This window comes from Piliocolobus tephrosceles, chromosome 11 (assembly GCF_002776525.5).
Source record: "Piliocolobus tephrosceles isolate RC106 chromosome 11, ASM277652v3, whole genome shotgun sequence".
NCBI classification, from domain to species: domain Eukaryota; kingdom Metazoa; phylum Chordata; class Mammalia; order Primates; family Cercopithecidae; genus Piliocolobus; species Piliocolobus tephrosceles.
In genome coordinates, this window is record NC_045444.1 from 68,931,407 (window position 1) to 69,055,289 (window position 123,883).

General features: G+C 35.7%; 1 protein-coding gene across 1 annotated transcript; it reads right to left on the reverse strand.

Moving 5' to 3' along the window:
- Positions 1-9,320: 9,320 nt before the first annotated feature.
- Positions 9,321-121,497, reverse strand: NCKAP1 (NCK associated protein 1). The gene is made up of 31 exons (XM_023212384.3): positions 121,119-121,497; positions 106,702-106,812; positions 86,117-86,209; positions 85,859-85,915; positions 85,012-85,154; positions 84,838-84,928; positions 78,400-78,537; positions 77,553-77,601; positions 71,080-71,236; positions 68,221-68,277; positions 65,331-65,427; positions 64,868-64,974; positions 63,302-63,434; positions 60,879-60,960; positions 58,926-58,984; positions 49,745-49,890; positions 47,194-47,326; positions 44,676-44,795; positions 41,786-41,925; positions 40,785-40,916; positions 37,392-37,610; positions 37,073-37,203; positions 36,697-36,794; positions 26,327-26,420; positions 19,448-19,530; positions 18,917-18,997; positions 14,979-15,072; positions 13,117-13,233; positions 12,454-12,563; positions 11,209-11,298; positions 9,321-10,249 (listed from the first exon to the last, which is right to left on the reverse strand). The coding sequence occupies exons 1-31, from the start codon at positions 121,224-121,226 to the stop codon at positions 10,133-10,135; spliced, it is 3,387 nt and encodes a 1,128-aa protein (XP_023068152.1). The 5' UTR covers positions 121,227-121,497; the 3' UTR covers positions 9,321-10,132.
- Positions 121,498-123,883: the final 2,386 nt, after the last annotated feature.

A 123,883-nucleotide genomic window follows, 5' to 3' on the forward strand; every position in this document is an offset into this window, starting at 1 on the left:
GCATCAGCTGCTCCCTCTAGTCACTTTCTGGGTGCTGTGACCTCCAGCAGCAGAGGCATTCATTCTCCAAGGGTGTTCTATGAGCCTTATTGGTCCTCCCTGTATGATCAGCTGCCAAAGAATTGCCAGTGCAATCTTGAGACTAGATGAGGAGTTACACTGACAGGATAAAATTTCAAGGCTTGCTAATCTTTGTGCATGATGACATGAGATCATCAGACCAGCTTGACTATGGGAGGCATTTCTGTAAAGAGGTAAGATTACAGTTAAGTGGCTCACAGCTCCTGTCTTTTCTATGAACTACTGACTCTAGCTAGGGGTGAGTCACCAGAATAAAATGATCATTTATTTCAGGACAATGACCTGAGTAGTCACTTTGAAATTTCTCTGATGGCCTCTCTTCTTTGCTCTTGGCCTTTCACTTACATTTTCATTACATTTGAAAATAATTAAAAATTATTTTTCTGCTATGTGGAATGCCTTTTTGATCTATTGCCAATGCTTTCACCTTTTGTCTATTTATACAAGGGGCTCAGATTCTGCATCTTCTCCCTGTGACATCCAAGTGATTTGTCTCACTGGGAGAAATCTTTGAAACCATGTTTTTGGGGCAGTTTCCTCTCCCTCCCTGTCTCCCCCATTCCGGCTCCTTCTCCCTCTCCCTCTGCCATGTAAGAAGTACCTTGCTTCCCCTTCGCCTTCTGTCAAAAAGAAAGAAAGAAAGAAAGAAAGAAACATGTCTTTGTGTTATCGAGTTGCTGCTATTACAGGTGTAGAAATCCCCAGCTGCCTGTATCTCTGATGCTTCTCCACAGGAACAAAACGAAATAGAAACACTTGTTCCCAACATGAAGCTAAGGGCATTTGTACCAATGGAGGTCTGCGGCATCTGTCTAGCCACTGGCCTTTCCAACCTCAGTCAGATTCTGAGAGTTACACAGGGTAGGAAATTTGAATAAACAGACAGAAAGATGAAATAAAACTAGACGCTGACTTCAAGGCAGTCCCCGAATCAAAGGAGACAGAGATAATAATAATTACATTATGATTCAGTGTGTACTATAATAAAGGCATTTATAAGGTTTAGAAGAAACAGGATGGTGTGGTAAGGAAAGGGAAAGTGATGTTTGAGCTTACTGTTTACATTATGATCAGGAGTTTGCCAGCCAGAATAAGAGAACATTCCATTCCAGAGATAGGAAACAGCATGTGGAAAAGCACAGAAGCTTCCAAGAGCAACTGTCGCAATTGTTCTGGATACTGCAGTAACATTTGAAAATACAAGCTTTACATCTTATACATTTTTGTGTATAGTATATACAAATATAGTATAACATACATATAGTATAGAGCAGTATTAAAATTAATTTTAGCATTGTTGCCTGTTAAGGTTACATGAAGAAGAAAACAATCTTTCCCATTTAAGATAAAGCCTCCGATCAGAGCTAGAAAATAGACTAACACAAAAATGTCACATTTTCATGAATGGAAGCTCTGATATTATAATACTTATAAAAACCATGAAAAAACTCTTTGAAGGCAATTTTATAAGTGAAACCAAATAGCCTAATAATACTGGAGAAACTACCACCATTTACACTGAATGCCTACTTTGTGGCAGCCTCTTCTTTCACCATCAATTTACATGCACAATCTTATTTTAATGCTTATAATAACCCTTTAAAGTAGATATTATCCACATTCTACACTTAGGGAAACAAACTTGGAGAAGTTAAGTAATTTGTCTATAAGTGACAGAGCTGGGATTCAAACCCGATTTGTCTGATGCTGTGGCATCATACTTCAACTCATATCTACCCCCAAAATCCTACCAGGAACCAGTAGCTGTTTATTATTATGAAAACTATGACTGCATAAATATAAGATCAGCATATATGCGGCAACATAGCACCATAGAAGGAATACTATATGAGCCAAGAATCAAGCAGTCAACCTTCTAGTCCCCACACATTGCCACATGTTAATTTGGTTAAATTATCTAACTCTTGAGTAGGTTGAACCAGATAATCTCCAAGGCTCTTCCAGCTACAAATGACTAAAATGCTCTGTTATTACAATCATTGATACATAAGAGGTTACCCATTCAAGAATTACCTATTATCTTGAAAATGAGTTCATCTTTCATAAAGGCAGAATTAATCAATTACATTTAGAGAGCTTTTGGAACTAACTTTAATATGAGACCAAGTGTTATATGTTCCAGTGTAGGATCTCACTTCAACAGCTGCGTTATCTTCAGAAAATAGTAAAAACCATTTTTGTTGACATAGAGAGTAAGTACTGTGTGAGCTTGAGATTTAAAACTAAAACAAATATTTTTAAAATTCACAAATATGTGACATACTATCTACTATATATTTGTGATAAGACAGACTAGGAAATAAATTTGATTTATTAGAGATTAATCTGAGCAGGACCAGAGAGAAAAAGTAAAGAAGCAAAGAAGCAACTTAGGACCATGAAGGACAGAAAGTAGACATCGTGTCCCCAAGCCCACAGTCATGTACCCAGGAAATGATTTTTAGTGCTTTGGAAAAGAATATGATACAGTAGAAAAAATATGGGCTAGAAATCCAAGAACCTTAGGTTTTAATCTCAGCACTGTCACTCAAACTCAAAAATTTTATGACACTGGGGCAAGGAATTTAATGTTTTATGAGCTGGTTTCCACATTTGTTTACAATTGAGAAAACAATCCCCACTGAGTAATTTGGTTGTGCAGTTTAAATGAAGTAATGGATATGAAAATGTCCAGTATCAAGAGTAGCATAATGTAAGCCCTCACTGTTATTTTTTTTGTCCCTCACTGCTAATATAAAGCAGTTTCAAATGCTACTGGATAGAATTTGATCCACCAATCCTACTACTGGGTATCTACCCAAAGGAAGTCAATATATTAAAAAAAAAAAAAATCTGCATGTGTATATTTATTGCAGCATAATTCGTAATTGCAAAGATAATGGAACCAACCTAAGTGCCCACTGACCAATGAGTGGACAAAGAAAGTGTGGTATATATACACACCATGGAATACTATTCAGCCATAAAAAAGAATGCCTTTTTGCAGCAACTTTGATGGAGTTAGAGGCCATTATTCTAAGCAAAGTAACTCAGGAACAGAAAACCAAATACTTTATGTTCTCACTTATAAGTGGGAGCTAAGCTATGTGTATGCAAAGGCGTACAGAGTGATATCATGGACTTTGGAGACTCAGAAGTGGGAGGATGGGAGCGGGTCTAGGGATAAAAAAACTATGTATTGGGTACAATGCATACTACCTGGGTGACAGGTACACTAAAACCTCAGACTTCACCAGAATATGATTCATCTATGTAAATAAAAACCTACTGTACCCCAAAAGCTATTCAAATTTTTAAAAAGTAATTAAAAAATGTCATTGGATAGAAAAGTACACACTCACATTTGAGAGATCTGAGACACAGTTTAATGATAAGAACACAGCTCTGGGGCCAGACTTAAATGTTGGCCTCTGCTACTTCCTTGTAGTGTGAGTTTGTAAAAACTGCTTTGTCTTTCCTGAGCTTCAGTTTCCGTATCAACAAATGGGGGTCACTATGATATAGGATTACTGTGAAGACTAAACAAGCAATATTAGAGGCTTGAATTAGAGAAAACTTAACAGAGTATCTGGTACACAATGGGCTTTCAATAAACATTAGCTCTCATTTTTACTCTAGTCAGCATTTTTGGCTTGATAAAACCAACTATCAGTCAAGGTCAAATTTTCCCCTCCTAGCCATCACAAGTTCTGCCAGCTGGGCCTTGCTTCAGACTGCAAAGACCCTTGTACATTTTGGCTGAAGGCAAGAATTCAGAATGAACTGACATTCAGCATCAACCTATAAAGCTGTGTACTACCTGCTCCTCAGCTTCAGCTTCAACTGTTGCAAGATCTAACAGCTAAATGGTTAAATGACTACCTATTTCAATATGCTTTCTGGCAGCCAGAATTTGCATGCAATCAATGACCATGTGACTACATCATTTATGGTCGTACCTAATTAGCATGGCATTCTGATTATTAACTGGATATTTCCTCTCAAATAAGCATTCTATATATAACTTGGAATGAAACTATGTGTTTTATACATTGAATGCTATCCATCAGTTCAAGGGTGAATATGCCTTCAGAATGCAAGTGTTTATTCTTTTTTAAAAAATATATTATTATTTTTTGAGATAGAGTCTTGTTCTGTTGCCCAGGCTGGAGTACAGTGGCATGATCTCGGCTCACTGCAACCTCCGCCTCCTGGGTTCAAGCAATTCTCCTGCCTCAGCCTCCTGAGTAGCTGGGCTTACAGACATCAGCCATGAAGCCTGGCTAATTTTTGTATTTTTAGTAGTGACGGGGTTTCATCATGTTGGCCAGGCTGGTCTCAATCTCCTGACCTCAGGTGATCCACCCACCTTGGCCTCCCAAAGTGCTGGGATCACAGAAGTGAGCCACTGTGCCTGGCCTTAATTGAGAATGGCTCTTGCTCTGTCACCTAGGCTGGAGCGCACTGGTATAATCATGGCTCACTGCAGCCTCGAATCCCCACCCCCAACCCTCCCCTTGGGCTCAAGCAATCCTGCCCCCTCAGCTTCTCAAGTTGCTGGGACTACAGCTGTATACAATCACACCCAGCTTTTTCATTTTTGTATTTTGTTTGTAGAGATGGGATTTAGACATATTGCCCAGGCTGATCTTGAACTTCTGGACTCAAATGATTCCTCCTGCTTGGCCTCTCAAAGTTTTGGGATTACAGGAGTGAACCACTGTGCCTGGCCACCAGTACTTCTTACATAATACTTGCTGTAGAGAATCTCTTTCTACTCAAGGGAAGATGCTAAAACTAGTGTTCATGCAATTAAAGACGATATGAACATAGACATTCAGAAGCAATACTGTCATCTTGAGAGCCAATTACATCATTCCAGTGTCACATTTCTAGAACCAAAATGAGCCCTGTCAGCTGCTATAACAAAATGCCTTAGTCTGGGTGGTTTATAAAGTTTATAAGCAAGAACTGTGAATAATAAATTTGTTATTACAAAAAAACTTCTTTCTTATAGTTCCGGAGGCTGGGAAGCCAATCAGTGTGCTGGCATATTTGGTGTTTGCAGAGGGTCTGCTTTCTGGTTCTTAAATAGTGGCTTCTTGCTTTGTCCTCACATGGTGGTTGGGGCAGGTCGGCTGTCTGGGGCCCCTTTTACGAGGGCATTAATCCCATTCATGAAGGCTCCACTCTCATGACCTAATCACCTCCTAAAGGCCCCACATCCTGTCACACTGATGATCAGATTTCAACATATGAATTTTGTGGCCGGGGGACACGAACATTCAGATCACAGCACAAAGGTTAGGGACAATTTCTTAAGTAATTGTGTGATGCAGTAAACACATGCAAAAAAATATCAGACGTATAGTGCACAGAGTTTTAGTCTGTGAGTATGCTTCAGTGAAATTATATCACCACTGACCACAAAATCTCCAAATCCGAGAGGTGAAAAAATACTTTTAGTTACTAATGGAGAAAAAACAAATATAATTTGGTTGCAACCTCATAAGTTGCTTCCTGTTCTATAATTTAAAATAACTACTATCTTAAATTAGTAGTTTAATGAGAGCAATTTAGCACCTGATAATGCTGAGAAATTGATTCTGCACTGCATTAAATTTAAAAAATGAGCTTTAATAAAATTACAGTAATTTTTAAATATGATTTCCTACTTATTCGTGGATTTTAGAAGCTTATTTTATGATGGTAATCTTCGGTTTAGGTCTTAGCCAAATAATTTCAAGCCTTAGCCGTAGGCATTTGGTCAGTATGTGTATTTAAGTGTACTATGAATGTGACTCAGCCACATATTACAACTGAGACAAGGCAATCACCAAGGTCACATACCTAATACAGTTCCATCTCCACGCCACCCATTTACCAACTTTGTGGCCCTCATGTAAGAGGTGACCAAGATGCACCTGCACCAAGAGCACCAAGAGGATTGTCTCAATCCTTAAGAGAAAGAATGTAAGGGCTGGGGATGAGGGGTGCACTTAAACCAGAAATGAGACATGGCCCTCTGTGGCTAGGATCCTGACTTCAGATTGCTAATTTATCCCATTTTACTTAGGTCAAAATGACAGGCTGAACACTTTCATTGGAAATGAAACATTCCAGAGTTAGATAGGTTTACTCTGGACAGTCAAGGACAACAATGTGTATGTTGTTTGGTTCATGCAAAAATGAATGAAATTTTAATACACTTAAAGTTACTTTCCACTCTGAAAATAATACCAGAGTCAATAAATATTAAATTTCCTTCCAATTCCACAGGACCAATTAACTAAAAACATAATTTTTGTACTAAAGAATACAAAATTTAAAATTTCAAATACTTTTTCCCAAAGGCAGAGGTCATGGCAAATCTTCAGAGAAAGAGAGCATATTGTCTATTTGAAAATTCAGGTTCAAGCCTTCAAAAGAAATGATGGTTCATGTTGTCATTTCAAGTGACTACAAAGAAGAAATGAAAGAAAGGTGTAAGGAGTCACTACTTTAAGGATTATTCACAAAAGTCTTAGGAATAACACAGCTGAAGTCTCAGAAAGGCAAGTCATTATAAAAGAATGGGCATGGATCATGTACTAAATTAATCAGTAGGTTACAGTTCACTACCTTATAGAATTTGGGCTTCATTTAGAAGGCCCGATGGTATATAACAGACTTTACATTTTCACATTAATGCAAGAGCCTATCAGTGAATTCATGTTCATTTCCTTTATTAACTAGCCTATATTAGATTTGATTTGTGAACTCTGGCTACATAAGCAAAGAAGCAAGCAAGCAAGTGATCAGAAGCTAGCTCCTAGAGGGACCCTGAGCACACCTCATGACAGAGACACAGATGACACACTTCTAACTTTTCCAACATGCCAAGTTTGTGCTTGCCTTCTGGGTCTTTGCCTTTACTATTCCTCCCCTCAGCCCACTTGTGGTTCCTTCTAATCCTTCATGTACCAGCTCAAATGTGTTCTTACACAGATGACACTTTCTAAAGTAGTTTCTCCACTGCCTCCCCACATCATCCTGTATACTTTCCTGTCACTATCATAAGTTTGCTCATGGCTGGGGGTGGTGGCTCATGCCTGTAATCCCAGCACTTTGGGAGGCCGAGGTGGGTGGATCACCTGAGGTCAGGAGTTTGAGACCAGCCTGGCCAACATAACCCCATCTCTACTAAAAATACCAAAAATTAGCCGGGCGTAGTGGCAGGCACCTGTAATCTCAGCTACTCAGGAGGCTGAGGTGGGAGAATTGCTTGAGGCCAGGAGGAGGAGGTTGCAGTGAGCCGAGATCACGCCATTGCCCATTTCCTGGGCAACAAGAGCGAAACTCCGTCTCAAAAAAAAGGAAGCAGCTGGTTCGTTTATTGTATACCATCATGAAAATCCAAGCTCAACAATAAAAGGGTCACCTTTTCGCTCACCATTACATCCAGGCATCTAAAAATACTTGCTTAAATAAATGAATGAAAAAGCAGTAGAAAGGAAGCAATTTTACTTCTGAAAAATTATTCTAAAAAAATACACATCAAGTTTACCAATATAGAGATATACATTTATAATAATGAAAAGAAATTGCCTAAATATCTATCCAATCTATCCAAATGAGTATTTTCTTTTTTTTTTTTGAGACAGTCTCATTCTGTCACTCAGGCTGGAGTGCAGTGGTGTGATCTCAGCTCACTGCAACCTCCTCCTTCCGGGTTCAAACAATTCTCCCACCTCAGCCTCCCACGTAGCTGGATGATAGGTGTGCACCATCACACCTGGGTAATTTTTGTATTTTTAGTAGTGTCAGGGTTTTGCCATGTTGGCCAGGCTGGTGTTGAACTCCTGGCCTCAAGTGATCCATCCGCCTTGGCCTTCCAAAGTGCTGAAATTATAGGAGTGTGTCACTACGCCTGGCCATGATATTGCTAAATTAGTTATGGTATCTATAGAGGTATCAAAAAGAATATCAAAGACATTTTTTCTACTATTGAGTGAAATAAGCAGATTACAGGCCAGTATGTACGGTATGATCACATTAATGTAGAGAAAACAACAAAAATAGTATGTTGTTGTATAAGTTTAGAAGAAAATAAAACAAGATATTAAAAATAGTAGCTGTCAATTTACTTTTAACTTTTTCCTCCAAGTTACCTCTGCCACGCCTCCTCCCCCACCTTTGCTGTATGAGAAAAAATTTCTTGTAAGGACAAGAACAACTTCAGGTGACTACAAAGGAATGATTTTTTTCTCAGCCTAGCTGTGGTAAAGAATGCCTTATTTTCATCCTTATGCCCTTTCACATATGATTCCAAAGTGTACATATCCAAATGCCTACTTTACCTCTCAAGATATCATTGCCAACAAAGTTATTATCCCTCTAAGATCCTAGTATTTCAAAACAAACAGCATTAAATCTTAGTTTTGATTGTTTACTGTGTAAATCAGACTATTTCAAGTCTGAACTACGCCATTTTAAAATTTCCCTTTTAAAAAAATCTTTATGGAACAACTACAATTTTCCAACAGATAGTGATAACTACTCCCTACTTTAAATACAAGCTGGACAAATCATACACAAAACAACAGTATAATCTTGTAGTACTTCAATTTCATTCTACTCTCTCTGTTTGAAGAAAAAAAAACATTTTAACTGAGTTCACAGCAGCTTTGTTTTATCTTAACACAAGTTACCAGTGTATACATAAGAAGCTGTGAACAACAGAAGCTGTTTATGATATTCAGATACAAAGCTGTTGAGAAAGTCTCAACAATGCCAATCAAAGAGCAAAACATCTGGTTAGTTTTCAAACTAAGTGAGCTGCTTTGCCCTCCATGCCAACTATTAAGCAATAGGCCCTTGATGTCTTTCCCATTCATTACTGACGAAGGTAGCAGTTCTCAACATTCTCACTAGTCCTGTGATCACTCAATTTTTTTTCCCTTTTCTTTTAAATAACTCTATCTGGTTACAGATAAAATCAGCAAGTTGACAGCACACAAGTTTTCTTTATGTTCTTAATTTTTAAGAAGTACTGTGTAATTTTATTTTCTAATTTTGGTATATTTTTCAATAAAATGTTTTTCAAAACATTTAAACAAATCATGTAATAGCTGACCTGGTATCGAATGCTGTACTTAGACATTCCTAAACCATTATTTTTTATATTTTAAACTAAGTTTAAACAAAAACTTTGTTATTATAGAATGAATATCCAAGGATCTTAAAGAAATCATTCAAAGTGTGATACAGTCTAGTGTTTATTTTATGTTATGGCAGGTACACTTGAATTTCAAAAATTTAAAACATATATAAAAAGTGGTTAGGGACTAACATTTGTATCAACAGTTGATAAATGTCTAAGATTGTTTATTATACAGCAGGGTACAATGGTAGTGCTAATGCCAACAGGGCACCATGGAAGTTAGTCTAAAAATTATCCCTAGGCTTTATACAAGCAACAACATATGCTGCTGTTTTTAGAATTTTGGGAAATGATCTGCTTCTAATACTAAGCAGTTCATTAACATTTTAAAATGTTATACAGTGTTATAGTATTTAGTTTGGCAAATGTTTCAAAATAAAGTAGAAATGTATTCATAACATCACAAAAATGCACATCCAATTTTGTTTTCAATAAGAACCATAGGTACAGATCAGAACTCTTCCCTATATGAAATAATTTACACACAGATGAATGCTATAATATCACTATCTAAAATAATCACTAAATACAATTCTTTTTCAGAAATAAACAAGCAAAGATATTTTTCATTATCAAATATCAAAAACATGTTGATAATGTATGTTGTTCAAATAAATGATACTCTAAAATTATAGGAATAATCTCAGTGAATTCAGTGAATGTGCAGTAAATCAACCAAGTATACTGTAGTACAACCATATTAAGAAACCAATGATCAGAAAATACAACCGTATGAAAGAAATTTATAATCCACAAAACTTTTTCAGGCCTTAAGGTAAAATAGTTCCACAGTCTACAGGTAAAACCAAGGCAACAAAAATGCGTGCTTGTCTTGAATAAGTAGGTATTTTATGCAGAAGATGTAACACTTTGTTTGTAGACAGCATGGTATGCATTTCTCAGCAAGACATAAGGAAAACAAGATTCCAAAAGATCCATTGTAAGGAATGGGGATTCTTGTACAATCTGAAAAATTCAAAAAATGCATCAAAACTCAAGTTATTTATAATGGGAACATTTATTGACAACCAGTAAGGCAGAATTTCTATATTGTTCTTATTAGAAATAGATACATGTTATTTTCCTTTTACTTAATCTAAAATGTAAATGTGCCACAGTGAATCTATATCAAAATGTTTAAAAAGTGCTACTTTTCAATTATAATATTTAATCAACAGGAATATACTGTGCACTTTCATTTTCCTCACTGATATACTAGAAATAAAAGACAATACGAAAATATTTAAAATATGGTCCATACCACCAACTCTACCTGGCAATCCAAGACTAAGCTAGGAAGCAAAACCAAACATAAAACCAACTATAATTAAATGGAAAGCTGTAAATTCTACAGGAATTCAAAGCAGAAGAAAAATTAACGCACGCCAAAGTAATCAGGAAAGACTATCTGGAAAAAGATTTGAGGTGTGGGGTGTGCTGAATCATTAGGATAAATCCGATTTCTGCAGGTAAGGAAAATGACTCTAAGTGGGGAAAGAGTCATGTGGTAGAAACAAGCAAGAGCCGGTTCACAGACACTGCAGAGAGGGAAGTGACTAGGCACAGAAAATTACAAGAAACGGGCAGAACAGAGTCAGAATGTAGAAAACTCAGAAAACTGAAGAGAGCTGACGCCAATACACTAGAAAAATACAAGGCCTAAGTGTTTTCCAACAGATTGAAAAACTGTTCATAAAAGAATACCCATAGTTAATGCTAACCTTTGATTTTGTTATTTTCTGATATTACTGAAATGATAAAATATGAGTGATGTCCGTCTTCTCTGCAAATTTTAGAAAGGTGTGGCTTATGTGAAGTAAACAAAAGGGATCAAAAAAAGTATTAAATGACTAAAATGCCAAGAAAAGACTCTCAGGAATGACTGGAACTCTTTTATTGTTAGTAAAAATTAAAATGAGACTTACCATATCTAGCAGTAAATAAACTGATTCTCTATTTCTTGTTGTAGTTTTATCTGTCTCCTGGCCAATTTTTAGTAGACTGGAGGATGCAAGCTTAAAAGTATACATACACATAAAGTGAGTTAATAAAAGGTTCATCAGTTACTTATTTTAGGTATGCTTCAACTTCCAACACATTTCAATCATTCAGTGCTAAATATAAAATAATGAGCAGTTAAATAACAAATAAAACGAGCTTAGATACCCTACATTCAAGCAGTAATTTAGAGAGTAATTAAGGCACGAAGAGACACTAATGTAATAAATGTAATCAAATATTCTTATTGGTCTTTAAAACTGATTTTTTTCAGAACAAGTCTGCTTTTAAAAATGATTCAAATTATTTTCTCTTATCCCATCATCTATACTGACTATATTTCTTAGTTCCCAAGGAAGAAGACAGTTTCACACTGGATCTGACTTCACAGAAACACTGTTAAGACTAACACATTAAACCCTGAGTGAAGGAATTATCTGCAAATGGAAAGAAACACTTAACAATTTTAATAGTGTTTTCCTTGAAATAGAAGTTATTTTCTCCTCAAGTTAGTACTGTATTTGCATTTTTAATTAAAAAATTATTTTTTTAAAAAAGCTGACAGGATTTACAACTGAAAAAGAAGTAAATGTTCTAGAGTTCAGTATGCCATGGTACATCTTTCCTTTAAATAAAATATGGAAAAGATTATATTAATAAAGAAAGAACTACATTGATACAGAAATTAAAAACCATGTTTCATGAGGCTACATTTAGCACTCCTCTCTTTTGGTAGTGTGTAGTATTTTTAACGATGAATTTATCACCATTAATGGTCTTTCTCCAAAGAAATGGAAATCAGTAAAATACGTCTTTTTAGAGGGAATAGCCTCTCTCTTGGCCTCAATTTTCCTTTGCTTTTTTCTCTTTCACCCCTAGGAAAATTTCTAGGGCAGTCTAAACATCAGCTTAGGGAGAAAAGGTCATATTGCAGAGCTCTAGAGCTGGGAAAGAGACTTCTGAGTCTAAGGGAAATAATGGACTGCTCCACAATTTTAATGCCCCACCTTTACCTATTTCTCCCTCCAAAAAAAGAAAATAAATAAATAAATAAAAATAAAAGGAGACTGAAATTCATATACCTAAGAAAATAATTTGAAAACAATATGCCATTAGAGGACACAAAATAAAATGTAAAACTATGATGAGTTTTGTTATTTGATTATACATACTGCCAGAAATTCTTTAAGACGGTCTTCAATGCTTCCTTTGTGAATTGTAAACAAAGCTGCAGCAATCTGGTTGATGGCTTTGGCCAAGCAATGTATGTTGTTGCAATGCCCTGAGAAAATGCAAATAGGGTTGTGTAGACCCCAAAATAGCAAATAATACATAGGAGGCAAATCTTTAATGACTTCACAATCTACAAAAATAGTGGCATAATTAGGAGGAGAGTTGGGACATGACCGGACTTGCTCTCCTTTGACTTTCATGAACACTGATGTTTTTAAAACTAGTGTAGCAAGAGAGTAACAAACGATCGTGTATACGTTAAACAGGCAAACACTTCTGAAAACATTTAAAAGAAATCACGTATCAGTTTTATAGTACCTCGGAAACAAAAAAGAAGGGCTTAGCTGGTTTACAACATCTTATTGAATCCTTAAAATAATCCTGTGAGTTGGATACTCCCTCATGGACCTCCACGCACATTCAGGCACACATGAGCTTACTTACACACATTTCATATACCAGGAAACTGCAGTTCAGGAAAAGAGAAACAGACTACCCCATGTTCCACTACCAGTAAGTGGCAGAACTTAACTCATATTTTATTATAAAATACCAAAACCCATGATTTTTCCATTGCCAGAACAATTTTAAACCACTATTACCTTCTATAGCGGGGCTATACTGAGACATCACATTACTGGCCAGTGTTGGCAAAGAAACTGCCACAAACACCATGAGAAGGCAGGCAATTTTATACTCCTCTTCTGGACTAATGTTTTCTAAGGAACAAAAATTAAGAATAAAATCAAGGTATTTCTTTACGATTAGTTAAGATTTGATAATCTAAACAGATTTTTATTTTTAAAATGGCTTACTTTTTTTTAGAAATAGTAAAATATTTTACTAGCATTCTATAGAATTGGTCACAATTTTGTTATAAAAAAAAGTAGAAACAATTTATGTTACAATTGACTATTATCAACTACTTAGGCATATTTCAAGGACGTGTGATAAAACAGTAAGGTAATATTTTATTTCTCTTAATTGTAAGATTATAGAACAAAAAATATAGTTAGGATAACTGCAATCCTACAATTTCCTAATTGAAAACTAAAGGGAATTACTACTTTTGAGAAAGTTCTATTTACAATTTAGAAAGCTTATCTCATAAATTATTCTGCAAAATCACCAAAAAATTCTTAATTACTTTTTGAAATAGATATGAATATAATTTGAAATTTACTATTTAAAAGACATAAATGTGGGAAGTGGACTGGGTTTTCAACCTCTCTATTTTAGAAGACAGAAGAAACTAGTCATGAATAAAAATACCTAGTCTTGCCCTGAAGTTTTCAAGACATAACCCTTTTTAAAACATTATTGTGATATGCACTCAAATTGTGGGTTATTTAGGCTCTAATCACCATTAGATATAATTAAGAATTGAATATAAGAAAAAAGTCAAAATATGTTTTAAAGATTTGGTAACTACAAAAAATACAGCTGTAGAAAATCAAGTAAAAATTATAATTATCCATGTGACTAAATGTAACATACTGTATGAATAAGGAAACAAAAAGCATTGTTAAATGCAAAAAAAAACCTGATCAACTCAAACACCAGGTTGCTGCCTCAAGGGGGCAGAAGGGGCATTTTTGTAGTAGAAATAGATGAAATGCTATATTTACTTTGTAGACAAATCAAGAAATATCTATAGGATTCTAAGCACTGCATTTCTAAGGGCTGGTCTTAAAAATTTCTGAATGTTTTATATAACACTGTACAAACTCTTGATGGTGAATAACTCTAGTCCAATAAAAATAGAATACCCTTTTCTAGATCTCAATTTTATGCTATCTACTGGACCATCTCCCATCAGCATACTTCTCCTCCATCTTAAAAAATCCTTCTCTTGACTTTGCTCTTGCCTCCAGCTGCTGAGATTTTATTTCTTTGCTCCCCTTTACAATAGAACTCTTTGAGAGAGTTGTCTTATGGTTATCTTCAAATCCTTTTCTTCCTATTCTCCCTTAAACCCCCTTACTCACTAATCAGCCTTTTGCCCATAAAACCTCACTGACACTGATCTTGTCAGTACCACCAATTAACTCTACATAGCTGATCATTTCCTTTCTATCTTCCTGGAAGCTTCTCTTTCCTGGTTTTCTTCTACTTCATTGGTCCTTTCTTCTCAATTTCTCTACACTTCTTTTTTGGTGGTTTTTCCTTTTCTCCCTGAACTCTTAAATCTTAGCACGGCTCAAGGCTCAGACCTGGATCCTCTTCACTGCTGCATCTATATACACTAAATGGCCCAGTAATCTCATCCAATCTTAAGTTCCAGAAGGCAGGGATGTTTGTGTTTTATGCACTGATATAGTTCAACTACCAGCAATAACAATAGCAAATTTAAAAAGATGAACACAAAGCAGGCATTTGAATATATGGTTAAATATCATACCTATACCTATGCTGCCCTGGTAACTTTAACTAAGAGTATTAAATATTTACTAATGCATTTTACCCGATTTTTGTGAAGAAAGAGCTACGACCAATGCAGGATCAATCTCACAAGGTAATCCAGCAGCTGACGACAATTCATACACATTCATTGCAACCTGATAAAAACATAAGAATTACAGAGCAATAAATAGTCTAACAAATTTCTGAGAAAGATTACAGTCTGCCTAGAAGAACACCAGAGAATTTCAGAAACGTGGCTGAAGCAGAAACTACAGCATAACTAAGTATATTGAACAACTGATTCAATGCAGGCTGAATAGTGTGAGGTGGTGCTGGTTCTAACTTCCTACTGCTAGGCCAAACAAAACTTGTATATTTTCTGTGGCACATTCCAACAGGATCATTCTAAAGTTATCATTTTTCTTGGAAGCATGAATATAAAATATCAAGTCAGAAAAGATCAATAAATGAACAAAGTGAATCAGTATTACTAGACCTATGTTTACACAGTAGTTTAATGAAAAATTATAGTGGTTCAATGTCCAATCATATCATATCTATAAATATGGCAAATTACTTACAATAGGTTTTTAAAGGAGTATTCATTTAAAATCTGATAAAGGAGTTTCTAATAACGAAAGCAATTTTTCTGTATCACATATAGATTTCAAATATTCAAGATATTCTGACTGCTTAATAACCTCAGAAGAAAACTGTCTAACTGGTGTTACCTGATATTGTGACAAAAAAACCTCAGTATAAAATATGAAGTAAAACAGTATAGCTTAGAAAAACTGGGAACATGGCAGGGATTAAGTTCTAGATTAAAATGTTTGTAATCTATTACTTCACACACAAAAATTAACTCAAAATGAATCATAAACCTAAATGTAAGAGCTAAAACTGTAAAATGCTTAGAAGAAAACATAGGCACAAATCATCATGACATTGCATTAGGCAATGGTTTCTTAGATTGACACCAAAAACACAAGCAAAACCCCCCCCCCAAAATCGATAAAATGAACTTCATTGAAACTAAAAGACATCATCAACCTATAGAATTAGAGAAAAGATTTGCAAATTATGAATCTGTTAATGGACTTGTATCCAAAGTATATGAAGAACTCACAAATAGAAAAAGACAACCCAATTTAAAATGTCAAAGTTAGTTATTTCTCCAAAGAAGATATAGAAATAACCAGTAAACATACGAAAACATGTTCAACATAATTTGCCATCAGGAAAATGCAAATCAAAACAATGAGATGCCACTTCACACTCACTAGATGGCTATGATTAAGAACACAGACAATTACAAGTATTTGTGAAGATGCAGAAAAAGTGAAACCCTCATACAATGCTGGTAGGAATGCAAAATGGCACACCCAATTTAAAAACAGTTTAGCAGTTCCTCAAAAGGCTACAGTTTTCATATGACCGAGCAATTCTCTCCTGGTATATACTCAAGAGAAATAATACACGTTCACATAAAAACTTGTACACGGATGTTCACAGTAGCAGTGTTTTTAACAACTAAGAAGTGAAAACAACCCAGATGTCCATCAATTGATGTGAATAAACAAAATGTTGTATATCCATACAATGAAACATTATTCAACAATCATTTAAAAAAAGTACCAATATATGCTGTAATATGTATGAATCCTGAAAATATGCTAAGTGAAAGAAGCCAGTATCAGAAGACTACACATGACGATTTATGTAAGTGTCCAAAGTATTCTAATTTAAACAGAAAGTAGATTAGTCATTGCCTAGGGCTGGGGATGGGCGACAAGAAGTGGAATGGGGAATGGGGAGTGCTAATGGGTACAAGGCTTATTTTTGGGGGATGATGAAAATGTTCTAAAGTTGACTGTGGTGATGGCTGAACAACTCTGGCACTACACTAAAAAAACATTTTTTTTTTTTTTAAACAGTTAAGTTCTACTGAAAGTTTGCTGGAAACTAAACATGATTATGTCAGGTGAAAATTGAATGGTTGCTCAGAATATATATAGAATTCTCATAATTCTGCACATCAGTGTCTTCTCAAGAACTGATTAGTTTTTGTCTCGTATTTTTTCTGTAGTGTTTCCACTTAGGAAATCATTTTGAGCTATTTGCACATAGTTTTCAATCATAGAATCACTAGACAATCACTGATCTCAAATGTTTATTCTGTACAAAATACTGTAAGAGAAACAACAGCAACAAGAGCAAACAAAAAAACAAAGTCTGGATCTTCAAGATATATATGATTTGGTATAAATATAAGTAGAAAAATATAATTATAATACAAGGCAGATTATGTTCAACTCCACAGGAGATAAACAAGTTCTCTGATAACACTAAGAAAAAGGAAGTTCTTTATCAGTGGAGAATCTAGGAATGTTTCTTAGAAAATGGCAATTGAATGAAGCCTTAAAATACAGGCAGGATTTCAAAAGGCAGAAAGAGAAAAGGGTGGTATTTTCAAGTAGAATAAATTACTTGATAATAATTACTTGATAACAAATTCAACAGAAAGATCTAGTTAGCTCAAAGAATACCATATAAAAAGAGGGGCAGAATAAGAAAGAGAAGAGAGTGGGAGAAGGAAGAAAGAAGTGGTAGAAGCCAAGCCTCAAAAAGTTTGAGTGGCACCAATTTTTTTTTTTTTTTGAGACGGAGTTTTGCTCCTGTTGCCCAGGCTGGAGTGCAATGGCAAAATCTCAGCTCACCACAACCTCCGCCTCCCTGGTTCAAGAGATTCTCCTGCCTCAGCCTCCCGAGTAGCTGGGATTACAGGCATGCACCGCCACACTCAGCTAATTTTGTATTTTTAATAGAGATGGAGTTTCTCCATGTCAATCGGGCTGGTCTCTTACTCCTAACCTCAGGTGACAGAATCCACCTCGGCCTCCCAGGGTGCTGGGATTACAGGCTTGAGCCACTGTGCCCGGCCTGAGTGACACCAATTTTAGAAGAGTCTTGGTGTCATACAGAGGAGTTTAGACATTATTTTTTTTTCAATCAGTGCTTTTCAAGATATGTGAAACAGAAACAACCTAAGAAATGTGTCAGTTTAGAAAACACAAATGTGAATCCTGATATATCACTTACTAGATGTATAACCACTGGACAATCATTGCTAGGTTTAGATCAATAGTTGGATTTCATGGCTCAACAGATTTTCAAAACAAAAACGGTAAGCTCACAGAAGGCTGCCAACCTGCTGTTTTATATATATTACATATAATCGAATACTAAAAATCTTTTTAAAATTACAGCCTACAATTACATCCTTTTACAGGAAATGACTTAACATCAATTTTAAACAATGAATTTTATTGTATTTAAAACAACTATTATTTCATTGCCTCATCTTTTTTTTTTTTTTTTTTTGAGACAGAGTCTCACTCTGCTGCCCAGGCTGGAGTGCAGTGGCATGATCTCGGCTCACTGCAAGCTCTGCCTCCCAGGTTCACGCCATTCTCCTGCCTCAGCCTCCTGAGTAGCTGGGACTACAGGCGCCCGCCACTGTGCCCGGTTAGTTTTTTGTGTGTGTATTTTTAGTAAAGACAGGGTTTCACCATGCTAGCCAGGACGGTCTCGAACTCCTGACCTCGTGATCCGCCCGCCTTGGCCTCCCAAAGTGCTGGGATTACAGGTGTGAGCCACCGTGCCCGGCTGCCTCATCTTTCTTTTCTTTATCCCCATGTATAAACAGCTATCCATTTTAGAAAAAAAAAAAATCTATTTTTAGTCAATTTTGCATTGCTATAGGTGATCAAAGAAGACTGAATTTCAAAATGCCTAGGTAGTATTTTGGTGCTGAGCTCTCAAAGATTCAATTACAAAGGTAAGCATGTTAACTACACTACAAAGGCAAGCATGTTAACTAACCACTCTAAAATAGAAACTTTATAGTAGTTTAGGATTTATTACATTTTATTGCATATGTAATTTAAATATTTCGCTTTAGAGACTGTAAACCCCAACTATAAATTATATTATTACCTTCATATCAGTTTCCCTTGGAATGTGATCCTTAAAATCTTCAATTGAACTTACAAGAAAAGGAATGTGGTAGGACAAGACCTAGGCAGGAAAACAAATAAGAATACAGAATTATTTTTCAATGGCAAACCCTAAACTTACAAAATATTACCAATTGATTAATTTTAGTTTCATAAAAATTATTTTACTTTATCTACTTTCAGTGATTTTTCAAAAATTCGAAGACACATGAAAATGAAATGCATTCAAAATTATTCAATATTAAAGTACAGTCAAAATCGAAAATACCGATAATGAAGAGCACTGAAAAAGCAGTGCAATAACCATGCAAGTGATACTCTCCAAGCAACAGTACCACAACAAAAAACGAGCTTAAATAACTAATGTTATGTATGTTATTTTCTGTAACTACTAAAACTGGAATTTTAATTATATCATTGCCAAGTATGAATCTGAAAAGTAAGTTTAAACTTCTGAGAAATTAAAAGGGATTGTTTGGATACAGAGTATATACTTGTAATGGTTTCTTACATCTCTAAGTGCTTCTTGTGCCAATGATCGGAAGGATAAAATTACACCAATTATTGTCATCCTCTTCAAGACACTGTCAACAGCTAAATTCAAAGAAACAGAAGGAGAATAAAAAAGTGCAAACTGGACTCTTTCTTAACCTTGGAAAAAAATGTAAATTTATTAAAGTAATAAAATTCCCATGATAGCAGGCACAATTAACAGTAATTTGATTATAATAATGATTAAACAGAGAAAGATATTGATAGCTGATATTTAATCTGGTTAAACTTTTAAGTAACTATAGTTCACATCAAATGGAGTATATTGTATTCTTTTAAATGGGTTAGATGGTTCACAAGTAGCTAACTATATAACCCTATTTCAGAAAAGGGAGGGGCAGGAAGAAGGGAAGACAGACTAGATGAGAAAGAAACTGATCAGAGTGAACAGGAGTTAAATCCTCAAGCAGCCCAGAAACTCAGCAGTGCTAAATTCTTAAATTGTTAAGGTCTTGAGTTAAGAAACAAAAAATGCCTGTTGAGAACACAAGCAGTTTTGGCAGGACCAGTTTGCTGAAGCCTATGAACAGATTTGATCACTTACATATTGGTAAGAGAGCATTATTCTAAAAATTAATAATACATTTTCAAGGCTGAGCACGGTGGTTCACATTTGTAATCCTAGCATTTTAGGAGGCTGAGCCGGGAAGACTGCTTGAGCCCAGGAGTTCACGAGCAGCCTGGGCAACATAGCAAGACCCTGTCTCAACAAAAAATTAAAAAAATCAGTCAGGTGTAGTGGCATGAGCCTGTGGTCCTAGTACTCGGGAGGCTAAGATGGGAGGATCCTTTGAGTTCAGGAATTAGAGGTTGCAGTGAACTATGATCATGCCACTGCACATTGGCCTGGGTAAAGGAGCAAGACCCCATCTCTAAAAAAAACAAAACTCTGTTAAAATAGGATTGGAAGGGTCAGTATGATGGTTCAATACCTTCACATTTTATAAAGCCAAAACAAACATTTATTGCACACCATATACAAAGCCTTATACTATGTAGCAAAAGAAGAAATATAAACAGAATAATGATCTAGACCTCAAATAGCAAACAATCTAAATGGGCTGTCATGAAAACTAAGAAATATAATTCCATTTATGTAAACTAAAAAAGATATATATACAGACCTATATTTGTACATACATAACACATTTCTGGAAAGAGATGTATACTACAGTTAACTGTTAGTTACTAGTTGAGGAATAGGAATAGAGAGAAGTGTTTTATTTTTGACTTTCTACCTTCTGTGTAGCTTATTTAAACTTTGACCATAGCATCTTTTATTAAACCATACAAATAGGCCTAATACAAGCCAAATGTGAATTAAAATAGTCATGTTAACAAAATTATATAAGGCACAAATTTATTAAAAATTCCATGGGAGCAGGAACTACTCTTCATCTTTTCATCTACCTGTAGCACTCAGCATAGTGTTTGATACCCAGATGACCAGTAGATATTCAATTAGATGGTAATTCAAGATGAGACTCTGTTGGGTGGCTGAGGCTGGCGGATCACTTGAGGTCAGGAGTTCAAGACCAGCCTGGCCAACATGTGAAACCCCGACTCTACTAAACATACAAAAATTAGCCAGGCATGGTGATATGTGCTTGTGGTCCTGGCTACTCGGGAGACTGAGGCAGAAGAATACTTGAACTCGGGAGGCGGAGGTTGCAGCGAGCCAAGACTGTCCCACTGTACTCCAGCCTGGGCGACAGAGTGAGATGCCACCTCAAAAATAAAGAAGAAAAAAAAAAAAGAGAGAGACTAGGAAATTGCTACTACCCAGAGAAAGAAATGATGGTGAAAGAAAAGATTTCTCTGAGAAATGTTATCCAAGTTGGGCATAAAAGGGGATTAAGAAGAAAAAAGCCTTCCAATTCAGAAAATAAAGCAGTAACAAATTCAGAAAAAGGAATGATAGAGAACAAAATGAATAATCAGAGAAGATTCAGTGTGATACAGTCATATATCTTCCAAAGTACGTTACCCAGAATTTAATCAACTTCTCAAAGACTATACCCTACAACCTCATCTTGAAAGTGTACAATAATGACACATTAAAAGTTCTAAGATACTTCACAGTAAGAAACACTGCTTAACGTATTGTTTAATGGATTATTTGCCAAACCATTTGGCCACTGGCACTTCCCTTCACCCCACATAATGTCCACTAACTTCCCAAGGAACTAACTCTAGAACAGAGGCTATGTGGGTCTTGGACCAGGCAAACAAATAGGTAGCAGGGTACAGGAAGAGAGGCAATGCTGGTCAATTATTTCATTAATCCAAATAATAGCTTTCGAACGTCATGCTAAGGAGTTTATACTGTATCCTTCAAGCAATGAGTGTCTTGTTCAGGGTTTTCAAAATATAAAGAGTTATATGAAAAGAATTCTGTTTAGAAATGCCTCTTCCCATTTTAAAAATAATAACACAAATTTTTTAAAAAATCTAATGTAGCATAGGGCCAAACAATGTATACCTTTGGACCAAATGTGACACACCAATTTGTAAACTCTCATCTATAAGACACAGCTACAGCACATGGAATATGAGGAGTGAAAGAATCAGAGAGGATGTCCAAGTTTTCCAGTGTGACTCACTAGGTGGATGGTGAGAGAGGTAACAAAATAGTCAATAAAGAAAACAACAGATTTTTTCTCCCCACCTACTTATGCCTGCCATGGAAGAGATACTTCCCATTCCAGGGATGTTGTGGAAAACCTGTGGGTCATATAGCTGAAAATATTTAACACAATGTTTCTAAACTTTAGTATGATTCCAAATGACCCAGAGGACTTGTTAAAACACAGACTGCTGGGCCTCAGGCCCAGAGTTCTGAGTCAGCAGGTCTGAAGTAGGGTTCAATAATTTACATACTTAACAAATTCCCAGGTGGTGCTGTTGCTTGTCCCTGGGTTATACTTTGAGAAGCCCTGGTCAAACTAGTACTTGGTTTATTAAACATCTGGAGATCAACAGAAGACAGTTAAAGCTGAAGATAAATATTGGATAAGGGAAGAGAAAATTTTGGATAAAATTTTTCCAATAAGATTGCAGAGTAAAAATGAAAGAGTAAGATATCACAAACTGACACTACATAAAAGATGAACCTGCAAAAATGACGAAGAGTAGAGGTAAAAGTATTGGCAAATAAAGGAAATAAAGCTTTAATTAAAAGGAGAATAAAACAGATAAACACTACAAAGAAATAAACAGATTGAGAGTTGAGGAAAAAGCACCAAATCTTGAAAATGAGTAGTCAGTAACAAACTTTCAGAAAGGCTTCAGGAAAGCGGATATATTGCAGCATACCAAGAGTGGACAGGTGGGACGATCAAACAGTGCATACAAACTAGTCAAAAAGTTTCTAAGTAAGACAGGTGGTAAGATGAAAAAGAGGCCAGTTTAACAACAGACTTAAAAAGTGTTATTTCATAAGCAGTACTTGGCTTTCAGGGTGCAGAAGACTGTCTAGGGATCAGGAAAACTGCTTTGTGGGAATGAATGTAGCAAAAACTCAAGGGTATGACAGCATAAGGGAGAATGCATTAACCAAATTTCATAGTCCAGAATGGACAAAATATATAAAGCTAGGAATAGGTGATCAGGAAAGCAGAGAGGCATAAAAGTTTCAATGAGGTAGAACAAGGAGTTCAATAGGTGCAAAGGAATAGGACAGCTAGAAGGCATGGCTACGATCTGAGAGTTGAATTTCAAAGTTCAAGATTTTTACTGGTAGAACAATTTCAGGAAATAATAACATCCAAAGTACTGCTGAAGTAAAGATCTTCAGAGGCAACTTTTGGGGTCTGTAGATGATGGCAGAAAGGCATAAGTGAATAGAATGAGTTTTCAAAGAAAAAATTGTCGTAGGAAAACTAGAAATATTTTTAGTCTGGAATCAGGGAGTCAGTAAAGTGATGAACCTAGTCCCAAGAAACAGAATGTCAGAGAATTTAAAAATATGAAACAGAGACATAAGATTTGCTCAAGTCACCCAGGAAGTCTTAAAACTGACAATAAGGCCAGGCACGGTGGCTCACACCTGTAATCCCAGCACTCTAGGAGGTCAAGGTGAGTGGATCACTTGAGGTCAGCAGTTCGAGACCAGCATGGACAACATGGTGAAACCCCATCTTAGTAAAAATACAAAAATTAGCCAGGTGTGGTGGTGCACGCCTGTAGTCCTAGCTACTTGGGAGGCTGATGCAGGAGAATTGGCTGAACCAGGAGGTGGAGGTTGCAGTGAGCTGAGATTTTGTCATTACACTCCAGCCTGGGCGCCAGAGGAAGGCTCTGTCTCAAAAAATTAAAAAATAAAACTAGATAAAATAGAATAAAAATAAAATAAATTCTAGATTGCCTCCCAATTCAGACCAGCTTTTAATAAATCACAATGCTTTATCTTTTTAAAAATAACGTGCTTGTTGACTGTGAAAAACTCCTTCAAAAACACATTGACCTCTGGATATGGACATGGGGAGAAGGAAGCACAAAAGAATAAACAAAAAGAGAATGTTTTAGAAAACAGTTCAACTGGTGAAAAAATAGTTCTCTCTACTCTCCTAAATGAGTCACTCTCAAGTAAATCTTTTCCTTTTCCAAATTATAGAAAAGATTTAATAAATTATATTTAAAGACAAATTTGTTATACATGGTTCATTAATATTCAACAATTTAGATTTTGGTTTTGGCCAATTCCAAAATGGTCAATGAGTTAGTGGTCATCAGTCACCATTAACTATTATATGCAAAATTGAAGTAAGCAGAATCCTGACAAAAGACTATGAATTTTATTTTGAAAACTTGCAAATTCTGTTTAGAATTTTAACAAATTCCATTGTTTCAATTCCACAAATGAGAGTTAAATAAAGTATTGAACACTGCAGTGAATTATTTGCTTCTCACTAGATGGTACAGTCAAAAGATTGTTAGTAGGAAAGTAAATAGGGTTAAGGTCAATGGGGTGGTCAAATGAGTATTTAAAAATGGGAGAAAACAGAAGAAAACAAAAATAATAAGAATAAAGGAGTAGAAAATATAAGTAGCTAGTAAACCAATGTACAATAACAAAAGAAAGATCAGGAGAGATTTAAAAAGTAATTTCCTACTTATTCATACTCCTTCTCCCTATAATGCTACCAAGTCTATTTTTTTTGTTTTTAAAGTATCATATAATAAAAATGACCTTTTCTTTTCCTTTTGGTGTACAGCTCCAATTTTTTTTCCCTTTGAAATAGAGTTTTGTTCTTGTCGCCCAGGCTGTAGTGCAATGGTGCTATCTCAGCTAACTGTAACCACCGTCTCCCGGGTTCGAGTGATTATCCTACCTCAGCCTCCCAAGTAGCTGGGATTACAAGCATGTGCCACCACGCCTGGCTAATTTTTGTATTTTTAGTAGAGACAGGGTTTCAACACGTTGGCCAGGCTGGTCTGGAACTCCTGATCTCAAGCGATCTGCCTGCCTTGGCTCCCAATACGCTGGGATTACAGGCCTGGGCCAGGGCACCTAGCCCCAAATGTTAACATGTATAGATTTGTGTTACCACTATGTAACACAGTAATATGTGTTGTATGATACACATGATAGATTTGTATCAGCACTATGGTGAACAGTTTCATCACCCTAAAAATCTCCCTCACTGCTTTCCCTTTATAGTCCTGGCAACCACGGATCTGTCCTATAAGGTAATCTTTAATTCTTATTCAATAAGAATTAAATAAGTTTTACAGGATAAAACAGCCTAATAAAGTGATTCTCTAAAGCATTTAAGAGAAAAATGTCAAATGTGAAGTATGTTAAATACATGCATGGCTTTACTTTTCTTTTGGATTATTTTTATTTAGGAACATAAACTTGTTCTCTGGCTTTCTCAAATACAAAGAATATTTTATTTGGGATTTCTTTTTTTTTAGTGTTGAGAAGGCTTTTAAATTAATCAAGAAGTATGACTTTAAAATAATTTTTCATTATAACTTTGACAGTTCAAGTAAAAAAAGCAAAAGAAAATAACATTAAATCGAGTATATCTAAAACAGTTATCTGGCTGAACACACTTTAATACTTAAGATTCACTGTTATTTCACAATATACCTCCCACAAAGAATCAATGTCAAGAAGACATCACATTTTTTTTTTTAAGTTGTAGGTTCAGGTTTTCATCAATGGAATATTAGCTAAGAACAAAAAGAAACAAATTACTGATCACTTAACAACATGGATGAATGAATCACAAAAACATTATGCTAAGTGAAAGAAGCCAGACACAAATTTAATCTATACTGACAGAAATAAGATCAGTGGTTGTCTGGCCTGGGGCCAGAGACTGGGGTAGGAGACCAACTACAAAGCGATAGCAAACAATTTTTCAAAGTGATGGAACTGTTCCATACCTAGACTGTAGCAATGGTTATATGAATGTATCCATTTGTCAAAACCCATAATATCCTTGGCTTAAATGGTACATTTTATTGTATGTAACTTATATGTATAGTTGATTTTTAGAAAACAGGCTCAGAAGCTAATCCTTTTAGTCTAAATTAATGTAGATTTATTGTATTAAATTTAATGGGCTCAAAACTAAATTGATACTGGTAATATTCAAGAAATAGCAACACATAGTATACTAAGAGTATGGTTAAGAAAAATTACGAAACAGATAAGCCACACACACACTTATATGATCCTTTGCAAAAATGTTCTAGTTCTCTTCATAAGCTAAAGAGTACTTTTCATAATTTATTACTTGTATTTATGTTACAAATGTTGAGCCAAAGCTAAATACTGAGTATCAACATCTTCTTATGTTTATAAAAAGTATCATGAGTTACCCACATGATAATCTTTTAAAGAGTGCAGCCATCTGGTCTGGTTTGTCAAAGCTGGTCCTCATTTGTGTTAACACATCAACATTCTCCACCACAAGTTTCTAAAAAAAAGAAAGATCCTAGGTCAGGCACAGACCTCTTCGTGTTAATGAGATAAGAGCATGCTTGGAAATTACAATCTGGCAAGTAGGAAACATGATTCATGAAATCCAGATGCCCTATGCTATATATTTTTGTTGTTGTTTCAATAAAAGAATCTGAAAATTATTTACATAAGCTTAGTGTTTCCCTGCAGTTTACAAATTCAAGAAAGAAGGAGTTCAGGAAAAGCAACAAAGATAAACGGTAGGATCAAGAATCACCTTATATTTAGACATTGAACAGTATCAATAATAAAAAGTAGACACTAAAATGGACGTAGCAACAAATTCCAACTGAAACAAAAGAACTTGCTAAAGTTAAACCTGGCCAAAGGCAGGCTACAGTATGCCTGTAGACAATGAGTTTATTACTGGATACATACAATCAGAGGGAGAATAACTTGTTAGGGTATGGTACCACTTGATGGGGATTATATAATAGCAATGTTTCCCAACAAAAATTATAAAATGGAAGTATAAACTATCTACTTCTCTTTCACAGACCCCTGAGAAAAGGGAAGAGAAAAGAAGGAAGAGATAAATAAGGGAAGGGTGTGAAGGATAACTATTCAAGAAAAGTGTAATTCATTGAAGAATGCTCGCCTTAAAAGAAACATTAAAAAAGTAATTTAGTTTAAAAATTATAACACAAATGGAGAATTAATTTCATTCTGTCAGAGATAAGCCTTGACAACGATAAACAGAGTATCTAAAACAATGAAAGGAGAAGTGAGAGAGACATTCTGCTCTTTGTTGCACTGTTACCTATGCGGTCTGCTTTCACCACTAAGTTCACCACTATCACACTTCCCAGTTCTTTCACAGTGTAAGTGAAGTTTATAATTTAATTTCTGATCTCTATATCTCTGCAAAGTTCTTATAAATCAGAATTTTCTTTACTTTTGTTCTCTATAATGGTTCTCAGCCCTTGTACACATCAAAATCACCTGTGGTGCTCCTTCCAATACACATATCCAGGCTTCATTTCTGGTTATTTCAATTCAGCAGACCTGGTTGGGAAGGTACAGCAAGCATATAAAATGCCATGGTGGTTTTTTACAAATGAAAGGTTGGTAACATCTGATTTAAGGGAAAAAAACTATGCAGAAAATCCATAAAAATAATTTTTTCAAAAACACTAGTATAAGTTTTGTTTAGGTTGCTTGATGTTATTACTTCAGATTATTTATTATGCTGCTAAAAAGAAGTTAAGCTCTAGTCACATTTATTTGCTGAATTTAACTTCTATGGTCTCTGATTAGACTGCCTGCTCACTCTGGGCCAAAACAAAACTCTCCCAACCTAAAACTGGATTCAATACACACTCAAACTCTATGCCCAAGCCTGACAGTGACCATGCACTTTAAACATAGCATCACGTATTGCTGAATCAAAACCACCGAATTTAAAATGCACCTTATTCTATGTGTCACTAAAAGGAAAAAAAAAACAAAAACAAAAACTACTAACACTATAAGATACATACAATTTCAGAAATACTAATATACGTTTAATAATAAGAGCAACTATAACTATTTGTTAATTTATAATCATATTTACTATAATCCAATTAAGGGAGGTAATATTCCAAGTTTACAGCTGAGGAAACCAAAAATTTCTGACTTAGAAGGTCTGAGACAGAGAACAAAAACCTGCATTTTTAACCAGCTCCAAAGTAATGCTGCTTCTGCTGGTCTGAGAAGTAAAATTTGTGAACTATTACCCTAAATTATTTGCTGGCTTTCTATTCTTTGCTCTCTATAAAGTTATTGATTAATCTCACTGATGAATAAACTGAAAGCTGGCAGTAATGATAGGAATTACCAATGCAATGGTTTAGAATAAGTTTAGACAAAGCGAGTGAAATAAATCCAGATTAAAAAAAAATGTTTGATTTAATTTACTTGGTATTGTGTTAAAAAGAAAGTGTTAAAATTCTTGGTAAAATTCATATTTAAATTTCCTACTTCATTTGAAAAAATGTCTTTTAGGATCCCATGAAAAACTAGAAGAACTGATCTGTAAAATGAAAACAATTCTTTTGGCAGACTGGAAGGAGAAATGGACTCAGTGGGCACAACCTCAAATAAAACACCCAAGAGTTTTAGTAGAAAAAAAGATGGTTGCTTTCTTCTCCTGAAAGGAAACAACATGTTTCACCATGAGTACACATACATAGTGTTATGTCTGACACACAATTTATTCATAACCATCAAATATAAAAAAGCTCTACTTCTTTAATTAGCATACAAATTTACTCTATAAAACAAAAAGGTCCTCAGCTAAAACAGGAACTAAAATAATTAAGGTCACCTTTAAGATAAAAAGAAAAAGATATAATCAAATGATATTTAGTTTCTATCAGTTTAGATTAAATCTTTTAAAAATGGAAATAAAAGCAAAGAAGTGGCCAGGCATGGTGACTCACACCTGTAATCCCAGCACTTTGGGAGGCCAAGGTGGGAGGATCACCTGAAGCCAAGAGTTTGAGACCAGCCCGGGCAAAACAGCAATATTTAGTCTCTACAAAAAACTTTAAAAGGCTGCGCGCAGTGGCTCATACCAGTAATCCCCATGCTTTGGGAGGCCGAGGTGGGCGGATCACCTGAGGTCAGGAGTTCGATATTAGCCTGTCCAACATAGCGAAACACCATCTCTACCAAAAATACAAAAAGTACCAGGGCATGGTGGCAGGTGCCTGTAATTCCAGCTACTTGGGAGGCTAAGGCAGGAGAATCGCCTGAACCTGGGAGGCAGAGGTGGCAGTGAGGTGAGATTGTGCCATTGCACTCCAGCCTGGGCGACAAGAGTGAGACTCTGTCTCAAAAAAAAAAAAAAAAAAGCTTAAAAAAAATTAGGCACAGTGTTACATGCCTATATTTCTCAGCTACTCAGGAACGTATGCCCAGAAGTTCGAGGCTGCAGTGAGCTATGAACGTGCAACTGCACTCCAGCCCAGGTGACAGGGAGAACCTGCCTCTTAAAAAAGAGAAAAAAAAAAAAAAAACAGCCAAGAAATTACAGAATGACGTTTAAAATATTGCAATTCCCCCCAAAACATTGTATATACTAACTCTGCTATTAGAGATATCACAAAGTTCTGCTGAGGAGAGTGTGAGCTACAATCTTTTCAGAGGGATATCTGGTAATATCAAAAAATATAATGTTCGTACTCTTTGATCCACTTTTAGAAACGTTTCCTATCAAAATGCTCAAACATGCTGGTGAGGTTGCAGAGAAAAAGAAATGCTTATGCACTGCTGATGGGAATGTAAATTAGTCTAGCCACTGTGAAAAGCAGTTTGCAGATTTCTCAAAGAACTTAAAACAGAATTACTACTCAACCCAGCAATCCCATTACTGGGTATATACCCAAAGGAATATAAATCGTTCTAACATAAAGACCCATGCATGTGTATGTTCACTGCAGCACTATTCACAACAACAACAAAAAAGACAAGGAATCAACCCAAATGCCCATCGACAAGAGACTCAATAAAGAAAATGTAGTGTGTGTGTGCGTGCGCGCACGTGTGTGTGTGTGTGTGTGTGTGTGTATATATATATATATATATATATATGTCATGAACTACTACACAGTCATAAAAAAGAACAAGATCATGTCCTTTGCAGCAACATGGATAGAGCTGAAGGTCATTATCCTAAGGGAATAAACACAGGAAGAGAAAAACCAAACACCTCACATTTTCACTTAAAAGTGGGAGCTAAACATCAAGTACACATGGATGGCACAGTGGCTCACGCCTGTAATCCCAGCACTTTGGGAGGCCGAGGTGGGTGGATCACAAGGTCAAGAGATTGAGACCATCCTGGCTAACACAGTGAAACCCCATCTCTACTAAAAAATACAAAAAATTAGCCAGTCATGGTGGTGGGTACCTGTAGTCTCAGCTACTCAGGAGGCTGAGGCAGGAGAATGGCATGAACCCAGGAGGCAGAGCTTGCAGAGAGCCGAGATCGCGCCACTGCAATCCAAGCCTGGGTGACAGAGCAAGATTCTGTCTCAAAAAAAAAAAAAGGTGACAAAATAATCTGTATGCCAAACCTGTGACATGTCATTAGCCCATGTAACAAACCTGCATATGCACCTGCTGAACGTAAAATAGAAGTTGGAAAGAAAAAAAAAAAAAAACGCTCAAACAAGTAGGTAAACTATGTAGAAGTGCTGATTAAATGTAGAGAATTTTAAATGTCTAAAACTGCTCCTTTCAGAAATCCACTCAAGTCAGAGGTAAAAAAATAAGGCATAAACCTATCAAAAAAAAAAAAAAAAAAAAGGAAACAGCAGAAAAAACAAGATCAAACGAGAAAAGTCAACACGTTTCTGGAAGACGGAAACTAGAGCAAAGAATAAGGAGAGGTGAGAAATATGATTAGCAAGTTCTTATAATGGAGACACAATGTAGAAGCAAGTTAAATCATACCTCAAGAGGGAGGAATATATCAGAAATTGAAGGCAATGGCACAGAAAGGAAGGCTTGAAGCTGAAAACAAGACAATGACTTAATCATGGCAGCCTGCCAGATATATAAAACCTCCTATCTCCACCCTGCACTAATCTCCAAAAGACCTCCACTCTTCAGCTGAAGGTCATGTGCTTCATGAACTATTTGCACGAATCATCTGAAGCCTAGGATGACGATATCTTTCTCCAGAGAAGATTTGTGTTAGCTTCTGCTAAGTACATTGGGGCACTACTAACCTAGGACCACATTAATCCAGGTCCAAGGCTTGAGATGCCTTAGACAAAGCATACAACATAAACAGGGCTGCAAATCCCGGGGAGGGGTGACTCATTTCCAGTTCACCCTTACCCTGAAGGTCTAACCCTTCGGAGTGTCTATGTAAAGAGGGTTGGGGAGAAATTATGCAGACTTCCCACACTCTTCTTTGAGAAGGCGTTGCTCTAGGTTTTTGACTACTGACACCCTTGTCCCACAAGGCCACCAGAATTCAGCTTAGTTTTCCAAATGTTACTTCTGCTTCAGTACACGTACCTGGGTGAAAAGTGGCTTCCAAAGCTGGGCTTACATCTTTGATTTCACAGGTTGTCCTTGGCATTAGCCTAGAAATACTTAACTATCTTTTTAGTTCTTCTTTAAAGAAGATTCTTTTATAGATATATCTATGTATCTCCAGCTTTTTAAGTTGTTCTTTGGAAATAAGGTGGTCTGAATTACCTAGACTACCAATACTGGAAGCAAAAATCTGTAAGTTGTTTTGCTTCTGTAATTTCAAAAATTAGGTTATTCTAAGGAAATTTTATAGGACACTAAAAAAATTAAAATCATCACTGACAGAGTAACTTTTAGAGATTTATTTCAATACAACACACTGAATTTATCTATATGAAACATCATTATGATCTGTAGGATTTCTTATGTAATAAGATACAAGAATACATATGGAGTATGCCTCTATACACAGAGGCTGAGAAAACAAAGTCACAAATAAACACCTTCTCAAGTTCTTAATACACAAGCAGTTGAATACTAAACAATCTGGATTACATCTTGAGGTTATTAGGAGAGATCTCAAACAAAATCACTATAAAACATTATACAATTCCAGAAAATGGAATCCTTACAACTAACCTTGTTTTGAAGAACTAAATGATGAAGGCACAATATTAAAAATATAAATATTTCATAGGAAGCCTTTTGAAAAACACAATCCTTAAATAAGTCAGGATTTAGTATTTGAGAAGCAAAAAAGTAAAAACAAATACCAAAACATAATCATAATTACTACAATATTAAATCTAATAAAATATGGAAGTTATTATGAAGGTAAAATGAAAAGTCAAGTAAGAAAAAAATCACACAGGAGATTACCAGAAAGCTAACATCAAAAGTTTTCAAGAAAAAATGTTTTAACATCCGTAACCATCTTGGTTAAGGATATTTAGAAAGTCAACATTGTTTACAGTAGTTCCACATTCCCCTAACTTTAAATTTTAATAATATCTGAGAAAGAGAGAATAGAGCCACTCCAACACATGGGAGAGAAATGTTAAAACATAAGCACCTTCCATTTCTTCTCAAGAATGAGAATATATTTGATAACATTCATACTTAGAGACAAGGCTAAAACAGTTAAGTTTATAAAATAATTGTTAAAAGACTAGGATAAAATCTGTACTCAAAAAAAGACCCTAGAATAACGGACAATACCTAACAAGATAAACTTTACTAAGAAAAACTACAAAGCATACACTCAGGTCTAAAAACTTCACAAAATATAAGATGTGGAAAGCCATGGTTTAAGGTTAGCATAAGTGAAAAAAAGAGAAAATTCATCTGATTGCAAGTTGATTGTGAAAACAGTATACCTACCAAATGTGTTCATGCTATCTTAAATTTTATGAGGAAGTACAGTATCCAGAATAGATAAATGTACCCTCACTTACTAGACCTTAACTGAAACTCATTATTGGTTCAGGGCACTATTCTCTAAGAGTGACACAAAAAAACCAGAGTTTGTACAGAGGAAGGAGTGACAAAGATGGCAAAGAGACTGAATATGAATATTTTCCACACGGGGAAGAGAAAGATGACACATGAAGGGAAGCAGTTTTTAAATATGTGAAGGGTGATCTTGTCAAAGGCAATCGCTGCCTCTTGATGTAAGAATGAGGACCAATAAAAAATTACTACTTAGATACTAAACAACATAAACTAGAGATGTACAGTAATTGATAAGATGGCCTCATTTTCAAAAAGACCAGATAATACACCTAGAAAAATGTAACATGTGCTCCTTCATCAGATAAGAGTAGGTTAGATGACTGCTGAGATCCCTCTCAGTTCTACAGGCAGTGTAGCATGGTATTAGCATAATCTCTGGTGCTAGACAGACTGAGTTAAAATTTCGGTTTCGCCACTTACTAAAATGTGAGCTTGCACAAGTTATTTAATCCTTCTTGGCCTCACTTTCCTAATTTGTAGAATAAAGAAAACACCTCTTTTAAAAATGTAAAGGAGTTAATAAGATAGGTGAAGATCTTAGAAAAGCCCTGGAATAAAATTATTAAGAAAGCTGGGGCCAGGCACAGTGGCTTGTGCCTGTAATCCCAGCACTCTGAGGCTGAGGTGGGTGAACCATTTGAGCCCAGGAGTTAAGAGACCAGCTCGGGAATAAGGCAAAACCCTGTCTCTACAAAAAATCAGCCAGACTTGGTGGCACACGCCTGTAGTCCCAGCTACTCAGGAGGCTGAGGTGACAGAATTGCTTGAGCCCAGGGGAGCCGAGCTGGCAGTGAGTCATGATCACACCACTGCACTCCAGCCTCGGTGACACAGCAAGACTCTGTCTCAAACAAATAAACAAACAAAGCTAGCTATTTTTATTTTTGCATCCAACAAATATTTACTAAGTGCCTACTATGTGTGAGGTCTGCAACAAGGTTTTAACAGAGTTTAGAACTGCATTTATACTCTAGTGAGCGTGACATAAACAAATACATGGCATGAAAGGTCACAATTAAGATACACATACAGCTGACTGAAGAGAATAAAAAGTACCGTTTGCTATTTTAGAAAGTTTGGTCAGGAAGGACATTCTGATACGGTGACATTTGAAAAATACATGAACGTCACGAACAGGCAAGTTATGACCATGTCTTAGTGAAGGGTAGTCTGAAATGACACAACAGCAAGCAGGCCAGTCAGGCCAGGGGAGTTGAGGAGGAAGGAAAAGCAGAAGGCCAGATCCTTGCAGTACTGTTAAGGAAATGTTCATATAAATGAATTCAGAGAGACTCAAAATAGGCTAATTTTTATTACTGTACCATGATACTGTATCCATCAAATTAAATAACAAAAAAGCAAAAAATAATACAGATAATTCTAGAAGTGCCTAGTTTATTCAGTCTGAAATAAAAAATGGCTAAAGTAAAATTTCGGAGTCATAATTCTTCTATCATCTCATACTGAAGGAACACAAGAAAAAAATTGGAGATGAGGAATTGGTTATTTGAGAACAGTAGGATAGAAAAAAAATTATGTATTTACAGGAGAATCAGTCTACTAAGAATGATACTGCTTGTAAAGAACCAAGACTAGCATTTCAATGTTTGTATATTTACAACCACATGAAGTTTATAAACTTTATATTTTAAGGCATCTAAAAGTTTACTTTTATACAATAATTGCAGAAAACTTTAAAAATAATGAGAGGATAGGCCGGGCGCGGTGGCTCAAGCCTGTAATCCCAGCACTTTGGGAGACCGAGATGGGCGGATCACAAGGTCAGGAGATCGAGACCATCCTGGCTAACATAGTGAAACCCCGTCTCTACTAACAAAATACAAAAATCTAGCCGGGCGAGGTGGCGGGCACCTGTAGTCCCAGCTATTCAGGAGGCTGAGGCAGGAGAATGGCGGGAACCCGGGAGGCGGAGCTTGCAGTGAGCTGAGATCCGGCCACTGTACTCCAGCCTAGGTGACAGAGCGAGACTCCGTCTCAACAACAATAAAAAATAATAATAATGAGAGGATAATGATACGATCAATACTAAAATAAGAGACATTATGCTGAGTACCTAAAAGCTTGACATGCATGATGATCTCATAAAATTGTCAAAGTAAAAGCTTAAACATTTGACTGAAATCAAAGCTTGTAAGTGATTGATAGGTCTGAAATTCAGGAAAGCCTAACTTTAAAGCTTGAGTTCTTTTTTTTTTTTTTTTTGTGAATCTGAGTCTCTGTCATGTATGCTTGAGAGCAGTGGTGTGATCTCAGCTTACCGCAACCTCCGCCTCCTGGGTTCACCCGTGATTCTCCTGCTTCAGCCTCCCTAGTAGCTGGGATTACAAGCGCCCGCCACCACATCCAGCTAATTTTTGTATTTTCAGTAGAGATGGGATTTCACCATGTTGGCCAGGCTGGTCTTGAACTCCTAACCTCAGGCAATAAGCCCACCTCGGCCTCCCAAAGTGCTGGACTACAGGCATGAGCCACCGTGCCTGGCCGAAAGCTTGAGTTCTTAACCAATGGGTAATATTGCCTCTCCTTTTTAAATCTTTGACTATACTAAGCTTTTAGTCACACTGACTCTTGCTATTTATTCACTCAGCAAAATACTATTGTTTGTGGAAATTGTTCTATATATTTGCTCCATTTTCAGTAAATCAGATTACCACATTTAGAACTCTATGTGCTACAACTGAACTCTAGGCTACTTACCAGTACCTGTCCATCATTTTTTAACAAACTAAAAACTGGCCAGGTATGGTGGCTCGTGCCTGTAATCCCAACACTTTGGGAGGCCGAGGTGGGTAGATCACTTGAGGTCAGGAGTTCAAGACCAGCCTGACCAACACGGTGAAACACTGTCTCTACTAAAAATACAAAGATAAGCCAGGCTTGGTGGCATGTGCCTGTAGTCCCAGCTACTTTGGAGGCAGAAGTTGCAGTGAGATGAGATCGTGCCACTGTACTCCAGCCTGGGCAACAGAGTGAGATTCCATCTCAAAAAGAAAAAAAAAAAGAACTAAAAAACAGAGATGCAAGTAACCACCAAAAAACTTTTATAAAGAAAATGTTTACTTTAAAACATGACTTCTCTATTCTGCTCATAAGTTCAAAAGTTTTGGTGGCCTAAGTTCAAATTCTTTCAAAAACTACATAGTTATATATAAAGATTCATTCAATATAAATCACCTTAGCTCTAGGATATTTCTAAAAGGCTAAAAAAAGGTATTTAAAATGCTGTTGCTTCCGTTTCTTTACATCTTTACTGAAACATTAAGCATTCTAAAGGCATTTTTCATCCAATTTAGAGGGCATAAGATAATTACTTAAGAAAAAACAATAAGCCTAATAATGTTTGTATTATAATCTACGGAAAGCAAATACATTCAAACTCCAAATGTGAACAAATTTTTAACTCTGGCTAGAATTTTGAACCTGGTATTTCAAAGAGAACATCATGATACAATACTATGAAGGCTTGACCACAAGCCAAAGACCCTGAGGTTCTGTCCCCTTTACCAAGTCAATTCACCTCTTTTGGCTTTCCATTTTCCTACCTGCAAAATAGAGAACTCTAAAGTAAGATGCCATAAAAAGGCCCTGCTAGCTATTTAATTTCATTTTCATATTATTACTTTCATGTTGGATTAAAATAATTAACATTGTAGGCTTGCTGCTCATATCCCTAAAATGTTTTTCAGGAATTAATATTTAAAAGCTAAAATTAATAAAGACTATATTACCTTAAGTTCAGCAACTTGTGATGAAATATGCCACATAAGGCTTTCACTTAGAAACTTCATACCATATGGGCCTAGTAGTTCTGATAATGACCTCATTTCTGAAAGAAAATGTACTTAATTTTATACTTCTGACAAATACTTTAAGAAAATGAACATTAACACAATACAACATCTCATTATAAAAACTAATGTAAAATCCTGATAAAAGTCTCTAGAATGAAAGAAAGAATACAAAAGTAATTCTAAGATACAATATGCAGTTATGCATATAATTGAATGAAACAGTCAAAACAGAATCAAAAGTCAAAAGAATCAAGACACTAGCAAAAGAATTAAGTTTTCTTCATTCTCTAAACTGTGGTATAGTATTATTCACCTGATATGTCAGAATATTCCTCTGCATTGAATGTTAATTCATTTTCTGTAGGTAAGTTCACAAATGCTTTCATTGCAGGAAAATATGCTATATGGCCATTGCTGACTTGTCGTAACAAAGTTTCCAAATACCTAAGGAGAAATGTAAACTTATAACTGGAAGAAACTGCTTAATTCAGAATGTATTATGATATACATTCCTGCATATAATTTTAAGTTGACTGACAATATGAGTGAGTATTTATTCACAAAAAATAAATTTTCCTAAGTAGTTCATTACAAACTTTCCGTTACTACAAATTTCTAAATGCATTCCTTACCAATTTGTGTATAGACTTGTAATGGTTGGCTCTCCATGACTGTCTAAATGTTGTGTTTGTTGAAGAAGCACATTATTAAATACTCTTGTAATATCAATCTGCACATAGTTTTCTATTGACTGGAGTACAGTCATGTATGCTCTTACACTTGTTAGAAGTTCTGAAGGTTTTGCAATTTCCTGTGTGGCTTGATTATACATAGTCATCCCAACAATTGACCTGGGGAGAAGGGGTAGAAGAATAAGAAAAGCCTCTGACTTTTCCATTAATGTAAAATAAACCACTCAACCTACTGTTATCTAATATTAAACAAGCAATAAAATTAACTTTAAAAACAATTACAAAGTGTGAAATTACTGTCATTATCTTCCCAGGAAACAACATAGAAAAAGAATGAAGGCCAGGCGTCGTGGCTCTCACTTGTAATCCCAGCATTTTGGGAGGCTGAGGTGGGCAGATCACTTGAAGTCAGGAGTTTGAGACCACCCTGGCCAACATGGCGAAACCTTGTCTCCACTAAAAATACAAAAATTAGCTGGGCCTGGTGCACACCTGTAATCCCGGCTACTTGGGAGGCTGAGGCAGGAGAACTGCTTGAATCCAGCAGGCAGAGGTTGCAGTGAGCTGAGATTGTGCCACTGCACTCCAGCCTGGGCAACAGAGCGAGACTCTTAAAAAAAATAATAAAAATAAAAATAAAACTTAAAAGCTACAATGAAATGTGAATACAAATGATTAAAAACATTCTAAGAATATCAGTAACAAAAATGATTTAAGTATAGAGGGTTTTACAAATTGCTTTAACATGGTAAGTTGTTTGTAGCAAGGACAATTAACTATTTAGTCTACAGCTTTAATTTATTTGACGCTGTTAGGTGCCAGTAGTTTTTAAGACTTTACATAAATTACCTACAATCCTCACATTTAATAAACCTACAATGTACTTATCACTATATTTCTCAGAGGAAAAAAAATAAAGCTCAGGATTCACATAAATTGATAAGGTTTTATTAGGAAGTGGTTATGACTAGGATTTGACCGCAGATCTGCCTGACTTAGTGCTGCCTCTCAACAAACTGTATATGACAGTCAAACAAAATAATGCAACAAACAACTTTATTTTCTTTAATCACTCATAGCACATAAAACACAGTTCTGTTTATATCTCAAGAAACTGTATAAGAATAAAAAGCAAACACAAATTTTGAAAATATTTCCCTAAATGATCTTATCCTACACTGGCCATCCCAATTTCACTTTCTTTAAAATTCCCTGAGCATTAGATCTGTAAAGATCTTAGACTTGTATTTGTAAGGGATAAATCCTTAAAAGACAACTGACAAATCCCATCACTAGAAACAGGCCAAGAAGAGCCAACTCAAGACGAAAACTGTTATCCTAGTGTATAATCCCTAAGTCCTAAGACTGTGCTCAGGTGATTGACAAAAACCAACCCACTAATATTCACAAGCTATCTGGCTGGCCAATATGGCTAAACCCCGTTTCTACTAAAAATACAACAATTAGCCAGGCGTGGTGTCACATGCCTGTAGTCCCAGCTACTCGGGAGGCTGAGGCAGGAGAATTGCTTGAACTCGGGAGGCGGAGGCTGCAGTGAGCCGAGATTGTGCCACTGCACTCCAGCCTGGACAAAAGAACAAAACTCCGTCTCAAAATAAATAAAATAAAATAAAATAAATATATCTTTCCACGGTAAACAAGCTGTTCCCTTTGCCTTGATCCTAATCACTAAGTAGATGTTTGGTTAAAAAAAAGAAGAGAAATTGCTTCTCTGTGGATTAACAAAGCAGACTGTTTACAAGGAAAACAAGGGAGCTGTAAACTGAACCTTACCTTCCACCCACCAATCTCCCACCTCTAATCCACTTGAGAATAATAAACACCACCAGGCACAATGTCCCTCTAGTCTAAGTTCTAGGGCATTCCGGGTTTTACTGTCAGGATGCCTGACTTACTAAGGAGAACAAAACACAGTTCATCGCCAGACCCTTCTCAAGTCAACTGATAATTTAACACTCAACTTACTGCTAATGTATATACTGTCATATTCTGTTCTCTAATTCTTTTAGTATATCTCACCAGCTACAGTTCTATCTTTATCTCATTATTACCGACAGTATTTAACACAATTGTTAAGTATATAGTGCAAATACAACTACCACCTGTTAATGACTACAGAAACTTTGAAAACTCTTTGACAAAATTTTGTTTTATAAATTGCTTCAAGGCCTCGAAGAAAAAAATTCTCAAATAAATAAAAATTTTCGTGAATAAATATTAATAAATAAGTAGGTAACTTTAGAAAAAGGTTAAAACAATATCTATAAAGTTGAAAGGTTTCTGACTTATCAATGCACTATTTCATATACATACATATATATATATTCATATATAACTTAGGAAATTCCAATTAGAATTGAAAATTCAAGAATCTGGAATTCTACTGGCTTATTTAACAGCAACATGTGAATTCAGAAAACATGTAAGGGTTCATCTAGACCTCAGGTTTTCAAACATCTTACTGTGACCTACTGCAAGACATGCATCTTAACATTGCATATATGTAACTGAACATTTCATGCATATATGTATGAACATGCATATATATAACTGAAACATTTCACGAAGCAATATACATATTTAATACATACAGTGTACTGTTTTTTTTCCTATTATTTTCTTCCTCTTGTCCTTTCTTTCCCTCCCGCTTCTTTCTCTAAACTTTGACTACAACCTAATAAACTGATTTCATGACTCTGTTGGGTTGCCACCTGCAAGCTGAAATACATTGATTTGCTACAATCTTCTCACTTTGTATATAAGGAAGCTATGACTCAGAGATATTAGCTGGCTTGCCTGGTGTCCCTAGTTAATACTAATAGGTATGAGAAAAGAATCTAGGTATCATAAGTTATTTTCAATTCACTATTCTTTGCACTTCCCAGTTCATTCTTCTTTTTTTTTTTGAGACGGAGTCTCGCTTTGTGGCACAGGCTGGAGTGCAGTGGTGCGATCTCACTGCAAGCTCTGTGTCCCGGGTTCACATCATTCTCCTGCCTCAGCCTCCTGAGTAGCTGGGACTACAGGTGCCTGTCACCATGCCCAGCTAATTTTTTGTATTTTTAGTAGAGATGGGGTTTCACCATGTTAGCCAGGATGGTTTCGATCTCCTGACTTCGTGATCTGCCCACCTCAGCCTTCCAAAGTGCTGGGATTACAGGCATGAGCCACCGTGCCCAGCCTAGTTCATTATTCTTAACACTAATCCAGTTCTACTGATGCTTTTCCTTATAAAACACTGCAGTCATTAATAATTAAATAACAAACTCATTACTGAGTCAACAAACAAAAACAGTTAATATTTTTTCTTACTTGGTAAAGCGTATTTCCAGATGAGAAGTCAAATATTCTCGTGGGGTAAAGGTATGTTCCCAAACCACCATGTTTGGTACATAATTTATAGAGAAGCATAACTCAGAAAGTGCAGTGTGCAATTTATCAAGGCTGAAAAAAACATGAATAAACAGTTAAGTAAAATATTCAACATGTCATCATAGGCAATAAAAAATTAATTTTATAAATATATCAATCTTATTTGGAGATAATGCTTACAGAATTGATTTTTTGATCTACTAAACTGAGAAAGCTCAAAATCTTTAAGGTTATAACATATAAGAGCAATATTCTCAAGATGGCATCATTTGTTTCTACCTTTAGGTAGTAATGACTATACTGACTTAATGTACAATAGTTAGAGCTTATTCTGCACTCATAAACATAATTACTTCCAATTCCTGCAGTACTTTTTGTTATAAGAGAAGGAAAGTTGTCTATAAAAGGGCAATGGCTTGCTCAATGTAGCAAGAAAGTAGGAACTATACTATAAACAAAAAATATTTACCCAGTTATTACCCACCTACACCTCCCCTCCAAATAATTAAGCAAGCAAACAAAGATCCCTGAATGCTACCTGGTCTGTTATTTCTGTTTTCTAATAATGACATTGGGTATGTTCTAATATATCACAAACATGCCAAAATAAAGTCTCAGTTATCTGATTTTAAATAAATTAAAAATTACAGATTGCTTATAATGTACCACAGAAATTTTTTTAAACATATAATTGGCCTTCAGTACTTAGTATAAAAAGACAAATATCACCTATTACATAAATTTTCTTCTAAAGGCCAAAATCTGTATTTTGAGATGAAATAAGCAACTAACAGGTTAATGAAGCTCAGAAAGATTTTTTAAAATGGCTGGAAAATGAAGACTATACAATTATTAGCATTTCCTCAGGACTAATGTCATTAAAAAAAATGAAATAAATATTTTACCTGGAACAAAAAGGTATAATGTAAGTGGACACTTACTTGGTCACAACCAGCCTGTTTTTCCTCATGCTCTCAACACCTGGTTTTTCCCTTTCAGGTTCCCCTTTCTTACCAGTCTGTTTTTTTGATTTCTTATTCACTGCTTGACTGATAGTTTTGGCACAATGCTTGGGCAGCAACTAAATTTAGAGAAGAATGAAATCTTACATTATACCAACTACTATGAAAGCATACTAACTATTCAGCAAACATTAGCTGAATCCAGGCTATGTTGCAAATATCACAGCAATATTAAAAGACAGAAATGTAAGTGAGATATAGAGCTTGCTTAGCTAGCTTGGGTAATGCACATAGCTTGGTGGAAAACAGAAACGGGTAAATCTTGTGTGAAGAAACATATCATAGAGGAAATTCAGAGAGGCTTATTTAAATTACTATTAAAAAGACAAGTAAAAACATACCAGGCAAGCAAGGAATGAAAAAGAACATTTCATTGGAAGGATTAAATGGCCTTTGAAAAAAAACTATGTAAAGACAGGATGGTTCAGAGCTGTAGTGAGAACTACTATGTGGTGGAGCATGGCGTGTAAGGTAAAGTACAGAGATTTCAACTATTAGGAAGGACCTTGAATGCCAAGCTAGAGGTTGGATCGTAAACTGCAGGCAAAAAGACAGCAACAATTTTTTTTTTTTTTTTTTTTTTTTGAGACAGAGTCTCGCTCTGTCTCCCAGGCTGGAGTGCAGTGGCACAATCTCCACTCACTGTAAGCTCCGTCGCCTCCCGGGTTCACACCATTCTCCTGCCTCAGCCTCCCGAGAAGCTGGGAGCTGGCTAATTTTTTTGTATTTTTAGTAGAGACAGGGTTTCACCGTGTTTGTCAGGATGGTCTCAATCTCCTGACCTTGTGATCCGCCCGCCTCGGCCTCCCAAAGTGCTGGGATTACAGGCGTGAGCCACTGTGCCCGGCCAACAATTTTTTAAAACAGCCACAGCATAGGAGATATTTTATGTTATTATTATTTTTTTTGAGATGGAGTTTCACTCTTGTTGCCCAGGCTGGAGTGCAATGGCACAATCTCGGCTCACTGCAACCTCTGCCTCCTGGGTTGTCCTGCCTCAGCCTCCTGAGCAGCTGGAATTACAGGCGCCTGCCACCACACCCAGCTAATTTTATTTTTGTAGTTTTAGTAGAGATGGGGTTTCGCCATGTTGGCCAGGCTGGTCTCAAACTCCTGACCTCAGGCGATCCGCCTGCCTTGGCCTCCCAAAGTGCTGGGATTACAAGTGTGAGCCACCATGCCTGGCCATGAGGAGTTTTCTAAGGCTAATTCTGATACTGGTAGAAGAAAACACTGAAAAAGGAAAACTGTAACAGAGCTGCTAGAAATAGTTCAGACAAGGCATGAAAAAGGGATAAGAAATAGGCAAGTGTAATAAAAAAAAAAGTTAATGGGCAGATCTGAGACAGACTTCTCAGATAAAATTGAAAGGACTCAGTAACTTAGATGTGTGAGAGAAGCAGGAATCAAGCATGACACAGAGCTTTCTACCTAACACATCGTTAAGATCAATAATTAAAAAAAAAAAAAAAAAACACAGGTACAAGTGAGAAATAACTGATTTCACTTGACAGGTAACAAAGCAGGCAAATGAGAAATGAGAACATTTTAGGTAGAAGGAGAGCTTCACTGTACATTACAGTAACCACATGTGAAATGTGCCCAGTCCAAATTCAGTTGTGTTGTAAGACAAGATAAACACCAGATTTCAAAGATTTAGTATAAAAACTATACAATATTTCATTCGTATGATTACATGCTAAAATAATAACATTTTGGGGTATATCAGGTTGAATCAATGTTTTTAAAATTAGTTTTACCTGTTTCCTTTTAAGTTTTGTGTATGGCTACTACAAAATTTTAAATTACATATGTGGTTTGCATAATATTTCCATTGGACAGTGCTGGGCCAAGGAAAGTTATTTAGTCATTATACCTAGATAGTAACTAAAGCCATGGGATTGGTATTTGGGGAAAAAATGCATAAGAAATTACTTTGCATTTGTATTGTAACAAAGGAGTTCCTTCCTAAAATGAAAATTTCTAAGGACATTTGCAACTTCAAGAACATTAAAGAGACCAGAGTGTTGAATATTTATAACACCCTTCATAAGAGACAGAGCTACTAGAAATGCTGGTACATCTTGTCACACCAGATAACAAGAAAGCTCTCAAATGACTATAAGGACTCCTACTAGCCAATGATGAGGCAATCTGAGCTTTAATCTGAATTATCAGTGGATTGAAAATCACCAAATATGCTTAATTCCAGTTCTTTTGCAACTTTCAATGAAATAGCAGAATCAGGTGCTAACACTACACACACACAAAAAAATACATGTCTCCTGATTGAAGAACACAAACAGTACACAGAGTCTTGCCAAAAAGTTTATATTTAAGAAATTATACCTGTTAATGGAGTTTCACAGCAGAGGTATGACGTTTACTAACAGCGTGGGAACTAAAGAACGGAAAGTAGGCCGGGCGCGGTGGCTCAAGCCTGTAATCCCAGCACTTTGGGAGGCCGAGATGGGCGGATCACAAGGTCAGGAGATCGAGACCATCCTGGCTAACACGGTGAAACCCCGTCTCTACTAAAATACAAAAAACTAGCCGGGCGAGGTGGCGGGCGCCTGTAGTCCCAGCTACTGGGGAGGCTGAGGCAGGAGAATGGCGTGAACCCGGGAGACGGAGCTTGCAGTGAGCTGAGATCCGGCCACTGCACTTCAGCCTGGGCGACAGAGCGAGACTCCGTCTCAAAAAAAAAAAAAAAAAAAAAAAAAAGAACGGAAAGTAAAACTGGCTAAAAGCACATTTTCTTGCCTTCACACACAAATTTCCTATCTGTTGGAAACATTTAAATCATTACCTGGTCACTAAGAGTACACTGTTCTGTGCAAATATCAGTGATCAGATTTCGAGCTTGTTTGGCCATTTCATCTAGGAACATATTACATAAGGAAAGACTGCGATCTCCAATATGATGTCGCTGTTAAGGCAGAATAATAATAATACAAGTCATAAAGAAAGTACTTTGAATTAAAAAGACTTCTAAATAGACATGGAAAATTAGGCTAAAGGTACATTCCGCAATAAGAAAAAGGGGTGGGAGATGTTAAAAATTGCTTTTGGCTCTTGTAACAACTCACTCACTATACTGTATTTGAACATAAATGACAAAGTATTTGGTGATTATGAAAGCAATGTATAATTGGGAGGAGTCTTAAAAAATCAGTATTTTGCTTAACATGAAAAACTATATATTTAATTTTCAAATTCCACAAAGTCCTATATCCAGTTCTTAAATGTTAAAATAGTAAACATATAATGTGAAAGGAAACAGATTTAGAGTACTGTTTCCAATCTTATTTCATTTAAAATCTGTGTCTCTATAAATGTATAAATTGTGACACAACTTCGTAATTGTGTAAACAGGAAAGAAGAGCTCAAATATTTAAATAAAATGATGAGAAATCAATTTGGTAATAGAAAGTCCAAGGCATTCAAATCTCTAAACTCAAACCCCATTGCTCCCAGGAAGAAAAAACAAAAAAGCTGATCGTGCATCCATCTCTACAGGATTCTCCTTTTAGTTTTAGTGGGTTGCAATCGTTTGATGGTTTTTTCTTATCTATGGTAACTGGAATGTTGAGTATAAAACACTGTAAATTTTTGCACTATACATTTGTAATACTTTATAAAGAAAAAAATTTTTTAAAGTTTTCCTGCCCTGACCTTCCATAATCATATATGTAGAGCTTACATAGAGTATTTCTATCAAATGTAAAATACATAATATAAAAATACTTGAGCATACAAAATAATTTTTCCTAGATCTATTATGATATCTAACGTATTTTATTTAAAATGCCCTGTAAAACTTTAATAGAAAGTAAAACCAAAAACAAAATTTACAACCTGACATAATTAAATATTGGTTCACCTTAGGAAAGATTTCAATTAATAAACACTTAGTGTTTTTTTAATCAAATTCTGACTCCTGAAAGATAAGACATAAATCTTCTGCTATTAATTTTCCCTGAAAAAGAATACTGAATTAAGACTGCTCAAATTTGTTCTTTACAGACACTAACTTCTTTAAAATACAAATCTGACTTCACTACTCCCTTTCAATAGCTCAGAAATGCTTAGATGGAGAAAAACTAAGGTTTAACATGTCTTACAAGTCTCTTCATTATCTGACCTCTGCCTTTGGCTACGGTGCTGAGAATAAAGTTTAGGGGAACAACGGCAGAAGCAAAGAGACCACTTAGATAATCCAGGCAAAAGATGAACTCCATTTAAAGTACATATGAAGAGTATCGTAAATCTGAACTGTAATAATTACAAAAGCAATGGAAAGCAGAGGATGGATTCAAGACACGACATATAAATAAAATTAGAAGGACTTTTTATGGGTAATTTATTGAAATTTGATGGTGAGGAAACAGTTAATACATCTCAGGTGTCAAGTTTGGGAGAAAAAATCTAATAAATCTAAAAAATTTATAGACGTATTAAAATTGGTGGTATTAATATCCTCATAAGTATAAATTCTAAAAGTATTCCCTAATAAACTTCCTGTAAGCTAACTTCTGTCTCAAAGTTGTCTTCCCCTGGAGTACTGGCATACAATCTGCAACAGATGTTGTCTAATGCTTAAAGAAACTGACCATGTTCCTGCTATCTCTAAGTTTCTTTTCTACAAGTTCTGCAATTTTACGAAAAGGGACTAAACACTAAGTTAAATTACAATAAAAAATACATTATTTATCTTTACATTCTTATCAAACTTAGAAAATATTTCTTCTTTAAAGATTAGAAGAAACACTGAGTACATTTTTCACAGATACTTGGCATCAACAAAACTACCAAGCAGTTCAATTACTCTGCAACTGTGTGTGTGTATGCACATGCATGTATGTATGTATCCCACAAATAACAGCAAATCTGGATTTTGCTTAATATATTTATTAACAATTTAGTAATAACAAGTTAGTGAATCTCTCTGACTTGTTTATGTTTATTCAGTAATCCACAAATTTAATTTTTGAGTCCTTTCCATGACAGTTAAAGAGGAAAATTAAGTATACAAAATAAATTACTATATAAATCTTTTCCACAGATATTAATACCTGATCCACCATTTATCTTAAAAAAGGTAATTCCAAGTGACTTTATGATATGTTCTTATACTTATGTTTACTTATCCATATACATATTAAACCTATGTATCTATTTAAGCACTTTTCTGATTCTGCAAAGAGATGTATTCGATGGGAAGCTAACTAAGTTAGGTAACTACGACTACAAATATTTAGTTGGCTACAGGTTTGAACCAGTTTACTTTGCATACCATATAACTCACAGTAGTATACTGTAATTACCTCTTCTGGACATAGTTCATGCGTGCAACTCATAAAATGAGTGCAAAGTAGTGGAAATGCAATTGAGTATCTTGATTGAGAGGGTAACTCCAAACACTGTTGAAACATCTTCTCAAAAGCACGACTATAAAAACTATATAAACAAAAATCAGAATCACAATTTTTACAGTTAAAGTAAGTTTTCTGACATAGCACCTTATAGTTAATTTGATTCAAGTGAATGAATGATAACTGGTAGCACTGATTTAAGAAGAGAATATTTTTCCCCCAAAGTATCTTTTACACACCAGTAATTATCCCAGAGTAATAAAAATATTATTTATATAACATTAACAACATTTTAAAAAATAATAAACCATAATCTATGGCACCTTACGTAATCAAATTTCATCAAAGCTAAGTCACTATAAATAGGAAAAAATACCACTATTATGGCCGAGTGTGGTGGCTCATGCCTATAATCCCCAGCTCTTTGGGAGGCTGAGGCAGGTGGATCACTGGAGCCCAGGAGTTTGAGACCAGCCTGGGCAATGTGGCGAAACCTTGTCTCTATTTTTTTAAAAAAAGAAATATTATTTTATGAACCACTAAGAAAAAAAACATTGCCAATTAAATAATCACATGCCATCAATTTTTTTTTTTTTACTTTTTTTTTTAGACGGGGGACACTTTGTTGCCCAGGCTGGAGTGCAGTGGCACAATCACAGTTCACTGCATCCTTAACCTCTTGAACTCAAGCAATCCTCCATCTCAGCCTCTCATGGTGTTGAAATTACGGGCGTGAGCCATGGCACCCAGTCTGCCATCAGTTTTAATTTGCATCCACATTTAAGATGTTAAATCTAAATGTAAAAGAATGTGAGTCAATAAAACACTGTATATGTTAGAGTAATAAGACAAACAGAAGTAGTAAACATTTCTCTATTTTAGATGTGACAGGCAAAAATAGAATGCAATTGTGAAAAAATATAAATAAAATCTAGGTATGACCGAAAATTACAAATTTCAAACATGATTCAAAGTGCTTTTAGTTCCAAGAAAGGGGACAGGATTTTCTAATTGTTGTATTTTTCTTTTGTAATAGGATCCTTTGCATAGCTAAAAATATCTAAACATATAATGTTCCATGTTCTACCTAAGGTAGACTTTGTGTCAGACAGACAGTAGTCGCAGGCTCCAAATAATCCTAAAAATTCTTGCAAATTTGACCTATGATGTGTCTAAATCTAAAAAGTATATTTCCTAATGTGTTTCATTATTTCCTTTAAGAGGCATGCTTTCTCTACCCGGCAATTTGAATTTCTTCTGCAATACTGCTAATTCAAGCCTTCCTAACAAACTGCCAAAATCAACATAGATAACATTATTTTCCAAAATCAATGCAGTGAGAAGCTTTTCATGATGATCTCTACCCAATACATAGAAACTACTATCACTATCCACTGAGATCATTACAGCATTTTAGAAATCAAGAGACATACTAGGTTATTCCAGTCCTCTTCCCTAAAGGAAAAAAAAGGTCCAAGACGCAGAAAATAGAGTTGATATTATACAGCTCTGGAGCGAGAATACTTGAGTTTGAATCCTAGCCCCACTGTTATTTATTTATTTGTTTATTTATTTATTTATTTCTGAGACAGTCTCGCTCTGTCACCGAGGCTAGAGTGCAGTGGCACGATCTCGGCTCACTGCAACCTCTGCCTCCCAGGTTCAGGCGATTCTCCTGCTTCAAGCCTCCCAAGTGGCTGGGACTACAGGCATGCACCACCATGTCTGACTAATTTTTGTATTTTCAGTAGAGATGGGGTTTCACTATGTTGGCCAGGCTGGTCTCAAACTCCTGACCTCAGGTGATCCACCCACCTTGGCCTCCCAAGTGTTGGGATTATAGGCGTGAGCCACTGAATGCCTGGTCACCCCGCTATTTATTAATCTGATCACAACCAAGTTGACTTATTCATTCAAAGATTTATTAAATAACTACTATGATAGACACTAACAAAACAAATTATAGCCATTAAGGACCACATTTTCTGGGAAGAAGAGAGGGAAGAAAAATAAACTAAGTATAACAAAAAGACTATAATAGACAAAGAGGAGAATGAAGCACAACGCAGAAAGTGGTCACTATATCATCTTAATATTAATTTTTAATTTAACATCATAGAAGTGAAGTTACCAGGCATTTAATTTCTAATACTTGCTCTATTTGACCCTAATCCACAACATTTCTTTCCCTTTAATCTAATCATGCAAAGAAGGGCCTTAAGGTAATTTGAAGTGACTGTTTTCAACTCCTCAAAAAAAATGTAAGAAATAAAAGTCACATCAGTAAGTTGCTCTTTTAGAGAATTAAAAATAGACATAAAAATCCCAACTTGGTTAAACTTCTTTTTGTTGTCACATTTTAATAAAAGTTCACTATTCCCTTTATTCTTAAGGGTCTATTACTGAACTGCCTTAAGGACTATGCTAACACAAAAACAATCAAGAAACACATATTCACATACTAAAACTTTCAAATCCAGATTTAGAGAAAATTACAACATACCAAAATATTGAGAGATCTGATGTTTCCACCAACATTTCCACCAAGGAATCTACCATTTTTGTATGAAAAATTATTGTATTCATCATCTTTCCAAGTTCTCTGTGATCTGCAAGGCCAAGTGAAGCCTTAGAGACACTAGTATACGCCTATAAAATACAGAAAAAACAAAAGTAGTTTAGGTAGAGATCAATGACTTTGGACTTGTCATTTTATAGGTGGGAAAAGCATCATTGAAAGATACTTAAACTATTTACCGTGACACTGATAGTAACATCTATTGTGTTAGTTGTCTGTAGTGAGCCTACCTTGAAATTCCTATCAAGAATTTATTTAGTTAACTGAAATACTAATGTCCATAAAACAGTGTCTAATATAAAAGTCATTCATATTGAACCTCAAAGGAACTGAAATTACAATATCAAAAGTGTAAAACAATTAACTGTCACATTAACCATACCAAAAGAAATCTTCAATCTAATTTAAGAGACAAAACACATGCAGGAAGCAATCAGATAAAAGTAAGTACTGTACATGTTGATTCAATGAAGTTTTAGAGTATACTGATTCACTAAACACTGGATTATATAATACACTGTATTAATTTGACACATTCTAGAAAAGTACTGAAGATAGTAAAAATTGGTGTAGTTTGGCCAAAAAAGTGAAAGAACTAAACAAAAATCATTAAGATAGGTTGTGGAGAAAAAAATTATATAACTGGGATACCAAATCACAAAAAGCAGATCATGTCCATGGATAGGGGACATTTCAGAAGGGCAGTGAATAAGAATAGAAGGGGTGCCTACAGCATAAATAATGTTATGACTAGAGTTTGAGTGCAAAGAAGAGAAGGGAAATACTAAAACATGAGATTCAACCAGATCGGGAACAGCCTGTATGCCATGTTAAAGAATTTAAACTTTTTAGTGAAGCACTAAGGGTTCTGTGTGGTGGCCAGTTTTTGTTTTAGAAAGATTACTCTGTATAGTGGAGAAAATAGGGAAGCATGACTGGGAAGGGAAAGGAAGCAGAAATCTATTAGAAGGCAGTAGTGGCAATAAGACAGGATTACGATGGTCTGGTTTTGAGTAATGGTAGTTTAAAAGAGTCTACTCTGGGAAATAATTAGATGTAGTGGGAAGTAGAAGAATTATAAATAAGGGTCAGGATTTTGGCTATTGGGAGATACTCCTGCATGGGTCTCATGCTCCCACACAGCTTGCTGGGTGTGTCAAGAAGGCAAGGCCTGAGCCACTCATTATCTAGGCCATTTCTTAGGGTTATACTTGCAGCTATCAAATTTGAGGGATGAGGTAATGTCTCCCTTGGAACAAAGAGTAAGTATGCTTATGGCTGATGATAAAATAGAAGGTTCCTCAAACTTAAGTGTTCCTTATCTGCAACACAAACAGACTGCATGCACAGAATTCATTTTGGCTCCTCTGTACCACACCTGCAGAGCTTAGGGAAATAGCAGAAATAATGCATATATGCTGATGCCTATACTGCTTTCTGTGCAGTGAATTAAGTCTTTTGTCTTTTGTCGCTGACCCAGGAGCTCCATATCTTCTTGCCAGCGTCCATGAAATAGTAAGAGAGTAAATTGTCACCTTGTAAGTAGGATAAAAATTGAATCTCAAACCCTACCATGGCAAGGGGCCAATAGGTGGATGATGTTACTATTCAAGGAGACAGTGACATCACAAAGAAGACTTTTGTATTTTGCTGTTTTTGTCTACCAGAAAAGAAGAAGGAATGAGGAAGAATGATGTCAATATTCTGATGACAAAATATACTTGACATTTATCACAAACTAAGCCTAAGGAGTTTTACTTACCATTTATCAGCTTTAGAGTATAAACAGGAATTAGCTATAGCTGTGGCCATGAATTCAATAAAGAGTTCCATTAACTGTCCCACATTTTTAAAAAACAGAATTTATTCTTCTCATCAGAACATGGGATATTCTCCAGGAGAGACCATATGTTAGGCCACAAAACAAAGTTCAACAAATTAAAAAAACTGAAATCATATCAAGTATCTTCTCTGACCACAGTGCAATAAAACTAGAAATCAACAAGAGGAACTTCGGAAGCTAACATATGGAAATTAAACAATATGCTCCTGAACAATGTAGAAATTAAGGAAATAAAAAATTTATTGAAAGAAATAAAAATAGAAACACGATATACCAAAACCTATGGGATACAGCAAAAGCAGTAGTAAGAGGAAAATTCATAGCAATAAACACTTATATTAATAAAGTAGAAAGACCAAATAACCTAATAATGTAACTTAAAGAACTAGAAAAGTAAGAACAAACCAAACCCAAAGTTAGCAGAAGGAAATAAGTAATAAAGATCAGAGAAGAAATAAAGAAAATCGAGACTAAAAAGAATACAAAAGATCAACAAAATAAAAAGTTAGTTCTTTGGAAAAATAAAATGGACAAACCTTTAGCTAAATTAAGTAAGAAAAAAAGAAAGAAGACCCCCCTCCCCCTGAAAAAAACCAGAAATGGAAAAGGAGACATTTCAACTGATACCAAAAACTTTCAAGGATTAGAGATTATGAGCAACTATATGCCAAAGAACTGGAGAACTGACATGAAATGGATAAACTCCTAGACACATACATCCTACCAAGAAGAAACAGAAAACCTGAAAGGACCAATAATACGTAATGAGATAGAAGCAGTAATAAAAAGTCTCCCGTGAGAGAAAAGCCCAGGACCTGATGGCTTCACTGCTGAATTCCAGCAAATATTTAAAGAACTAATACCAATTCTACTCAAAATATTCCAAATAATTGGGAAGGAAGGAATACTTTCAAATACTCATTCTATGAGGCCAGCATTACCCTGATAACAAAATCAAAGACACAAAACTACAGGAAAAGAAACTACAGGCCATCATCACTTACGAACATAGATGCAAAAATGCTGAACAAAATACTAGCACACAGAATTCAACAACACACTAAAAAGATCATGATCCAGTAAGATAAATACAAGATGGTTCAACATATGCACATGAATAAGGACGAAACTGTATAATTTTAAAAGATGCTGAAAATGCATTCAATAAAATTCAACATCTCTTCATAATAAAAACTCTTAAACTAGGTATGGAAGAAAACATAGCTCTTAACAAACTAGGTATGGAAGAAAACAATAAAGGCCATATATGATGAACCCGCAGCTAGCAACACACTGAATCGGGGAAAACTGTGAAAGCATTTCCTGTGAGATTTGGAACAATACAAGGATGCCTGCTTTCAACACTTCTATTCAACACAGGACTGGAAGTCCTAGCCAAAGCAATCAAACAAAAGACATAAATAAAAAGCATCCGAACTGGAAGACAAGTCATCAAATTGTCCTTATCTGAAGAAAATATGATATTATATTTATAAAAACCTAACGACTCTACCAAAACACTACTAAAACTGATCAACCAATTTAGTTTCATGACATAAACTCAACATACAAAAATCAGAGGCATTTCCATGTGTCAATAGCAAACACGCTGAAAAAGAAATCAAGAAATCTCATTTACAGTAGCTACCAAAAAAAAAAAAAAAAAAAAGCCTACCAATAAACTTCACCAAAAAGTGAAAGATCTCTACAATGAAAGCTACAAAACATTGAAGAAGGAAACTCAAGAAGACACAATGAGATAAAAGACACCTCATGTTTATGAACTGGAAGAACTGATATTGCTAAACATACCACCCAAAGTGATCTACAGATTCAATGAAATCCCTATCTAAATATCAATGACATTCTTTACAGAAACATAAAAAATAAATCCTAAAATTCATATGGAACAAACAACAACCAAAAAAACTAGAAGAGTCAAATCAATACTGAAAAGTACAATCCAAAAAGTACAAAGCAGGAGGAATCACACGACCTCATCACAAAATCTACTACAAAGCTATAGTAATCAAAACAGTATGGTGCTGGCATAAAAACAGATACAAATATCAATGAAACGGAACCCAGAACCCAGAAATAAATCCACGCATTTACTATTAGCTCATTTCCAACAAAAGTGCCAAGAATATACACTGGGGAAAGGACAGTCTCTTCAATAAATTGTGCTAAGAAAACTGGATATTCACATGTAAAAGAATGAAACTAGACCTCTATCTCTCATCATATAAAAAAACAAATCAAAATGAATTAAAGACTTAAATTTAAGACCTGAAACTATGACACTACTAGAAGAAAACACTGGTGAAAAATGCCAGAATATTGGTCTGGTCAAAGATTTCTTGAGTTAGACCTCAAAAGCCACAGGGAACAAAAGCAAAAAATGGATAAATAGGATCACATTAAGCTAAAAAACTCCTCCACAACAAAGAAGGAAACAATCAGAACAGTGAAGAGACAACCTATAGAATGAGAGAAAATATCTGCAAACTATTCAACAGACAAGGCATTAACAATCAGAATATACAAGGAACTCAAACAGCTCAATAGCAAAAAAAAAAAAAAAAAAAAAATCTGATTGAAAAAATGGGCAAAAGTTCTAAACAGACATTTCTCAAAAGAAGACATACAGGTGGCCAACAGATAAACTTTTAAAGTGCTCACCATCAGAGAAATGCAAATTAAAACCACAATGAGACATCATCTCACCCCAGTTAAAATGGCTATTATCAAAAAACAGAAAATAAATGCTAACGAGGATGTGGAGACAGGGGAACTCTCATATACTGCAGGTTGGAATGTGAATTAGTAGAGCCCCTGTTGAAAACAGTACGTCTGAGGTTCCTCAAAAATTTAAAAACAGAATTACCATATGATTCAGCAATCAATCACACTGCTGGGTATATATCCAAAAGAGAGGAAGTCAACATACTGAAGAAGTATTTGCACTCCCATGTTTATTGCAGCAATATTCACAATTGTCAAGACATGAAACCCAACCCAAGTGTCTATCAATAGATAAATGGTAAAAATATACACAATGGAATATTATTATGCCATAAAAAAAAGAATGAAATCCTGTCTGTTGCAACAACACAGATGGAATTGGAGGAAATTATGTTAAGTGAAATAAGCCAGGCACAGAAAAACAAATGTCACATGTTCTTACTCCTAAGTGGACACTAAAAAAATTGATCTCGTGGAGGCAGAGAGGAGCATGATGGTTATAAGAGGCTGAGTAGGGAAGGGGGAAGTGGGAATAAAGAAGGACTGGTTAATAGGTACAAAAGTACAGTTAGGAGGAATAAGAACCAGTATAGCACAATGGGGCAACTATAGTTAATAGTTTACTGCATCTTTCAAAATAACGAGTAGATCTGGAATGTTTCCAATATGATGATAAGTATAAGGTGATGAAATATTCCCACTACCCAGATTTGTTCATTATACACTTCATGCTTGTATCAAAAAATCACATGTACCCCATAAATATGTACAACTATTATGTATTCATAAAAATTTTAAATTAAAAAAATTAAATCAGAATTTAAATAACATTTTGAAAACAGATTCAGAAGAAATGATTGGCAACAAAACAAGATAATGATTTAACTGCTTGACAATAATGCGGGGAGAAACATGTTACTAAAAAATAATAGGTTTAAGTAAAAGAATATGAACAACTTGAATAAATCAGAAGACAGAGGAGAAAAGATATTTGAAAGAGCAACTAAAAATGCTTAAGGGACTGATGGAATACACAACAGAATGAAATCACTTAGGAAGTAGAAAAGAATGACAAAAATACAGAGAGAATTCTCAAGAGTAGGAAAAGGACAGAGAAAGATGAAAGTGACCTATAAAAAAAGCAGTAACCTTAGAACCAAACTAAATAGGACACCAGCGAAGGCACAAAGTACACTACTAAAATTCTCCCACAGGCTTATTCTTCTTGTCTGCTCTACTCAACCACTACTGGTTATCTATAGAACTCTTCACCACTCTCTGGCCATATGCTTTTACCTAACAATTCTTGTACATCTACCTGAAACCAAAGGTCAGTGATCAAAGTCAGATCATTCATAGTTTTTGTGAATATTTTCCCCTTCTTACAGTAATACTTTATATAAAGTCTCTTTACTTGCTCTTTACTCATTGTTTGTCCTTTTCTTTTTCCTATTCAAAGCAATTTCAACTTGAAAAATGCTTTATCCCTTCTAAGACTGAAATTAACTGATAAACATATCCTGTCTATAACATCTCTTAATCTTTCAGATTTTCAGCTGCTATTTTTTACATTTTTTATGCTTTGTCTCCATAGCTAGATTATAAAATCCTCAAAACATGAATGTGCTATTTTTCTACAGTTTACATAATACTGCTCAGTATTTTATCTTCTGTATCCTACAGTCTAATTTGTAGACTTGGAACTTTCACCTCTGAGCTGCTCTTCAACACCTATGTAAACCTTTTAGATTCTGGACCCTGCCTGCTACCTTGCACTTTTGTTCTCTACTTCTAGCGAACACTTCTCTGGCTTAGTGGTACGTCCCATTCCTTACTTCCTTTGTGTACATTGTCCTGTTGTCATTTAAAAAAAAAAAAAAAAGGGTCTGTATGCAGTAGAAATGGTCTGAGTGACTGCATGTTCTAAACATGGTTAACAGTGATGTTATGCATTGAATTGTATCCCCGAAAAAAAGATGTGCTTAAATCCTAACCCCCAGTACCTCAGAATGTGACTTTATTTGGAATTAGGGTCTTTACAGAGCTAAGCATGTAAAAATGAAGTCATTTGAATAGGACCTAATCAAATATAACTGGTAGCCCTATAAAAAGGGAAAATTTGAACATGAAATATGCAAAGAAGAAAAATGATGTGAAGAAACACAGGGAGAACGCCTTTAGAGTAATGCAACTACAAGCAAGGAACAACACAGATTACCAGCAAATCACAAGAAGTTAGGAGAGAGAGATGGAACAGGTTCTCCCTTGCAGTCCTTGAAATAAACCAACCCTGCCAACACCTTGCTTTCAGACTGCCAGCCTTCAGAACTATGAAATAATACATTTCTATTGTTTAAGCCATTTAGTTGGTACTTTGTTATGGCAGCCCTAGGAAACTAATATAAGCAGGTACAGATTACATGAAAAAAAAAAATCAGACAGCTAGCTAGTAATGCTCTTATAAAAATCTTACAAAAACTTAAAAAATTTACACAAAGGAATAACCAAGTCTACATTCTTCATGTTCACTCAATGCTTTTTATTTCGCTGTGATTGAAAAAGGCTAAAATTCTCACATGAATACTTCAAATGTAAAGATGCATTTGAAATGCATCTAAATCTCTAAAATTCTCTGAGTCCAAGTATTGCGTTAGGCACTCCCATAAACCGAGAACAGAAAATTGAAGCAGTTCAAGCTTTGTGACAATGATTTTCTAAGTCTGAAACGTGCATATCCTTTGGCAAAGCAAATTCCACTTCTTTTTTTACATTACAAGTTCTACTTCTGTATTGTTTCATTGCCTTTTTAAAAACAAAGAGGTGTCAATTTTAAAACTTCATTTGTAATAAGAAAATAACCTATAATATATACACATTTAACAGTTTAGGATGTTGGTATTTCAAGTGTACCTCCCTGATCTCCCACAAATTGGCAAGTTATTTAATACTTTTATTTATAAAAGTCTTCAGTTCTAAAAATAAGCTCCCTATAGAATACAGAACAAAAAGGAGAAAAGTGCTCATGCATTTTGAGGTTGAAAGGAAAGAACCTAAGAAAAGCAAAAGCATCTCAGAGTACTAAGCAGACCGCCAGAAAAGCATAGTCATCCTGAGAGTCATTCCTGAGACTGTATCCATCTAAAAATAGCTTCCACAAACAAATACTTCTTATATTTTCTCTTTTTAATTAAACAAATAGAAATTTTATTTATTTATTTTTAAGAGTAAAACAGGCCAGGCACTGTGGCTCATGCCTGTAATCCCAGCACTTTGGGAGGCTGAGGTGAGAAGATCGCTGAGGCCAGGAGTCTGAGATCAGCCTGGACAATACAGCAAGATTCAGTCTCTACAAATTTTTTTTTTAATTAGCTGGGTGTGGTGGCTTGCACCTATAGTCCCAGCTATTCAGGAGGCTGACGTGGGAGGACTGCCTGAGCCTAGGAGCCTGAGGTTACAGTGAGTTATAATCATACCACTGTACTCTAGCCTGGGTGACAGGGCAAGACCCTGTCTCTAAAATATAAATAAGTAAATATTTAAATAAATAAATAAATAAATAGCAAAACAGTACATAGTACTATCTAATTTACTCATTTGAACATCTAAAAAAATATAGGCCAGTTATTAAAAGTGAGTATTTCTGGAGAATGAAACTGGGAACGGGCCAAACTGAATGTTTTGACTTCACAATGAGTCAAATGACTATATTATGATATAATGACTAGTATCATTTAAAAATATATGGATTTTTAAAAGATGCAGATTATTGAGAACACTGGGCCATTTCCCCATAATTACTTAAAATATTTACAGGGCAACTAATTTTTATCATTAAGGTTACAGTATACACCAAAGTGTTAGGCTTGCATTTTTAATGCCTTTATGAACTATTTATATGAGACATATATTAAATGAACACTCTAAGTCTAATAATATTTATTTCTGTTTCTCAGCAAACGGAAGTTTTTGGTACAGATCGTGGTGGTAAACTACAGCCTGTGGGCTACCTGCTGGTTTTTATAAATAGTTTTACTGGAATACAGCCATGCCCATTAAGTTATGTATTGTCTACAGCTGCTCTCACACTGCAACGGCAGAGTGCAATCATGATGACAGAGACTACATGGCTGCAAGCCGAAAATTTTTATCAGCTGTCTCTTTATTAAAAAAAGTTTGCTGATGCCCACAGTAGAGTTTAAATATTTTCTCAAAAAAGATTTTGTGCTTTTACTTTAGAATTAAATATTTGAATCAGGATAATCAAGAGAGAGAGATTGGGATTTTTTTTTAGATATTTTAAAATTATAATAATCTATTCAAAAACTCATATATTGGCTTAAGTTATAAATATATTTATCCAAGTTTAATAATGAGTACAAAATGTTTCTTTTATGGTTAATTATACAAAAGAAATATTTTCAATAGGTATATAACCATGAGTATTTTATAGTTCTGTTATAAAATTCTTCATGTTAAATAAAATAACAAAACAGAATGACAGTAAAAGGTTATTCTTACCTGTAACCTAAACCAATCTAATCTCATTCCTCTGAAATCAAATACTTCCCCATCTTCAACTGTAGTAACAGAAAAAAAAAAGATTACAAAGCAAATTAATGTTTTCAGAAATCTATAAGCACATTTTAAATTTTAACAGCTAAGACAATTCTACTTCTGAGTATGGCTAAAAGAATTAAAGCCAGGGTCTTAAAGAGGTATATATGTACACCCATATTCACAGAAGAATTATTCAAAATAGTCAAAGGTAGAATCAACTTAAATTTCCATTGATAAATGAATGAATAAACAAAATGTAGTATCTAAATACAATGGAGGCTGAGTGCAGTGTCTCATGCCTGTAATCCCAGCACTTTGGGAGACGGAGGCGGGTAGGTCACCTAAGGGTCAGGAGTTTGAGACTAGCCTGGCTAACGTGGGAATCCCATCTCTACTAAAAATACAAAAATTATCTGGGTGTGGTAGTGTGTGCCTGTAGTCCCAGCTACTCGGGAGACTAAGGTGGGACAACTGCTTGAACCTGGGAGGCAGAGGTTGCAGTGAGCAGAGATTGTACCACAGCACTCCAGCCTGTGCAACAGAATGAGACTGGGTCTCAAAAATGAAATAAATAAATATCATAGACTATTATTCTTCCTAAAAAAGAAAGGAAATTCTGACACATGCTACTATGGCTGAACTTGAGGACATTAAGCCTAGTGAAATTAGCCAGTCACAGAAAGACAAATACTCTGTGATTCCACTTACATAAGGTATCTAGAGTAGTCATGCTCACAGAAACAGAAAGTTGAACGGAGGTTGCCAGGGGCTAGCAGGAAAGGGAAATGGGGCATTGTTGTTCAATAACCATTAAAAGAACTTGTTTTGCAAGATGAAAATGTTTTGGAGATTGGTTGCACAACAATATGAATATACTTAACACTATTGAACTATACATGCAAAAATGGTTGATGGTCAATTTTACGTATATTTTACAATTATAAAATAAAAACATTTTAAAATTTAAGAGTGAAGACAGTGAAACAATTCTCAAATCCTGTAAAGATGATGATAAAGGAGACAGTTGTGCTAAGGGAAGTAAAACCTTCTCTCCTAAGCTCTCTGATTCTCAGTGTGCTTACATGTCAATTTACAGGAGTTTGAATAGAATTTGAGAGATCCTACGAATAGAAACTTTGGACAGCATGCTGAAGTTCCACAAAATAACTCTACAGAAACCAAATATCACCAGAAAAAATTATTTTAGTTTCATTACTTAGATGTGGTAGCAATACAGACTGAACTAAGAAAAATGTTTATATATTTATTACTCAGAAGTTTTCAAGGTTTCCGATATCCTTTATTAAAAGACTAAAAGACTATAAAACTAAAACACACTATCAATCCACCAGAATGGAGTGTTCGAATAATGGCAAGGTGATTATATGACATCAATTTTTGAGACTGACAGATTTGAGCTCAAATTCCTACTCCTGCTTAATAGCTATTAGAGCTTGGCAAATTATGCTCAATAACTGAGAGGTTAACCCTAAAACCCAGAGTTTCCAAATCTGTCAAAAGTAGTAACAGTGTTGAAAAAAGAAATGTGGAGTAAACGGGACAATATATATGTAAAGGGCCTGGCACATACTAAACATTTTACAAATGGCATTAAATACTGTTATTGGTATGCTTGGATCAAATACATGATTTGCTACAAAATAAAAATGTTTTATTGTTTTTGTTACAAAATGCTTTTCTTCCTGCTTAATAATTAGAAATATAAAACTATAATTATTATTTTTGTAAATAGCATCACAAACCCATTTTGGATATCTTTGCTTCAGAGAACAATATTAAGACAAAAAATAATAGATCATTAGCCAAATTAACTGGTAAATTATCTCCTTAATAATAATCAAATTTGAAAATCGAATTAGAAGAAAATATGCTTTTATTTAAAAGGCTTCTTACCTTGTTTTACACTTAGGGAAGTCATAGTGTTAACAAAAGAGGACATGATGATTGATTCATCTTCAGGGCAAACAGAAAGATTCTGAAAAACAAAAAGACATCTAGTTGGGAAACAATTCAGGTCTATCAATTAGTGGACGGATAAACAAACTGGTATACCCATACTATGGAATATTTTTCAGTAATAAAAAAGAAATGAAATTTTAACACACACTGTAATAAGAATCTCAAAACCATTATGTTAAGTGAAAGAAATAAAAAATAAATGATTATGTGTAAAAAAGTACTTTTCTCATACACTTTATAGGAAAATTTATATGGAAAAGTATTTTTAAGGTGAAAGTATAGTATGACTTACTTTCATACTATACTTTGTATGCTTTGTATGGACAAACACCAGTTGCTGTCAGGGGCTTATGAAAGAATGATAAAGGTGTACCATAAGGGTATATAAGTAAACTGTTAAAGGTGTTGGAAAAGTTCTATCTTGAATGTGGTGATGGTAATAGTTGCACAAATGTACACAGCTACCGAAATTTACAACATGCACTAAAAATGAGTGATTTTTACCGTATGTTAGGCCTCAACAAAACTAAGACCTAAAAACCCTTTTCAACCTAGCTTAAAAAATGAATATTTGATAAACTGTATTTAAAGTGGATGCTAAAAAAATAAATTCCTTCTAAAAAGTGGATGCTTAGCTTACAAACAGCATAAATAAAACACAATTTCAAAACTTTATGATGTGAGTGAACTGTACACTTAAAAATCGTGAAAATGGTAAATTTTGTTACATATATTTTACCACAATAAAATATTAATGCCTATTGCAATCAACTAGGCTAACAGGTTTACAACCTTAGTTCTAAATTTATATGCTAGCAAATGGTGAAAAGCATTGTGAATATACTTTGCAACAGAAGAGGGTGGTAAAATGCTCAGACTTTGGAGTTAAAACTTGAGTTTGACTACTGGCTCTATTACTTACGAGCTGTGTGATAATGAGCAAATTACATAAGGCATTTCTTCTTCAACAAATAATGATAACTATATCCACTCTCAGAGGTATTCTACAGATTTGGTATGATACACTGTCAATAAATCTGGCAATTACTAATATCAGTATGATTGCTGCTGATACTATACTATTATATAATCCAGAAGAAATGCTAAGAATTAATTTTCTCAGTATTAGTAAACTCCACTTTATATAAAAACAGATGAAGTGACTCAGGAATTCTGGTTTACTTTTTAAACTATATGCTAGTATGAATAAATAATAAACAAGAACAAAAGCTTCTGGCTTATCTGGTAAGTAATAGCTATTCAAATAAAATTATAGTAAGGCAATAATACCCAAGGTTTTCTGTTCCCTTTTTAAATGACCATAGAAAGGAAGTATCTGAGCTCCATCTAGTGGATAAAAGAAGAAACAAACTATAGAGTTTAGAATACTAACTTCTAACAGTATATAATTCAAGGTAAAAAAAATTACATGAACAATTTTTTTCCTTATATTTTCAGATTGATTTGAAAAAAATGAGAACTTCAAAGTATGGTTATTTCTCTGGAAAACTAGCAGCTTTAGAGTAGTCTTTATATAAAGAGGATTCTTAACTGTTCTTTCTTTATACATTAGCTTACAGTCACTTGAAACATGTAATTCTACAAAGTGAAGCAAAATAAAATATTATTTCCTTAGGGTCAGTTTATTTGGAATAAAATTTTTTTAAATTTAAATAAAGATGAAAAACACTGAATAAGTAAATTATGGAAAGCAAAAAAAAAAAAAAAGGCTAAAAACCAATTAAGGAAAAAAAATTGGACATTTAAATGGGAATATCTATATGAAATCTTTATTTACTGGTCATCCTTTAACAATCTTCTTCAAAAATATTTTTATTCTACTCTCCTTCTAACAGTTAATTATCAATTATATTGTCTCTATCATCTCTTCTGAATCTCCATAGCTTCTGCTCAAGCTCAGGCTCTCATCACCTCTCATTTAGCCTACTGCTGTCATTTTTCTTCTGGTCTCTCTGCCTCCTTACTTGGTTCCCAGCAATCTATCATCCACACTGAACCAGGGTTATCTTTCTAAGTAGTACATCTGATTTATGACTAACCTCCTCTTTCCCAAGGCCCTCTGTAATTTGGTGAGTATACACCTTCATCTTCGGGATAAATAATCGTGTCTTTCCTTGTGTTCACTCTGAGCTTTATATACAGTTTATGCACAATACCTAACACATTGGACTACAGCTGTTTCTTCCCTTCTAGGTAATGATCTCCTTGACAAAATATAAATATGATTTATCGCTTGGCACATGATATTTCACAAATGCTTGTTGAACAAACAAATCAAATACTACCAAAGGTGGGAAGGAAGGAACAAAAGGGAAATAGTATGAGATAGTTTTTACCTGCACGAGTTCATTGAGGACAACAGCATCAAAGCCAGAAAGGTACTGCACGTAATACCTCTGCATTACAGGTCCATACTTCCTCACATGTGCTCTAAGCTCTTCCATGTAAAATATTAATTCAGCAATGTGCCTTTTTTAAAATTTCAAGAAAAATATTTCAAATAATAAATTCACCATTACTAAAGAATATATTAGAGGCCCTAGATCTTATTCCTAAAAGTATTTTTCTTATAAAGGTCACTGTTTAATACCTAATGTCAATTACTTCCTTTTTAAATTGTTTCATGAATAAAGAAATCATGGAAAGCAAAGAAAAAAAGCTAAGGCTAAAAACTGACAGCAGAAAATCCAAACTGAAAATAGTGTTCACGGGCACAGTGGCTCACGACTGTAATTACAGCACTTCGGGAGGCCAAGGTAGGCTGATCACTTAAGGTCAGGGGTTCAAGATTTTACCAACAAGGTAAAATCCCATCTCTGCTAAAAATACAAAAATTAGCTGGGCATGGTAGTGGGTGCCTGTAATCCCAGCTACTTGGGAGGCTGAGACAGGAGAATCGCTTGAACTCAGGAGGTTGAGGTTGCAGTGAGCCAAGATGGCATCACTGCACTCTAGCCTGGGTGACAGAGTAAAACTCCGTCTCAAAAAACAAAACACAACAAAACAAAATTAAATTTAAAAAATTCAAAAACAGGACATGTTATAAATACATCATCAAAAAATCTCAAATAAAAGAGGATTAGCAAGAAATAAAATTTTTCTGTATGCTCTTATTTTTCTGCTCCATTTTTCTAACTCTTATTGAGATACTGAACTAAAACAACACAAAGACACTTTAATGACACACTGGGTTGCAACTCTACAAACAGGATTTTTATTTAAATGTTTTGTGTAGCAAATAGTTTTAAAAAATGAATTCTGTAAAAAATATTACTGAGCATAGCAAGAAAACAAAAACTTTATCACCACAAAGCATACTACGAGAAAACAAAAGCCCTAATTTAAAACTAAAGTTGACTTTGCAGTCTAATATCACCTAATGATATATCACAAATATTCCAAGCTCTTCAAAATAATTTTGCTTCAAATATAAGTCTCCAGATTCCCCAGCCCATAAATCAGAATACAGATGGTGCATACCTTACAGTGATTTGGATGTACTATCTTTCTAATTTACAATGGTGCAGAAGCGATACACATTTAGTACAAATTGTACTTTGATTTTTGACTTTTTTTTCCAGGCTAGCAATAGGCAGTATGATACTCTCCCATGATGCTGCTGCAGTTCCCAGTCAACTATGTGATCAGAAAGATAAACAACTTACACTCTTCAGTGTACTATGTTGCCAGATAATTTTGCCCAACTGTAGGCTAATAAAAGTGTTCTGGGCAAATTTAAGGTAGGCTAGGCTAAGCTCTAATGTTCAGCAGATGAGATGTACTAAATACATTTCAACTTAACAATATTTTCAACTTACAATGGGTCTATCAGGACATAACCCCACTGTAAATCAAGAAGCATCTATATACAGAAAATAATTTTTTAAATGTTGCTAACGTACTTATCTATAAAGTCGTCTGCACTCTTCTTTGGCATGTTATCTGCATGACGAAGTAGCCAGATGATTTCATCACGGGCAAAGGATAATGCCATAAAAACAAAAAGTGCCTGTTTAAAAAAAATAAGTGTTTATTCTTATTCAATGACTAAAAACAAACTCGTAATCTCTTTCTATGTGAAAAGTCATTGGCAAGAAGTGATAATATCAATTCAAAAGAGTGAGGAGACTAACAGGAGAGGACACAAGAGAACTTACAAGTATGTAGGAGAGAGAGAGCATGCATACAAGGGAGAAGAATGCAGGGAGGTATGAGGTACGAGTCAAGTCAGCAAATTCCTTCTCCATTAAATATAAAAATCCTTTTATGTAGTCCCTGACTCAAATTTCAGTAAAATTTCATTTAGAAATGCTTTTTAAAATTTTAATATGGCACAATTATTGAAATAATAATTAAATCAGTTACCTTGGGACCTAGCAATCCAGGCTGATCAGAGAGGACAGTAGCCAATTCCTTCAGTGCAGATCTTAAAAACTTGCGTCTTTCTCTGTGCATTGAACCGCTACAGGGAAAGACACCATAATAGTTTATCTGCTTCTACTAAAATTTTTATTGGCAATTAAAGTAACTGGCATTACAGGTTCAACTTCCAAAGTCTTTTTTTAGGAAGCCAAAGTTCCTATAAAAATAATCTTCTATGTGTTTGTCATTAAGTGAGTTTCTAATCTTACGTTTATCCTGCCTTTCTTGTGTTGCTTTTTAAACTACGTTTCTTCTGTTATTCTCCATCTATCAAAATCCTACCCAACCTTCAAGACCAGTCCTTCAAGAAGCATTTCCCAACATCCAGCTATTTATTGATGAATAATTTCTCCAATTTTAGTACCATACAGCTTTAAGCACTTTACAGACTGAAATTCTTGACGGTGACCAGGCCCATGCCTGTAATCCCAGCACTTTGGGAGATCAAGCTGGGTGGACTGCCTGAGCTCAGGAGTTCGAGACCAACCCGGGCAACATGGCAAAACTCCGTCTCTACTAAAACTACAAAAAATTAGCCAGGTATGGTGGGCGCCTGTAATCCTAGCTACTTGGGAGGCTGAGGCAGGAGAATCACTTGAGCCCAGGAGGCAGAGGTTGCAGTGAGCCAAGATCATGCCACTGCACTCCAGCCTGGATGACAGAGCAAGACTCCACCTCAACAACAACAAAAAAAGAAATCCTTGAAGCCAAAAACTGACTGACTGTATACCTTTTTGTCACTTCCATATAGAAATTAACAAATATAAGTTAATAAATATCTGGTTATCTATATTCTTATTAAGTTATATTCCTATTAAATATACAAAACTGAATACACAAGAGCTATAGTCAATAAAGGTATTGGGATGAGATCTACTTGGCACTCTTGTTCAAAAATAGAAAGATGGGGAAAGGAAGGGATAATCATAAATATTCATATACTAGGTATTTTAAAATTAAGATTAGAAAACATTCTCACATATTAACAGAAGGAAAAAAAATCATAAAATGTTCTAAGTATTCAAACTCCTCACACTACACAAAATACACACTGCTCCAAGAAAGTTTTAGAATTTAGATAGGTGCATAAATGTATGTGTGTATGTGTGTGTGTGTGTGTGTGTGTGTGTGTGTATGAATGACGCCTATGCCAAAAACCCAAGTATAAAGAATACACAACACTAGTAATTTTGCTGTGACACAGTAGGTCAGTTTCAGAGGACTCAAATTAAAATCCATCCTCTCCCTGCATGACCTTAGGTTCCAACTCTAAGTTTCAGTTTTTCGTCTATGGAATAAGTATGATGGCACCTGTCTCAAAAGAGGCACAATCTTTCATGATGCCTCATATACAGTGCTTCTATGTTACTTTAATTTCAATGACAAGCTCTTTTTACTGACAATAATAAAGTCATCGTATCTTTCCAAGAAGAAAATGAACAAATGTTATTTTGATTATTTTACTTCACAGGATTACTGTGAGGAGTCTGTGGTGTTTATTGGGAGAAAATGTCTATAAAGTACTTGGGCCTGGCACTGCTTACTACTTATAATTATTTTATTTAATAAATAGAAGAAGGAAAATAAAAATACCTTACTTGTAAACAATCTTTATAAAAGATAGCTATGCCTATATGTCTGCCTATAGTAGGGTCTATCCCATGAAGAAATAATAATTATGTGCATTTCTGCAAGTCTAGAGAGGAATTCTAATGAACTCCAAAGTATGTTATTTGCACTAGAAATCATTTTTGAAAATTAAGTACATGTACTTCATTCAAGTAAATAAAATATGCATGAGGAATGATATAGCACAGATACAATGAGTAAAGATGGTTTAAATTCCCAATATCTATCTTATAGCCTAAACTGAAATTCTAAAACTTCCCGTGGTTTCATAGTTTTCTCTATGGAGTGATGCTTGCCTTCTCTCTGCCTTATATAGAAATACTGATAGATCAAATACTATTATCTGTATATAGTACCTAAGTTCACTGCAGAAAATATTCTACATTAAGTATATCATATATGTAACAAAGTGAAATATTATTTAGAATTATTTAATGAGAAAACTGGAAAGTTGTTCAAAGATTTAAAATACACTAATTTTTCACTTAGGATAGCTATATATTTACTAATATAAGAAACTAAAATTGGGAAAGAGGTGTACTCTTAAAAGTAAATACTTGCCGAGCACAGTGGCTCATGCCTGTAATGCCAGCACTTTGGGAGGCTGAGGCGGCTGATCACTGAGGTCAGCAGTTCAAGACCAGCCTAGCCAACATGGTGAAAGTCTCCACTAAAAATACAAAAATTAGCTGGGATTGTACAGCGGGTGCCTGTAATCCCAACGATGCAGGAGGCTGAGGCAGGAGAATTGCTTGAGCCGGGAGGTGGAGACTGCAGTGAGCTGAGATGGCATCACTGCACACTAACCTGGGTGAGAGAGCGAGACTGTCTCAAAAAAAAAAAAAAAAAAAAAGAAAATATTACCTGGAAGAGTTATAAGGATATATTAATTTTCATGTAGTAGTACAAAAATCATATTGGTATGCAGAGCATAGTGGCAGTGAGATTACACCCAAAGTAAGAGTCCTTTGTGTGATACTTCCTTATAGCATTTTATCAACACTTCAAAAACATTTAAAATCTGACTTCACTAATTCCAAGGTTCTACATACTGAGGCTATCTACTTAATATTTCTCATTGACTGAAAGTCCCCCTCTACTACCATATCTTGCATACTATTAATCTGTACTCACTTCAACAAAATGATGCTTTAAGAATTTTTTTCTTGATTAAAACTACCACAGATAAAATAAAACTACTTACGCATGTGACACGGCTGCCTCCTTGCATTCTCTTATGTCATTAATACGTTTATTATAGCTAGGTGCAAAAACAAATTGCATGTTAGTTTAATTTGATTAATAACTGTTAAAATGAGTAAGTCTAATACTAGAAGTCAATTAAAAATGACATTTTCAATTTAAAACCTGGCCCTCAAACTGGAAGTGCATGGAAGAATCTACCCACACTTTTTCCTAGCACTTAGATGTCCAGTCAAGCCTTCCTAAAAGAAAAAAAGTCACATTATATTAAATCCAATAATAAAATTAAACTTTACAATGTAGATTTTTTAAATTAAACGTTATTACTTCCTTAAGCCTCAAAGGAGACACTGAAATTATACTTCTGATGTAATTAACATCAGAAGTTATTTCCAAAAATCTAAAGTACTGACAAAGCTATCATTTCTGACTTTTTAATCAAGTCTATCTTTAAGCACGAAAAAATTCTGAAAGGATATATATTAGTGATCAAAAGTAGTGATGGTTTGGATAAAAAGGTTTTGTGATGGAGAAAACTGAGGCAGAAAAGCATTTGCCGACTTTAAATTATTTTAAGAGAACTATATATTTTAAGCTATGTATTTTTTTTAAAAAACTTACTTTTCAAATAAAAAAATTTAACATCAGCTTAAAGATGCTACCATAAAAACAAATGCTAATAATAACCAATTTCATGAATAACAGATATAAAAACTCAAAATTCCTAAAATGTTAAAGAAAAAATATCTTCCTGACAACCTCTCTAAAAATCTCTTACACTATGGCCGGGTATGGTGGCTCACACCTGTAATCCCAGCACTTTGGGAGGCCAAGGTGGGTGGATCACTTGCCAGCAGGAGTTCAAGACCAGCCTGGCCAACATGGTGAAACCCCGTCTCTACTAAAAATACAAAAATTAGTTGGGCATGGTGGCGGGCACCTGGAATCCTAATTACGCAGAAGGCTAAGGCAGGAGAATTGCTTGATCCCGCGAGGAGGAGGCTGCAGTGAGCCGAGATTGCACCACTGCACTCAGCCTGGGTGACAGAGCGAAACTCCATCTCAAAAATAAATGTAAAAAAAGTAAATAAATAAAAATCTCTTACACTAAAATGAACTCCAACTTCTATATTTAAGTGCTCTAAGATTTATGTATTCTTTGGGCAAATTTCCAAAATATAATAATTCTGTAACCATCACCCTCTATAATTAATAAGATTTTATACTTATGGTTTGACTATGATAATTCATATTTTAAACTGGATGATCATTCACAATTAAATTAAAAATGGAAACTTCTCACAACTTTAAATATAGAGATTCTCAAATGACAAATTTATCATTAATAAAGCATAACAAAGACAACTGGTTTCACGGTGTCATTAAATTTACTTGCACCATACATAAGTTCACTCAATACAGAGAGGCTAATTGGTTTTAAATGTTTACATGTATTTAAATATGATTCCACAACGAGTTTGTCAGTATGCTAGTATATGATATTAATATAAGTTTCATGATTTTCAATCTAAATCAACTAGAAAATGACAAAGCCCATCTTGCATATAATATTTCAGGGTATTCCACCATCTAAAATAAGAGCTGAAAAGTACATAAGGCACTATTTGTCATATGACTGACAGATCACTGGCATAAGAATATCAGTATGGTGACAGAAATCAGAACAGTAGTCACTTGAGAAAGGAGTGGGGGGAGTAGGGGACTAGGCATGGCAGTACTGACCAGAAAGAAGCACAAAAGAATTTTCCAGAGATGATGGAAATGTTCTTACATCTTGATTTAAGTGGTGATGATGCAGGAGCATTCATATGCAAAGTCAATGAGTTATACAACTAAGATGTACGTATTTTTCTGTTTATATATTTTATCTCAATAAAGTACTCGTGAAGAAAAGGGCAGATTTCTTTAACCTCTCCAAGATACAGATACAGGAGGTTAAAGGTGATGCTCAGGAACCTGGATTTCAATTTGCATTTCAGGGTAATTCTTACGTACACTAAAATGTGAGATATATTGGCTTAAATTTAGTGTCAGACATATACACATACATTGAAATATCTAGAAGTTTTATTTCATTTTAATTTCATTAGGTCATTATTCAACTGGATGTGAAATAAATGTAGGCAAATTTCATTGTTATCTGAAGCTAGGAAGCCCAACATAAATATTCAATATAAGTACAGAGGATCCTAGGTATTTTTAAACATTTCATAACTGCCACCAGGTCTGAGTTCAACTTAGCTTTTATATATTGGCTGAAGAATCTCAAGTGGAGAGAAATGAAGTTATTTAAAATTTCTAAGAAACACATTTCAGATAATTATTTGCCGAGCTGGAAATAAATGAAAATAAATCATGTGGAATATTTTATATTATTTAAATAAAAACAACATGATTTCCTACATGCAGTGGTATCATTTCTGTAATTGTTATAATTAATCAAATTAACTATTTTTTATTGCTTCATATACTTTTACAAGTACACCCTATTCTAAAATAACACTTATAAAAATTTTAAACCCTAAAATGTATACGGTACTTTCACATCGAAAATCATATATGACTTGCAAAAAAGAAGACACATCTTCCTTCTCCTGTATTACATGCTTTGAAACGTCAAGTAACCTCAGTTTTTTTTAATATGTGAAGTTACCTGTAAAAAATATGATTATTACCTATCAGGTTGACTGTTAAAAACAACTTCCTGGGATCCAAGTCAGATGGTATAGGCTGTATCTTCCTGCAGAGTGTGACTACTCCTTTATCCCCAAAATTTCAGTAAAGATAACTCACTCACCACCCTTCTCCAAAAAAGACAAAATAAATGAAAATGCCATACCCTCGTATGTTTACAAATAAGTCTTCTGCAGCTTTGTGTATGTGGAAAACTTCATCCCGAAAGAGAGAGAGGCAAGAGCTACTCTGAAGAGCTAGCTTCCAAAGGTTCAGTGCTGTAGCATCAGTATTTAGGATCCCATGGCACAAAATAAAGCCAACTTTAAATAAAAAGAAAAGCAAATATAAATGTAAATATAAAAGTATTCCAAGGTTTGGTAACAGTGTAGCTTTTGGAAAATACAGAAACGTAACCATGACCACTAGATTGAGCTTCTGAGTAACAGTAACAATACCTATGTACAAGCCATGGTAACAACATGTTTCTTTTCCAATCATAATTTTCTGTATTCTGCAAAACCAGTTATTTGAACCTGCACTGACAAAATGGGAAAAATGTCACTTCTGGGTTATGAACCAAGTCATTTTAATAAAAGTAACATTTATAAAATATTTTCAACCAAAGATCAGAACTTTCTAATTAACATATAATGCAGTAATCATTACAATTGTTATAATTACTTAAAAATAAAGCTTATCTTAGGGCCTGGTGCTGTGGCTCATGCCTTTAATCCCAGCACTGTGGGAGGCTGACGTGGGAGGATTGCTTGAGCTTATGAGGCAGAGGTTGCAGTGAGCCGAGGTTGCGCCACTGCACTCCAGCCTGGGTGACAGACCCTGTTTCAAAAAAAAATTTTTTAAATGGCCGAGTGCAGTGGCTCATGCCTGTAATCCCAGCATTCTGGGAGGCCAAGGCAGGCGGATCATGAGGTCAGGAGTTCGAGACCAGTCTGACCAACATGGTGAAATCCCGTCTCTACTACAAATACAAAAATTAGCCAGGAGTGGTGGCACACCCAGCTATTCAGGAGGCTGAGGTAGGAAACTCGCTTGAACCTGGGAGGCATAAGTTGCAATGAGCCGAGATCATACCACTGCACTCCAGCCTGGGCGATAGAGCAAGACTCTGTCTCAAAAAAAAAATATATATATATATATAATTTATATGTATATAATTTACATATAATATATAATTTATATGTATATAATGTTATCTAGTTTAGATGAATATAATTTATATAATATAGCTGGGCGCGGTGGCTCAAGCCCGTAATCCCAGCACTTTGGGAGGCCGAGACAGACGGATCACGAGGTCAGGAGATCGAGACCATCCTGGCTAACACGGTGAAACCCCGTCTTTACTAAAATACAAAAAACTAGCCAGGCGAGATGGCGGGCGCCTATAGTCCCAGCTACTCGGGAGGCTGAGGCAGGAGAATGGCGTGAACCCGGGAGGCAGAGCTTGCAGTGAGCTGAGATCCGGCCACTGCACTCCAGCCTGGGCGACAGAGCAAGACTCCATCTCCAAAAAAAAAAATATATATATATATATATATATATATAAAATATATAATTTATATGAATACAATTTACATACTATATATAATTTATATGTATATAATTTATATACAAATAATTTAGTGTATATAATTTATAGTTTATATGATCTATAGTTCATATAATTTATATATGAACATTATATATATTATGTATACATACACATAATTCATAATTTATTCTCTTTGTGTATGTATACATAATATGTATAATGAACATTATATATATTATGTATACATACACAAAGAGAATAAATCATGAATATTTCCTAATCATGAGAATAAATCAGCATCTCACATTTTAATAGCATCTCACATTTTTAATAGCAATTTATAGTTCATTAAGCCTTCTCATATATATTATTTCAAATGATTATCCTGTATAGTAGACAAGACAGGTGGTATTCTTTCTTTCTTTTTCTCTTTTGGGTAGAGACGGGGTCTTGTCACGTTGACCAGGCTGGTCTCAATCTCCTGGTCTCAGGCCATCCTTCTACCTCAATCTCCCCAAGAACTGAGATTACAGGTGTGAGCGACTGCACCTGGTCCATATGCTTCTTATAGTTGAAGAAGCGAAGGGTCATTGAATTTACTAAAATACTATTAAAGTAATAAAGCTAGGACTTAGCCCCAATTATTCATCCTTAAAGTCCAATACTTTCAATATATTAAGTTGCTCTCAATTATATGAATTCTAAATATCTTTACCTTTTGTTATCTAATCTGGAAATCATACAAAAAATACAATCTTATACATGTTGACTGATATCCTCTCTAGTCTTCTATACTAGGACGTAAGACCTCATCTTTCATTCACTGAACATTTACTCAGTGTCTACTATATATAAGGTTCTGTAGTGGGACAGATAGAAACCAATCCCATTTTGTTTGAGATTTCCCTATGATTCTCAATAATCACTCCCATGTTTAAACTCCTATTATAGCTGTACAGCTATCTTGACACTTTAACATAAAACCTGCCATTTATCTTTCGATTCTTAGCTCAGACTACCTTCTTGGGCCACTATAGAAGCAAGCTAACTCTGTAAGTAGGCATATATTGTAGAGTCATACACACATATTTAACTTCTTTGACTTGGAACTATACGAAAATATTTCTCATATAACAGGGCCCCTAAAACACGTCAATTATTCAATCCGGCACACAATCAAAGAAACAGAATACATGTATGAAAGATTAAAGAGCCCTCAAGAGAAATTTTCTTTATAAAACATTATCCTCTTATGTACTCGACTTTCCACCCTAATATCAAGTGAAATCAGATTTCATTTAGTGTCTTACACCTCTTTGTACATTAACATTTACAAAATACTTGCTACTACTAATATAAGGTTTCTCTGAAAATTTTTATCACTTATAAGTTAAAAGTGTTTGTTTTTAACATACGTGTTATGAGTTAAAGTATATTTATTTGTTTAAATTGGAACAAAAAAGGCAAATGAATTTAAAATAGATTGCCCAGGCTGGATGTGGTGGCTCACACCTGCAATCCCAACACTATGGGAGGCCAAGATGGACAGATCACTTGAGGTCAGAAGTTTGAGACCAGTCCGGCCAACATGGTGAAAACTCCATCTCTACTAAAGATACAAAAATTAGCTGAGCATGGTGGTGGGCACCTGTAATCCAAGCTATTCGGGAGGGTGAGGTAGGAGAAATGCTTGAACTCGGGAGGTGGAGGGTGCAGTGAGCCAAGATCACACCACTGCACTCCAGTCTAGGCAACAGAAAAGACTCAAGTCTCAAAAAAATAAAATAGATTCCCCAAGATTAGGTGGATGACTTATTAATTAAACTACACATCAATCTCCTTTACCAAAGTTAGGATGAAAGGACAAAAAAAAAAAAACTAAAAAATGTAAAAGTAGCTCTTAAAACAGATGACCAAGTCTTGACAAGAAAGTTGAAGAAAATCTTTGAAGGCAGAAAACAGATAAAATTGGATTATCAATATAAAAAACAAGGCAGAAATTAGTAATCCAAAACTCTGGAGTTAAAGAAAAAAAATGTTTCCTAAGGAGTGTCCCAAGTCTAATCAATAGACCCAAAAATGAACCCTAAAACACATATCAGGATAATTAATTTTACAACTGTACTCCAAGTGCTGGGTCCTCAATATTCTGGGTCCTGAACAACTCTTAGCATCGGGCTATAATCTAGAGCAGTGATTCTTAAACTTTAGCTTGCACCAGAATCACTGAGACAGTACATTAAACAGATTGTTAAGACCCATGCACAGAGTTTCTGTCTAGTAGGTCTTGGGTAGGGACCAAGATTCTGCATTATCTAAGAAGTTCCCAGGTGTTGCTGATGTTGCTGGTCCAGGAACCACACTTTGAACTAATCCAGAACAAAGCTCCAAAGAAAGTAGACTACCTATCGAAGAAAAATCCTAGTCTGGGTAGTAGTTCCAAAAACAGAAGTGCAGAATTTGAGACAACTCCTAACCTCTATATTAGCTCTACTCAGGGTTCAAAAACACGAAAGAAGCAAAACTCATTCCTTATTTTGGCAACTGTGGTTATCCCAAATCTGACTTCTCCACGCCCATATATACCCCATTAGGGTAGCCCACTTCCTGATCAACTTACCGGCTCATTACACAAACTCACGCCATCAGCATTCCCATTTAAAATAAAGACTGGGCGGGGGGGGGGGGGGGGTCAATCCTATATAACTCCAGAGGTCACTTATGACATCTAACTCCACTAATTAACTCAATTATTCAGCTGCACATCCATAAGCACGAAACAACTAACAATTACCACACAACTAAGCAAGACCAAAACTCTGAAAGCTGTTTTTCTAAATAAACTATGAGACAAAGCACGAAAATCTCATTTATCTTTATAGAAGAAAATATAAATATCATAAACCTGGTCAATGTAAAAAATAACACAATTAATAAAAATAGCTAAGGCCAGATACTATTGTTAAATTCCTCCTCTTTCATACTAAAAACAACTCAAAAGTATCAGTCCATAATGACACTAAGTATTGGAACAGAGTATTTAGAAATTTTCATAAAAATTTCACAGTGATTTTGGAGTAGAAACCTAATAATCTGTTAGGCTGAATCTAGTAATAAAAACTATGGGCTTATATTTTATGTCCTTATTACTTCATTTTTCTGGGAATTCTAGTAATTCGTTTTCTTTATTTTATTAAAAGATCAATCCAAAAAACATTAAAGGAGGAAAACTGGTCCTTCACCATAGTTTGAGAAACACTGCAATAAAAAGTCAATAAACATAGTCATCTCTCAGTGTAGGGAATTTGTTCCAGGACCATCGACAGATACCAAAATCTGTGGATGTTAAAGTTCCTTATATAAAATGGTGTAGTATTTACATATAACCTACACCCTTCCTCCCGCATACTTTAAATCACCTCCAGATTACTTGTAATACCTAATACAATACCTACACATCACTTCATTTGCGTTAACTCAATGTAGTACTCATTATGCAGTAAGTTTTGCTTTTTGGGCCTTTGTGAATTTTTTTCCTGTATTTTAATCAGTTGTTGACTGAATCTCTGGATGCAAAACTCCAGGGTATAAAGGGCCAACTCTACTCTCTAAAGGTTAATAAATCAAAAATAAAAACGAAAAAACACAAACACTTCAAAATTATTCCCCTGTGGCAGTGAGCCTAGGGGTGAGTAGGAGGAATTTATCTATATTACAGAAATTCTCATTCTGTATTAAACCTGTGTGTCTCCATGGAATAGTACACAGCCATAAAAAAACAATGAAATCGTATCCTTTTCAGTAACATGGATGGAGGTTACTATCCTTAGAAAACTAAGGCAGGAATAGAAAACCAAATACTACATGTTCTTTCTTATAAGTGGGAGCTAAACACTGAGTATACATGGGCACAAAGAAAGGAACAATGTAAGACACCAGGGCCTACTTGAAGGTTGGGATAAAAAAAAATTACTTATCAGGCAATATGCTTATTACCTGGGTGACAAAATAATCTGTACACCAAACCCCCATGACATGCAATTTACCTATATAACAAATCTGCAAATGTACCCATGAACCTAAAAGTTTAAATAAAATATCTTTTAAAGCTGATAAACAAACAAACAAACAGCTTAAAAGCAAATACAACAAGCTATTAGAAGTCACAGAAACTTGGTGGTAGATTTATGGGTGTTCACTCTTACAATTATTTCAACTTTCTTGATGCTCACAATAAAATGACGGAAAACAAAAAAGCAAACAAACAAAACTTGTATCTATTTCTCTCATAGTTTGCAAGCTTCTCAGAAGCAGAAACTAGTACTTTTATCTCCTATGCATCTAAAAAACTGCCAAACATATGAGTAATTTATTAAATAAACTGCAGTAAATTAAAACCAAAAACTTTAAGCGAACAGATGTGACATTTAAATAATAATTAAAAGCAAAACCAAAATTTAGTTTTGAAGGTTATGTTGAAAGGTAATATAACGTAGCCCATGAGCCTTGGAGTTAGGCTGGGTTCTTAATCTTGTCTTTGTCACTCACTAGCTGTGTGGCCTAAGCCTTAGATTCCTCAACTTTAAAACAGATTACCTGGCCAGGCACAGTGGTTCACACCTATAATACCAGCACTGTGGGAGGCCAAGGCAGGCAGATCACCTGAGGTCAAGAGTTCGAGGCCAGCCTGACCAATATGGTGAAACCCCCCCCCGCCTCTACTAAAAATACAAAAATTAGCCAGGTGTGGTGGCATGTGCCTGTTGTCCCAGCTACTCGGGAGGTTGAGACACGAGAACTGCTTGAACCTGGGAGGCGGAGGTTGCAGCGAGCCGAAATTGTGCCACTGCACTCCAGCCTGGGTGACAAAGCAAGACTTCATCCAAAAAAAAAAAAAAAAAAAAAAAAAAAACCACACACAAACAGACTATCTACTCTGACAGGATTAATATGAGGACTAAAAGAGGTAGTGGACATAGATGGGTTAGCACAATGCTAAGCACAGAGGCAGTAACCACGTCACCTGCTATTTTTCTCTGAAACATAAAACCTGAGGAATAATCATAACACTAACCCATTTTACTTACAGATAATCCACTTTTCCATTGCATCCAAAGAGAGGTATTCACAAGGCATCTTAAAAAGAGAACATATACATTTGCAGTTAAAAGAAATTCTAAAAAATATTCCATATTGAGTCACTCTCCTCTCCTTCTCCTGATAACTTACTACCCAACTCTTCACCCAAACATTACCACAACAAATTTGAAGAGCCGGATAAAAGTTTTATTACCTGTACTGAAACTTGCAGTCAATAAATAACAATGAGAAGTGTGCCCCTTTCATATCTGCACACCATTAAACCTCTCTTTAAAAAATATTGTTGCTAATTATCTTTAATCTGGTAAATGACAACTTATCAATTTCTCAAGCCTATTTCAAAGTTTACAATATTCCAAAAGATAAAATTTTAGTCAAGATAAAAGACATTTATGTGTCTGAATGCTCACTGTCTCACCAAAATCAATAGCTATGTGTGTGTATTCTCCATATGTGGAACACCTATGTTCATAAATAGAGAATAGACTGAAAAGAATACAAAGGAATATAACAATGATTTTGTCTACTTGGTTCTACTTGGTGAGATGTGGGGTGATTTTTGTTTTTTCTTTATACTTCAAATTTTTCTATCACGATACAGCAAAACAAACTTTTTAAAGAAAAAAGTACTCATACTATTCACCATATTAATTTATCACCAGTTTTCATTAAGACTCTAAAGCTAAAAAATCTGAACAATATGACTTAAGTAATGAACATGAACTTCAACTAATAAGCTAATGCTAATTAGAAACAAACTGCAACAGTATTGCTGAACTATTATTTTTTAAAAGTCACTTTATTTTCATTCAAAAGAGAAAAATAGAACCATACAGTGTCGGACTGCGCTGGATTAAGCATTGTACTAGGTGCACTGATGAGGCTTAATAACTGGGCATTTCTCCACTGGTCAGCTGAAAGATTCCTTCGAGGATATACCATTTGAAGAGAAATTAGTGCATCTGAAAGAGACTAATCAAAATACGAAAAAGAAAGCTGAAGAATTTTGTTTTCCTTTTCTGTTTACATTCCAGCTATAATTGCTGTGGGTTTCTAACTATACCATCATAAAACAACACAGCCTAATTACAGCCATGCTCCTTATAATATCTGAGTTGGGTTGTGGCTCCTCTCCTCTAGAAATTTTTTTGCTAATGTTATAAAAACTACACAGATTCTGCATTTTTGAGCAAAAGCTTAGGTCAGAAACTCATGTTATTTTCTTAAAGGTTAAAATATGTGGCAATCTTGGGAACTTTATTCCAAAAGGAATAGAGAGCCTACTGTCATCTTTCTGTCAATACAAGTTTCCATTCTGATAGTTTCTGATAGCTTTAAAAGAAAAAGACTTTGGGGTTATATGACTAAGTGTTAATAAAACTCAACATGCTTTATATTTCTCTAAAGAATGTCTTATAAAAATAATACACTGTATCTCATCTTAATAAATTACTTCTCTTTATCAACTGGTTTGTTGATTACAGCTTTATTATCAAGATATTTAATGTTTCATCTCAAATGTTTCTTTCTTGCTTTCATAAATGTGTTTTGCTATTAATCCCTGCTTCCTAAAAATTCTGTAAGGAGTGATTCTTTTTTTTTTTTTTTTTTTTGAGATGGAGTCTTGCTCTTTCACTCAAGCTGCAGTGCAGTGGCGTGATCTCTGCTCACTGCAAGCTCTGCCTCCCAGGTTCACGCCATTCTCCCAGGAACCGCCTCCCAGGTTCATGCCTCAGCCTCCGGAGTAGCTGGAACTACATCCTGGCTAATTTTTGTATTTTTAATAGAGATGGGGTTTCACCGTGTTAGCCAGGATGGTCTCTATCACCTGACCTCGTGATCCACCCACCTCAGCCTCCCAAAGTGTTGGGATTACAGGCGTGAGCCACCGCGCCTGGCCTTAAGAATGATTCTTTAATCTGACTGCACACAGAATGCCAGAAGTTTGTCCTGAATACAGAATATAGGGCTCCAACTGAAATTTAGTGAACCTGAACCTCTGGAAACAGAATCCCAGAATCTATCATTTTATTAAGCTCTACACAAAGTGATTCTGACATAAGCCAACTAAGAATGTTTTAAAAATTATGTTAATTTTTTTAAATCCTGGGAAATTTGGGAGGTTGTATGTTATGGGAATTTACCACTCCCTCTAGATTTTCTAGTTTGTGTGTACAGAGATGTTCCTAGTAGTCTCTGATAGTATTTCTGTGGGATTGGTTGTGATATTACCTTTCTCATTTGATTGTGCTTATTTGCATCTTCTCTTTTTTCCTTGTTAATCTAGCTAGGAGTCTGTCAACCTTGTTGACAATCCTTTCAAAGAACTAACTTTTTGTTTTTGTTGATCCTTTGTATGGTCTTTAGAGTCTCAATTTCATTTAGCTTTGCTGTTATTTTGGTTATTTATTTTCACTGCAGGCTTTAGGTTTAAGTTCATTCTTCTTTTTCTAGTTCCTTTAAAGTGCAAGGTTAGGTTATTAATTTGAGCTATTTTTATCATCTTTTTAGTACCATACACTTTCCTCTTAACACTGCTTTTGCCACATTCCAGAGGTTTCAGTATGTTGTGTCACTATTTTCATTTATTTCAAATGAATTTTTTTATTTCTGACTTAATTTCATTATTTACCCAAGTCATTCAGGATAAAATTGTTTAGTTTGCAAGTATTTGTGTGGATTTGAGAATTCCTCTTGGTATTGACCTCTACTTTTACTCCAGTATGGTCTGAGAAGATGCTTGAGAAGACTTTAATTTATTGAGATTTGCTTTATGAAACCAGGAATAAGCAGAAATCCTGAACAGACCAATAATGAGTAATTAAATTGAATCAGTAATAAAATACCTACCAACCAGAAAAAGCCATGGGCCATACAGATTCACAGCTGAACTCTACCAGACATACAATCCTACTGAAATTATTTCAGAAAGTGGAGGGGGAGGGGCTCCTCCTTATCATTCTATGAGTGCAGTATCATCCTGGTACTAAAATCTAGTTAAAAACACAACAACAAAACAAGAAAACTACAGACCAATACTCCTGATGAACACAGACACAAAAATCGTCAACAAAATACTTGCAAACCAAATCCAGCAGGATATCAAAAAGTTAATTCACCATGATCAAGTGGGCTTTATTCCTGGATGCAAGGTTGGTTCAACAAATAAATCAATAAATGTGATTAACTACATAAACAAAATTTTATAAAACACCATATGATCATCTCAATACATGCAGAAAAAGCATTCGATAAAATCCAATATCCCTTCATGATAAGACTTTCAACTAACTAGGCATTGAAGGAACATACCTCAAAGTAATCAGTGCCATCTATGAAAAACCCACAGCCAATATACTGAATGGGCAAAAGCTAGAAGCATTCCCCTAAGAACTGGAACAAGACAAGGATGTCTGTACTCCTACCACTTCTATTCAACATAGTACTGAAAAGTCCTAATCAGAGCAGTCAAGCAAGAGAAAGAAATAAAAGGCATCCAAATAGAAAAAAAGGAAGTCAAATTATCTCTGTTCATTGACAATATAATTCTATACCTAGAAAACTAAATGACTACAGCAAAGTCTCAGGATACAAAAATCAACATACAAAAATTAGCAGTATTTCTATACACCAATAACATTCAAGCTGAGGACTCAAGAATAAAATCCTGACCAGGCATGGTGGCTCATGCCTATAATCCCAGCACTTTGGGAGGCCAAGGCGGGCAGATCACCTGAGGTCTGGAGTTTGAGACAAGCCTGGCCAACATAGTGAAACCCCAACTCTACTAAAAACACAAAAATTAGCTGGGCGTGGTGGCAGACATCTGTAATCCCAGCTACTGAGGAGGCAAAGGCAGGAGAATTGCTTGAACCCAGGAGGTGGGGATTGCAGTGAGCCAAGATGGCACCACTGTACTCCAGCCTGGGTGACAGAGTGAGGCTCCATCAACAAAGAAGGAGGGAAAGAAGGAAGGAAGGAAGGGAGGGAGAGAGAGAGAGGAGAGGGGAGGGGAAAGGAGGGGAGAGGAGGGGAGGGGAGAGGAGAGGAAGAAAGGAAAGGAAAGGAAGGAAGGAAAGAAGGAAAGAAAGAAAGAAAAGAAAGAAAGAAAAGAAAGAAAGAGAAAGAGAAAGAGAGAAAGAAAAGAAAAGAAAAGAAAGGAAGGAGGGAAAGAAGGAAGGAAGGCAGGCAGGCAGGCAGGCAGGCAAGCAAGCAAACAAGCAAGCAATCCTACTTACAATAGCCACAAAAAAATAACTAGGAATACACCTAACCAAGGAGGTGAAACCTCTCTAAGAGAAGAACTAGAAAACGGTGCTGAAAGAAATCACACAAAGAAATGGAAAAGCATTCTATGCTCATAGGCTGGAGGAATCAATATCATTAAAACGACCATAATGCCCAAAGCAATTTAAAGATGCAACACTATTCCCATCAAAGGACTGTCATTTTTCACAGAATTAGAAAAATCTATTCTAAAACATATATGGAACCAAAAACCAGCCTGAATAGCAAAGGCAAAGAGACAACTTACAGAATGGGAGAAAATAATTGCAAACTATGTACCCAACATAGGACTAATATCCAGAATCTATAAGGAACTTAAACCAACAAGAAAAAAATCAAACCACCCCGTTAATAGGTGGGCAAAGGACATGAATAAACACCTCTCAAAAGAACAGATATAACCAGCCAACAACCACATGAAAAAATGCTCAGCATCACTAATCATCAGAGAGATGCAAATCAAAACCACTGGTAAAATAGGATACCATCTTACACCAGTCAGAATGGCAATTATTAAAAAGTCAAAAAAATAACACATGTTGGCAAGGCTACTGGAGAAAAGGAAATGCTTATACACTGTTGGTGGGAATGCAAATTAACTCAAACCCTGTGGAAAGCAGTTTGATGACTTCTGAAAGAACCAAAAATAGAATTACCATGCAACCCAGCAATTTCATTACTGGGTAGATGCTCAAAGGAAAATAAACTGTTCTACCAAAAACACACTTGTACTCGTATGTTCACTGCGGCTCTATTCACAATAGCAAAGACATGGAATCAACCCAGGTGCCCATCAACAGTGGACGGGATAAAAAGAGTGTGGTACATATGCACCATGGAATATTATGCAGCCATAAAAAGGAACCAAATCATGTCTTTCTGCAGCAACATGGATGGAACTGGAGGCCATTATCGTAAGACACCTAATGCAGAAACAGAAAACCAAATACTTACTGTACTCACTTATAAGGGGAAGCTAAACATTGGGTACACATGGACACAAAGCAACAACAGACACTGGGGACTTCAAAAGTGGCAAGGAGGGGGACAAGAACTGAAAAGCTACCTACTGGGTACCATGTTCACTACTTCGGCAACGGAATCATTAGAAGCCCAAACCCAGCATCACACAATATACTCATTTAACAAACCTGCACACGTACCCATGAATCTAAACAAGAAACAGAAAAACAAACCCTGGCAAATAAACAATAGTGTTTTATCAAAATTCTAAGGTATCATGGAATATTAGAAAAAAATCAAGATTGGAAAATAACTGGTCTAATTCAAATGAATTATCCTATGTAATTATCAATAGCCTACCATCTACTGAATATGTTAATGTGCTAACGACTATATAGAACTTAAAAAGATAGCCAAGAGCCTAGCTTGGAATTTTCAAGAGGCTGTCAAGGAAATTTTCAACACCTAAGTGGAGAAAGAACCAAATCTAAAATAGTTAAATAAAAACAAGACCATAAATGATTAGGGAAAAACCCTAAATGGATCCAGAGAGAAAAGAGGAGAGGAATAGAAAAGACAGTTCCGGGTGGGGAAAAACCACTACTGATATTTGAGACAGGAGATGACCATGATATGTGCAGCATTTTGAGGAATTCTGATACTTCCATCTAAAATGCTGATTTTTTAAAATTTCAAAACTGATGCCATCTACTAGCTTCTTGCAAACTAATAATTCAACCAATTCCCAGAAGACAGAAAACCTATATAAATTTGTGTATAATGTAGCTATGCAAATCTGGAAAAAATTCTTCAGAATTTTCATGGGAGTAAAAAAATTCAAAGAAAATTATTGGTGTTAACTGTATGTCAAGAAAAAAGCACAGTGGCCAGGTGCAGTGGCTCATGCCTATAATCCTAGCACTTTGGGAGGCTGAGGTGGGTGGACTGCCTGAGCTCAGGAGTTCGAGACCAGCCTGGGAAATATGGCGAAACCCTGTCACTACTAAAAATACAAAAAATTAGCCAGGCGTGGTAGTGCAGGCCTGTAATCCCAGCTACTCTCGAGGCAGAGGCAGGAGAATCACTTGAGCCCAGGAGGCGGAAGCTGCAGTGAGCTGAGATTGCACCACTGCATTCTGGCTGGGGCGACAGAGCGAGACGCTGTCTCAAATAAAGAAAAAAGCACAGACTTACACAAGGTATTAACTTTCATGATTCAAAGAGAACAATGTAGACCAAGATTCTAGTATCCTGGGCTTCAGTTCTGGTTTTGCCACTATTATTACCAAATGACTTACCTTGTCATGATACTGCTCCAGCCCTTAATCCTTAGCTATAAATAATGAGATTGGATGAGATACCTATAAATTTCCTTGAAGTGTTTAGAAACTACCATTCTGTGAATCAGCCCTTCTGCAGAGAATCCATAATGACAAGACTATTTACAACCAAAATTATTTCATTATTTTTAATCTCTTAAAAGATAGTCATTTCAAATTATTTTCATAAAACTCGTCACATTTTTCATTAAGAGACTATAATAATAAAGTTAAAATTTATCAAATACTCTGTACTTTTTAATGAAGCAATTCATTTAATTCCTCTAAGAACCATATGAAATTAAGTGCTATTATTATTCCATTTTTACCGATAAGAAAACTGAGGTATTGTGAGGTTAAGTAACTTGATAAATATTATACTATAATTTGCAGAATTGCTACTAAAACCTATTAGTGTGAGAACAGACCCTCTCAAATACCACATGGTAAATTCTATTGTTTAGTGCTGTATTAAAATCTAAAAAACTATAATGAAATCAATCAATATATTCTTGAGTCTCTATACACTATTCTTAATCTCATTAATTAGTTCCCTGTCCATAATTAGATAAAAGCACACATAACTATTACTTATATCCCATTACAGTATTTTTCAAAAAGAAGATTATCCCTTTATCCAACTATCCATCCTCACGCTATGTTATATGCCTATTCTCTCATATGCCTAACAACTGCCTCTTACCTTGCTATGGGGTACAAATTCTTCCATCATCTTCTTTAAAGGGTTTTCATAATCCACAATCATCTGGCCAAGGCGTGGGTATTCTCTGTCACTTAAAACAGACATATCAAATTTCAATGAGTTGTAATCTATCACACTGAGCATTTTAGAAAGACTTTTATAATGCAAATCTACCTTGCTCCATGAGTCATTTCATGGGCATAGTTGTATAATCCAATGATTGCCTTCCTTTCTTCAATTCGAGACAGCAGTATCATTAGTGTTGTATAGGTTATAATTAAATCTAAGTAGTTCTTTGTTAAATCAAAGTTTACAGTCTAGGAGGAAAAAAAAATCAAGTTCAACTACTTCCTATTTCTTAAAATTTAAAACACACACAAAATCTTCACAGAAGCTATTGAGAGCTAATAATTTTCTGTATTTTATCCCCATTCTAAAATGTTATCTAATTCCTTTCACTAAAAGCATGTCTAAAATTTGGCAGTTACAGATAACAGTTTTGTGTTTGACACAGTTTCATGGATGAAAGAAAAAGAGCTTGTGATCACTATATTCAAACTGGTAACAGTTCAAAAGGATAAAAGCCAGAATAATAAGGAACACTGGTGCCAATCTCACTAAAGAGGAAAAAAATTATTCTTTTTAAAGTTCACCATTAAGTAAATGGAGACAATTTTCATTTTGACTTCTTGTATCTAAAAATTATCATACTAAGAAAGAATCCATCAAGTATGCCTTTTAGAGAGAAAATATTATCCATTTAACTTTTGAAAATTGGGCCTATTAAACAAAATACTAAAGTTAACATGTATTTCCCAATACGTACAAGACTTAAACTCTGTGACAATCAAAACAAATAAAGAGAATATACACTTTACTTCTTAAAAAAGCTATAAAACAAGCCAAATTAATAATACTAAAACTTTATAAGCTAGCTACATAATCCAGCTAAAGAAAAGCAATTGGTCCCCTGAGCTCTTCTGGAAACAGAATTGGACATTTTTCTGAAAATGATACTTACAATATCAAAGAAGACTTGGCAAACGTCAATAGTATTCAGCAATTCACAAACATGGTCCTGAAAAGAAATACTTATTGTAATCTTTTATCTGTATAAATCTGTTTAAATTCCGAAAACACAAACAAATAAGGTATGTTTTAAATTTCAGTTCTGGAAGATTTCTATTTTATTATTTACAAGTGACACAGCAATTTACACAATTAATAAACATTTAAATCTACTTCTGAAATGTTAAATATTATATATTAAAATACATACCTTAAATTCCATAACATCTACAAATGTGAAGTAATATAATGCCAGATTTTTCAGAATCTCTGATTTTTCCTTCTGTAGTTGTGCAAGCTGTTGCTGTTAAAACAAAATTAGAATGCATTGCTCATAGAGAACAAAAATATTTAATTTTACTACAAACTATCTTCTTTTATGCTATATGGAAGCACAAGCTTTTAGAATAATATTTCTAGATGATTAAGGCTTTTTAAAAAACCAAAGTACTCGAGACAGCAACTGCTAATAGTGATCAGCAACTGACAGTGTGAGGCTATAAAACAAATCAAAGCATATTAGTACCAAATTGCACTACTATTGAGGAAAATCTGAAAGTGTTAGGAAAAAAAGTATCAAATGAACTCTTAAAAAATTAAAAACAAGTCATGAGCATGATCACATTACTAGAAATGGGAGAAAAGAAGGTGAAAAACATTACAACTTACACTACAAAAAAACAATATGCTATATAAATTTGGAACTTACCAAAAAGAACATCCAGGTAAAGCCACGTTACGCATGCAAAATAAAATGTAGATACAAACATAAAATACGGTAACGGTTCCCTGACCAGATCCACAAAACACAATAATATATTAAACAAAAGCAAAAACCACAACAACAAAAAAGAAATGAGAAAGAAGCAAAACCAGAGTTAAGACATGAAAGAGGGAAATGTGAAAGACAAATAGTATTTTAATCAACCATATAATTAAATTTACAAAAGTCCCTATTTTTCTTTTAAAATCAACTACTGATATAATTTCTAAAAGAATCTAGCTATTTTTAATGCCCTATAAGATTCTCAGCATTCCAATAAATGATCTAGAATCTTGATACTCTTGAGTGTATTTACTGAATAGCCACTCCCACATCATTTAGGCGCATGTTAGAAAAGCAGAATCTCAGGCTTACCTCAGATCTACTGAATCTGAATCTGCCTTTTAACAAGATACCCAGGTGTTGTAAACACACATTAAATGTGTAAGAAGTTTATTCAGAACATGAGAAAACTGGAAAATATAAGTGGCTCAAAATATCAGATTTGCTATCAAAGCCCATACAAGGCTGAGGCCTTCATATAGTTCTGAATTACACTTAGGAACATTAGGGGGAAGATGCCTCCACACATAATTGTACTGAACCACTGTGATAAGTCAGAAATTTTACAGCAGTGAGCCTAACATCAGAGGAATTTTTTTTTTAACTACAAAAAGCCAATTTAAAACAGTAAGCACAGCAGTCTGCTAGACCCTACTATTACAAGGGTAAACCACCCTAAATACTGCACTCCCTGAAGACATTTAAAGAAGTAATTCTATTTAGAAAATATTCACACTCAAGCCTGTAATCCCAGCACTTTGGAAGGCCAAGATGGGTGGATCACCTGAGGTCAGCAGTTCAAGACCAGCCTGACCAACATGGTGAAACCCTGTCTCTACTAAAAATACAAAAATTAGCTGGGCGTGATGGCGCATGCCTGTAATCTAACCTACTCAGGAGGCTGAGACAGAATCGCTTGAACCTGAGAGGAGGAGGGTGCAGTAAGCCTAGATTGAGCCACTGCACTCCAGCCTGCGTGACATCAAAATAAAAAGAAAATACTCACAAATGAAATGTTTCATTACTACCCCTAAATACCAGACAAATTAAGACATATAGTTGTAGTGACTATGTTTAGCTTCATCTGTGAGAGTAGCTGACTCTATTTTGCACAACATAATCTGTTTCAGAACAATTTCATGTTTATATATGCACATTTTAATCCTTACTACTCCAAAAACATCAAGTGAATTACTTACTACCTTATTCGACAACATTAAACATTTAGAATTGATGTCTTAGTCTTTTTTCCTGCTTTTCAGTACTTTAAACTTGAGTTTCAAAATATGACAAGTGAAAGTACATTCATAATAATAAGATATGAAGGGTATAATGTGGTTTATATTGGGCTTAATAATCCCAATTTATTTTAGTTGCCCTAGTGTAATATTATTAATTGTGTCCCCTTTCCTTCCAACTTCTGTGTCCTAGTCTGAACAATAAATAATACGGTTACCATCTTACTATGAGCCTTAAATGGTCTTAAATACAAATCTCATTTTCCGTATTAAGAACCTAAGAACTACAGATCTTAAAACAACCTTCTCAAAGTTACAACTACTTAATGACAGAGCCAAGATTGGAAATCTCATCTCTTTACTTCTGAAAGTGTTCCTTCTACCATTCTACATGCCCATCGTTTCCCTTTTTAATAAAATCTCACAGGCTAAATTTTTCATTCAACTTTATTTCCCCCAAAGTCATATATGACTAGACTCTACTTAGCTACAAACATTTATCAAACAACTACTAGATGCCTAAATTCAAAACAGTCAAGCTTTCAAGGCCCTCCAAAATCTGGCCCTAACTTACTTTTCCAATCTACATTTCCCCTACATGTATTCACACGCTACATATAGTAGCCAAAACAATCTATTCACTACCTTCTATACACATCTCCTGCTTTCTTACTGTTTCCTCTACTGGAATGTCAGAATCCCACCATTTAAACATGTCCAAACCCCACTATTCCTAAAGCACTTAGTTTAAATGCTAATCCCATTTTCAGAAAACCATACCTGATTGTACTCCTCCCCTGAAATGCTAATGTCTCCCTCCTCTAAATATGTATAATGTCTAACAGCAGCTATCACTTTCTATCTTCTATAATAGCTATCTCCAGCAAAATTAGTGTACCAAACTCAAGTTTTAATTTCCCTAGTCCATATCATACAGTTCTGGACACAGGAAGTATCCAATGCAAACATCTATCAGATAAGGGATTATAATGACAAACTTCAAAGACTATCAGTGTCAGATGATATGTTTTGGGAGGTGATGCTAGAAAGCATACCTTATGCAACCATGGCTAAGTGACAACATCTCCAGCCTAATACCCTCCTCATCAAAATGGAAGCTGATGTGGACAATTAACCAAGATAATGTACATAAGAATATGTAGCAATGCCTCGCAGCCAGAAGCTGTACATTAAATATTAAGTGAATACCAAAGGAAGTTTGCAGATCACTTCTTCAAAATAAGTATAATAAAACTTTAATATTCCCCAATATTAGCCATAGTATTTCTAATAAGAGCTGATATTTACTGAGCATACATTATGTGTTAGGCATCGATTGTTCCAAACATTTTACAGGTCTCTCACACAATCCTCAGTATCTCTATGCAATCACGTCCCCCATTTCAATGAAAATAAATTCCATAAGGCCTGGGTGAAAGAGGTCAACTACAACAATGAAGAACAAAAGTGTCTACAACACTCTTGCTTCAACTACAAGAAACGCTACATTTTAGTTCCTAAAGTGAGGGAGAGTAGATACTACCAAAAATTACTAGTATCTAGAACAAAGTTTTCTTAATTCAATATCTCATTGTTTTATAGAAAATAAAAAGCAGAAAATGGCCTCAGAACATAGGTAACACATTGTTCGAAGTAATACAACAGAACATTAGAAAAGTACTATTGTGAGAAAAGATTGATTCTATTCACTACACTAATACTTTATTTATTTATTTTGGGGATGAAGTCTTGCTCTATTGCCCAGGCTGGAGTGTAGTGGTGTGATGTCGGCTCACTACAATCTCTGCCTCCCGAGTTCAAGCAATTCTCCTGCCTCACCCTCCTGAGTAGCAGGGACTACAGGCAGATACCATATATCCAGCTAATTTCTTTGTAATTTTAGTAGAGACGGGGTTTCACTATGTTGGCCAGGCTGGTCTCAAACTCCTAATCTTAGGTGATCCTCCCGCCTTGGCCTCCCAAAGTGCTGGGATTACAAGCATGAGCCACTGTACCCGGCCTGAATACACTAATACTTACAAAAGCATATTCATGTGATACATGCAAATATTTTAGCAAAGTATTTATATAATGTTTTCCTTAAACTTTCTAGCTATGGATCATTATTCTAAATATTCAAGAAAAATATGTAAAAACTGGAAATAAACCGGATAAACATCAGGCATGCTTATGGCAAGGAACCTATCTCTAAATTGAAAAGTCCTGGTAATTAATCTTTGTTCAATTAAGAAGCATTTTCCACACAAATATAAGTATCTAGAAAATTGATGGAAATTTATTATTTATTCTAAATCCTCAAGTATTTCATTCTTCCAGAGAAAAAGCAATGGCAAATTACTATAAGGAATTAGTGCCCACAGAGCTAAACCACTGAATACAAAGGAACGTGGGTATAGTTTTTATTCGCTCATTTCAATTATTACCTTCTACTGTTATTGAAATTGCTTATTCATAAATTATTTTTCTTAATCTAAGTTTTGCTAGCATTTTGTTCCTCTTAAAAAACAACCAAATTCACAAGTTTGGTTTCAAGGAATGCCTTGTTCAAACTCTTAGTATGATATTCTAAGGCCAGGCTGTTTAAAGTAAGAGTGTACTGAGATGCTATTTGGGTAAATCTCTGCCTAAACTGTCCCAGCTACCACCCTAGTCATCAACTCTCATGTGGACCCCTACAGTAGCATCCTAACTGGTCTCTGTACTTCTGCTCATGCCTCTTCAACCTTCTCCACGTAGCAGCAGCCCATTGAACGTATTTGGTTTTTTTCTTTTTTTTGAGACGGAGTTTGGCTCTTGTTGCCCAGGCTGGAGTTCAATGGCATAATCTCGGCTCACCGCAACCTCTGTTTACCAGGTTCAAGCAATTCTCCTGCCTCAGCCTCGGGTCGAGTAGCTGGGATTACAGGCATGTGCCAGCACACCCAGCTAATTTTGTATTTTTAGTAGAGATGGAGTTTCTCCATGTTGGTCAGGCTGGTCTCGAACTCCCAACCTCAGGTGATCCGCCCTCCTTGGCCTCCCAAAGTGCTGGGATTACAGGCGTGAGCCCCCATGCCCAGCCACAGTGAACATTTTAAAGCACCACACTACCCTAAAAAAACTGATTCCACTGATGTTATGCAAGATGTTAACAGCACATGAAGAATATAGGAGAATTCTCTATACTGTTTTTGCAAATTTTCTGTAAGTCTAACAATACTTCAATATAAAATTCATTTTTTAATTCCAACAGTTTCACCTCACAATTAGAATAAAATACAAAATCTTTACCAGTGCCTCAGAATAAAGTCTAAATCAAAACCCTTGCCTATCTCTAAGACCTCATCTTCTTTCATGCTCCTCCACCCTCACTCAGTATAGTTGTCATATTGGTCTTTCGGCTGTGTTTGCATTCACCAAGTGTGTTTCCATTGCAGAGCCTTTGCACTTGTTCTTTCTCATGTCTGGGGTGCTCTTCAACATTTCTTAGCATAGCTTACTCCCTCATCTCACTTCTCTTCTCTTCAGTGAGGGAGAGTAGATACTACCAATTTTAAAATTTCATTGCTAGTCATAAATGAACTTGATAGTAGGTATAAATTCATGTCTCAAATGAGTTTATAAATTGATTTAATCCCTTGAATAAAATTCCCAAAGTTGGGTAAAATACTTCACATTATGTCCTTCCAGAATAGGAAAGCATAAAAGAAATGAGTGGCAACTAACAATACTGACATATGCATATCAAATATAAGCAAATCTCTTAAGATTACCAAAAAATTCTAATTAACACAAAGAACAGTCATGTTTTAAAAGAACCTTAGAATCCTATTTAAAATTCTTTGTAGTACATTTCTTTTTTCACACACAAAGTGATTTTACTGGCAGTAAATATTTCAGAAATGCATTTTTCTGAGGAAACGGTAGTAAATACATGTTAGGAAAATATATCCAGGCCAGCTGCGGAGGCTCATGCCTGTAATCCCAGCACTTTGGGAGGCCGAGGTGGGCAGATCACCTGAGGTCAGGAGTTCAAGACCAGCCTGGACAACATAATGAAACCCATCTCTACTAAAAATACAAAAATTAACTGGGCATGGCAGGTTAGCCGCCTATGTTCCCAGCTACTCCAGAGGCTGAGGTAAGAGAATCACTTGAACCTGGGAGGTGGAGGCTGCAGTGCGCCAAGATTGTGCCATTGTACTCCAGCCTGGGCAAAAAGGGGAGGGGGGGATGGGAGGGGAGCGGAGGGGAAGGGGGAGGGAAGAGGGAAGGGGAGGGAGGAAGGAAGGTTGGTTATCCTAACACTAGCCTAGTAAAATATGCATTATTGAATTACTGAGTGTTTAAGATGTATTACTAAACTGAATCCTCTTAATACTTTTTCAAGGTACATTACTTTTTTTATTGTGGTAAAATACACATAACATAAAATTTACCATTTTAACCTTTTCAAAGTGTGCCGTTCAATGGCTTTAAGCACATTTGCACTGCTGTGCGACCATCAGCACCATCCATCTCCAGATGGTTTTCATCTTCTCAATCAAAACACATTTTAATCCTCATTTTGCAGATACAGAAACAGCCCAGAAAAGGGTAAGATGCCAATCCAGGTCTATGAGATTTCAAAACTTGAAACACTTCTTCAATACACTTCAACATTCAAGTTGCTATACAATGACATAAAAATAGTGTAGGGACAAGCTAAAGAAAACATTTGTATTTAATTATATTATAATCAATTACACAGACTTAAACTTCTAAAAAATCTAATTCAACCCTTTCACTTCTGGTTAAATTAATTCTGGAATGCACAAAGAGTTTTCTATTAAAGAACTGAAAGGCAAAGAAAAAAAATTAAAATTTGTGTCCATACCTCCTTGCAATAGAATTCTACTGCCTCTCCCATTAAGCACTGTTGTCTATTTTGCCACCCTTCCCATCTTGGCTGGCCTTGTGACTTGCTTTGACCAATAGAAAGCAGCAGAAAAAACGAGTCACTTCTAAGTCTAGGGCAAGGTCTTACAGCTTCTGATTTTGCTCTTTTGGAACACTGTCCTGAAGTGCTGTACGTGAAGAAGCCTGAGATATCGTATTACATAGAGAAAGGGCACTTCAGCATCCCTGCTGTTCCAGCTGGGCCCATCCCCCAGAATGCACCAGTGGAATGCACTGCGGCAACCTAAAATCAGTGAGACCAGCAGAGGAACTGCCCAGTCAACCCACAGAATCATAAGAAAAAAGCTGCTGTCGTTTTAAGCCACGAAATTTAGAGGTGATCTGTTATGCAGCAACAGGTTACTGAAACAATTAACATCAAGTTCAGTAATATAGATTAAAATAATTTCTATTTCACCACCTGAGCACATTAATGTGCCTCAGCTAAAACTTTTAAAAATTTAAGATTCTGGCTATAGATGGTCAAATTAAAGCAAACTTGAAATTAATTTTATCATCAGTACTACAAAAATCACTAATTATATACCATGGTATAGTGGGGTTGGTCAACTGTAACATTTTTGTATAAAAGGTATCACACTGCATTAATAATACAATTTACCTCATTTAATGGCACTATTTTCCATTACAAATAGAAATATAAATAGGTTAGTTCCTTTACATTCAATCTTAATATTTTTTTAAAACCCTTCTGTGATTAACTTACTTTCAAAACCAGTACACCAGGCATAAATCAAGCTTTTCTTACTGATTAGATGTCATCATTGTAATTGATAATTACACAGATTTATTTATGTCAAGATAGCCTCAGATGCTATTGACATGTACAAGATAATCTGACATTAAATGGTCCTTGCCTGCTATACTTAAGAGTATTTATTTCTCTATCAATTATCATCTGCTCCTGATGAGAGTTCCTTTTAATGTACAGTGTGTTAGAAAATATACTTGTTACAATTTTGCCTAACCGACTCAACAAGCTTGGTCATAGGAGAACCAAAATGCTTTTCTCTGAATAAACTTCATTTATTCTAGAATACCATTTCCAGTTGTTCAAAATCATTTGGTTTTTTTACATCTTTATTAGGGTACAGTTTACTTACCACGAAATGTACCCATAAGTGAAAAATAATTTTAGTAAATTAGAGTTGTGAAACTATTCACTCTATCCAGCTTTAGAACATTTCCATCATCCCAAACCCTTGTGCCCATTTACAGTTAATCCTGCTGTTACTCCCAAGCCCTAAGCAACTACTGATTTGCTCTCTGTCTCAATAAACTTGCCTTTTCTAGACATTTCCTATAAAAGAGAATCAGACAATATGCAACTTTTCACATCTGGCTTCACTTACTCTGTTACACCGTTTATCATAGTTTGTTCCTTTTAATTGGTGAGTAGTATTCTGTTAAAGGTGCACATCACATTTTGTTTATTCATTCATCAGTTAATAGGCATTTGAACTGTTTCCAATTTAGGGCTATCATGAATAACAAATTCTGCTATGAACACGTCTTTGGGTAGACATATTTTCATTTCTCTTCGGTAAGTCCCAGAATTGGAATTGCTTCCTTCCTAACTCTGAGATGTGATTCAGAGAGGCAAGTGACATGAAAAGTACAGATAAGTGAAGAATTACTGTAATAACATTTTATTCATTTAGAAAACAAATATATTAACCTATTACATTACCAGGCATTGTGGGAGAAGCTGAGAAAAACTATGAATAAAGCACTGACCCTGCCCTAAACAAGCTCATTGTCTAGTGAGGGATGTGTATATAGGTATATAGGTGTACAGGGAACTCCCAATTGTTTTTTTGTTTTTTGGTTTTGTTGGCTTTTTTGTTCTTTTTAAGGTAAATATCCAGTTTTAGAAGCTGATTATCCAGTTTTAGAAGCTGATTAACTTCTAGGTGCAAAGTTGAAAGACGGTGAAAAACTACTATTCCCATATTCCCTTTAAGACAAAGGTTCTCACCAACTGGCAATAACATGAAAAGGGTAACAACAAAAACAAAATGTATACATTAGTGTGATAAAGACCACAATAAGAAAGGTCAGAGCTTCTAAGAATGGTGAAAATGTGGAGCAAAACAGGGAAGTTAAAGGAGAGGCTGCACTGAGTAGGTACCCAGGAATGATTTTTGGTACATGAATACATACTGACAGAGGGCATGACAGCTGATGTTAAGTTTTCTCAAGCTGTAAACCGGAATAAAGTTGATGTTTAAATTATCCTGGCTTCTGTCTGGCCTTTTTGGACATCTGTTGTTCTTGGGAGATTTGGAGACAAAGTGAGGTGGCATCACTGGGAGAATAGTTCCCACTTAAAATCTCTAATACTCGGCCTCCACAAATTCTTTCAACACAGAGAGGCCTCCTATCCATTCACTCTACCATCTTTTTACTGTCACTCATCCTCTTATGCCTTTTTTTTTTTGAGATGGAATCTCACTCTGTCCCAGAGCGTAGTGGCATGATCTTAGCTTACTGCAGCCTCCGCCCCCCAGGTTCGAGTGATTCTCGTGCCTCAGCCTCCCCAAGTAGCTGGGACAACATGCACACACCCCCACAACTGGCTAATTTTTTTTTTTTATTCTTTTTTTTTTTTTTTGAGACGGAGTCTGGCTCTGTCGCCCAGGCTGGAGTGCAGCGGCTGGATCTCAGCTCACTGCAAGCTCTGCCTCCCGGGTTTACGCCATTCTCCTGCCTCAGCCTCCCAAGTAGCTGGGACTACAGGTGCCCACCACCATGCCCGGCTAGTTTTTTGTACTTTTTTAGTAGAGACGGGGTTTCACCATGTTAGCCAGGCAGGTCTTGAACTCCTGACCTCAAGTGATCTGCTCGCCTCAGTCTCCCAAAGTACTGGGATTACAGGCATGAGCCACTGTGCCCAGGCCCCTACTTTCTTATCCATCTTAATTTTAAATGGCTCATCATTATAATTACTGCCTTGTCCTTCCCTCCCTCTTTCATAACTGTCTGATAAAACCTACAGTAGTAGAAAAGCATATACTTATGCTAACTTTGATCTCAATCTGATTTCATGATCATTGACCATAACTGAGTAGCATTACTATTCAATTTTTTCTGTCAATTCATTTTCCTATTCTCCTAGATGATTATTCCACTCCTTTTTCTCTCTCTCAAATCCCTCAATAATCTTCCTCAACTTGACAGTCAGCTTAAACCTAACCTGAGATCTAGATTCACATAAACAACTGGCTATTTGATATCTCCACTCAGATTTCCAGTAAGCCTCTCAAACTTAACATGTCTAATATGGAGCTACTGGGTACTTTCCCCACTGCATTCACTGTACTACTCCCACCACACTACCCCAAACCTATTCCACCTGTTCTCACACCCTATTGTAGCTTGACATTTGTTCAAGTCAAAAACCTTAAAGTCTTATTTCTCACTGTCCATACACCCAACACCCAATTCCTCAGCAAATACTATAGGTTCTGTCTTCAAAAATATATCCAGAATCTGAACACTTCTCACCTCAACCACCCTATTCCAAGCCACCATCAGCTCTCATCTCAATGATGGCAAATTTCCTAACTATTCTCCCTATTTTTACCTTTGCTCTCCTGCAGACTATTCTCTACCAAGTAGCCATAGTGATCACAGTCATATCACTTCATTCCTCTACTACTGCCCTCCTATGGCATCTCAACACGCTCAGAGTAATTAGCTAAGGTCCTTACTATGGTCCAGAAAGCCCTATATGACCTGCCTATTCATTACAACTACTAGCACTTCATGTTCTACCACGGTGCCCTTCAATCATCTACTCTGCTCATAATGCCTTCCTTGCTCCTGAACATGCCAGGCAAGCATTCACCTGAGCCTTTGGAGCTGAGGTTCCTTCAGCACAGAACACTCCTCCCCTAGCTAAACTCATTCCCTCATATCTTCAAATCTCTGCCCTAATGCTTTCTTCTCAGTAAGGCCTTTCCTGGTCACCCTAAGTAAATTAGCATCTGCCAGGCATTAGTCTTATGCATTTACCCTGCTTTGTTCTTCCTAGAACTCTTTACCTGGTATTATATTCTTATTCGTTCATTATTTATTTCTGTTCAACATAGTAAGCTCTATAAGGACACAGACTTCTCTTTGTTCACTGCTGGATCCTTCTCTTCCAGAACACAACTTGGCTCATAGAAGGCACTCAATAAAGGACTTAAATAAATAAATGAATAATCACTAGAGAATGTGATAGAAACATACATATGAAGAACTTAAACTAATTTGGAAAGGTCAGGGAGAGCTTCTCTGAATGGTGACATCTAAGCACAGACCTGAAAGACAAGCTAGCCTAGTGAAAGAACATGGGAAAGAGAGACTATTCCAGATAGTAAAAACTGCACAAACAAAAGTCCAGAGGCAAAAGAAACGTGGCCATTTGTTCAGTGAACGCATAAACATACTTTTCCCAAATACAACACTCCTTTAAAAAAATAAAGCAAGCAAATACATTTTCCTTAGGTTCTACATTCTATCCTACACTAGACAATGAGAATTAACATAGTATACTAGCCTGCATACTCTTGGCCACGGACCATTAATGTACCAATTTAAAATATTCTTAGCCAAGATGAGTACTGGGAAGAATAAAAGAAAGTAAGTACTCTGCAACATGTGTAATTTATTCCATTGTAGTTTTTACTGTGTTATTTTCGATCTTGGCAATTAACTTTAGATCTGACAAAAGGTAGTACTGAATCTGCCATGAAGAAACAATGAGAAGATAACATGCTAAAGCTACTTTAAAGGTACAAGGTTAAAAGTGGCTAAAGGCCCCAAAGAAATGACCAAGGAAACCAAAGTTAAAGGTCAATAGGTGATTAGGTAGTGATAATGTCCTCTGCTACTATGAAGGGTATCAAAATCACGACTGCAGCCAAACAGACTAATGACTGTTTGAAAGCTGAAAAACTATCACTTAGAGGCAAGACATAACTTCAGGAAATTTCAAAGTATGGAAAAATGATTACAGATGCCAGAAATGTATATACTTGAAGGCTATGTTATGGAACCCCAGTGTAATGCTTATTGGCAGTCTCATTTCCAGGAAAGCAGAAAGTCTCTTTCCAGTTGAAGAGGTTATGAATATAGTTTAGCATGACAAAAATACAGAGTACATAAGATGCACAAAATAATATTCTGAAACCACAGGTAGTTACATAAAAAGGATAAGAAAGGAGACATTTTAAAATAGATGTATTTTGGGATCATAAGAACCACCCTTGAGAATATGAAAAAAAGCTTAAAAATTCATTCACACACAAATTCTAAATGCATTTTTGGGGGATTCTCAAACTCATGAAAATTCAGTGGAAAAGTACAGGTAAAATCATTACACTGAAGACAAAAATATAACCCATAATGAAAGCTACACAGCAGGCTTTTATAAACTATCTAGATTGATGTTAGAAGACAGAAAGTTAGAGGAGAGTAGGCTCCAGGGAGAAAAAAAATTATAAAAAGATGACATGATTATCAGGCCAAATAAATTCAAAGATAGTAAAAAGGCTTATAACTATAATTTCAGAAAGTCGTGGTATAACTATGAAACTGTAAAATAATTTTAAGTAAATGATAGAATTTAGGAAGAGAGATTTCTTTTCTCTTTAATGCTAAATATATTATTCATCTTACAGCCCAAAGTGTGACAACGGAATGAAGAAATGCAAACCAAGCACTTAGGCCTTTATTAATATTTTTTTTTCAACCAACATATAATAAATATAGTATCAGAACACTGTATAATTACAAAACCAAAAAAAAAGCATTAACAATTTTGACAACATGAAAATAAAAGGATGAATGGATAAATAACCAAGGGTGAAGAAATTAAAAAAAAAAAAACTATATTGAAGTTAAAAAAGGAAGTAATCAATGATCCAAAAATACTAACAAAAATCACTGGGAAAAAGGCTTGAGAGGGGAAGTAAGGGGAAGTAAACTGAGCAAGCTAAATCCTCATCTTTTGTTGCAGAGAAGAGAGACTGTCTAAAGTTGGTAACTGAAGTTATAAGGGAATAAGCATATTTGTTATAGTTCTAGCAGTAACCTGTAGAAATACTAAAAATAGAAGTTCCCTCTGAGGAATATGACTAGGGTAGGAAAGAGTAAAGTAGGAGACATTCACTCTTCATCCTAAATTCTTCTGGACTATTTATTATCATGTATTCACGTTCTTTAGGCAAAAATAAAAAGCAAAAAATTTAAATCATTTTAGGTAGGTCACCAGTGCTGATGCAATTTCCTGCCACTATTTGACCTATTTCAATTACTTTCCAAATATATCAAAGCAAGGCTTACTTGCATCTCCTGAGGAGTTCTTTTATTTATGGTTTTGTCAAGATAGAATTAAAGACTTTTGCATGTCAAAGAGTCATTAACAACTCAACACTGATGATACCTTTTTAAAAGAACATTGACATTTCAGTTAATTCTCATTGTATCAAAACTGCTTAAATTCTGGCAATGTTTAATTGCTCAGGACCAAATATTCCTTTGATTTTCCATTAGGGTATATATATTTATTCATGATGAAGTATGTTGTTACAACTCCCAGTTACATTATTTTACAGTAAGATGACTCCTTCTAAACCAAACTTATTTGTTGGCCTACTACATGCCAGTCAACAGGGATTCAAAGACGAGTGTGTGGTCCAGGAAGATGCAGACATCGGGTACCACAGAGAAAGTGATTTTTTGTTTTGTTCTGCATCCCCTGGTGGAGGTTGGAGGGAGAGAGGAGGGGAAGGCGAAAGTAGGAGAGATTGGACGGCATAAAAATCAATGTTTGGATTAACATGGCATTTGTCCCAGCAGGTAATGTAGACCTGAAAGGGATAAACTCAAATGACATTATAGTGGGGAACCCGGACGAGCCATATATGACAAGTTTGATATTTTTTACACGTCAAAAGGGATTCTGAAGGTTCTAGTTTAGATAACCAAGTGGAGGGTGACAGCTCAAGGGGGGAAACACAAAAGAGAAAAAAAAGGTAGGATAATCACATGTTCCATATTGGATTAAAAGTTTTCTGTTTAGCTTGTGGAGCTGTCCAAAGGGGTAGCCAGAATTCAGTTCTAGAGCAGCAGTCCCTAACCTTTTTAGAACCAGGCACCAGTTTCATGGAAGACAATTTTTCCACGTACTGGGGTGGAGGGGTGGCGGGGTGGTTTGGGGTGACTAAAGCACATTACATTTATTGGGCACTTTATTTCTATTATTACATTTTAATATATAATGAAATTACACAACTCACCACAATGTAGAATCTGTGGAAGCCCTGAGCTTGCTTTCCTGCAACTTGATGGTCCCATCTGGGGGTGATGGGAGACAGTGACAGATCATCAGGCATTAGATTATCTCCTAAGGAGCTTGCAACCTAGATCCCTTGCGTTCACAGTTCACAACAGTGTTCACGCTCCTATGAGAATCTAATGCCACTGCTAACATGACAGGAGAAAGAGCTCAGGCAGTAATGTGAGTGATGGGGAGTGGCTGTAAATACAGATGAAGCTTATTGTACTCACCCACCACTCATCTCCTGCTGGGCAGCCGGGTTCCTAACAGGCCACGGACTGGTACCTGTCTGTGGCCTGGGGGTTGGGGACCCTGATCTAGAGCACAGAATATAGGAGATCGTATATGTACTTAGTTGAAGCCACAGCAGTAAGTGCTTTCATACACATACACCACAGGGGGGAGAAGTCACTTAGAAATACCCACATTTAAAGGGTACCCAGAAGAAAAGCCAGCAAACTAGACCAAAAAGTCAAAAAGGTAAATGTTAACAGCTTCCATTCTTCAAGAGTAATTTGTCACACACTGTACTTGTGCTTTGGGAAGCAACGAACTACTCCTTGAGATTGGTATTATCACCATTTTGGAAGTAAGAACAATGATACCTGGCTGGGTGCAGTGGCTCATGCTTATGCCTGTAATCCCAGCACTTTGGGAGGACGGATTGCCCGAGGTCAGGAGTTTTGAGACCAGCCTGGCCAGCACGGTGAAACCTGTCTCTACTAAAATAGAAAATTAGCTAGGCATGGTGGCAGACACCTGTAATCCCAGCTACTTGGGAAGCTGAGGGAGGAGAATCACCCGAATCCAGGAGGCAGAGGTTGCAGTGAGCCAAGATCATGTCATTGCACTCCAGCCTGGACAACAGAGCGAGACTCCGTCTCAAAACAAAATAAAACAAAACAAAACAAAAAACAAACAGAAAGAACAATGATACCTTAAGATGTTAAATAATTTGCCCAAAATCATCCAGCTAGTAAGTGGAAAGACCAGAACTCAAGTTCTGCTTTACTGAATCCAGAGTCCATCCTCTTAACCAGTATGTTACTATCTTAATAGGAATCACAACAAAAAAAGGAATGCCCTCTTAACGACAAGTTAGGAAGGAGTTAAATATGCCTACCGTTTCTTTCTAAATGCTTACCAAACCACAGTGCGTGCATGTGTCAAGGGCCTCCCTACACCAATTCCACCACCCCACCCCTAAAACGCATCTATGATTTTAGGAGCTGAGACTCTTGCTCTATTTCTGGGTTACTTTCAATAATACCATTAATGAGATGTATTTGAATAGTTCTACTAAAAAGTACAATCTTTTTTTAGCTAAAATTAACTCAATAACTTTTAAAAAGTGTTGATAAGTTCAGGTCCTGACATAAGTCTAAGGCAATGTTTGAATACAAGTGAAAGCTGGCTATGTTAGAGTGTATCAAATAGTTCCATTCATTAATGGGACATTTATTTAGTGCCTCTTAAGTATCAGGCGCTAGGGATAAAACAGAGTTTTAAAAGGTTCTATTGCTACGCCACTGAACCAACTTTACTGCTGATTATTACACTTAGAGTTACTTTGTCTTTCCTACAGTGACTTTATAAGCCACTTAAAGAAAAAATATGTTTTACTTAACATCTTATAATTCTATGTTCTTTGGGAGAGGGGATAAATAATATCTATAACATAAAAGATTCCTCTAACTTAGGAAAACATAATTTTCAAATTATTTCAACAACAGCCTGTGTCCTAGTCTAGAATCCCTATATCACTCTTGTGGCACTCTATTCGCCAGCAATGTCCCTATTCTTAAAAGACTTCAAGATCTAATTCAACATATATAGGATAGTAATTTTTATCATTTCCTCATTGATTTGGAAATCAAATCCAAAATTTCACATTAAAATGTGTAATAGGCTAATTCCATGATAACACTATTGTGCCAGATAATATTTTTACTGTTTTAAAAAACACAAACTACTGTTTTAGGTGTAATGCAATATAGGAAAGAGGCAAAAAAAAAAAAAACGTTAAAAAAAATTGGAAAAAAATTAGAAAAGTTTTAACATACACCTGAACATTTGCTTACACTGCCTTTTAGGTTTCCTGGGCAAAATAATTTCTATGTGTTAATAAAATAAGAAAGGACTTTCTACTATTTTGTTCATCCGGAAAAATAAGAGATTCCCCTCCACGTACTCTTAAGAAACCTACGAGAAACAAATTCCATTTGAGAGTTACACTTTCAAAATAATGAAAGCATTTATATTATAGATAAATCAGATAATCTTTCAGCTCAAAAATACTTTGCTTAATCTGAAATTAAATGAGGAACTCTATTAATACACATAACCTGGCACACATTAGATAATAAGTGGCTGCTATAATTATAAAACTGGTATGGTTTTTATTCATTTTGAAATTCATTTAATCAGCTTGCTTTGAAGCATATGGGGCATTTAGTTCAACATCATGACCCAAGGAAAAAACCTCATTCCTTGGTCCCAGATTTTCCCTAAATACAGAATTAGAAATACAAAACTTGTTACAACTGGTCACAAAGGGCCCTTGCCAAGAAAGTAAAAATGACTCAACAGAGTCCAACATCATCACTGTAGAAGCCACGTCTGTACCAATCCTGCTACCTGTCAGCAGTGCCTTCCTTTGTTGCATATCAAATAACTATGTGCTCAAGGATTCTAAAGGGATTAAAAAGTATGGAGGTTAGGGCAGTTACTAAAAAAAAAATAAATAAAAAATGAAAAATAAAAAAAATCAACGATTTTTTTGGCTGCAAGAGCAGAATTTTGCAAGAATTCATTTTAGAAACTTCAAAATATATATATATATTTTGAGGCTGGGCGCGCTGGCTCAGCCTCTAATCCCAGCACTTTGGGAGGCCAATCCAGGAGGATCACTTGAGCCCAGAAGTTTGAGACCAGCCTGGGCAACACAGCAAGACCCCATGTCTACAAAATATACAAAAAGTTAGCCAGGTGCGGTGGTTGTGCCCCTGTAGTTCCAACTACATGGGAGGCTGCGGCAGAAGGATTGCTTGAGACCAGGAGGTGGAAGGTTGTAGTGAGCTGAGATCGCTCCACTGCACTCCAGCTTGGGTGACAAAGCAGGACCGTGTCTCAAAAAAAAAAAAAAAAAAAAAAAAAAAAATGCGTTTTCACCAGAAATCTGTTTTTATGAGTACCTTTTCTGAAACTGGGGACATCCGTTACTTGTAAGACTTGAATCAGAGTAGAAACAGTACTAACCTAGGTCCCTGAGAAAAAGTAAGCATGTTCTGTTTCACCTATTTACGTAATAATCCAAAGCACAAGAATAAGAAAGAAAAATTGCGACATCAATACCACTTCTACAGTGCACTTAGTAGTCAGAAATCCGCAACCTCCTATCAATCCTAGACACTACTATCTTTTCCAGTCTTTAAGCTCCATCAACTAATTCAATAAGTTAAAAAATAATAATAAAACTGAAATTTCACTTCTCATGTCTTGATTCGAGCTGGCTAGGAACTTCTCAACAAAATTTTAGCAGACCCAGATCAAAACTGAGATCACAAGACTTTATATATACCTAATACATAGTACTTCAGTAGGTAAAAAAAACAACAGAGTAGCATTACAAAGAATAATTGTAAAGGCAATATGAAAAAACTCAGGCTTTGCAAACAAAACAAAGTAAATACTACAAGTCAGGCATAACATTCAACAACATTGTACAATCAACTTTACAGGTTAAGCACAGAATTACCACACCACCCAGCAATTCTTCCATAGGTTTATAAAGCCAAGAGAAATGAAAACATATCCATACAAAAACTTTCACATGTTTATAGCAACATTATTCATAATAGGCAAAAAAGTAGAAACAATCCAAACATCCATCAACTCATGAATGAATAAATAAAATGTGGTATATCCACACAATGGAATATTATTTGGCAATAAAAAGAAACGAAGATTGGGCACAGCAGCTCACAGTTGTAATCTCAGTGCTTTGGGAGGTCAAAGTGGGAGGACTTCTTGAGCCCAGGAGTCTGAGACCCACTTGGGCAACATAGCCAGACCACATCTGGATAAAAAATTTTTTAAATGTTTAAAAAACAGCTGAGCATGGTGGTGTGAACCTGTGGCCCTAGTTACTCAGGAGGCTAAGGTAAGAAGATCATTTTGGTCTAGGAGTTCAGTGTTATAGTGAGCTATGGTGGCCACCACTGCATTCTACCCTGGGTGACAGAGTGAAATCCTATCTCTTAAAACAAAAACAAAGTACTGATACATGCTACAACTTGGATAAACCTTGAAAATATTATGTTAAATGACAAAAACCAGTCACAGAAGACCACATATTATATTATTCCCGATGAAATCTTCAGAATAGGCACAGAGACAGAAAGAAAGTACATCAGTGGTTGCCTTAGGGCAGGGGTGTTGGCAGGAAATCAGGAGTGACTGCTAATGGACACGAAGTTTCTTTGGGTGGTGATGAAAATGTTCTAAAATTAACTGTGGTATTGGATGCACAACTCTGTGAATGTACTAAAAAACACTGATTTGTACACTTTGAATGGGTGAATTATATGGTATATGAATTATATCTCAATAAAACGATTATTAAAAATATCGATTTTGTGCAACAGTTAGAAAGAGAAGAAAAACTATTTAAAAAAAAAAAAAAGCATGATAATAAACAGTTTGCCCAGCATATCAAGAACAGCAGACTCTTAACTGGTCTTTTACCAGACAGTTTTACTGTTGTTTCACCAGATATTTCTAATTTTCTAAGGAAAGACCTAATATTAAGAAACAATGTACATTCTCACATATAAGTTTACACACAAACACATATGTAAACCAAGCTTCAAAGATTCTCTGAAGAGCTCATGTCAGAAATTTAACGAGCTGTAAGAAAAAGAAGTGTATATAAAATAAATATAAGACAGATTTTCATAATAAAATCTCTTTTAGAGTATATAATCTCTCTGATGAGTTAGCCAATTAATGTCAGTAACTAAAAAAAAGGTCTCCACACAAATAATAGTGTTAAGAAGTGCAAGTTTTGAATCACTTATTTTGTAATCAGGAACTAATTATAATGCTTTAATATATTGATATAATTATAAAACAATCTTTCTGGCTGTGCACAGCAGCTCATGCCTGTATCCCAGCACTTTAAGAGGTCGAAGTAGGAGGATCCTTTGAGCCCAGAAGTTCAAGACCAGCCTGGACAACATAGTGAAATCTCATCTCTACAAAAACAATCTTTTATGAAACCTCTACTAAGCTGTACTCCCAAAAAACAGACTTGATTTTTTTTAAAATGCCTTAAAAAGCACTTTATCTGACTTCTTTTTATTGGTTCTTACTAGCATTTTCTCTCTACATGAAAGAGTTTTTAAGTAAAAGTAGTATCAAAGGCTAAATACAAATCTTCAATGAACACACATGATTTGAGAAAACAAAAAGGTGACAATGTATCTTTTTATTTTTAAACTAGTCAAGTGCAGTAGTGAGAAGGGGGCAAAGAATAGAAGGAGGAGCTGGATCTGTAACTGATGGGGAACAATCAACTGAGATAACTCACTATTTTTGGACCAACTGACAATATATCTTTTCAACAGAGCTTCTCAAAATCGAAGATCATATGTGAGAGGAAATTGCTAAACTAAATTTGTACGTAAAGCAAAAGAGGCAGCAAAGATAGTAACAAGAAAATATCAGAGAAAAAAAATAAAAAGAGAAGACAGGCAGAAAGATTCTGAGTCAAAATTTATATGAAAATACCACACTGACGCGAAAAATAACTAATTCCCCAAAAGTAGTTATTCATAGAAATTATTATAAAGATATGTAAACATATCAGAAAGACTCTGAATATGACCATTCTTCAGTATACTAAGAAAAACTTTCCCACATGAAAAGTAATATGAGGATAATAAAGACCCTAACACAATCATTTTCTTATACTATTTAATCTTTAGAAATCATTCTGTCAATTACAACAATACCAGAAAAACAAATACATTTTAAAACTAAACACAGCTAATTACTTAAAACAACAGAAGCTCTATGAAGACATTTACTAACTTCAACAGGAAGTTTATGACTATAAGAAACAAAAAGATCCCAAGTAGTCACACAAGAATCTGGAATATATACATATCTATTACCTTACTCTTGTTGCAATTTGAAAGGGAATAAATATATAGGAATCTAAGATCTTATCTTTTCCGTAATAAAGTGGCAATGTCGATAAGAGTTACTTTTCCTGGTCTCAAACACAAGAATATTATCTCAAAAAAAACTCTTAAGGTATATAATCTGTATATCAAAATGTTAACAATTAGGTAAGTAAGAGCTACTATAAGCACTGTGTTGACCACTGTTTCTCTAAAAGATGGTTAAAATCAAGTAATAGAAAAATTTAGATAACTTACATTGTTGTTGCGGGTTTCTACAGCAGGGAATTTTCTGACTATGAATTTCACAGCAGATTCCAGGTTTTTGTCGATAAGGTAGGATGGTTTTGCCTTGGGGTCCCCACATGCCTATAAAACAACAGCAATAAAAAAAGTGAAATGCACCCTTCTTCTAAAATCAAAAATAGCAAATCTGCAATTAGAAATTAAAGAGATATTTATTGTTTTTGGTGAGCAGGTGATAAAATGAATAGGCAAAGTGCAGGGATTGTCACAGCTGAAATATGCAATGGGAGACAGTACAGAGATGTTCTTCTACTGAAAAAAAATGCATGGAAAGTTTCAAAGCAGTTAGCGCAGAACAGCAGTGAAGGAAAAAGCTCAAACCTAAAAAAAAGAAAAAGAAAAAAAAATTCTTGGTTTGAGGTAGGATTGTATTCATCTGAAGCTAATAAAATATTACAAAATTAAATATTCAGTAGAGTACTAGACATGTTTCTTTCTAAGTGTTATAAAATAAGAGCTTATGTTTAAATGTCTTTTCCAAAATGTTTTCCTCATTCACTTGAAACATTTTAATACAAGAGCCCTAGTTCAAAAGAACTGGAAGCTGCTAAAATTGTCTTTATAGTGCTAAGGTGTGTTGCCTGATCCTCTGAATATCTTTACAACACTGTTTTCCATCATACCAGTAGCACTTCAAACAATGAATCTACATCTGTTCTATATATCATAAGCACAGAACAAATGGGTATGTTTACATTTTGACCGTATCAGCAGTACAGCATTCTCTGTAGTAAACTGTAAGGCACTATACAAATGTAAGGTATTATTATTAGAAAGAACTTTCTACCTGAACTACTACAATACAGAATATAATCTCGAGTACTGTTCTTGTTTCATTACATGACATTTAATTAACTGCTTCCTAGTGAGCTGTTATTCCTTAGGGAATTACTAAAATTATAACATTTCTATTTAACTTCTTTTTATTGCGTTTTAAAAAGGATATGTCCTTTGAAAAGTTATATCTGTCTGCCATGTGTGAGGAAATACACTACTGCAATTTTATATTTTTCCATTATTTACTATGGCTATGTTGTGGATTGCAGAAAGAGAAGTTATGAAACATGAAACTGATCTGAAAGCGGGCAAGCGGGCAGAGGGAAGGTGAAAAGCTTTGCAAACCTTCCAAACTTGTCCTTGCTGGGGAAGCATTGTAATAAAAAGAGAGAAAATTACGTGTAAACAATGATTGTCAAACTATGATATACGTTTCAGAAGAAAACTTATGCACTGCAGACTATGAAAAACAGAACAAGATTAGAATTATATGGTGCTACAATTTTAAAGGTATTCTAAGTAGCGAGTTTTGGTATAAAATAAATTTATAGAGTTTATACTATTCATATAAATACTACTGTGTACGTGTACAATCAGGTCAGTTTCTTGGTGCTCTTTCTAAACCAACTTAAAATAATACTAGAAAGAAGGAAAATAAAGACTACATGCAGCTATAAAAACAGGAGCAAAACCATCAGTGAAATTTTACATACCTTAAAAAGAAACGGTAGCCGAGAATAAAAATAAATTGTTATTGGATGACTTTTGTATTTCAGCTCAAATTGAAACTATTTTTCAAACATCACCTAACTTCCTACCACGCCAAAGTATAAAAATCAATGTTAACATTCCTACATTTTCCAAATGGAAATAGGAATGCAGTAAGAAAGCTCTTAATTCTCAAATATAATGAAATAAAACAAAATCTTAAGAAATTTAGAACTTCATAATCTTTAACCAGATTGACATTACTACTATGTATATTCCATTTCAACATCATAAATATTAAAATATATCCAACTTTCCCTGAGTAGACTATCATTTCTTTAAAATATTCTTAAAATCTTTCAATTTATATTCTTCCCCCAAATATTATATAATAGCTAAGAATAATAACCACATAACTAAAAATTTGCCCAAACACAAATAGCTATAGATTAGCATTGCCTTACTTCAATCGCATAATAAAAATGACGTATCATAAACATGCTTGAGGTAGTGCAAAATCCTAAAGTGATTCCAAATTATGTACAGTTTTTTCATATGTATTATCTTTCATATTCTAACTATTGAAAAATTTAGCTATCCATTCCTCTATTAGGGACTACCACATACAATGAAAATGACAGATCACCATATCCATTTCCCACAATCACAAATTTTACTGTTTAAGAATGTAAACATATAAACAACTTCTTTGGTTCATAACCAAACAAGCATGTGTGTGCGTGTGTGTGTATACACACATATACATATATAAATGAGCAGCTCTTCCTTCTTACACTGAAAACAAAAAGAACAGAATTTCATTTTGTCTGAGTCCAGTGGCTCACACCTATAATTCCAGCACTAGGGGCTAAGGGTCTTAACCCAGAAGTTGGAGACTAGTCTGGGCAACATAGCATGACCCTGTCTCTACAAAAAAGAGTTTTAAATGAGGTTGTAGAGAAGTAAGCTCAGGGCTTTAAGAGGAAAAAAAATTATAAGGGCATGGTGGTGCACAACTATACTCCTAGCTACTTGGGAAGCTGAGGGAGGAAGATCACTTGAGCTCAGGAGTTCAAGGCTACAGAGCTATAATCACACCACTGTACCGCAGCCTGGGTCACAGAGTGAAGCTCTGTCTCTTAAAACTAAAAATAAAAATAAAAAAATCAATAAATAAAGGACTATATAATCTGCTTTCCCTGGAATTGATTTACCTTCTACCTTTTCCACACTGCTCAGTAGACATTATCTAACATACTTAATTGGGAGGCAGTATGCCTCAAAGGTTAAAAACAAATATTGTGGAATAAAACTGGCTGAGTTTCAATTTTCATGACTTACTAGCCATGGGACCTAGAACGTATTACAAAATATCTCCTAATCTATGTTTCTTCGCCTGTAAAATGGGGAAATTAGTACTTACCTCACAGGGTTATTACAAGGATTAGGAGATAAAGAATCCATGTAAAGCATTTAGCAAAATGATAAGCACATAAGTGCTCTAAAAATGGTAGCTGCTTTTTAATAATAGCTATAATGATGATAATAATTATCCAAGTCTAATATGAATAGTAATCATAGTAGTAACAGTCTTTATATCATAATATATATAGAACTAGCAAGTTAGTGTTAACTTTCTCATGCAACTATTAAACACAATTCCCTCTCTCAATCAAATATTTCCTTTATTCAATTCAAGCCTAAACATCTAAATATAGCCTAAACACAGTCTAAAGTCTACATCTGTTGTAACTGTACAGAGTTTAACCTAATTGTTAAGAACCTGAGTTTCAAGACAGGCTGTCCATGTTCAAAATCTTGGCTCCATCACTTAACAGCTGTGTACCCAGGAGCAAGTGATTCTCCCTATCTGTGCCTCAGTTTCTTCATCTGTTAAACACATAATAATTACAACCTATGCTAAAAAGTTTTTATGTTCACTACATGAAAGTGTATCTGCAGACTTTTATAAGAGTATTTGGCATACCAAGAGCACCCAAAAAATGCCAATAAAAAATAAGAGGTTAATAGATACAGAAGTACTGGGCCCCATCTTATCTTTTTCTAAAATCCACTTACTTGATGTATTTGCTTAATAACAAGAGAGACACTTGTATGGGGAATACTTAGGCAAAAAAGAAGTATATGAAAAAAATAAACTGACATGACTAAAAGTTATCAGCTAGGTAAAATATATCCTGGCAAAGAACCATAACAAATACTTCAGGTAAGAAGGCTAATTGGGCATGGTGGCTCACAACTGTAATCCTGGCACTCTGGGAGGTTCCGGTGGGAGGATCACTTGAGGACAGAAACTAGAGACAAGCCTGGGCAACACAGCAAGATCCTATCTCTATAAAAATTTTTTTTAAAAAAATTGTAAGGTTTCCTACTATACTAAAACAGTATAGCAAAATTCCAACTAACCAGAAGTTATAGTTTATAAAAATTCATCTTATTCCCCACCCAAAATCAAAAAACTTTCATTTTGAGGACAAGAAAATCACAACTTGCAGTTCCAGAAAACAGCCTGCTATTGGTATACTAGAAACCATGTATCTTCCTATTACATCTACAACATTACACAAAATTAATCCTTAACTCAAAGTTATCGCCTTTTGAACTACCAAATTTTTAAAAACTAAATACGCTATTATATTTAGTTATCAAAACATTTTAGACTAATACATTTCAGAAAGGCTTATCATAAAGACTTAATCAAAAGATTTAACATATTACCAATTCAATTAAACATCTGAGCATTTCTATCCCCCCATACTCCCAAAAATAGAAAAAAAGGAAAGGTGAATACAATGTAAAATGATGTCTAAATCCCTGAATTTTATAGCCCTACCATAAAAAACTTTTTCAGAGAATTGATTAAAAGAGGTATTTCACTACACAGAAAGAAAACTATATATAAAGTACAGAATTGAAAAATGAAAACTCCCCCAAGTACCCTGTTTTACTTTATCTTGAGTCAGCATATTTTCATAAAACATAAAATACTATAATTTCAAATTTCAGAAGATCTAAAATAAATTTAAGTATTTATATAGTTAAGTTTCCAGTTCTCAGAATTGGAACTTTATTCTCCATGAATATTCTAATTATAATCTTTTAAAAGGACTATTTAATGTGGCAGATAAAATTATAGTAATGTTAAAGGATACACTTAAACATAATAATTAAAACCTTTGTCTCTTGGGTCAAGTGAATAATAGCCTATATGACCTTAGGCAAGTTGGCTAACCTCTCAGCCTCAGTTAACTAACCTATAAATTGAGGATATTATTACTACCTACAGCATAGGGTACACTGTTAAGATATTTAAAAGATAAGATACACATAAACTGTTTATTTTAGTGCCTGGCACACATGTAGTTAATAAATAAGTTCTAAATAATTTTTTAAATAAAACTTCTTTATATACATGGGTATACACAGTGAGTTCTCAATTATGGAAACAAGATTTTCCATAAAAACAACTCTAGGCTGGGCTCAGTGGCTCATGCCTGTAATCCCAGCACTTTGGGAGGCCAAGGAGGGCAGATCTCGAGGTCAGGAGTTCGAGACCAGCCTAGCCAACATGGTGAAACCCCGTCTATTAAAAATACAAAAAAAAAAAAAAAAAAAAGCCAGGCATGGTCTGGCGCCTGCAATCCCAGCTACTCGGGAGGCTGAGGGCAGAATCGCTTGAACCCAGAAGGCAGAGGATGCAGTGAGCTGAGATTGTGCCGCTGCACTCCAGCCTGGGCAACAAGAGTGAAACTGCATCTCAAAACAACAACAACAACAACAACAACAAAAAATTTACAGGTCAGTAGTCAATTCAGTATCTCTAAGTTCCTTTTAAAACGTAAATCTGATGTTATTAGTAAAAATAAAGGACAAGGATGTTTCAGAAAACTATACAATATATTATCTGGGCCACAAAACAAACATCTTTGATTAGAAACATCAAGCCTAGACTCTATGCCATTTTAAAATATGACTTTAAAACAAACCTTTCTGCCACTCTACCACAAACCCCTGTACTGAGGCCTTTCCTCAAGCTGTTACAGCATAAGATTATACACACAGCTTAACTTTACGTGGTTAATGTTACTGTTTTTCTAAGAACTTATCATGATGACAAAAAATAGAGAGATTTTTAAAATTCCTCTATCTATTCATAAGAGATTAAGCAACAATCAAGACACAAAAAAACAGACTGCTCAGTAGCTCACACCTGCAATCCCAGCACTTGGGGAGGCCAAGGTGGGAGAATTGCTGGAGCCCACAAGTTTGAGATCCTGTCTCTACAAAATATTTAAAAATTAGCCAAACGTGGTGGTAAATGTCTGTGGTTCCAATGACCTGGGAGACTAAGATGGAAGGATTGCTTGAGCCAGGGAGGTTGAGTCTATAGTGAGCCCTGTTCACAACCACTGCAAACTCCAGCCTGGGCAAGAGTGAGACCCTGACTCAAGGGAAAAAAAAAGAGAGAGAGAGAGAGAGAGAGAGAAGGAGAAAAACAACAAAATAATCAAGATAAAGGTGTTGGAAGTAAAAAGAACATTTACTGTGCAATTATTTTGTGCAAAACACTTGTACTTTAGAAATTATCTAAACTATCACTCAACAGAAAGGAAAGGAGCTTCTGAAAAATTAAGTAACTTGATCAAGATTTCACAACTACTGACAGGACCTACAGAGAAATTCGTACCTGATTCCAAAACACTAGAAAAGCTTATCTAAAAATATATGTCCCCTCCCAAAAATAATGTTTAAAAATATGCTCCACTTATTCAAAACTTCAGCTGCTAACCTCAGGAAGCAGTTGCTATCACAGTAAAAATCTGATCAGTTCAATCCGTTTTACTTTTCAGAGACAGCATCTTGCTATATTGCCCAGGTTGGACTTGAACTCCTGGTCTCAAGAGATCCTTCTGTCTCAGCCTCCTAAGTACCTAGGATTACAAGCATGCACTATTACTGTGCCTAGCTTCAGTTTTATTTTTTAATTCCTATTCCAACGCAGGAATAAAATACATTTCTTTGCCAAAATATGGAAGAACAATTATTTTCTAGTACAATAACTGGAAAAAATGCCAAAATACGGAAGAAAAAAATGATTTTCTAGTACAATGAATTAACTGAAAAAATACGAACAATATCTCAGGGGTCAGAGTGAGAATGCTATTTGTAAGGGCACAGAAGGCAGCTCCATCTGAATAATGTCAAGGATGATGAGGAAAACACAAAATGTGGCCAATTTACACTAGAAAGAGGAATTTAACTTTGACTTAATAACTAAGAAACACCACATATTTTGCAAAATTGAAGGAATAAAGGGACAAAGATTCTTCCCTGAGTTTTCAACAAATTGAAATTAAAATACCTAGGGGAAGAGTAGACATTACCTGAAATTATGGAATGTAAAAGTAATATATACCTATCATTATTTTATGTTCCAATTTTTTAATAAGGAAAATACTACAGTATGAAAATTGTACATAAGTACTGGAAAACCTATCAAGAGCAAAATAAGACTCAAATTCATCAGCAGTTAGTTTTCTGATTATTTTTTTTCCTCCTGTGTTATGATGTATATTTTGGCCAACAGATCTGCTTTAAGTTAGCACTCTCCCTCTACCTTACCTAGGTCAAAAGAAAAGAGAACAGTCTACTGCTAATAACTTGGATTAAGAGGCTTGATAACAAAGTATACTGAAATTATTGGAAATGCTTTCAAATTAATGTAAGTTTATCAATAACTACCTCCTAATTGGAGTCAATAATAAAGATCTAAAAATACAGAAATCACAGTTACTGTCCTTTAGACACAAGTTCTGAGAAAGTCATGAACTTGAAAAACTTCAACCCATTATACACTTTAAAATTATTTTTTTTAAATTTTAGTGATTCAAAAAAAAGAAAAAAATGTAGTGGTTCAAATGAGTTATTAATTACCATTCCATTTACAAGAAGATATACATGTCACTGTTGCCTTTGAACAGTTTTCAGCTTCCAATATACAGGATCATCTCAGTTTATGAAGGAAAGGTATTTCTGTAGTTTTTTAAAGTATATATATTGTCACACCTTTGCTGTTAAAAAGAAATTGTTATTTAAAGGACTACTGTGGAACACATACTTCTGAAATACAAATAGTTTTTTGTCTTAGCAGTAAGTAGAGATCAAACTATATCAGGCAGTAAAACAGAATAGTTAGGAATGTTTCCTAAAAGGTAGTCTTGAGCTTAATTTAATCTGGGGGTGCGGAGGGAATCAACATTTATTAAGTGTCCACTATGTTCCAAGCCCCAGAAATACAACTAGTAACAACAGCCACCATTTATTCAGCGCTTACCCTTGTTACAAGGCACTGTACTAATACTTCCTATGGATCAACTCATTTCATTCCCCTCTTAACCTATGAGGTTAATAAAAGCACATTCCAAAAACGTCAGATAACTGGAATATCTATTTAAGATTACAAGTGTTAGAATCAGTAAGACTAGCATGGCTTAGAAAGCCAAAAAATACAGCTTGAAGCATAACAGAAGCTGAGAGCAAATAAGTACCATGGAGCTGGTTTTGCTAGTAGAGAGCCAATGTGCAGCCTTCCAGAAATTTAGTTATAACTCAGACAACTAAATTAAATCACTACAGTTAATAATTAGCAGGAAAAGAAATTACAGGTATTTAAGAACTTATATTTCACTTATTTCAGTAGTTAACACCAGAACTATTTCCAGGATTTTTTTCTCTTCAAGTAAGTTTGGGTCAGGATCCAGATGTATGGAATTTGTAAAAACCTTCCAAGATGATTCTATTACGTATCCCTGGCTAAGAACCACTGATCTCCTCACTTTGTAAGTAAACTACAGCCCAGAAAGGTTAATTTGTTCAAACTAAAAAAAAGTATCAGAGCATTATCTAGAATCTAGCTCTCTCAACTCACAGAATATTCTGCAAGTAAGGAAAATGTTTAGAAAATAAGTTTAGAGGTTATATGCCGGCAAGAAGAGCATTACTATTTTATACTCTTACACAGTCATGCATTGCTTAATGTCATCAGATGATTTTGTCATTGAGTGAACATCAGAGTGTACTTACATAAAACTAGATGTTATAGCCTACTATACACCCAGGGTACATGGGATATAGCCTACTGTCTTCACGCTACAAACCTGTACAATGAGAAACTGTAGGCAACTGTAACATAATGTATGTATTTCTGTATCTAAATGTATCTAAACATAGGAAAAATACAGTAAGAACACAGTATTATGGGACTACTGTGTATATGCAGTCCACCATTTAGGTGTTATGTGAAATATCATTATGCAGTATGACTGTATTTTGTTATCTTTATACAGATGCCCCTCAACTTAACAATAGGGTTACATTCCAATAAACCTATCTTTAATTGAAAATATCATAAATCAGCCAGGAAAGTACTCCCAAAGAGTACTTTGGGAGGCTGAAGCGAGTGGATCGCTTGACCCCAGGAGATAGAGACCAGCCTCGACAACACGGTGAAACCCCAACTCTACCAAAAAAAATACAAAAATTAGCCAGGAATGGTGGCATGTGCCTATAGTCCCAGCTACTCGGAAGGCTGAGGTAGGAGGATTGCCTGATCCAGGAGGCAGAGGCTTCAGTGAGCTGAGATCGTGCCACTGTACTCCAGCTTATATGACAGAACTAGACCTTGTCTCCAAAAAAAGAGAAGAAAATGCATTTAACACACCTAACCTACCTACTTATAGTTTAGCCTAGCCTACCTTAAACACTTACATTAGACTACAGTTGAGTAAATCATCTGGTAATACAGTACACTGCAGAGTATCAGATCACAAGAAAGTATCATACCACTTCCTACTGCATGCCATAGCTTTTGTGCCAACAAGAAGTCAACAAATCGTTAAGTCAAACCATCACAAGTTGGGGACCCTCTGCATATTCTACTGAATAAAAACTCTGCAATCTGAAATAGTAACTAGTTAGTCTCTGTCAATGCCTGCCTGAAGTTTCTATTCATACTTCAAAACCAAGTACAAATGTCACTCTCCTCTTTACCATCTCTCCCAGATTGTAATCTTTAACTCCCTTCTCAAGACTCCCACAATCCTACTTACCCACTGCATTTTAGTTAAATATCTATACATCTCTCTCCCCACTAAGAGACTAATTTCTTGGCACTAGAGACTTCATCTTAATTTACCTCTATTTCCCCCATGTCAGGGAACACATTCAATAAATGAAATGTAAATGAATAAATAAAAGGGAAAACCTCAATATTTGAGAATAACTGAAAGAATAGCTCATATGATGGCTTATAAAACAGTTTTACAGATGCAATTTCATTACTACCTAAAATAATCAACGATGCAACAACGAAGTATTTTCCAGTATAGGTTCTTCTACTTAAAACAGGAGAATCATTTGAAACCGGCATATATACAACCCTACTTACAAACTAACAATTCAATAGCTTATAAAGTTATAAAGATGGGCAGACAGTGAATTTTTGAAGTCACTCATTTATGTTATGTTTGAGTTTTTGACAATAAACATATATTCCTCTGGTGATCATTAAAAAATTTTAAAGCTACTTAACAATTCCATAAAGGAAACAAAAGATGGATTATTTATCATTGCTACTTAAAAATTAAAAATAATTATTTTTCCTAAGCATCTTTGGAACATGCTTCTGTATCTGATTGACTGAAAGAGAAAAATAACGCCGTAAGTGGAAACAAATACAATACTGAAAGGGAAGACTAAAACCAGTTCCCCTCCCTTTACCCTGCCTGCACTGCTCCCTTCACAAACATCTTTTCTTCCCCCACTAAATAAGCAGATACCAGCTAAAGACCTTCAATTTTACAATGCCACTCCTGTTAAATTTTTCCTTAGAAAATAAATTTATCCAAAATGAGAAAAGGATAGGGGAAAAAAATAAAAATATTCCTCCAATGTTTTTAAAGAAGTAAAACTGCATTTAAACCACCACAATATTCCATTTTAAAAAGTCTGTAAGAGTTGTATGGTTTTTCGTTTTTGTTTTTTTTCCTCCTTTTCTGTCCTTTACAGTCCTGTTAAATTTTTGTGTGTGTGGTTTACTCATTCTTTTTTTCCTTTTCCTTTCTTTTCCTCCACCATTACCAACATGAGATTGATCTCTGTATTAAAAACATCTCAGTTAATAACTTGCGTCTTTTCCTCCTGTTAAACTACAATAATTTAACTACAATGTTAAACTACAATAATTTAACTACAATGTTAAACTACAATAATTTAACTACAATAATTTAACAGGAGGAAAAGACACAAGTTATTAACTGAGATGTTTTTAATACAGAGATCAATCTCATGTTGGTAATGGTGGAGGAAAAGAAAGGAAAAGGAAACAAAGAATGAGTAAACCACACACACACAAATTTAACTGAGCAACATGTTTTATTTGGGTATGTGGTATTTGGCAGTTTCGTTAAACAGCTATATAATTTCAGAAAAACAAATGTTGCCCAAAAAAGATGCTCAGATTCCTAAATACTATTTTCACATATTATCATCCTCTATCTTCAAAACCAATTCTGTGAAGTAGGTAGGGCAGACATTATGCTCCCTATATTACAGAAAACTAAACTGAGTTCAGTTACTGTTTAAAATGAACCATAATTTCTACTCTACTACTTCACCATAAACTCATAAAGATAGAGCTGGAATAGACTTTAGTGTTCCTTTTACAGTTAATTTTCCCCATGTTACAGATGAGGAAAAGTGAAACTCAAGAAAGTCAAATTATTAACCAAAGTTACAGAACTGTCAATGACAGAAAGAAGATTGGAATGCAAGTCCCTCATCTTCTGGCCCAGTGTTCTTAATCCCACCACTACACAACCTGCCATGCTAGAATCTTTAAAAATGTTACAAATCTCTATATAAGTGAGGGACATTATTAGGTCTGAAAAAGGGAAGCCATATATTAAAAAAAAAAAAAAAAAAAAGGAATTAAGCAACAAGTAAATTTAAACGCAAAGCTACCAATCACCTTCAAGACTTTTCCCTAAAATTTGCTTTTATGTGTTCTTACATCCTCGATGAAACTACAAGTTCCCTAAAATTCCCATAAATTGTAAATATTAAGATCTCAAAATTTTTGACTGATGAAATTTTAAAAAAACATTCTTCAGTAATCAAGCTCCAACTCCCCAATAAGCGTCAACGCATATTATTGAAAATAGTAAGTTATTTTACTTAACTCTTTTTCATTGTATACGTTCATTAAAACATCATTTCCACGGTATACTTCCAATTGAAATAGAGTAAAAAGATCTGGTAGACAATCACATGCATTAATGAAAATGTGATAACTGATTGGCAAACATGTATTATGAGGTGGAAGTTTTTTTTTTAGGACTAAAGGAGGTTGAGAGTGAAAAGATTATGTGGTTTATAATGCAGTAAGAATGTAGACAGCATGAACCTAATAAACACATGGTGAACAGATCTTACTCACTTCTTTGGCAAGATATTTGAACAAATGTTTCAATCCCTAGCCAGCTGGGAAGATATGCCAGACTCACAGACAATTCTATAGGCTGAAAGATCCAAAATCTTATCTGATTCATTTACATGCAAAATTACACAAAGAGAGCAAACCCAAAGCTATTATTATTAAGACTAGAGCACACAGGTTGAGAGAGAGAGAGAGAGAGAGAGAGAGAGAGAGAGACAGAGAGAGAGAGAGAAAGAGAAAGGGAAATAATTCATTCATTTCAACCCGGCCTAACTGAAGGCCTTGAGTATCAGATAAGGCCCTAAATACTCTAGTATTTCAAAAATTACACTGTCCCTGCCCAGAGAAAATTCTCAAGCAAGGTAGGCAATATATTTCTTAAGAAACTAAAAATATAAGGTAAGTGCTAAAATATAACGTTTCAATAAATCAAAATATTTGACATGGATATAATAATGATCACATTCAACTCATTTTAACTTTCACAAGTTCAATAATACAAGAGCCTGAAGCTTCTCAAAACAGGAAGTGAAAAAAACAGTGCTTTTGAGAAAAGGCAATGAACTGGAATTACAAGAGTTCAAATGCCTAGAATTTCATTTAATCCTATTTATGAAGGTGGGATATTAAAGCTCGATTGCATTTATCCTATAAAAATATCTAATGAATGCTTAGAAAAGGTATTTTGTTCAAATACCCAAATCACTTTTGATGTTACTCTCACTTCCTCTTTTAGAAACCATCATAACCATTTCCTCTAAACCACAATACCACAGGTCTAGTAACTTTCATAATGTTTGACTTGCTCGTTTTTTAGACAAAATTCATACAAGAATCAATTTCCAAGTTTTCTAAGTAGCATAATCTCCCCAAACAGTTCAGGTCAATGCAACCTCTAAGTAATACTATTTAAAACTGAATTATTCCTAACCTATATAAATGTATAACCTAGGCTCCTTTGTAAATGCAGAGGGGCTTCTTTGTCACATAAAAGTAACAAACTGAATAAGTATGTTGCAGTTATTCTCCAGATAGCACTGGGTTTAGAGTAATCAATCCTTGCAATCAGGTGAGCAACCAGATTTTGTCCTTACCCAAAATTTATCTTCATTAAACCAGGACACTCTTTAGAATTAGTGTCTACATCAAATTGTAAAAATAAATCAATTTCACACTCAAATCCTTGGATATGAATTTCCAAAAAAAAAAAAACCTTTCTTCAGAAGCCCTCTCAACCTACAATCTATGGCTATGTTAAAAGGTAACATTCACGACATATTAAAAAGCCAACAAATATAGTTATGAAGATATGACATCAAAGACACATTGGAAACTCGATCTAAACTTTCCAAATATCTCTTTTCCTCTTTATCAAATTGTTTAAAACTTACCAACCTTGCCTTAAGAGGAAAGATTTTGTTGTTTTGTCCTAGGATAATGAATGTAACATCTGTTCTATCTTTACATGGACTTTTCTAAACTTCCAGTGGTCTTCCACTCCTTCCTGTACTGAGGACATGTAAAAGCCTTTAAATGGGCCTATTAGCTATAGTTGCTCAAATTATCAGACTATGCTATAAACCAGCAGTAATTGCAACATTTTTACGGTTTTTATTTTGTACAGACACCGAACTTTAAGAAACGGTATTGGAAAACCTAACATGAAGAGGAGTACAGGGGAAAGAGTAGAAGGTTGTTTTTCCAGTTCTAGTGACTCACAGCCTAGAAGCATTTCAGAAAACTGGTTCCACCCTCACTTCCCCCTCCTCTCCACCTTTAAAATGAAATAATCCCAAATCATCAACACACTCTCAATGGCTTTTTATTTAGCAATCTGAAATAAAGTGGCAAAGTGGAGGGGATACGGGATTCATCCAATCAGCCCTTCCCTACCCACATTCCCACACCAAAAAATGGGGATGTGGGGAGTAATGCCTGTTCACTGCTGCCATCTCCGCCAGAATACGGAACGCTCAAGTTTTCCTACCCACCTACAATTTCGCCCACCCACCATCCTCCCTTTCCTATGGGCCCCGTCCTGGGGGCGGGGGTGCCAAGGAGGGGACAGTTCCCGGTTCCCAGCGGCTCCCCAACCCTGTGCCGGGCCCAGCGCCGGATCCCGCCGCTGGGAGCCGGGAAATGGCTTCTCTGCCTTCGGCCGGCCGGCGAACCACCGGGAGAGGCGTCCGGGACTCCGCATTAGGCCGCGGCGCATCCAGGCGATCCCGGGCCGGGCCTGGGGCGGCGACGCCGAGATTTCTGCACCCGGAGCCGCCGCCGCCCCCCGCCCCCACCCCATGGCCTCCCTTGCCCTTCATCCCTCCCCGGCCCGCCCGCCCCCGCCGCGGCCTCCCCGGCCCGTGCGCACCTTCTTGATGTTGTAGAGGCGAGTGAGCATGCCGACGCCCCGGTCGTTGAGGATGGTGAGCTTCTCCGCCAGCTTCTGCTGACTGGGCTGCAGCACTGAGCGCGACATGGTGGTGCCGCCGCCGCCGCCGCCGCCGGCCGCCTCGCGCCCAGTCACTGGCCCGCGGCCTCCGCAGCAGCCTCTCTCGGGCCTCCTCCCCTCCCGCCCGCGACCTCCGCCTCAGGAGAGCGCGCCCATGGCCCTCGCGACCCAAACCCGCGCCGGCACCAGAGAGAGCCGCGGCGGACGCCTCGGAGCCCCTTCTCCCGCAGCAGCCCGCGCCCCGGCAGCCTTCTGTCTTCCGCCCGCCGCCCTTCCGCCCCCACCCCCGGCGCTCTCCGCCCCAGCCCCCAACGAGCCGCCTTCCCCGGCTCCTCCACTAGGTGTGGCGGCGGCGGCGGCGGCGGCGGCGTCTCCGGCGGCTGAGAACGAGGCCGCTTCCCGCAGCCCCGGACGGGCGCTCGGTCACCTGATCGGCAGCGCCGGCGCCCCCGCGAGGCCGGACGGGGAACTGCGGCCTGCGGGCCCTCGGCCTGGCCTCGCGGCCGCCGCTCTGGCCCTGGCCCGGACCCCGCCCACTACGCCTGAGGCCGGGATGGGAGTCCCAAGCGGGGACGGAGTGGGGTCGCGTTCTGTGCTCTTTCCACTTCGCCCCACACCCCTCTCCTTCAAGTTCCCAAAAGTTGCTTTTCCGCACCACCCTCCTAAAGAAACCGGCAGAAACTCTGCTTGGAGGTGGGGTGTTTTCCAGGCGAGTTGCGCTTAAGAGTGGGCTGGGGCTCCAAGCGCTTTTTCCTCCCACTGCTTGACAGGCGCTCCCCGCAGAACGCAGCAGATGTGCTCCGCGAGGCGGGGATCGCCTCTGCCAGCCTCCCCAGCCCATCCTCAGTCTCCTCGCCTGGAGCCAGTTTGTGAGAGAGGAGGTCGGAAGTGAGAGTAACTCAAGTTCTTGAGATAATCACAATCTAGACTTTGTCGGCGAGGAGCACCCATCCGGAGGAGAAGCAATAGGTCCTGGCATGTGGAAGGCAAAAAATAAATGTTTGTTTAATGCATAAAGGAATCGCTCCCATTTTTTTCCAGCCTCCACCCTAAACCCCACTTCTTGGAAACACTCTTCTTTGCCATCTCATTTTTTTTTCCCTCATCAATTTCTTCTTAGCCACACTCCAAGGCCAATCCCTTGTCAAATGTATTAGACATGGTTCCAAAAGTGAACTAATTGAGGACTTACGTAATTGGGGTGAGAAACTTAAGCCAAGAGGACTCAGGCCTCTGATATTTTTGGCTTTGCCTTCTCTCGATATGTTAATCTTTTATATTATATTCATTAATTTTAAGTGAGTGACAAAATGTCCGGCCACATTCAATAAGACATTCTAAGAGTAATAAGCCATCATTGGATTGATCAAAACACTTTCTGAAAAGGAAATTGTAATGAATAGCTTTAAAAAATATTTACTATTTACTATTCGTAAGAAGTCTTCATTTTAATATTCCAACAAGAAAGAGGGAGTGGACTGAATGGATTTAATCTAAGGAGCATTTAAAAGAGTCCTGTTCCCACCAAAAAAAGTCATAATCATACCTGCCAGTGTGCCTGAAATTCTATATACAAAGCTGCAGTACCTTGAATGGATGCTTTGTACCTAAAGAGTCTTAAAAATACAAACAATTTATAGAGATCATCTATCGAGCTATTACTAGTCATTAACTGATCAGAGAATTTAATTTATCTGGTTACTTCTCAGCCTGATAGGTAACGTTTTAATTTAGAGGAGGCAAGGTTGCGGGGCCTGGAATAGTAAGGGCAGACCTGAGAAGGGGAGGCTTCAAGGAGGGGTTTGGGGTAGCCAGATAAGAAAATTTAAAGATGCTGAACATTGGGGGAAATATGCCCTCTTTTAGGGAGACTACAAATAGCTAATTCTAAACACAGAATTACAGAGTGCAACCAATAAAAGATTGTCTCATTTTCTAGTTTTTAAAAACTGCTGTATAGGGAGAACAAGAAAATGACACTGTATTATAAATTTGAACACAACTCTTACTCCCCAAGAAAAACTATCATGTTGGCATATGAACTTGAATACTAGTAGCTGCTTGTAACTCAGAGAGTACCCAAGAGGAGAATGCTGTAGATAGTAGTCTCATTATTCAATATTTATTGGCATTAATTTACAGACATACTGGCCCTAGACTGTAATGAAACGTATCTATTTGAGTAAAAGAGATTAGATGTAGATGAATTATAATTTTTGTCTTTCTCTATATTTTGCATTAAAAAGAATTTTGTTATTAAGATAGTAAGTGTAAGTGCATTTTTTTTTAACTTTTTAACTTTTTTGTAGAGACAGGGTCTCCCTATGTTGTCCAGGCTGGTCTTCAACTCCAAGGCTCAAACTCCATCACACGTGTAACCCCCCACACTTTGGGGGGCCAAGGCAAGAGGATTGTTTGAGGCCCAAAGTTCAAGACAAGCCTTGGCAACATAGGGAGACCCTCATATCTACAAAACTTTAAAAATTGGCCAGGGATGGTGGCATGCCTGTGGTCCCAACTACTCTGGAGGCTGAGGTGGGATGATCACTTGAGCCCAGAAGGTAGAGGCTGCAGTGAGCTGTGATCACACCTCTGTACTCCAGTCTGAGTGACAGAGCAAGACCCTGTCTCAAAAAGAGGAAGGAAGGAAGGAAGGAAGGAAGGAAGGAAGGAAGGAAGGAAGG

What these genes read in the sequence shown, in the direction of transcription:
- NCKAP1 (XM_023212384.3), bottom strand. Translation starts at nt 121,226, where the DNA reads ATGTCGCGCTCAGTGCTGCAGCCCAGTCAGCAGAAGCTGGCGGAGAAG. An exon ending in TAGAAACCCGCAACAACAAT is followed by an intron (nt 86,210 to 106,701) that starts GTAAGTTATCTA and finishes TTGTTTTAACAG; the next exon opens with CAACAGCTTGCACAACTACA. An exon ending in ATGAACTATGTCCAGAAGAG is followed by an intron (nt 44,796 to 47,193) that starts GTAATTACAGTA and finishes CTGCCTTAACAG; the next exon opens with CGACATCATATTGGAGATCG.